The 136,970-nt window shown below is 55.3% G+C and overlaps 36 protein-coding genes across 36 annotated transcripts; all 36 read left to right on the forward strand.

The window, feature by feature from the left end:
* Positions 1-1,122: 1,122 nt before the first annotated feature.
* JKF63_00461 (uncharacterized protein) lies at positions 1,123-1,794 on the forward strand (the record flags this gene model as incomplete). Its single annotated transcript, XM_067896512.1, has 1 exon — positions 1,123-1,794. The coding sequence occupies one exon, from the start codon at positions 1,123-1,125 to the stop codon at positions 1,792-1,794; it is 672 nt and encodes a 223-aa protein (XP_067752669.1).
* Positions 1,795-4,612: 2,818 nt separating this feature from the next.
* Positions 4,613-5,506, forward strand: JKF63_00462 (uncharacterized protein; the record flags this gene model as incomplete). The annotated part of the gene is made up of 1 exon (XM_067896513.1): positions 4,613-5,506. One exon carries the CDS (start codon positions 4,613-4,615, stop codon positions 5,504-5,506), a length of 894 nt encoding a protein of 297 aa, XP_067752670.1.
* A 2,844-nt stretch (positions 5,507-8,350) lies between these two features.
* JKF63_00463 (uncharacterized protein) lies at positions 8,351-13,717 on the forward strand (the record flags this gene model as incomplete). The annotated part of the gene is made up of 1 exon (XM_067896514.1): positions 8,351-13,717. One exon carries the CDS (start codon positions 8,351-8,353, stop codon positions 13,715-13,717), a length of 5,367 nt encoding a protein of 1,788 aa, XP_067752671.1.
* A 2,035-nt stretch (positions 13,718-15,752) lies between these two features.
* JKF63_00464 (uncharacterized protein) lies at positions 15,753-17,681 on the forward strand (the record flags this gene model as incomplete). Its single annotated transcript, XM_067896515.1, has 1 exon — positions 15,753-17,681. One exon carries the CDS (start codon positions 15,753-15,755, stop codon positions 17,679-17,681), a length of 1,929 nt encoding a protein of 642 aa, XP_067752672.1.
* Positions 17,682-20,161: 2,480 nt separating this feature from the next.
* Positions 20,162-24,943, forward strand: JKF63_00465 (uncharacterized protein; the record flags this gene model as incomplete). Its single annotated transcript, XM_067896516.1, has 1 exon — positions 20,162-24,943. One exon carries the CDS (start codon positions 20,162-20,164, stop codon positions 24,941-24,943), a length of 4,782 nt encoding a protein of 1,593 aa, XP_067752673.1.
* A 1,157-nt stretch (positions 24,944-26,100) lies between these two features.
* JKF63_00466 (uncharacterized protein) lies at positions 26,101-27,465 on the forward strand (the record flags this gene model as incomplete). Its single annotated transcript, XM_067896517.1, has 1 exon — positions 26,101-27,465. One exon carries the CDS (start codon positions 26,101-26,103, stop codon positions 27,463-27,465), a length of 1,365 nt encoding a protein of 454 aa, XP_067752674.1.
* Positions 27,466-28,467: 1,002 nt separating this feature from the next.
* Positions 28,468-29,691, forward strand: JKF63_00467 (uncharacterized protein; the record flags this gene model as incomplete). Its single annotated transcript, XM_067896518.1, has 1 exon — positions 28,468-29,691. The coding sequence occupies one exon, from the start codon at positions 28,468-28,470 to the stop codon at positions 29,689-29,691; it is 1,224 nt and encodes a 407-aa protein (XP_067752675.1).
* A 1,037-nt stretch (positions 29,692-30,728) lies between these two features.
* JKF63_00468 (uncharacterized protein) lies at positions 30,729-34,019 on the forward strand (the record flags this gene model as incomplete). Its single annotated transcript, XM_067896519.1, has 1 exon — positions 30,729-34,019. The coding sequence occupies one exon, from the start codon at positions 30,729-30,731 to the stop codon at positions 34,017-34,019; it is 3,291 nt and encodes a 1,096-aa protein (XP_067752676.1).
* Positions 34,020-37,162: 3,143 nt separating this feature from the next.
* JKF63_00469 (uncharacterized protein) lies at positions 37,163-38,833 on the forward strand (the record flags this gene model as incomplete). Its single annotated transcript, XM_067896520.1, has 1 exon — positions 37,163-38,833. One exon carries the CDS (start codon positions 37,163-37,165, stop codon positions 38,831-38,833), a length of 1,671 nt encoding a protein of 556 aa, XP_067752677.1.
* A 2,268-nt stretch (positions 38,834-41,101) lies between these two features.
* On the forward strand, positions 41,102-45,046 carry JKF63_00470 (uncharacterized protein; the record flags this gene model as incomplete). Its single annotated transcript, XM_067896521.1, has 1 exon — positions 41,102-45,046. One exon carries the CDS (start codon positions 41,102-41,104, stop codon positions 45,044-45,046), a length of 3,945 nt encoding a protein of 1,314 aa, XP_067752678.1.
* A 1,159-nt stretch (positions 45,047-46,205) lies between these two features.
* Positions 46,206-48,869, forward strand: JKF63_00471 (uncharacterized protein; the record flags this gene model as incomplete). Its single annotated transcript, XM_067896522.1, has 1 exon — positions 46,206-48,869. The coding sequence occupies one exon, from the start codon at positions 46,206-46,208 to the stop codon at positions 48,867-48,869; it is 2,664 nt and encodes an 887-aa protein (XP_067752679.1).
* A 1,938-nt stretch (positions 48,870-50,807) lies between these two features.
* Positions 50,808-53,255, forward strand: JKF63_00472 (uncharacterized protein; the record flags this gene model as incomplete). Its single annotated transcript, XM_067896523.1, has 1 exon — positions 50,808-53,255. One exon carries the CDS (start codon positions 50,808-50,810, stop codon positions 53,253-53,255), a length of 2,448 nt encoding a protein of 815 aa, XP_067752680.1.
* Positions 53,256-55,549: 2,294 nt separating this feature from the next.
* Positions 55,550-57,664, forward strand: JKF63_00473 (uncharacterized protein; the record flags this gene model as incomplete). The annotated part of the gene is made up of 1 exon (XM_067896524.1): positions 55,550-57,664. The coding sequence occupies one exon, from the start codon at positions 55,550-55,552 to the stop codon at positions 57,662-57,664; it is 2,115 nt and encodes a 704-aa protein (XP_067752681.1).
* Positions 57,665-58,435: 771 nt separating this feature from the next.
* Positions 58,436-60,583, forward strand: JKF63_00474 (uncharacterized protein; the record flags this gene model as incomplete). The annotated part of the gene is made up of 1 exon (XM_067896525.1): positions 58,436-60,583. One exon carries the CDS (start codon positions 58,436-58,438, stop codon positions 60,581-60,583), a length of 2,148 nt encoding a protein of 715 aa, XP_067752682.1.
* A 385-nt stretch (positions 60,584-60,968) lies between these two features.
* JKF63_00475 (uncharacterized protein) lies at positions 60,969-62,096 on the forward strand (the record flags this gene model as incomplete). Its single annotated transcript, XM_067896526.1, has 1 exon — positions 60,969-62,096. One exon carries the CDS (start codon positions 60,969-60,971, stop codon positions 62,094-62,096), a length of 1,128 nt encoding a protein of 375 aa, XP_067752683.1.
* A 598-nt stretch (positions 62,097-62,694) lies between these two features.
* Positions 62,695-64,320, forward strand: JKF63_00476 (uncharacterized protein; the record flags this gene model as incomplete). Its single annotated transcript, XM_067896527.1, has 1 exon — positions 62,695-64,320. One exon carries the CDS (start codon positions 62,695-62,697, stop codon positions 64,318-64,320), a length of 1,626 nt encoding a protein of 541 aa, XP_067752684.1.
* Positions 64,321-65,847: 1,527 nt separating this feature from the next.
* JKF63_00477 (uncharacterized protein) lies at positions 65,848-71,493 on the forward strand (the record flags this gene model as incomplete). The annotated part of the gene is made up of 1 exon (XM_067896528.1): positions 65,848-71,493. One exon carries the CDS (start codon positions 65,848-65,850, stop codon positions 71,491-71,493), a length of 5,646 nt encoding a protein of 1,881 aa, XP_067752685.1.
* A 960-nt stretch (positions 71,494-72,453) lies between these two features.
* JKF63_00478 (uncharacterized protein) lies at positions 72,454-74,160 on the forward strand (the record flags this gene model as incomplete). Its single annotated transcript, XM_067896529.1, has 1 exon — positions 72,454-74,160. The coding sequence occupies one exon, from the start codon at positions 72,454-72,456 to the stop codon at positions 74,158-74,160; it is 1,707 nt and encodes a 568-aa protein (XP_067752686.1).
* A 2,249-nt stretch (positions 74,161-76,409) lies between these two features.
* On the forward strand, positions 76,410-78,638 carry JKF63_00479 (uncharacterized protein; the record flags this gene model as incomplete). The annotated part of the gene is made up of 1 exon (XM_067896530.1): positions 76,410-78,638. One exon carries the CDS (start codon positions 76,410-76,412, stop codon positions 78,636-78,638), a length of 2,229 nt encoding a protein of 742 aa, XP_067752687.1.
* A 9,837-nt stretch (positions 78,639-88,475) lies between these two features.
* On the forward strand, positions 88,476-89,099 carry JKF63_00480 (uncharacterized protein; the record flags this gene model as incomplete). The annotated part of the gene is made up of 1 exon (XM_067896531.1): positions 88,476-89,099. One exon carries the CDS (start codon positions 88,476-88,478, stop codon positions 89,097-89,099), a length of 624 nt encoding a protein of 207 aa, XP_067752688.1.
* A 773-nt stretch (positions 89,100-89,872) lies between these two features.
* On the forward strand, positions 89,873-91,741 carry JKF63_00481 (uncharacterized protein; the record flags this gene model as incomplete). The annotated part of the gene is made up of 1 exon (XM_067896532.1): positions 89,873-91,741. One exon carries the CDS (start codon positions 89,873-89,875, stop codon positions 91,739-91,741), a length of 1,869 nt encoding a protein of 622 aa, XP_067752689.1.
* Positions 91,742-92,379: 638 nt separating this feature from the next.
* On the forward strand, positions 92,380-93,213 carry JKF63_00482 (uncharacterized protein; the record flags this gene model as incomplete). Its single annotated transcript, XM_067896533.1, has 1 exon — positions 92,380-93,213. One exon carries the CDS (start codon positions 92,380-92,382, stop codon positions 93,211-93,213), a length of 834 nt encoding a protein of 277 aa, XP_067752690.1.
* A 919-nt stretch (positions 93,214-94,132) lies between these two features.
* JKF63_00483 (uncharacterized protein) lies at positions 94,133-95,551 on the forward strand (the record flags this gene model as incomplete). Its single annotated transcript, XM_067896534.1, has 1 exon — positions 94,133-95,551. One exon carries the CDS (start codon positions 94,133-94,135, stop codon positions 95,549-95,551), a length of 1,419 nt encoding a protein of 472 aa, XP_067752691.1.
* Positions 95,552-97,065: 1,514 nt separating this feature from the next.
* Positions 97,066-98,418, forward strand: JKF63_00484 (uncharacterized protein; the record flags this gene model as incomplete). The annotated part of the gene is made up of 1 exon (XM_067896535.1): positions 97,066-98,418. One exon carries the CDS (start codon positions 97,066-97,068, stop codon positions 98,416-98,418), a length of 1,353 nt encoding a protein of 450 aa, XP_067752692.1.
* Positions 98,419-99,140: 722 nt separating this feature from the next.
* On the forward strand, positions 99,141-100,289 carry JKF63_00485 (uncharacterized protein; the record flags this gene model as incomplete). The annotated part of the gene is made up of 1 exon (XM_067896536.1): positions 99,141-100,289. The coding sequence occupies one exon, from the start codon at positions 99,141-99,143 to the stop codon at positions 100,287-100,289; it is 1,149 nt and encodes a 382-aa protein (XP_067752693.1).
* A 1,799-nt stretch (positions 100,290-102,088) lies between these two features.
* JKF63_00486 (uncharacterized protein) lies at positions 102,089-105,271 on the forward strand (the record flags this gene model as incomplete). Its single annotated transcript, XM_067896537.1, has 1 exon — positions 102,089-105,271. The coding sequence occupies one exon, from the start codon at positions 102,089-102,091 to the stop codon at positions 105,269-105,271; it is 3,183 nt and encodes a 1,060-aa protein (XP_067752694.1).
* A 1,195-nt stretch (positions 105,272-106,466) lies between these two features.
* JKF63_00487 (uncharacterized protein) lies at positions 106,467-106,793 on the forward strand (the record flags this gene model as incomplete). The annotated part of the gene is made up of 1 exon (XM_067896538.1): positions 106,467-106,793. One exon carries the CDS (start codon positions 106,467-106,469, stop codon positions 106,791-106,793), a length of 327 nt encoding a protein of 108 aa, XP_067752695.1.
* Positions 106,794-109,181: 2,388 nt separating this feature from the next.
* Positions 109,182-110,879, forward strand: JKF63_00488 (uncharacterized protein; the record flags this gene model as incomplete). The annotated part of the gene is made up of 1 exon (XM_067896539.1): positions 109,182-110,879. One exon carries the CDS (start codon positions 109,182-109,184, stop codon positions 110,877-110,879), a length of 1,698 nt encoding a protein of 565 aa, XP_067752696.1.
* A 430-nt stretch (positions 110,880-111,309) lies between these two features.
* On the forward strand, positions 111,310-112,140 carry JKF63_00489 (uncharacterized protein; the record flags this gene model as incomplete). The annotated part of the gene is made up of 1 exon (XM_067896540.1): positions 111,310-112,140. One exon carries the CDS (start codon positions 111,310-111,312, stop codon positions 112,138-112,140), a length of 831 nt encoding a protein of 276 aa, XP_067752697.1.
* Positions 112,141-113,035: 895 nt separating this feature from the next.
* JKF63_00490 (uncharacterized protein) lies at positions 113,036-114,031 on the forward strand (the record flags this gene model as incomplete). The annotated part of the gene is made up of 1 exon (XM_067896541.1): positions 113,036-114,031. The coding sequence occupies one exon, from the start codon at positions 113,036-113,038 to the stop codon at positions 114,029-114,031; it is 996 nt and encodes a 331-aa protein (XP_067752698.1).
* A 2,109-nt stretch (positions 114,032-116,140) lies between these two features.
* Positions 116,141-117,667, forward strand: JKF63_00491 (uncharacterized protein; the record flags this gene model as incomplete). The annotated part of the gene is made up of 1 exon (XM_067896542.1): positions 116,141-117,667. One exon carries the CDS (start codon positions 116,141-116,143, stop codon positions 117,665-117,667), a length of 1,527 nt encoding a protein of 508 aa, XP_067752699.1.
* A 553-nt stretch (positions 117,668-118,220) lies between these two features.
* Positions 118,221-119,642, forward strand: JKF63_00492 (uncharacterized protein; the record flags this gene model as incomplete). The annotated part of the gene is made up of 1 exon (XM_067896543.1): positions 118,221-119,642. The coding sequence occupies one exon, from the start codon at positions 118,221-118,223 to the stop codon at positions 119,640-119,642; it is 1,422 nt and encodes a 473-aa protein (XP_067752700.1).
* A 700-nt stretch (positions 119,643-120,342) lies between these two features.
* On the forward strand, positions 120,343-122,214 carry JKF63_00493 (uncharacterized protein; the record flags this gene model as incomplete). Its single annotated transcript, XM_067896544.1, has 1 exon — positions 120,343-122,214. One exon carries the CDS (start codon positions 120,343-120,345, stop codon positions 122,212-122,214), a length of 1,872 nt encoding a protein of 623 aa, XP_067752701.1.
* Positions 122,215-124,945: 2,731 nt separating this feature from the next.
* On the forward strand, positions 124,946-125,338 carry JKF63_00494 (uncharacterized protein; the record flags this gene model as incomplete). The annotated part of the gene is made up of 1 exon (XM_067896545.1): positions 124,946-125,338. One exon carries the CDS (start codon positions 124,946-124,948, stop codon positions 125,336-125,338), a length of 393 nt encoding a protein of 130 aa, XP_067752702.1.
* Positions 125,339-126,864: 1,526 nt separating this feature from the next.
* Positions 126,865-130,398, forward strand: JKF63_00495 (uncharacterized protein; the record flags this gene model as incomplete). The annotated part of the gene is made up of 1 exon (XM_067896546.1): positions 126,865-130,398. The coding sequence occupies one exon, from the start codon at positions 126,865-126,867 to the stop codon at positions 130,396-130,398; it is 3,534 nt and encodes a 1,177-aa protein (XP_067752703.1).
* An 848-nt stretch (positions 130,399-131,246) lies between these two features.
* JKF63_00496 (uncharacterized protein) lies at positions 131,247-132,365 on the forward strand (the record flags this gene model as incomplete). Its single annotated transcript, XM_067896547.1, has 1 exon — positions 131,247-132,365. One exon carries the CDS (start codon positions 131,247-131,249, stop codon positions 132,363-132,365), a length of 1,119 nt encoding a protein of 372 aa, XP_067752704.1.
* Positions 132,366-136,970: the final 4,605 nt, after the last annotated feature.

Below are 136,970 nucleotides of genomic sequence, written 5' to 3' on the forward strand. Positions count from 1 at the left end.
ACAACAGCTGTCCATTCTTATTATCCATGTGCAGTTTTTTTTTCCTGTTCGGCAGCCATGTCTTTGCGCCCAATAATATACCCTCACCACCCCACCCTCACCACCCCACCCCTCTTTGTGCTTTTTTTTTTCATTCTGGAATCGAAATTTCTCTCGTTTTTTTTATTATTTTGATTTCCTTTTATGAATTCATGTCTCTTTTTTTTTGGGGGGGGGGTGTTGGCGGTAAGTATGTGTGTATTTAATGTATGTATGTATGTGTATGTGTGTGTTGGCATTGACTACGGCAAGTATTGCTAAGCGATAATAAAATTGTTTTTTTTGGGGGGGGATCGAAGAGAGGCAGACGGCAATCAAAGCGTTGCTGCTCTTGCCGTCTCCACCTCACGTGTAGGAGATCCGTTCCTCTCTAGGGGGGGGGGTGCATGCATACACACTTGTACACCACCACTGCCTTCTTTTGATACGTGCAAGTAGAAGAGGCAAATCGATACAGCGGCACCGCCATTCTTTTGTGGACTTCACATAGGCTATCGGTTCGCTTTTCGACCAGAGAGACAAAAATTTACCTTTCTACGCGTGCGTGTTGTGTGTATCATATTCTCGTGCGTGTGGTGCCCAAGCAGCCGTATAGATGAACGTCGTCGGAAAACAAAAACGTTTTGGTTGTGCGATCAGGTCAGCACTTCACCAGCCTTATCCCTCCTCCCTCCCCCCCCCCCCCCGTTCTCCTCTCTGTCTGTCTCCTCGGTGACTTTGACACGAAGGACTCATTTGTACTGCGGGCCTCTTCAAGTCTCCCTCCGCTTGTGCCATTCATCATCATATATATATATATACAGATACCTGTGTTGCAGTGTGTGTGTGTCTGTGTGTGTGTGTGTTCTCAGTATTTTCGTGCGCTTGCGTCTTTGTGATCCACACGCTGCGTTTGAAGGTGTGGTCAGTCCAAAGGTCACTCTCACCCCCTCCCATCCCCTCCCATCCCCTACTCCCCCACGTGGAAGCTTGGCATCGCTGTCGCACTCAATTTCACACCGCTTGCGCACAACAGAAAAAGTCACGGACGAGTGCTCATTGCATTAAAACCAAGTATACACACATACACACACACACACAGAGATGTTGTTGTTCAGCCGCACTAGCAATCTTTTGGTTGCTGTCACAGTCGTTGTCGTCGCCTTTTTCGTGCTCGTGGATCAGCCATCGAATTGGGTGTACGACCCTGCGCGTCTGCAGCGGATTGCGCAGCAGAGCATTGCCAACGCCAACTCGGCGAACGGAGGCAACGCGACGGCGCAGCAAATCACGAGTGAAACGATTCGTCTCGTGCTAAAAAATTACCCCCAAACGACGCGCTACACGGGCAAGTGGCTGTGGAACAATGCCGGTGGGGCGATGGGTGCGATGACAGTCCTGCATTGCTCCTTCTCCGAGTACCTCATCATTTTTGGAACCTCCGTTGGAACCGAGGGGCACACGGGTCGCTATTACTGGGCTGAAGACTTTTTCACTATCCTTGTCGGTGAGCAATGGGCGGCGCTTCCTGGCGCTGCAGAGAAAGAGGTGTATCGCCCGGGAGAGCAGCACTTTTTACAACGCGGTACGGCGAAGCAGTACCGCATGCCGGGGGAGTGCTGGGCTCTTGAGTATGCCCGAGGCAATATCGTATCGATGTTGTTCTTCGGCTTCGCTGACATGGTCACCTCCACGCTGGATGTACACACACTGTACTACACCGTGTTGGAGAGCGCAGGTAACATGATCCATAATTTACTCATGGGGAAGATCTGAGAAACACTGCGATACGTCAACGAAGCGAGAACACCGTATGTAGACGGAAGTGCACAGTAGCAGCGGCAGTTAATCGATGTACATATATAAGTATACATCCATTGACAGAGAGAGGGAGAGGGAGAGGGAGAGGGGGGGGGAGCAGGAGGCCGTGAATGCGCACCCACCGACGCCTGAGCTCGTCACCCGCAGTGCAAGGCGAGGCAAAGGGCGATTTTCCTTTGTAATCGGTGATTTCTGCCACGTGAGGCGATACTCGAACTCGTCACTGTACGCAGTCTCGGCACAGGCCCGTCGCGTGGTGCAAAGATGCGGCACAAACACTCCAGAGCAATACGGTCCTCCATTATTGCAGGACGGACTCCGCCGCGCGCTCTGCACACACACCCGCCGTGCAAGTTGCCTCACAGTCACCCTCATTATCCCTCTGACCGCGCGGCGCATTTCTTGAGGTGTCGCACGTTCCCCTCACCACCCCCCTCTCCACTAGACTGCATGGAGGGCCGGGCGGGCTGCATTCCGGTCGTGCCGGCACAACACTTACCGTTGAGATCATTTGAAGCCCGCTGTCGCAGACCACTGCAGCATGTCGCTGTCAAGGAGTGGGCTGCCGATGACAGCAGAGGTGAGTCACACTGACGTTGTCATGCCACACGTTCTGTGTCGCCACCCGAAGCGGTTCGGCATTGACAGCGGCGTCAATGGCGATGCGCAACACCTTCTACAGAGTGTACGTTTTAGTTTTGATACCACACGGGGCTGCTTCTCTTTTGTGCCGTAAGAGAGGGCCGCCAAGTGGAGCTGCAAGGGGACGCCCCTCCAAAACACACACACAAGCACACAGACGAGCGCAAACACATATATGCACATAATACAAAATTAATATTTGCGTCTGCACCTACGCGCGGTATTGCGGCCACCCTCTGTCCCTGTGGTTGTTTTAATATAAGTTGTCCCCTCTCTGCCGCTATTTTTCCGATGATCCCAACCCGCCTCGCTGCGCGGCAATGGGGCTTAGCGCCCGCGCTGTGGGGAATCAAGGACTCCGCATCCCCTGCCCTCGCGCGCTGTTACGGGATCTCGGTGCCGGTGGGGGCAGTCCATGTCTGTCCTTGTGGCAAACGGGGGGGGCTTGTGTACAGGATGGCGCTTGAACCAGCCCACGCCAGAGGGTGTTGACGATTCAGCAAATGCCGGCGTCCCAGCTCGTGGCGTGTCGTGCTGGGGTGGGTGGGGTGCAGGGTCAGGAGAGGGCTCAATAATACCCCTGCTGCCAAGGACTTGTCGCGGCGCAAGTGGGCAAGTTATCCACACGCGGCCCCTTTCGCGCATGGCATAGGCGGAGATGGTGGGTGAAGACTGTGAACCCCCCCCCCCCCCAGGCAGCAGTGGCGTGCCAAAGAGGGGCCGCGGGGCGCTGAATAGCGAACTGCCCGCTCTTGCCCCCTCTGTCGGGCTCAACTGACGTCCTACATCACCTCCAAAGCAGAGACCCGGCGGTCAGGGGAGCAAGAGGGTGATGGGCAAACCACGCGGGGGCGGGGGCGGTGATGCACAGATGCCGGAGGCATGACGGGTGCATCCCGAGGCTCTCCAGCGGCCCTCTTGAGCCCTCCCGGCATGCACATCGACCACTCCCTGTGGCCTGGACGTCCGCCACCACTGCGACTGTGCCAGTGCGGGATCCGAGGTGCGACCCGCTCCGTGTCCTGGCGTGCAGCGCGCTCAATATCGGTCTGGCGCGTACCTGTGGATGGGACGGACACGTGCAAGGGAGGGGGGGGGGGGAGGGCCCGTCGGGTGCATATCCCGACTGGACGGCATAGATGGCTGGTGCTACACGGACAGGGTGCGTAGCACTGGTGGCGCAGTTGCTGGTCTGCGCTGTAGGTTTATATATATATATATATATGTGCGCGTGCGTGTGAATATTCGGAAAGTTGTTCGTGGGCAAGTTGCACGTTGAACAGGAAAGGGAATGTCTTCCACTTCATGGCTATCTAGGCCTCTTACTGTACTACCAGATCGCCGCCGTTGCTGGTGGGTGCACTTAGTAGTGCGGGCGAAAACGTGCTTTTTTCTGTTCGAGGCGATGCCTCCAAACTCGAGTGCGCGGGAACGACGTGGCACGGAGTTCCAAAGGTTATTGGATCGCACGACGGCTCACGTTTTGTGGCGGGCTCCGTGGTGTTTTCGGGTCCTGTGCGCCTCTTTTCTCTCCACTCTCTGTTAGAAGCGTATCTCAAAAAGATTTTCACCAGCCTTATCCCTCCTCCCCCTCCCCCCCCGTTCTCCTCTCTGTCTGTCTCCTCGGTGACTTTGACACGAAGGACTCATTTGTACTGCGGGCCTCTTCAAGTCTCCCTCCGCTTGTGCCATTCATCATCATATATATATATATATACAGATACCTGTGTTGCAGTGTGTCTGTGTGTGTGTGTGTGTGTGTCATGCTCGTGTGCGTGACACCTCTCACGTTCTCATTTGTTTCTATTACCCCCTGATAACCTCCTCTCTTTGTTGTTGTTGTTTTGCCCCTGGCACACGCACACTCTTTTCCCGTGTTTTCCTCGTCCGACGCCAGCCGACACTCAGGAGAAGGAAAGAGAGCGATCACGTTTTCTCCAAGTTGTTCCACGTCACCGATGCTTTTTATTTAGTTGACGCGATAGCAATTGATTTCTTTTCATCTGAGGCTTGTCACATTAGACTGTCCGCGCTTCCCATTTCCCTACACCATACATACACACACACACGCACACATATTCTTCTCTTTACTCGACGTGACTCTTCGCTCTCCCACTGTTGCCGCGTAGTCATGGTAGACTCTTTCAGTGACCGACAAAACGAGGCGCGGCGAGCCTTCGGAGACCCAGAGAAATCAATCGAGATTCATGGCGCCAAGATGGAGACGTTTAATGTGGATATCCGCAAGAACGGTGCCATGCGCAATCGAGCCATGGTGCTCTCCGGCTTGGCAGGCCTGTGTACCGCGGCAGGGGCTGTCGCTGTTGCTGTCGGTGCGCCGCACCTGTTCTGCGGTGTGCGTTGCGTACCTAACATGCCGCGTATAGTTTTGTTGATGGTGGCTGGCGGTGTGTGCGTGGCATACGTTTCCACCAGCGCCTTCTCTTTTGAGCGCACCATCTACGATCTCGAGTTGCGTCGTGAGATGTGGGAGATTGAGAATCACCTCTCTGGAGAGGTGCAAGAGATGCTCTCCATCTACAAAAGTCAAGGATTGACCGAGGAGGAGGCTCTCATTGTCACGCGCATCTTTGCGCGGCAGAAGACTGTTTTTGCCAACTTGATGATGGTTGAGGAGCTCGGCTACTCGCGACTAGAGCCGCCGACGACAAGCGAGGCTGTCATGAACGTTGGTGTCCCTGCCATAATGGGCTTCGTTATTGGCGTCGCCGCACCGATTCTTTCCTTGGCGGGCGTGATGCACGCAATTTCCGGTGGTCATGGCAGTGGAGAGGGAAATGTGGCCGGCGGAGCAGCCACCGATGTCTCCACACTAGCAACGCGGACCAGGGTATTGGGCGCAGCCATTTTCTGTGTGTGCAACGCGGCGCTGAGCTACATGCAGACGGAGGTCTTTTTTGGGGCCTACGCACACGCGCCGGCTCTAATGCATACCGCAGTCTCAAATGCAGCGGGGATCGGCTCTGTTTTTGCCCTCACTTACTTAGCAGCGCGTTTGGCGTAAGCGTGTGGAGTGGCATGTGGGATCTCTGCCGTCACCTTTTAGTTGCGTGATAGGCGGCTTGGGTGATGACATGGTGAAGTGACGGAGCACAAGAGAGAAGGACGAGGGGCGGGTCGGGTAGGCGATAGCAGAAAACCACTCGGTGCAACCGGCACTACAAGGCAAGTTATGGGGACGGCGCAAAGAAGGGGGGGTTCACTTGTACCGAGGCACTGGCTGGTATGTGCAGGCTGCTGTAGTGTACTGCCAGCGGGTCCCCCTCTCCCCCCTCCAAAAGGAAATGGAAGTAGCAAGGACGGGTGTAGCAGGCTGTGAAAAGTAAGCATGCACGGAAGAACGACATGAGAGGGTAAGGACTGGTACCGTCTGTCATTGCTTTCAAGGGTGGGTGGGGGGTGACGCACGTTTTTCTCTCTTTTTTTTTCACGCTCAACGGGTTGTACTTGGGACGAAGCGAGTTTGGCGGCGGTCTCACTCTCTCTCTGTGGACAGGAGGCTGTAAGGCAATCACAGCTTGCGTGTTGAATACACTATTTCTACGGCATTGGCTCGCCTCGTTCTTCGTATGTGGCTGTACTCATGGTGTCACTGCGAAATGCTTTAACAATCGTGCTTTGTCTTGTAGAGCCGGCGCACCCTTTGGTGATTATGTCGTTGTTGTTGTTGGGCGGTGTTTATGCGGATTCTTTGTGTGTGTCTGTCCGTCCAGGGGAGGGGGGGGAGGGGGGGGGGACTCGGGCTATGTGGGACATGTTGCATGGGTGTTGGGTGGGTGAGTGAAGAGGCCACTTCTCGTACCAAGTGAGATGGTGCGGAGAGAGGAGGAGGAGCATGGTGCTAACTCGCCTGTTCGCGTAAGCTGAGTTGCCACCGTCTGGCGCCCAACGCGTGACACACCGCATATCAACGGAAAACACAAATGAGATGCAGTGTGTCATGTTGTGCCTTACCCCCCTCAAAAAAATATATAAATATTTATATAAATCGAGCTGATCTGGTCTTGTTTTGATCTTTGCTGGTATACCGGTGTGGCGCCAATATGCCCCCCCCCCTTTTTTCCCCCTCCTCTTGTTTTCTCTTCTCCTGAGCTGTTGTAGACGGCGAAGATCGAAGCGCAAGAACGTACAACAATGCAAAGCGGAGAGGAAAAGGGGGAAGGGAGGGGGAGGATAAGGGGGGGGGGTCATTGCGGCGGCAAGTACCGGTGGGCGGGTCAACGGCGACGTAAGGGAATCTGATGAGAATAGGGAAACTGGAGTTTATTTGAAATGTGCTTTGAATACGACCTCACTTTGATATCCTCCACCCCCCCCCCTCCATGCGATTCTATCGGCTCTCTGCTACTCTACATATGCACCTCACTGATGCCTCCGCTCTAATGAAAGTCGAGAGGATTACCCTAACACCACACTTTTTTATTTGTTGGCTTCCCGTGTTTTCATGGCTGTCTGTTCACGTACGCTCTCTTCTTCTTTCGGGATAACCTGTTTACTTCTTGTATCCACATGCACACGCACAACACATACTCAGGACAAAGCGTCTGCTGGGTCTTTGCGCGCTAGTCTATGCTGGTGATTAAGATGTTGCAGAGTGGTGGGGTTGTATTTTTGGCTTCCGTGTGTGGTTTCTTGAGACAAGAGAGGAGGGGTTGGGTGAACATAGGAAACATAAGGGAGCGTATTCTGTGGTGACGACAGAGGAAGTGGTGCTGATGGTACCCGCATTTCTTTTTTCTTTCGTGGGTCGGGGAAAAAACTGCGTGCGCGTGGTACGGCTCTCCTCTTTTGCTTTTTTTTTTGTTGTGGTTGCAGCGGATGTGGAGGGGTGCTGTGGATCTCTTCAGTGATGAGGCAACGCGAAGACTTCTCCGTGCTGAGCGGCGCCACCCCTCCCTTCCATTCCCGAAAAGTGCATATATATATATATATATATGTATGTATACCGACATCTCCAAGATGAATACATACTCTCATGCCCGACAGGAAAGACAGGAGGCGGGGAAACGAGTACTGGCACTCACACCTCTTTTTTTTCGTGACATCATCATCCTCTCCTTGGGGAACACATGTATATACACACGCACACATACTGCCAACGTCCACCCCTTTCTCCCCCTCTCCTGTTTTCTTTCAACTTTCCTATGCTCTTCCTCATGTACTTTCCCAACATCGATCACGCGTTACTGTTGCTGTTTTGGGTGCCGTCATGGGCGGTCGAGCCATCACCCCCTTGACACACACACACACACACACATTCTGCCACGAAACGGACGTCCGTTGACCCACCTCCCCGACCCCCGACCCCCTCTTCCCCTTTCACTTGAGGTTACCCTCAAGAGCAAAGTCGCGACGTAAACATATACTTTCTCTGTCATCTCAATTTCAAAAAAAAAGGAAAGGAAAGGGAACAGGGGTTCTGGTGCAGTCATTCTTCCGAAGCTGATCTGCACCTCATCTTCACCCTCCCTAACCCGACGACATCATTTTCTTTTGTTTTAATTTTACGCATCTCGGACCGTTCTCTTGCCTCTCCAACCTCATTCGTCCACCAGCGGTCTCTGTACGAATTACTGTCATTGGTCCTTCGCAGCAGAGCCAAAGCGGAGAAACTCAGAACAGAGAACGAAACACACACACACAAAGGGCAAGGAAGTAGGGAGGGGGAGAGATACATAAATAATTAGGGGCTCGGCGTCAGGGAATTCGACTCTCAGCGTACATCTCGAGTCATTACGAGAGGAAGCACTGGGGCGAGAGAGGAGGTCGTTCTCACCACGAGGTGCGCATTACCACGGGACGGCATAAAGGCTCGTTTCAGCAACGGGGGATAATGCCGTCCTTGAGGATGTCAGGCAGCAGGAGGGACCGGGGCGCAATGTCGGCATGTTTTCTCTCATTCCTTCCCCTAATATCGCTGCTGATGTTGATCGTCTTTGTCACTGCGACACCCAAGGTCCAAGGAAAGGGCTTTCATGTTATCGTAGAGGCTTCATGGAATGAGACGTCGTTTTACCAAGAGGGCTGCGAGTGGGCGGCGCGCTCATTTGGCAATGAGGCGTTCTACCGTTGTCTGGATGCTCTCTGGCCGTCGCCACCCCCACAGAATCCTCATGACAGCAGGGTGGACTCTGAGAGGACGCACGAGGCGACCAGTGCTCGCTTCCGCACCCAGCAGTTACAATACACAACACTCCTCGAGGTTCTCTTCGGCTTGCCTGAGACACAAGGTGCCGACCGCGTTCTCTTTGAGGCAGAGATGGCGGCGCGCGTCTACTCGCCAGCGGTGGAGGCGCACTACGATCTCGCCGAAAAGGCGCTGCGCGAGACAACAGCAGCGCCATCTTTGCCGGGCAAGGACGACCACAACCAAGGCGAGCACGTTGCCGCTGTTGCGCTCGCCTGTGGAGAGCCCTTCGCGGTGGTGTACACTCGCAGTGAACCCGGCGCCCCACTACAGGCGCTCCACATCAAAACACCCTCCGCCTTAAAGAGCGCAGTGCGTGTTCCGAGTGAACCGCAGAGCGGCGCCTTCATTTCCACAGACGAGGTGACTATCGCGAACTTTGATCACCGCTACACGACGCCATCGATGTCGTTCGCTCCTGAGGTGCCGGCGGTCGTGATTTTGTATGGTCTGCCCGGCTCTGCTGTCTCTCACGCGCTGCACCGCGCTGCTGTGGAGGTTTCAACTCCGTCTGACATCGCCAACGCCGCCGCCGAAGCGCCGGCTTATTTCTGGCGTCATCTGCCGGTGTCGGTGTCGCGTCTTTGCACTGCTGCCGGCGTGCCCGAGCAACCCGTCGGGGAAGCGACGAGTACGTGGGACAGCCCTTTAGTTGTACAGGGCTATGGAGTTACCGTAGACATCAAGAACATGGAGTACAAGGTGTTGGACGAAAAGACAGCCGCGCAGCAGCTAGCCACCGAACAGAGCTCGTCAGCAACGGCGGCGAGCTCACCGCATGACGGCACGGACGCCGCTGCAAAAGTTGGGGCAAGCCGTGTACCCGAGATGCAGATAGACCGCGTCGTTGGCGGATTTCACATATCTCGGCTGAAGGAGCGCTACCCTGATTTGACGATCTCTTTGGACGAGTTTGCCACCCTCCTCGATGAGGAAGACGGCAGCGGCGATATGAAGGTGAACTTTGATGTGTGGGAGCTGCAAAGCATCGGCCTTGCCGCGACGCAGTACATTGGCGAAGTGAAGAACAGCAAGCGTCGTTTGCACGTCTTGAAGGAGGTGGTGACCCGGTTCCCAACGTATGCTACCGCGTTTTCAAGCATCGCTGCACAGCCAGCTCGACTTGAGCCGCTACAGAAAGCCTTGTCCATTCTACATCAGCGCATCGCGCCGGGTCAGTCGGCATTCTTCGTGGAGGGCTGGCACGTGGAGGATATGTCCCTCTTCGGTGTCCTTCACGCCTTCCATGAAGAGGAGCGGGTCGATCGCCGCATCAAGGCCGTTTTGACCACACTTACGGTCTCCGCAGATGGCGCTGGTGCAGCCACAGACAACGCAGAGTGCGAGGTGCGCTCGGTATCGCTGGAGCCCGCAGTGCTCCAGAAGGTTGTTGGAGACGTTAAGCGAGCCACCCGTCGCACTATCAGAAGCTTGGAGGATAGCGCCAGCACGGGCACCGCCTACGCGATCCCTGAAGAGTACATCACCTGGATCAACAACGTCGAGACGGCGCCGCAGCTGCAGTGGCTTCCAGCTAAGCTCTCCGCGCTCTTTGCACGTGGCCCCGACGTCACACCCTTCCCGCGACGCAACGTGTTAAACTACGTCTTCTTGCTGAATCCCGTTTCCAAGTCGAGTCTGGAGATGCTCTCTCTCATGCTCCACTTGTATCAGCAAACCCCTGTTGCTCGCTACGGAGTGGCACTCGCGGACCCGAATTGGTCGCCCGTTTATGAGGCAAGAGTGCAGAGCGCTGCGGGCGGCTTCCAGGGGGAGTCTGCCGTGTCGAAGGCCGCGCTCCACGTGTTCGCTCTCGTGCATCACCTTTCCGCCCGGGACAGGAGTGAGGGCGTGCTGATGTTTCTCATGGAATTGCTCCAAGCCGCAGCGCAGGTCAGCAGCGACACCGTCCCTGACGCTGTGATCTTCGGCGTCTGTGAAAAGAATGCGCGGGCGCTGCTAGGCTCCAGCGTAGCCGAGCTGACAAGCACTCCGGAGATACTGAACCATTACCACGAGACACAAGCGGCGCTGCACCGCTTCCGTGCTTTCCAGTACCCCTCCGCCTTTCTCAACGGTGTTTTGTTAGACAGAGACATGACCCTCATGTCAGAAGTGCTGCAGGGGGAAATGAAGCTCCTGCGCCAGTGGGTATCTAGCGGTGCCCTACGAGATGAAATGCCGAGCATGTACGACGCCATTCTCAAACTTCGAGGTGCTGCAGATCACCTGCAGCCCGCTTTATTGCGGCCCCCCCTAACGATGCGGTGGTCAGACCACCCGGTCACTGTGGCTTATGTTGAGAGTCTGCCGTACGTCTTCAGTGCTGCGTACGCTGAGGACGTCCCGGCGCTCACCCAACTGGTGACGTTGCCGTGTGAGCTTACAGCTAAGATACTTCAGCAGCTGCTAACGGTGATGGCCGCACTGGAGGAATGCGGTGCTGCCGTGGAGGGGCACGCCCCGTTCGATGAGGTATGCAGAAGTCTGCGACTCTCGCTAGTCTCATGTCCATCTTTCACCTCCCCCATTCATCGTCACATCAAGACCCTTCAACAGAAGCTGGATCGCAGCAGTGTACCGAAGGCAACGCGGTACACTGCTCTTCAGCGGTACGTGTCACACCTTGTCCGAGCTCTGGCGGGGCAGAATTCAGACCGAACCGCTATTTTGGACACGGAGACGGTGACCGCAGCACTGGCGGCAGCCCCACTTCCTGCCGACCTGCAGGCGTTGGTTGACATCCCCAGAACTACAGATTCAAAAGCATCGCCGCACTTTAGTGAGGGGCAGATGCAGTTTTGGGTGGATTTTGTAGACGTGTACAGCGGAAGCGCCGATACCGTCGCTCTCATCACCAATGGTCGCATTGTTGCCATGGATGACAGCTTCAGTACTGCGGACGTTCTTGCGGCAGCCCAACTTGTGGCGCCAATCACCAAGGTGGTGCAAGAGGTCATTATGAACCTGGATTTTGCTGCGATGAGCTCCGCCGAAGGAGGCGGCTACCCCGCAGAGGAGCTCGATAGCAACTTCTATGCAGGCAAAACGGCCTGCTTGAGCAGCGTCTTCGGTGACGAGCTCTCGCGGCGTGCGGTGAAGCAGAACCCCCTCGAGTCCACGGAGATGCTTGAGGATAGTGCTCTTGTGTCGGAGGAGGATCGCGAGCAGCTCGGTTCAGTGTTGTTCACGGTGAGCAACACCCGCGCCGAGAAGGGAGCGACGGAGGGGGACGCGAAGGGGACGGATCAGGAGGGCGCAGGGAGCGCCTTGGTGGAACAGTTGCCGCGCCACGTCACTGTTCTCGTGGACCCCTCATCGCGTGATGCACAGGTAATCGTTTCGCTCGCCCACTATCTTGTCCAGTCCCCACTGCCCGTTCGCCTCACTGTGGTGCTGAACCCCTCGCTGGACGTCAAGTTTCCGATTCGGGACTTTTACGAGTACGTCGCGAGACCCGCGCTCTCTTTTGAGGAGGCCTCAGGCCGCGTCGTCGCGCCAGCAGCCGTACTCACTCAGATGCCATCGTCGGCGTTACTCACGCTGGGCGTCGACGAGCCAGCGTCGTGGACCGTCTTCTCGCAGGATGCCGAGGTGGACCTCGACAATGTCATGCTCTCAACTCTGCCTAACGGTATTCTCTTTGTGACGGCGGTATACCGCATGCACTCAATACTGGTAACAGGTGACGCCACATCTAAGCACACGGGTGCTGCGCTGAACGGGCTGCCGCTCTCCTTAGTCTCCCCATCTCACACAGGCGGTACCGCAAAGGCGGCATCGGCGGCACGGAGAACTGATACCCAGGTGATGGCCAACCAAGGTGGATACTATCAGCTACAAGCAAATCCCGGGCTGTGGTACCTTTCTGTCAAGGAGGGCGCAGTGGCGGCAGCGTATTGCATCGAGGCTATTGGCAGCCGCACCGTGCACGAGTGCGCTGAGGCCACACAGGGTCAGTCACCGACGAACTGGACAGATGGCCAGCGCATTCCACTCGTTATCGACTCCTTCCGCGGCCGCTATTTGTCGTTGCGCGTGGGCAACACGCCAACCTCTGCCGTAGCAACTGATCTCCACACTATTCTTCAGAAGATGGCATCCAATGAGCAACCTGCTCGGACTCCGTCGTGGCCTGCGCGTGGTGCACCGCCTGCACCGCCAGAGAAACCGACGCTGAACATCTTCTCCGTCGCATCTGGTCACCTGTACGAGCGCTTTCTGCGGATGATGATGTACAGTGTGCACCAAACATCGAGCGACAAACACGGCGCCAACACGACGCGCATTAAATTCTGGGTGATTGAAAACTTCCTTTCTCCGCAGTTCAAGCGCTATATTCCCCTTCTCGCCGAGCAGATTGGGTTTGAGGTCGGCTTTGTGACCTACCGATGGCCATGGTGGCTTCCGCGGCAGACAGAAAAGCAGCGAAAGATATGGGCGTACAAGATTCTCTTCCTAGACGTCTTGTTCCCGCTCGACGTTGACCGGGTTATCTTCGTCGACGCCGACCAGACCGCGCAATCGGACCTGCACGAGTTGTATAACATGGACATTGGTCAAAAGCCCATTGCCATGACCCCGTTCTGCCAAAAATTCAAGAACAACGCGACCGTACCGTTCCGCTTCTGGGAAAAGGGTTTCTGGGTACAACATTTGCGTGGCAAGCCTTACCACATTAGCGCCATCTTCCTTGTCGACCTTCGTCGGTTCCGTGCTATGCTTGCTGGTGATCAGTACCGCCTCGTCTACACGAACCTCGTACAGGATCCGAACAGTCTGGCCAACCTCGACCAGGATCTGCCCAACTACCTCCAGGACACTATCCCCATTTTCTCCTTGAAAGAAGAATGGCTTTGGTGTGAGACATGGTGCAGTGAGGAGAGCAAGTCCAGGGCAAAGACGATTGATCTCTGCAACAACCCACTAACGAAGATGCCAAAGCTGGATAACGCAAAGAAGGTGATTCCCGGGTGGGAGGAACGAGACAACCAACTTCAGAACATGTCGGATAGCTTTCTTGCCTAGCTGTGAGTTCGGAGGCGGTGGTGCAGACCACCTCTTTGCTCGCACATGCGTGATCGCGCCTTTTGACTGTGTGTAAACGATGTGGTGAGCGCCTCGTGCGTTTGTGTTTGTGGAGATGAAGGGCTTGAGGTTTAGGCTCATCTCCTCCTCTATTCCCCTCCCCCCCCCCTCTTTACTCGAACGCCTGTTTTACTTTTTTTTTCCATATTCACCCACGCAATGTAGTTGATGTGCGTGTGTGTGTGTGTGTGCGTGTGTGCTACATCATTTAAAGAAAAAGGGACACCACACACACACACACACACACGCACACACAATTCCCACTCCTTGGGCTTCGCATAAAAAGAGTGTGGATGTGTCTGGGAGACAGTGAATGCACACCGGCAGGAATAAGGAGTTCCCCGGTTTGACGTGCGAGCTTAAGGTCTGTTGTGCTGAGTCAAGCCGTTTCCGTGGCGCCTCGTCCTGTCCTGGTGTTGAGAAGGGGGTATCTGGCGACTTAAAGGTACCCACTAGCTGAATAGTGTGTCACCCCTCTTTTTTTTTTTGGTTGCTTGTTTGTTTTCTTCGCCCTCTCGTCGGATGTCTTCGCCAATCCTGCACCGCTAGCAGCCGCCTCCAGGTCACGTGCACGCAGCGTGGCAAGGCCAGACGGATTCGCTTCTGCTGAGAGGTACGCGGTGCGGTGCTGGGCGGTATGCCATCGGGGCGGCCCGCGAGAGCGGACAAACCTGTGCCATCCACAGAAAAGACCACCCGTCAAGGCGACTCTAGTGAGTGCGCTCACCTCCTCCCTCCTCACCACCACCACCACCACCACCACCACCTCCATCCGACTCTCAGTACACTCTGGTGTCTGTTGGGGAGGGGGCGGCTGTGAGGCGACCCGCGAGGGCAAGGAGGAGGTGTAGGCAGATGCCGTGCCGAGGTGAGGGAGTGAGTGAACCCCCTTTTGCCCTACATTGTGTTCGCCGCCGCTTGGAGACACGCGACGGGCAGTGCGTACAGGGTTCTGTAGAGTTCCAAGCTGAACGCACACGTTGCATGGCTGCATGAATTTGTTGCGTTGCGGAGCCTCTTCTCTTCGATTTCCATTAAGGGTTCTCGTTAAGTGTGTCTGTATCCCCTCTTTCTCTCTCCCCCCTTTTTTATTTTCGTACTCTTTCTTTATTTTGTGTGCTTTTTTTTTTCTTTCCCATGCGTCGGCTCGTATTTGTTTCACACACGCACCCCCTCCCTCCCCCCCCCCCCCCCCCCACACACACACACACACACATTCACCGCCATTTGTCCTAAGCTCCCAATAGTTGCTCTACAACACTTAGCTAGAGATCCCCATTCATCACATTTCCAAACCCCACTTATATCAAGACGTGTGAGCGGGCTCACACGTACCCGTCATTTTCCACAGCCCTCTTCCGCATTCACTTGATCCCCTCTCCCACTCCCCTCAATCACCAAACACCGGCACAGATACAGAGTTCTTACATACCTTCAAGTTGTCTTTATCGAAGCACTTATATATAAATAAATATATATATTAGCTTGTACTGCCGTCCGTCGGCTGCGTCGTTTTCTTTCGTGCTCTCGTTTGTGGTCCCGTTCACTGAGCATCCACCAAAAGCCATCAAACCCTTCAACTCCTGCTTTGATTTGTTTACATCCTTCCCTTCACCACGCACACACACACACACACACACACTTTTATATATACAGTGAATTGCGCGTTTTTTTTTTAAATGCGCCTAAGGCACGAGATTGACTTTTTTTGTCTCCCTCCACCCCTTTCTCTTCCCGTGTCAACAGACGAGCAGACATCTACTGGGGTTGTGCTCAACACTTTTGCCTTTTCGTGTCCTTCTTCTGGCTAGGACTACATATATGTTGCTCCCCCCCCCCTCGTGCACCTTCTCTGTTTTTGTTTTGCCTAATACGCGGGTAGCGTGTGATTCTTCCTCCTCCCACTCGCCCCCCCCCTCCCCTCCTTCCCGGCCACACCTGCAACACTTTAGTGTGCGTCACATACATAAAAGCCATGCAGGCCACCACCTCTGAACCCACTCCAGGCACCAGCGCGGTTGACTTCCCGCTGACGCTGCACGTGGCACCGCGCGTGGATCAGGCGACCATCTATCAAAACAAGTCACTACAGCGACGCTGCGCGCCACTGTCATTCATCACACCAGTGAACGAGGTGCGTGTGATGGTGCCGATGCCAAAAAGGCATTGCGGTCAGTGGGGGTTCGACCAGGACTCCGTGCAGGTCGGGTTTGGTGCCGCGTTTGACAGAAAAGTGATTCTCACCGGTGTACTGATTGATGAGGTAAAGCAGGCCTGCCTGCGCAGCGACGGGACGGTGCAAATCGAGGCAACCCATATTTCGGATGTGGCGAGTGCAAGCGACTCAGACGCGCACAGCGAAGAGAGAGGCGATACCGCGTCCGCGGAGGTGCGCCGTGAAATGGAGTGTCAACTCCAAGAGGTACAATACAGGCTTCTACGCAACGATATTGCCCTGGCCGAGGCCGCAGCTGTACGCGATTACACGGTAAATCTCGCGGCTAGTGCGGTCTATCCGTCAAAGGCTTCGCCGCTGATGAGCACTGCTGCCCTGCATGACCCACAGATGTGGGGCGCACACCTCGACGCTCTGGAGAGCGCGAAAAGAGAACATTCGAAGACCAAGCGAGATCTGGTCCGCGCCAAGAAGGCGTTAGAGGCCGAAAAAATGGCACTGGAGGCCAAGCTGGGCTTAGTCCACGATGGTAGGCAAAGCCCCTGCAGCGGCCTCGGCACCGAAACTGGAACGCTAGTGGACGTGGTGGTACTGACGCTCAGGGTGCTGCAGCCCGTCCCAGCTGGCCCGGATGCGGTGGTGTACGTGTCGTATATGGTGCCGAGCGGCCGATGGAACGCAGCGTACGAGGCACACTTGAACACAGAGACGAACGAGGTGGTCCTGTACTACAACGCAGAGGTTGTTCTGGACTGTGGCGAGGACTTGAAGGATGTTGTACTAACATTGTCTTCCGCGGTCCCACGACGCAACGCCGCGCTGCCGCCGACCATGTCAATTTGGCGCTGCGGCGTGGTGGAGCCTTCACCTCCGATGGAGGAGCTCGGGGTGGGTGCAGGCGACGTCGCTGCCTACTCCGCTCACAGTCCGGTATGCCTTTCCACGGCGCAAGAGCACGCTCTCCCTTCTGCGGCGCCCATGATGATGCGTGCCGCGGCGCAGGTGGAGCAGGTTGGCACAGGGGCCATCATGAATTTTCTCATCTCAAACTCGCAAACGGTTATGGCAAATGGGAAGACGACGCGCTTGCCTTTGACGGTGCTTTCGCTCCCTGCGTCGATCCGCTACATGAGTGTGCCGGAAAAGTCGCCAGCCGCCTTCACACAGGCCAAAGTCAACAACACGAGTGACTTCTTGCTACTCGTCGGCGACGTGGCCGTGTTCCTGAATGGGAACTACGTTTTACAGTCTCGGGTCGACAGGCAGTGCGCACCTGGGGGTACAATGAACATGTACTTTGGCGCTGACCCAAACGTAGAGATAAAGCGAGTGCTGTTGCGTCAAACAAACAAGACGGTGCAGAACTCGTACTTCAAAGGGGCGAAGAGACGTGTGAAAACATTCGCGTACAAAACTATAATTTGCAACAAAAAGCGCACCACCACCGCTGCAGACGGCACCGTCCGCATCAAGCTGATCGAACACATCCCAATCAGCGATGAGGAGCAGCTTCAAGTGCGTCTTGTCTTGCCACCAAAGCCACAAGAGGATGTCTATATATACGATGAGGAGGAGGACAAGGAGCGACAACGTCTGCGCAAGTCGCAGTTGCTCGACAATGAGGGCATTGTGGAAATTGAGCGCGTGGTGCTTGCGGGGGAAACTACTGAAGTGCTTTTCACGTTCGAGGTTGAGGCACCGATCGACGTCGATATCTATGGGCTCTGAGCCAAGACATGTTGAATAGCCACAAATTGTGCGGCGGGGAAGGGATTAACGTGCGCGTTACACACAGGAAAAGGAAAAAAAAAGGACGGGGGCGGGATGTGTAAATGCAGGCGACTCGATTGCATCGATCGCATATCCCTCCCGCGTATTCCATTGCTCTTGGCGAGAGTGACGATATTTAATTTCTTCATTTTCTATTTTTTTTTTTGGCGCGGTGATATTCGCTGCAGTGCTCCTCGTCAGCTGGAGTAAGAAAAGCGTGCGCTACACTCGTGCATGGACAGAGGATAACGTTGTACAGTGGACTTCTTGGCTCTCATTTTTCTGTGCTCTATTGTCATGGTCAAGGAGTGAGGCGCACCCCTTTTTTTTTTTTCACCCTTAGTCAGGGAGGGGTGGTGGGCGTATGTCGTCTTTTGTGTGCTGCGTTCGCTCAACCGTTTTGTTGCGCGCACACAAGCACACTCACACACACACGCACTTTCGCTAGGCTTTCTCTCTCTCTGTCCCCCAAGCCCAACCACCATCTGCGTCCTTTCCGTTGTGCGGCAATCATTTTAATATGATTATTATATCGGGCTCACCTCATTTGTTTTTCGTGTTCAGTTTGGTGTCAGATATTGCGTGATATGTGTTTTACTTTTTCTCGTTGTTTGTGTTTTTTTTTCGTTTGCTTGTGGTGCCGATATTCCGTTCACCGCCGCCGCCCCCCCCTCCTCCTCCTCCTCTCAATCATTCATCACCACCATGATATTTGCACTGCTTTTCTCGTTTCTTTTTTTTTTTTGCTTTTCAGTCTTTGCGCTCTCTTTCTTTTTTTTTTACCGTGCCTCCGCGTGTTCCAGAAAGTCGAAAGGACGCCAAACGGCCGTCCCCTCCCCTCTCGTCGGATGTCTTCGCTAATCCTGCACCGCTAGCAGCCGCCTCCAGGTCACGTGCACGCAGCGTGGCAAGGCCAGACGGATTCGCTTCTGCTGAGAGGTACGCGGTGCGGTGCTGGGCGGTATGCCATCGGGGCGGCCTGCGAGAGCGGACAAACCTGTGCCATCCACAGAAAAGACCACCCGTCAAGGCGACTCTAGTGAGTGCGCTCACCTCCTCCCTCCTCCTCACCACCACCACCACCACCACCACCACCTCCATCCGACTCTCAGTACACTCTGGTGTCTGTTGGGGAGGGGGCGGCTGTGAGGCGACCCGCGAGGGCAAGGAGGAGGTGTAGGCAGATGCCGTGCCGAGGTGAGGGAGTGAGTGAACCCCCTTTTGCCCTACATCGTGTGCGCCGCCGCTTGGAGACACGCGACGGGCAATGCGTACAGGGTTCTGTAGAGTTTCAAGCTGAACGCATTCGTGGAATATCGGGAGAGCCATTTCTGTTTCTCGTAACCCCCCCCTCTCCGGGTAGAAGGAAAGATGAAAAATTCATTTTTTTTTCAGCTCAACGAGGCGAACTCTGAAGTGGCCAGAAAAGCAGAGGGGGGTGGGGCAGCGATACAGGACATCAGCAACAAAGGTGTGGAGAGCGGAATGCTTGTAAGGAGGCCCTCTTCTGCTTACATTGCAGTCGTTCTCGTCTTCCTGCAGCATCTCAGAGCGTCCAATCAGGCGCCGATCAACAGTGCATTTTTAAAACCAAGGTTTCGCTCATCACTCCGCACTGGTTCCGAGAAGAGAGCCTCTGCTTACTCTTCTCGTGACTGTTTTCTTTTTGTGCCGCTTGCATCCGGCGGGCGAGGTGATGGTATTCGAAGCTGATCACCCCCGAAGCACAGCTGCTCCTTGTTTCCCTCCATCCCTCCCCTCTCCGGGCTTCCTTTCAGTTTTGCAGCATCCATTGTGTACTACTCATGTCTTTCATGGTTTCTCTACCCATTCTCACGCTGGCGCTCGCTCAAGCACGCACAACGATCCCTTCCCCTTGCCCCTTTCCTTTCACATTACGCGCAACCACTTGGGTGGTTGGCAATTGAGCAGCGCACTACGCGGTTTCTCTCCCTCGCTTATTGCCCCCCACCCCCACCCTCCTCTTTTTTTGAGGGCGTGGACGCGTGTTGTGGTTGTTCGGTGTCAACCTTTGTTCATTGAGGGAAGACACACGCTGCGGAAGCACAGCCGCCACCACCACCACCAATATACGTATTGGCAGGTTTCTCAGCATATTTCTTTGCTGTCTTCTCTCTTTTTTTTTATAGGTATACTCACACATCACCGCACTTACATAGGACAGTCAGAGGAGAGAGTGACGGCAATAGAAAGAGAGAGACGGAGCTCAGTGAATCGGGGGGGGGGCAAGCAGCAGAGTGACTGACCCTGTAGGGGGTTCTGTGTGTGTGTGTGTGTGCTCACAGCCGAGCTGGTCGACTGATCAAAAGCAAAGCACTACTAGACACACCCACACACCCACACCACGGCAGTTCTCTTCGTTTTTTGCATCTTGGTAGGTGTAGCCTCCACTCATTCACGCCATTGCCAGCGTGCAAATGCCACTTTTGTCAGAGTGGACCGAGGAGAAGAACGCATGCGTGGATTGGGCCAATGCGGACGAGGTCCTGTGCAACGGCTTCACATTCCTTCAGGCATTGGCCGCTCACCCACGGCTGCGCACGCACTACGAGGCGGCAGACAAGCAGTCCGAGCGCAATGCCGTGAAGGAAATTTTCCTTTCAGGGTCTGCCGAGGAGAAGAAGGTGTGGCTGACGCGGTGGCATCATCAGCGCCTGCTTTCCCTCCGATCGGAGCGCTGGTGTCGCTTCTGTGGCGAAAGCGGCCACACTCGTCTCGGGTGCGCACACCGTCTGCGCTCTGCGTCCGCCTTTGATGTCAGCGACCCAGTGACCCATAGTGCGGCCGACCCCACCGGCTCGGTGGCCCTGTTCTCTGCGCCGGCATCGGATGCACGACGGCCGTCGGTACTGGAAAAACATCGTGAACACCTGCAGCGTGTGGAGCTGCGACGCATTCTTGAGGAGAAGCAGAAGCCGCGGGCAGACGCTCCGGCGCTCCAGCGAGGCAGTGGGGCGGCCGCTCATGCTTACCGCACTGCCACAGCTGCTGCGACAACCCTCTTCACAGCGGACGAACGCCGCCGTGGGGTGGTTTGCCGTCTCGACGAGGTGAACAACATCGGCTTCATCACTGTGGCCGGCATGGGCGAGATTAAGTTTTTTGTGGACCGCGTTGACGTGGGCGTCAAGGCTGTCGCTGTTGGGGACAGCGTTACCTTCAAGCTCGACTCAAATCACGACTATCCCATCGCCGTCGACGTGCGCCACGAGCGACCACTGATTACACTGGAGGATGTCCGAAAGTTTCTTCACCGCTGCCGGGCAGCCCGTCACCCTGTGAAGGTGATGGCCACCCTCCTCATGCACACCCATGAGTGGTTCGTACTGCTCCGCTGGCTGCACGTGCTACGCGAACAGGACGCATCGCTGTACGTGGAAGCCGTGCTCGTGTTGGTCGAGCTGACAACCTTCGTTGGAAACCGTGAGCCGATTCACGTACCAGTCCTTCACGCCTTCCTGGCGCTCTTATGCACGACTCCACCAGTCACGCCAGGATCCACCGCAACGACTGCCCCAGCGGGGGGCACAACTCCCATCGCCTCTCCCACATCGACGACAGCGGCAACGCCGCCGCCACGGGTGCCTCCTTTCTACCCTGATATGCTGCGAAATGCGCTTGAGTTGCACAACGCCACGCATAACTCATGTACATCCGAGGCCGCTGCGATGACCGCCACTTCTCGGTTAGCGGAAGACAGGTGGATGGAGGTGGCGCAGCTCGTTGTTCTGTTGCGCTACTACAACCCACTCTCTGGCAAAGGCAGCGTTGCCAAAAACGACACCGACGGCGCTGTCGAGACTAACCGCGACATCGGTGCTGGCGGTGAAGCAGTGGTGGTTCAACAGCTTCAGGTCTTCTTTTCCAGACGGCTGACACACGCCACAGGGGCAGCCGCACGCCGCCTGCAACTTGCTCAGGCGCGGCTTGCACAGCAGGTTCGGCAATCGGTAGCTTCTAAAACACCAGAGACCACCGCGAGCGTCGCCGCGCTCGGCTGCGGTCCATCGGGGGTTGCCCTTATTCCGACAGCGGCAGAGTTCTCCGTCCCTCCGCCGAGTCCGGCCTCCGTCTTTAACCCTGCGAACTTGCCTGTGAACGGGGCCTCTACGTACGCGGACACGGATAGATTTATTGCTGATCAGTGCAAGCTTCTGAGGGCTGATACGTTTGAGGCTGTCTCTCGGGTGTTGCCAGCTGTGTGCTACTCCCTGCCATCGTACCAGCCCACCCAAGAGACGATTTCCGATGTCCAGCATGCCCGCGTCTACTCTCACGTCCGGTGCCTTGGCAAGGTGATGGCCAGCGACCGTGACTATAGTCACCCCGAGAGCTACCTGCTGGAGGTGCACCCACATAGCTCCACGGCAAGCTTGCGCACACAACTGCACGAAGGCACGACTTTGTGCATCTCCACGGCTCTTGATCCTACTGATATGCAGAACAACGAGCTTTTCTGGGGTGTCGTGTCGTCTTGTGATTCAGTGCTCATCGATGCTGGGATTATTGTCGTCTCGCCGTGTAGCGGTAGCCCGTCCTTCGAGCTAATGCGCACCGCACTTGACCGAAACGCCGCCGCTGGTCAGCTTGATCGTTCCTTCGTCCTTGAAACTCCCATCTTCATGGCAGGGTACGAGAGCATCATGCGTGCGTTGGAGGCCTTCTGCGGTCCACTGGCGATGCCGTTCCCACTGGTGCGTCAGCTGGTCGGCCCAGAGGCCGCCGCTTCCGCGGCTGCTGCCGCTGCGTTGGATTTCATGGGAAACTGCGCCCCAGTATCGGAGGTCTCGAGCGACGACGGGGATCAGCTAGTGGGGTACGTTCCGCCCCACTGTGCGGTGACCTTCCAGGAGCTCACGGATGAAATACGCAGCCAGTTTGTGCTCGACGAGGGGCAGAAAGAAGTCATGCGCCAGCTTCCCGTCTCGAAGATGATTCTCGTCCAGGGTCCCCCTGGTACCGGAAAGTCTTTTATCGGATGCCGTGTGGTGGAGGCGTATGTGCGGTACAAGCAGCTCGTCGCCTCAGGCGACATTCTGCAGAAGGTCAACATCGATATGCTCCGCTCTACCCGGTTGGAGGACCTGCTGCCACAAGTGGGTCCTATGGTCGTCATCACGTACAAGAACCACGCCCTCGACGAGTTCCTTCTGGACTTGCTCGACTGCGGACTATGGGAGACGAACCGCCCTCGTGTGGGACAACAGCTTTCCGCTGGAATCGCAACTGCCACCACGGGGATTTCGTTTTCGTCCGGCACCAGCACGTTCCCCGGTGGCAAGCGGGTAGTGCGGATCGGTGGCCGCTCGCGCGAGGGCCGCCTCGACGCTTACAACCTCGGTGCCCTTCTCCACGGCAGCATGGATCGCGCCACCGTCAACAGCCTAAAGGAACGTCTCGTCGTGCTGAAACAGCGGCTTGACCGGCTAACGAAGGAGATCCACTACCTGGAGAGTGGCCGCGTGCCGCGGGCTTACTTCGAGCGCTGGCTAACAGCAGAGCAGCGTCGGCACATCACCTTCGACGATCGAGAAGCATGGCTTGCGGGGGAGCGATACCTTGGCACCCTCAAGGCCGAGGATGCGGTGCCATCGACGCATTACCAGTCTCTGCTGCAGACGCGCGTAGCAAAGCTGCTCAGCTCCCAGAAGCCTCAGTCAGCGTCGTCGCAAGCGAAGCCGTCCCCGGGTACGCGCTCGGCGACGGGCATCTCAGAGAAAGAAAAGGAAGGGGGAGAGGAGGAGGAGGAGGACGTGTCGTTAAGTGTGTTTCAGGAAATGAGGCGCGAGGAGGAGCGTCGCGAGTATAATAACCAGCTTCACCAGACATACCTCTCCGCCGAGTCGCTGGTTCTCGCCGGCCGACCGCCGTTGCGACCGGCTGGCGTGCCGGAGGAGCTGCTTTCCCTTTGGAGCTTGAGCCCACGACTGCGACACGAGTACTTTGCATTTCTAATCGCGAACACCATCGCCGCCAAGGCGCGCGATTGCCTGACCATCATGGAAACGATGAAAAGCGTCGTTCGAGTGCGTCGGCATGCAATGGATGAGCTGAAGTTGTCCCTCCTTCAGGGTGCAGACGTGGTGGGGTTGACGACGACGGGGTGCGCCATGAATCAGAACTTGCTGCGCTCACTGCGTCCGAGCGTGCTGGTGGTGGAAGAGGCGGCCGAGGTGCTGGAGTCTCAGTTATTGGCCTGTATGACGGACTCTCTGAAGCAGATCATTCTCATTGGTGATCACTACCAGCTCCAACCCAAAGTGGACACCTTTCAGTACGAGAAGATAAACCACCTGAACCTGTCCTTGTTCGAGCGACTGGCGCAGAAGATACAACCGATTCGGCTGACGGAGCAGCGCCGTATGCACCCGGACATTTCTCGGCTTATTCGTCCCTTCTACTCGCCGCAGCCCCTCATTGATCACGTGTCCCTGCTGACGCGACCGTTCCCCTCCACGTCAGGAGCGGGGGCTGTGGATCAGGTGCCGGGCCTCGTCAAACGCGTGTTCTTCTGGCGTCACGGTCACCCCGAGGAGGAAGCACCTGGCAGCCGCAGTAAGGTAAACACGCGTGAGATTCGTATGGTACAGCAGGTTGTCGCCCACCTCGTCTCCCAGGGCGTTCTGCAGAAGTCCATCACAGTTGTGACACCATACCTGGGTCAGTGCCGCATGCTACGAGGTGTGCTGCGACTGCGCTCATTGGCAGATGTCCGCGTGAGCACCGTTGACCTTTACCAGGGTGATGAGAATGACGTCATTGTGCTTTCTCTGGTTCGAACAGAGAAGTTGACGGACTTTATTCGGACGCGCAACCGCTTGATCGTCTCTTGCTCGCGTGCCCGCTTCGCAATGGTAATGGTGGGCAACGACCAACTGCTGCGCCAGTGCCGCCACTGGGAACAGGTGCTAGATCAGCTTCAGACCGAGCAGTGCATCGGTGAGAGCCTTCCCATCACCTACCGCGACCAGCCGTCGCAGGTGCAGTACATGACCGTGACGGAGTCCGTGTCAGCGGCGGTGTTGGAGGCGGAGTTGACCGCACAGATGCAGCAGAAGCGCAAACCGCATCAGCGTCCTCAGCCCCCTACAGTGGACACCACTGACGGCGATGCGGCTGTTCAGGACGAAGAGGCACACGGCACCGAGAACGACGACGACGACGACGACAACGGCGGCGACGCTGAGGAGGATGCTTAGGGCCCCGGGACAGCGGTTAAGACTCGAGAGACTTTAAAAACATACAGGGCCGTGTTTTAGCCATGCCACACTTGTGAGGACGCGTGTACGACAAAACAAAACGGGAAAAACGGGCATTTTACCCCTCGTTGGCCTGTACATGAGAATCTCAATCCCCTAATGATAAAAGGACCCGCAACGCACGCAAAAAAAAGAGAGGAGGGCCTCTGCTTGCACGCGCAGCAGAGATCACGCTGTTGCCTCACAGAGTTGTCTGAACATAACGTGACCGGACACACATTCGAATAAGGAAAACACATACACACTAGAAACAACCAAAAAAGCGCGATCAGATCGAGCGGATGGGGCGAAAGACACACCATACGTCAAAAGAAAAAAAGATGCAAGGGCTTTCGATGCACTTGCATTACAGTTAAATTATGTTCGCCGCGTTACCTGGTCTCCCGGCCAGTCTGACGCTAAATAGTGCGCCCAAATGTCGTCACGAACTCTTCTTCACATCCCCCCCCCCCTGTGTCCTTTATATTCACGCTTTGTTCCAGGGACTGGAAAAGGGGGAAGGAAATACATATGAATACGGCGCGTATTGCCGCGATGCACTTTGTCTACACGCCGCTTCCCTCCTCCCTCCCTTCCCTCCCACTACTACTATCGATTTCTGGGTATCTGTTTGTTTTGATACACACACACACAACCCTTGTTCTTCATTCTTTGCCCTCCCCCCCTCCCCCCCCCCCCTCGGTGTCCCACATCTTCTTTACACAGCTCCGTGTCTACAAACATCACCACTACTGCTCCGCTATAATACTGTGGGCACCATTGCCGCACTCCACTGCTCCGACTAGAGGCACACAGGTGGGATACACCTTCGTTTTTTTTTTTCCTAGTGCCCCCCTCCCTCCTTCCCTCCCCAGCTTCCTCTTGGGTCTGCATCTGCAAGCGTTTTTCTGCATTCCGACACTGCGTACCTCCTCCCCCCCCCCCCCCCCTTTGCGCTCCCTGTTACCTCTCATCGTGTATATGGTGTCTATTCTCTGTCCATTTCTTTGTTCTCCCCTGTATGCGTAATACTCACGAAGTCTACTTGCGCTTCGATTGTCCTCACCTGCTATCACCATTCTACAGACGCACCTCCTTTGCACCCCCGGTTGAGAGCGATGTGGCGGGTGCTGGACATGTTACAAAGTGTGTCGTGGGCATGGGGCTTTTCCGTTTTTCTGCTGCGGTGCACCCTCATCTTGATAGCGGATTACTACATAATGTACGTCCGCATCGGACGGGTGTGGCTCGGGAAGCGGAATCAGGCGCCGTCGCGCGTACAGGGCGATTTGGTGATGCAACTGACCGCTTCTTCACCGCACCACAGCACAGCAGACGAGAAGACGATCTTTCTCCAACTGAATTACTCTTTTATTGATCGCCGGCTGTGGGCCGGCCTCAACAGGGCCGATGCCTGTCCCTCGGCGATTGTCACTAGCGTGTTGCACGGCGGCATTGGCTTTTACACCGCACTCAACTTACTTCTGAGCGGCGTGAATGTTCACGGCGTGGTGCGCAACGGGCGACAGGCCGAGCGAACCCGCTACTTGCTCTCGAGTGCGGTCGAACGTCAATTGATGTTGCACAAGGAGTGGAATGGGCGAGTGGGTCGTGTGCTGGTGCACACATGCGACATGAGTGACACCGCGGCTGTTTGCGACTTCAGCGACGCCGTCGCAGCCGATCCAGCACTGCGTATCATTGTTTGCAACTCTGACTCAATGTGCAGCTCGCCGAGGCTAGTGCCGCAGCAGGAGGAGCTCAAGAAGCAGATGGCCATGCATCACGTTGGGCATCATTTGCTGTTGCTTCGACTTTTACAGAACCGCTTGCAGAGATCAGGGTCGATTGCGGTGGCTCTGCCGCCGCCGTGGCGCATTGTCGTAGTGGCATCCGCGGCAGCGGCGACAGCAAACCTGACGAGGGTGCCGCCCCTCCCCCCTGAGTGGGGTGATCAAGAAAAAATGGATGGTCCCTTCAACCCCTTCGAAGCATACTACAGCGTAAAGATGTCAGAGCTGCTTTTTGCTTTCTCGCTCGCTCGCTTTGTCGAACGACAGGAGATCTTGGCGGTGACGTGCACTGTGAACGTGCTGCACCCCGGGCCAACTCGTAGCTCTGACATGTTGAATTGCCAACCCCCGCTGCAGTGGTGGCTGGGTGGCGAGGCGCCGGCGCTGTTGTTCCCCATGACGCCGGTAATCGCCTCCTTGTACGTCGTCGACCTTGCCCTCTCACGGCGCCACGAGCGCACCAGCGGTCATTTTTTTCGAATGGGACAGGATCAAACCCTGTATTACAGCGATATGGTGAGACACGCGCGCCAACGCGCTGGATTCTTCAAGAATTCTGCACTGTTCCCCGGCATGCCGGGCCCGATTGTATCGCTGTCGCCCACGAAGCAGCATTGGGTGTGGACCGCTACCATAAACTACCTCGCAGCGGTGGAGTCCATTGACGCTCGAATTTTCGCCACCGCGTAAGTGTGTACCTGGGGACTCTTGAAGCGCAGGCCCTCTCCTCTCCCCCCCCCCTGCCGGCCGCTCACTTTTAGCGTGCGAGTGTGGACTGTGTGTGGGCGGCGTGTCGTGGTGTCCCTTTGTCTCTTTCATCTACATTTCGCCCCTCCAGAACGGATAGTAGAAGCTCACCCCTTCCTCTTGCCCACGACAGCGCTGGTGCGCTTGGACGGGGATTGCTGGCAGGAAAGGAGCGACGGATGGAGGGGGAGGGGGTAGAGGAGGAGGAAAGCGCTGCGGTAAACGGTGTGGGAGTGTCTGAGCCGCGTCGCTCCACGCACTTCCCAAGACGCACAGTCTGTGTGTGTGTGTGTGTGTGTGTTTTGCATTACACTATCGACCTCTGTTTCCTCACAGACATTATTATTTTCTCACAAACAGAAGCACAAGATCCCAGCTCGGCAGTGTCGACACTGGACACACAACCACTTTGTTTTTTCGACCCCCTACCCTTCCCCTGGACTAAAGCAGTGGTGGTCTCTTGCTACAGCATGTATGCACTCTATTGGGGAAAGGGAGGGAGGGGCTTGCGCTCGCAGACGGAGAGGCATGACGATACTGCAATTCATAACGGGTGAGATGGCGTGTTCATGAGTACGTGAAAAAAAAGTGTCCCCCCCCCGACACACACGCACACCCACCTTGAAGCATTTCGGACTGCTCTCTCTTGATTTGCACTTTGTATCCGCCATCATCCATGGATTATTCCTCTCTTGTGTCGTTCACCAACTCTCAAAGCGCACACCTGCGCGCACCAACGCACAGAGGCACCCGGCAGCAGATCCGAGGCCGCCGGGGTACCCCCTTTGGCTCACTCCACTCCGCACTCCCTTTTCCTATTTTTTTTTGTCGCCTGCGCACCTATCACCCCATTCCCAGTATTGATCATCAAACAGCCAGCCATGAGAAGTAAGCCTGGCGCGGCACTTGTGCTACTGTCGAACTATGGCGCATACCAATATCCCAATGCAACGCCCTTCGCTGCTTCCTCAGTTCGCGGTCATGACTGCTTCTTCATTGCGGCCGGCGCGAGTAAAATCTACCACGGCCACTGCCGCCGCCGCCGAATCCACCACTGTGTCAGCGGAGTCATCACTGCTCCCGGGCACAGACGCTACTACACCACACCCTCTTCTCAGTGAACTGTTCAGCAAACCTCTGCCTGCTTCTTATTCAGCGCTAGAGCAACCATCACGGGCCGTGACCGTGGCTGACGCAGTAGGGATGCTAGGAGGATGGGACGCTGTAGAGAGGCTCCTTGCTCAGCTCAACGACGCTGCTTGCTCGGCGGATGCCAGCGATGGTGACGCATTCACAAATGCTCTAGAGACGTGTGTGCAAAGCGCACTTGGCGTCTCGATACGGTCGATGCGCGTCGTTGACAGGGTTGCTACCACAGTCCCGGAATACGAGGGAGCAGGGAGTGACACCACTGATACCCTGACTGCTAAGGTGACGATTCCGCTTGTTCTTCCCGACTTCAAAGCCGCAGCCACTGCACCATCATCTGAACGCCAGCGAGGAGGTGAGGTGGTTACCTCAACCGCTACATCTGCCGAAATTCACGGCTACTCTCCCTGTCTGGTGCTTCTTGTCCAACGCTTTAGGGGTGTTCTCGCGCTGCACATTATCAATATACGCTTCGACGACACCCGCGCCAACTCCTACGGCATCTTTCCCAAATCACCTACGCTGTGCAAGGAGGACCAGCAGGGAGAGGGCAACGGTGGGGAACAGCAGTCGCCGAAGAGGCACACTGAGCGGCCCCAAGGCCTTCAACTCCCCTGCCAAAACATGCAGGTATCAAAAGCCGTGGCCGAGGCCGTCTCGGGCTCTCGACCTTCCCCACAGGGCACCAGAGGCATCACATCAAGCACTGGTGTCGGCAAAGCTGCATCGACCTCGGTCGCTTCAGCTGAAGCAACGTCGTCGTCCCCAGATGCTAGTGTTGACGCAACAAGCCGCCAAGCAACGTTTGCATCCGCCAAGGATGGCCAGAAGCACTCGAAACAAAAGCCGCGAGGGAACGAAAGAAGCAAGACGATAGCGGCGGCTCATCGCCGAGCCACAACGAGAAACCCCGGTGCCATCCCATTCGACCCGCTTCGTCCAGAGGAAACGACACCGTTCAACTCACAGTTCCGCCCCATTACGTACAACATCGCCATCCCCTTTCAAGCGTCGATATGATACATTACGCAAAGGATCGATGCAGTCTGCATGGGCGAGAGATTGGCGAGAAGACCGCCCCGCCATTTCTTCTTCGTTCCATGGCGCCGCACTTTTTTCAGAGAATTCACCGCAAAGGAACAACAGTTTTATTTGCTTTATATCATGGCGCGTTGAGTTTTATTCGCCGTGAAGTCAATATACAAACAAAAAGTCTACGATGTTTACAACCTTTTTTTAATTCTCTTTTTTTTTTCGGGGGGGGGGGGAGTGGGAGTGGGAGGCCATCTTCCGCTCATCTCTCCCCGGCCTCTTTTTTTTTTTTGTAATGTTTGATGCCTGATTTGTCACCTCTTGTGTCTCTTTTACACTCTCCCATTCTATTTTTACGTTCCCCCCCCCCTCTCCTCCCCCCCCCTCTCCCCCTCCTCCCCCCAGGACCCCGTATCCTGTATAGCGCTCTACGTGCGCCCGCGGTGGGTGGAGCTTATGCACAGACCCTCGCAACTATCAATGCCACAAGCGCAGGTTTGCAAGGAATCAAAAAGTGTCAAAAATGGAGTACACATGCTGAAAAACAAGCGCGGCGCCCAAGAAGAGGGTATGGAGGAAAGCAAGCGACGGAGAGGAGGGGGCACATCGCCATCGCCACTTATCTGTTGAACACCCCTCAGTCGCTCTCGTGTTCGACTCCTCTCGGCAACAAACAGAAACTCACGTACAAGCCACTGTATCTCCCTCCCTTTGGAGGCGTGGATGGATGCATGGGATGGGGTCGTTGGTAGTCTCTCCCCCCCCCCCCCCCCCCCCCTCCACACGTCTGGGCCTCTCGACACTTTTACTGCGGCTATTCAGACCCCTCCTACTCTCCATGGACTTCTGGCTTCTTATAGAGTTGCACGTCGATTTCTTATTTTCGACATCCCAACTCAACCCTTTCTCCCTCCCCCCGCTCCTTTTGCAGCATTTGAACAGGCGCACTCAGAGCCGCCAACACCTATTCCCCGGTACCACCACCACCGAAAAAAAAAAGAAAAAAACAGAAAAAGAAGACGAGCATGGCTTCTGTCGATGTGCTTCAACTGCTGCAGCTTGCTTACCACGGTAGCAAAGATGAGCGGACGCGAGCGACTGCCGAGTTGGAAGCGGCAATGCAGTCTCCAGCAGCAGGCCCCACTTGCCTCCTCGAGGTTCTGCGCGCCGGTGTTGATCCCTCGCTGTCATTAGAGCAAAGCCTTTCAGCGCTGCTGTTTGCCAAAAACGCCTTGATTCACCTCATGAATGATGACGTCGTGACGAACACGCCCGGTTTTCTGGCAGAGATGGAGTCGCTGCTCTTTGCTGGCATGTTCCGTGCACCAGAGGGCCATCGCCGCATTCTGCGTGCGTGCATCATGAACGTGACGAGCGGATTCGAGTGGAACTACCTCGGGGAGCTCATGCCGCTTATTGACCGCGATTTGAGCACTGTCGGGGTGGATGAGGCCCTCGGTGCCTTGGAACTTCTCTACACATACGTGAAGCGCTTCAAGACGCCAGGACTGGAGCCCTCGTCATTGAAGATGGAGGTGTGTGCCGTCCTGGTGCGCAAGCTGCCTGAGTACATTGGCTACAATGATATCCGTGTTTACCATTTTATTTTCAAAGTAAGCGAGTGCATAGTGGAGAGTGGGTTGCAGCTCACGAGCTCAAAGGAGATGAGCGGGGACGCGCTGGATGGCCTATTCCAACTCATGCTGGCTTTTCCGCAGCAGCACTACGACGCGGCGTCGGCGGCAGGTGGAAAGGTCTACACAGAGTACATCAAGTGCCTCAAGCGTATTGCTATTGTCTCGCACTCAATTATCAACGACGCGACGCGACGAAAAAAACCAGCGCCGGTGTCGAAGCACTTCTTGCGCACTCACAGTGTTGCTTTTCTTTCCATGTGGCGGCAGTGGCTGCAACTTTGTCTCTCGTCGACGGACCGGCACACCCACCAAAAGTCTGAGATGTTTGCGCTCCGCTACGTGAAGCTTTGCACCCTGGACGAAACCCTTTACACGCAGCATCTGCGCCCGAACGCAATGCAGCTGATTGAGCAGCTGCTCTTCCCGTACATGTCTTTCAGCGCGGAAGACGAGGAGGTATTCGCCGATGAAGGCGATTTGGCAGACTACGTCCAGTACATGATGGAGGAGGGCTTCGGCAACGCCGAGCTGTCGACACGCCAGGCCGCCTCAAACACAATCTTGGCACTGCTGGGTAACAAAAAGAAATTTCACGATCCGGCGCCATTGCTGCAGGCGCTGCTCGGCGTTCTCACGGCCGGCTTCGAGTCCGCTGATTTGACGACGGCGGACAGCAACGCGCGTCTCTTTGGGTATCTACACCTCTTATCCATCTTGCGCAAGTTCATAAAGGAAGTGCCGGCGATTTGGCAAGGGCAAATGCATCAAGTCCTCCGGTGCTACGTCTCCCCTTGCCTGCAGTCTTCCATGGCCTCCGTTGCCGTACGCTGCAAGGCTATTGTGGTGTGTCAGCGCTACAGCAAGGTGCCCATGCCGTCAGAAGCCGACTTTGCCTCCTTCATCCAGATGATGTGCGGCCTCGTCCAGGACGCCGACATGCGAGTGCGGCTGGCGGGCATCGATGCGATGTGCACGTTGTTAGAAATGAAGCGCGCCCGGCCATACCTGACACCCATTCTCGTCCCCCTCGTGGAGGAATGCCTCACATTTCTCAGCAAGGTACAAACTACCTTTGTGCCGCTGGTTATCCTGCACTTGGCCACACATTTTGCACCAGAGCTGACACCGGTGATGGGGAAGCTGGGCCACACCCTTGTCCAGCATTTTTTGGCAACCGTGCATGACATGGAGCATCAGGAGACAAACGGTGAGGGCGTCCTCGGCTACGAAGAAGTAAATATGAGTATGTACGAGCAGTCGGCCTTCAGTGCGGATGCGTTACTAGACGCCCTCCTCACCGTTGTAACGAGCTGTGGAGAGAACGAAGCCGCGTTCGCATCCGTGCGCGTTGATGCGCTGCGTCTTGTGAAGTATGTGCTGCAGCAACCAGACAACTTTGACATGATGGAGAAGACACTTTCTATCTTTCTGCACGTTCTCTACTTCTCCAAGGAGATTCCACCGGCGTGCTGGGAGCTGCTGCCTGTAGTCTTTTCACTGGTGGACTCCGGTCTTGGCGTTGATTTCTTCAACTCGATCGAGGAGGTGCTCGATAACTTCATCTCACGCGCGCCTGTCGAGTTCCTTGGCGACGCTGCTCTGATGAGCAGCACCTACAAGATGTGCGAAAAGATGCTGATTGGGGGTGTAGTGTGCGTCGCAGAGTGTCAAATGGCGCCAGCGCAGCTCATCGAAGCTATGCTCCACACAGCCAAGGCCAACACAGAGCGCCCTGGGCTGTTCGATCCGTATCTTTCGCAGTTTGTGGGGCTGCTCCTACAGTCCTTGCTTCACCCCGACATCCAGAGTGGGGACGTCCGCATTCGCATCTGGATCCTCTCGGCACTGCTGGACTGCTTCTACTACGATGCAGCAGCCACCTTCAAGATTCTTGTTGAGGTGAACGCCTACCCGACCTTTTTCGATGGGCTCCTGTTTTTTTTCCGCGGCTGCATTAACGACGGCGCCAGCGGCACTGCAGCCCCGGCCTCCTCTTCCTCTGCAGTTGGTGCTGGCAGTCGCAAAAAGGTGAAGAGGGACGATGCACAGGAGGTTCTTGAGAACCTGTCGTTGCTGACACGCAAGGTGGTCATCCTTGGACTGTCTTCGCTCCTCGTATATGCCACTGACCCGCAACTCGCTACGCCGACGCAGCGCCAGCGGGAAGCCTTTGTTTCGCACTATACGGATCCGCTGATGCGCATCGTCCAGTACTGTATTTTCACCAACGAAGCAATCTACTTACCCCGTTGCGCGTTGTCGAAGGCCAATCTAGAAAAGATCAGGCTTGGCGTAGAGGACGAAATCGAGGACTACGAGATGAATGACGAGGCAGTGCTGGGTGTAGACGGCGGCGATGATACGGTGGAGGCGTACGAGGACGCGTTGGATGACATGGAGGACGATCTAGAAGCGGCGGAGGCCGGCCTCGAGCTGGACGAGGGTGACGACTATGAGAGCCCTATTGACGACATCAACGAGGTGAACTTTTTTCTAAACTGGGTGCGCATGCTGCCGCAGTTAAGCCCAGCCGTTCAAGCCGCCGCACAGGCCGTGCTTCAACCAGAGACCGACTATGCACGTGCCGCTGACACAGCCGGACGTTATCGCACTCTGTGCAAGGAGCTGGAGACGGCCATGAAGGAAGACTTTCAGAGGCGTGCGGAGCCGACCGTCTAGTCGCGTTTGTGGGGAAGGGGGCAACGGCGGGTGACGCCGAAGGGCAGAGTTGATCATTAACAGCGAATAATAATAATGGGGGAATAAGAGGTAAGAAGACGTCAAAGTCTCTGGATGCCGCCAACTACTATCCTACCCCGCCCCTCCCCCTCCATTCTGGGACACCGACTTCATGAGCCCGAATGTGTGTGCATAGGCGCTTGCGCAGATGGGGTGTGCAAAAAAAAAAATGATACCAGGTTGTCTTCAACCGATCGTGTCTGCATACACGCAAGCGCCAACAAACGTTTTTTTATTTCGATATATATAGAGAGAGATTTCTATCTGTGTATGTGTGCCCCTCTAATGCATAATACACCAACACAATTCTGCTGTGCGGATGCGAAAGAGAAGCACGGGCGGTGTGGCCTCGTCATGTCCTTTAAACACCACCTGTCTCACCTGATACAACTAAATGAGGCTGCGCACTCTTGTTGCCGACACTTCAAAAGTGTCTGTCACGGCCACACCCTCCCTTTCTCTCTTCCCCATCCCCTGCCGTGCTCGTGGATTCGCCGCAAAGTAAAACAGGTATCGGCAGCTTTTAAAGAATCTGCATGCGAATACAGTAAAGGTGGCGGTGGTGGTGCTTGGTGGGGGGAGGAGGGGGAGGGGGGGTTCCAAGGCGGCAGTGAAGGGTGCATGCGTGTCACCGACTACTTACTCTTTTTTGCACCCCTTTTCTCCTCTCTAATATGTCTGCCTACTATTCTTTTTCAACGGTGTACGTTGGCGTGCTCACCATCATGGTCCCCGCTTCACTCATGCCCGCACCGACTGTACTACCTTCTTGCACTTATACGATGCATGCTTTCTCGGTATCGCACACAGAGTGCCTTTCTTACTTGACGGTGTGCGCCCCTCCCCTCCCCTCCCTTTTTTTTCTCCTTCTACCTTTTCCGCTAACTTAATTTTACTTTTTGGGTTACGCTGCTTAGGTTGGGTTTTTTTTTTTTTCGAGGGTGTGTGTGCACTATACTCGCACTCAAAATCTCGAGTCTCCCGCCTACACACGCGTACACAAACAGCGGTCATCTATATTCCTCTCTACTACTCTTTCACTCAGTACCCGAACCGGCAGGAAGGGGGGGAATAAGGTTCGACGTCGATACGCACACGCACATATTTTGCATCTCTGCTAGACGCAGAAAGTATTACGGCGCCATACGGGTGTCTGCGGCTGCCTCCCCCCCTTCTCGCTCCTTCCTTTTGCTGTAGCTCCTCTTGTCCCAGTGTAACATCAAGCATTCACAGCTTTTTCATATGCACACACACACACACACACACAGAAACAAACAGACACAGACGCAGACACAGATAGACAGCGCTGCGGCTGCTGCTGAGCATAAGGGACAAAGTGAGAAACCGCAATAATAACAAACTATTTATATATATATATGGAAGAAGTGAAAAAAAGATCAGAACGACAGATTTATCACCACCACCGCCACATCTTTTTTTTTCCCGTTTGAACCAACGCACATTGCGTCAAGCGTTCTTTCGTCCTTTCGGTAGCAGTGTGTGCATCTGCGTTTCGAAGTGTGAGAGTGCGCGTGTGTCGCTCTCTGATCTCTTTACCACACGCCTCCTTCGTACCCTCCCCCCCCCCTCTCCCCATACCCTCCCCCCTCTTCCGCCCCGTTGAGCGCGTGTGGCACTCTCTCTGTTATCATTCCCATTTTTAGCCTTTTCTATATTGTTGCTTTTTGTGTGTGTTGCCTTCTTTTTTTTCACTCCTTTGTTCGTCAGCCCCTCCCCTCCTTTCTTCCCTCCCAAGCATTCATACGGTCTGTTGCCTTTTTCTATATTGTTGCGATTACTACCCGCTACGACCCCCTCTCGTCGCTTCACAGTTTTGTTCGCGCTGTTCTTTAGTCTCTTTTTAGTGTTGAGACTGGTTGCTCCTGTGTGTTTAACTCTTAGCGTGTCTTTGATCTCGTTTTTTTACCTGTATATATATATATATATTTTTCTTCGTTACGATTCGCCTTTCTTGTTCGACCACGCTCATCTTGCGCCTCTCATATTTTGTTTTGGTTGTTTCGCTTACTTGATCCTCCCCCCCCCCCAATTCTTCCTCTCCACGCGTTTGGAGAGCGTATGGTAACACGATTGTGGTGCATGGGCGCTCTTTTTTTTTTCGTTTGCCTTTTTCTTGAGTGAAGTGGTGTGCCATCCGTCGCCCCCCCCCCCCCCTCCCCCCCCCATCCTTGTGTGTTGGTACCCCTCCTGTCTTCTATCCATTCCCCACTGTAGTGTGTGTGTTTCACTTCCACACACTGCACCCCACTCCACCATCTGCCACTTATTTCTTTGGCATGTGCAGGTAGTCGCTTTACCCCCCCCCCCCACCACCAACCTTGTCTTCGTTTCCTTGCCTAGCAGTGTTTGTGTGATCGCATCGCGTTTGTGTAGAAGCCTTGGAGGTTGGAGGCACTTCGACTCGGCGCCTCCTAAGCCTCTCTACCACATCTGCCCTCGAGCCTACTCGCTTTCTTCGGAGCGATCGTGCCGCTCTCTTAGTTTGGCACCTGCACACACTAGAGCAAGCAGCATTTGTAGAGGCATTCATTATAAAGACTATTCGTCTGTGGTGTGAGCGAATGGGAGGCGCAGTATGCAAAAGTAAGCCCGATGCGAGCAACAGCCGGGCTCGGCCCCTAGCCTGTCGGAAAGACATTGAGAAAACAGAGGACGCCTCCACCAGGGAAATCCCGCCGCTCCTCTCCGATGCGCCCTCTCACCGTCCTGCCGCCTCAAGCCTATCAGCTTTGAAGTCTCTGGGGGACGCAATCGCGGCCTTTAACGTGAGGTCGCATGCCGACTCCCCCACTGGGATCCGACGACCGATCTCCTCTCCATCCTCATCCATCCCGCGCCCACAGCCAATGCGATCCCTGTCCGACGATGTGCCAATGGTGATGAGGGAAGCCACAGCAGCGAGGGGTCCGAATGCCACGTCGTTGATGCCCGTAATGGGGGGTTCGGTCAGTAGCACGTGTAGCGCCTTCTCCCTCTATTCCATCAGTAGCCCTCTTCAGGAGCTTCCGCGGCGATCATCACTGCCCCTCTGTCCTGAAACATCCTTGAGAGCTCTATCAAGCATGAAAGCGGCATCCGCAGTGCAGGGGGCAACCCCCACCACCGCCGCAGCGCCCCTTGCATTGCCGGACGCTCCGACGCTGGCGACAAAGTTTCTGGTGCCACGGAACCGCCGCGGCAGCGATGACAGCAGCACACACAGGCGCGAAGACAAAACACTGGAAAACAATGTCGTGCAGGCAGCGCGAGGAACCTTTCTGTCCTCGCCTTCGATTAAAACAGCGGCAACTCCGTTGCACACCGTCTCGAGCGCATTGCTTGACATCAGCTTTGACTCACGTGTTTTCGCCGTCAACAATGCAACTACCTCTACAGAAATAAATCGTCTGGGCAATCGACTCCGGGATTTGCAGCATGAGCAGTACGACCTCAGCGTTGCTCGAGCATATTCGGTTCACGTATCCTCCGCGAGCAGTGACATCGATAGCGTCTCAAGAGCGCACCACTATGTTCTAGAAAACTCGAGGGGTATCAGTGAGACGCTACCCGATGCGTCGACCGCGTCTTTGGAGTTGTCCACGGGATCAGCCAAGCCTTCGCTGTCTGACCAGGGGCTGAGGGGCGAGCAGCTTCACGCCGAAACGGTCAAATTTGTGAGCCTTATTCAGGAAATTCAGCGGATGCGTACATCTGGGCGTCCAGACTACGCATGGTTTCGGCGGGAAACTGTGTTGCCGACAACGAACAGCGGCAGCAGCGGTGATGGTGGTGGTGGTGGGGAAAGTGACGGCCACGGCGAGGTAGGAGCGGCAAGTAGCGTCGTGAGTCCTACACTACTGCCATCGATCTCGGAAAGGGCACCGCCCTCTGGTGAGGGGAGGGGGGAGAGTGTGTCGGGCCTGAATGTTTCCAGCGACCTGTACCGCCAGAGCTTGTTACGCCAACGGAACCGCTCGTCAAGGAGTGTGCACTGGCTGCCGTTCGAGATGCACGAGTCGGATCCCCAGGCGAACTCTTCGAGAACACCCATGTGCTTCTGCGGGTTCCAGGCCGAAAACCTGCTTGCTGACAGTGTTAGCGCTGCATGCAGCCATGGGTGCTATCCGGTGACAGAAGCGGACCTTGACAAGTCAAACTCGCAGCACTTGTTAGAATTGGGAGTATTGTATGCTACAGTTATCGCTGATGCTGCCTCACACCCATTGCCATTAGGCGCCCCTCCCATTGATCGCTCCTCCCTGCATCGCGTGGATGCTGAGACCGACAAAAACAATTTTCTCAGCGACTCGAATAGGCCCTTGAGCATCACAGCGGACACCACCCCATGCACGTCTGCGCCTTCCTTCTCCAACGGAAGCTTATCTTTCTGTCCGGTGCACATTTTCTACAGCCCGGTCAGTATTCTCGCGCCCAGACGACGAACAAAACCTCCAAGCCCTATCCGCCCTTCCGAAGCACGTCTCCCTCTGTCGGAAACGCTGCAGGTCAACGTGCCGGCAACAAACAGGACGGCATTGTCCCCTGCTAAGCGGCCTTCCGCACACCCAACAGCCTTTGCCACGCAGGGTTCAACTGATGATAAGCCTAGAAGTGAGACGGGTGACCGGCGGCCTATCATACACGTTGGTGTGCCGCATCGAAAACAGCTGGCCAAGAGAGCTCTGGAAGACAACCGGCTCTTTTTTTCGATGCCCTTTCAGACACGAAAAAAACTGCTGTACAGTGAAAACTAATGGAAAGGGTTTTGGTTTCAGCAGTCTCGAGTGTACCGATCAGAGTAGTCGATCCAGCAATGAGGACACTTCAACGACGTAGTGTGGTGGCGGTGGTGGTGGTGGTACAGCGCTCGCTGGGTGGTCCGAAGGATGTTAGAGACTTGAGGCAACAGGCCTCAGTTGTGTCACATTCTTCATTTTATCTGCTTGGTTTTCTCATTATTATTATTTCTATTTTCATGTGCTGTGCTAATGCTAAAACTCCCACAGTCGTCGTTGATGGGAGCGATTCCGTGAGTTTACCCCATTCACTTGCGAACGCGAATGATGCATGCGTGCTCATGTCCCCTGATCGATGTATCGTTTCACCTTCCCTTTCCCCTCTCTCTTGTATATATATATATATATTATATAGATAGATATATGTCTACTTTTCCCTACGAGTCTGCGGGGGGGGGGGGGGAGGGGGGGTTGCCGTAGGCTCTGTCTTTTGAACGCGTCCCACTCATCTACTCATCGTCTGCGTTGGACGAACGTTTTCTTTCCTCCTTTTTTTTTCGTGGCCACATGTGTGCGTGTATATTTTCCTGCTCTTGATGTGTCTTTCTTCCCCCTCCCCCTTTTTTTCTCTTTTCTGCTTCGTCGGCTCAGGCCTCTGCTCTTCTTTGAACCATCAGCACACACACACACACACACACACACGTAGACAAAAAGCGACACGAAAGCTGAGCTTTGGTCTCCATGTCGTTTGCGTCTCTGTTTCTCCCTTTTTTTTCTCTGTTGGGATGTATTTCGTGTATGAGTCCGGGTATGCGTTCATGTGTATTATCGATCCACCCGGTCTGAATCGCCCCCGCTCCCGCCCTCGCGAACATGCACGCTCTCCCCCCTTTCTCTCTCTCCCTCTCTCTGTGCTTGTTTGTGTGCCGGTCGGCCGACTTGTCGGCTTCTCCTTCTCGTGTTGCTCACGGGAGGGGAATGGGGAGGGTAGAGAAGAGTTTTTTTTTGTGTGGGGGGGGGCGCGAATATCAACAGTTCGCTGTTTTTTTTTTCCAATCCATTCTTGTTAACTGTATTTACGTGTGTGCGTGTGTGTCTTTATTTCTTCCACCTTTCCTCTTTCCTGGGCGCGAAGTCGTACTGGCACATAAACCTCAGCCTAGGCTTCTCGGGAGATGCACAGCGCACTATCGATAGGAGGAGCAGGGGAAAGCCGAACGGCCGTCCCTTCCCCTCTCGTCGGATGTCTTCGCCAATCCTGCACCGCTAGCAGCCGCCTCCAGGTCACGTGCACGCAGCGTGGCAAGGCCAGACGGATTCGCTTCTGCTGAAAGGTACGCGGTGCGGTGCTGGGCGGTATGCCATCGAGGCGGCCTGCGAGAGCGGACAAACCTGTGCCATCCACAGAAAAGACCACCCGTCAAGGCGACTTTAGTGAGTGCGCTCACCTCCTCCCCCCTCACCACCACCACCACCACCACCACCTCCATCCGACTCTCAGTACACTCTGGTGTCTGTTGGGGAGGGGGCGGCTGTGAGGCGACCCGCGAGGGCAAGGAGGAGGTGTAGGCAGATGCCGTGCCGAGGTGAGGGAGTGAGTGAACCCCCTTTTGCCCTACATCGTGTGCGCCGCCGCTTGGAGACACGCGACGGGCAATGCGTACAGGCTGAGATTTTTAAAAAAAGGACGAAGTGTATATCTTGATGAAAGGCGGAATGAACAGTCCAAAAAAAATGTTTGTAGAGCGAACCCGCACTCGTTCTTAGCGTTACAAAGGTGGAGAATAGGGAGGTAATGTAATTCGTGTGACACCTAAATTTCTTCGTCATCCCCGTGGGGTTTTCTTTTCCCCCGTATTTGTAGAGCTTGAGCGTTCTCACTTTAGAGCGATTGTTTTGGAGGAGCTACGGCATTGTGCGACCACCACAGTCTCCCCGGCTGATAATGCACACAAGCACTCCATGGGTACACTTTATCGTCACTCTCCTCTTTTCCTTTTCTGGTCTGATCGTTGCCCCCCCCCCCTTTTGGACTATCTCCAAGGTATACACGTGTGTGTCTCGGTGGTGCTCTCTAAAATTTAGGAGGAGCCTCCTCAGTGTGTCGTAGCACAACCCCCTCCACTCCCCACTCCCCATACTTTCCTCCACAGGGTGGGGTGGGGGCGGGGAACCGGTACTAGTTGGGAGAGAAACATCACTCGTGAAGCGCTGCACAGCATGTACAGCAATCCCCTCGCAGGTGACAAAGAGGTGGTTGCCTCACCACTCACTACAGCTTTAGCGATGCCGCAGCAGGGTGCTAACTGTTCGCCAGGTTCTGGAGTGGCTCCTTCAACGGCTGCCCCAGCCTCCGCGGCAGCTGATGTTCCTGTCGAATGTGAGCCGACGACTGCGGTAGCCAACAAGCAGGATTCAGCGCGACATGCGGACTTTCATGGGAGCGCCACGCCTGACGTGGTCGAGAAGGATGACCGGCCCGCTGCAGCAAAAACGTCCTCCAGGGGGTTGGATGGGGCGCAGCCAGCGGTACAGGAAGGTGTAGACAAGGGCGCCGCCGCCGACGATGACGACGACGAAGACGAAGACGACGTTGACAGCAACAACATTGATGGTGAAGACAGCGCCTACACTGCCGAGTACCGCAGTTTATTGCTTCGTGTAGCAGAATTGGAAGCGCAGGAGCAGCAGCGACTTCACCAAAGCGGCTTTGCCCTGCGCATGGCACAGCGGGAGGCAAAGCTGATGTCGGAGGTAGCGGGACATCAAGCGGCGTATCTGACGTCAGATGCCACAAGGGCTTCGCGTCTGCATGCTGTTGGTGACGCTAAGGATCTCACCAACGCACATGATGAATCTCAGGCGCCAATCACGACTTGTAAGGCGGGCGCTAGGCCGAGCGCCGAAGATGTCTCGGCAGCAGTGGCGAAGGATGCTCGATTGGCTTGTTTGGTGCACCTCATGGAGCACGCTCAGGTGCAGTATCGCCACTGCACTGAAGCCGTGGCACTTCTGCGCTCTCACGCAGGAACATTGCGCGTGAATGCGGAGCGTCAGGAGAGGCTCAAGGTTGAAACGGAAAAACTTTTATGTCACTTACACAAGGACGCGGGGATCGATGACTGGGTATCGATCTCAGCCGCGGTGGAACCAAAGGAAGAACGTGACCCTGCACATCTTTCGACTCCCTCATCGACGCTGCCCCTACCCTTTGATCTGTGGCACAGGCAAACGAGCGACTTGACCACTCTCGGCGGCACCTTGGCGAAGGTCCACACACTCTTCAGCGATCCAGAGTGCCGCACCCACATGTCCATTATCGCCACAGCACTGACAGAGGTTGGACGTCGGTGCCAGTGCCGACTGCAGGAGCTGCAGACTCTCACAGCAGCGGAACTGCAGATCGAAGCGGATCTGCGGCAGCGTCGCGCACACGCCTTGGAGTGGAGCCTCTACGCTGCACACGCGCAGCAAGCGCGCGAAATGCAGGACCTATTTTCGCCCGTGACTTTAGCGGAGATGCGAACGATGGGGCTGCGGAGGGTTTTGCTGCGCCGCCGGCAGGAGTTGCAAAACGCACTGACGCTGGTCGTTCTCCATCATGCGGGGAGAGAGGGAAGGAGCAGTGATGATGCTTCTCTGGTGGCGGCATCATCGTCGTCTCCCGTAAGGCAGCAACTCCCCATCCCCTTTTCCCAGCCCCACGCCGTGACTCTGGAAAACATGAAAACTGTCTCAGAAACGTGCGCGCGTCGCGAAGGGCTGCGGGACCGCTTGTTGCGAGAGCTTCTTTACCTGAAAAAGTGTGCGCGTCGTGACCTCGGTGCAGCGTGGGTCTCGCGGGCTGAAGCCGCCGCACTCGCTTCACTGACCGCCCCGACAGACGCAAAAGGAGATACTCGGACGCTGGAGGCGGTACTGGAAGAGAATCTTCGCCGAGAAAGCTACGACAGCCTGGCGCGCCTTGTTTCTTTTGTGGCATCGACACCGAAGCTGAAGGGCGAGCAGGGCGACTGTGACAGGTGTGACATCAGTGACGTGGATGAAGACTTGGGCGACAGAGACACAGTTCCGGATGAGAGCGCTGGTCTCACGTCGTCACCGCACTCCCAGTCATTACCACCGGCGACACCGCTGTCTACCCGCGTTCAGGTATTTTCTCTGCTAGAGGCTCTGCAGACACGCGCTAACTCAATTGTCTCCCTTCTCGCAGAAAACGCAAAGCACTGGCAGCGGACTCAAGATATTTTGGTGGAGGCGGAACTGTGCGCCAGCTCCAGCGAAGATGGTTGGTGCCGTGCAGCGGAGTTGCTCCTCGGTCATTGCACGCATGCGGATACGGCGGAGGTATTGCCGAGCGACACACATGGTACGGAGGCCGGCGTGCACATCACTCGCACCTCTCCTCTCTTGCTAGAGGAGCAGAAGCTACTTGACAGCCTGCACACTACTCAGACAGCGATTGTCGAAGCAATGAACGCCGCGATTGCGCAGATTCACGACCAGTACACCTCGCCCCTCGAGTGCGAAAAGCAAGCAGTTGCTTTGCTGATTCGGATTCTTCAGCTCTCTGACGAAACAGGTGTATCCGAGCGTCAGCGGGGTGTCACCCGCAGCGCTGACCTACTCGGCGCACGTACCACCCCGGCACTGGAAAGCGCTATGCAGCTCCTGGGGTGTACGGAGGCCTCCGCGCAGGAAAGCGATGGCGCGAGCCCTTTTGTGACAACAAGCGGCATGGGCGAAGAGTTGCGTGTGTCGCAGGTGCGCCTCCCACAGCTCCCGTTGCGTGTGGATGCGGTGCAGGATACGATGAGCGCGCTCTCGGCTGAATGGAAGAACAGCCTCGCAGCCGAGACGACTGAATTTCGCACAGCGGTGACACAAGCGCAGGCAAAACTCGACCACTACGCTCAGTATTCCATGGCCGAGGTTCCGTCTCTCCTGGAGAAGGCACACGCGGAGGCCAAGGCGCTGAGAGAACGTGCGGCTGACTGCATCGCGCGCAACAGCCGTGCTGCTTCGCTTGCCGCCGAACTCGAGGACCAGAGAACGTTGCTTGCCAAGTGCACGACAACGGCGCGATACGAACTGACGGCTGCTGTGAAACAAGCGCAGCAAGAGGTAGCAGCCCTGAAGACGCAGGTGGCTCAGTTGCAGGCACTAAAGGAGCTGTCTTCAACCGAATCGCTTCACCGTCACGAGGTTCTGGAGGCGGAGGCGACTGGATGGCAATCACTCATACAGGATGATCGAGGGCAGCGCCAGAAAGTAGATAACTGTGGTACCAGCGATGGCCCGATCAAGGAGCATGTCGACAGTGTTGCCGGAAACCAATGGGCCGGTGATTCCTTTCTTGAAGGGTCGAGAGACGAGGAGGCGGATGGAGGTGAAAGAACTTGGGCAGTAGGTGAAGAAAGAGAAGCCCAGTGCGCGTTTACATCTGTGCAGCACGAGGACGAAGCTGAGGGGTCGGAGATCATGAAGGAAGAGGAGGAGGAGGCGGAGGGAGGCGCAGACGATGCCGAAGATCTTGGCGATGAGGAGCAGCACTTTGGTGACGGTCCAGCGCCAGGCGACGAGCTTGACGTCAGGGATGCAGGCGAGTGCAACGGGGCGGGGGCGGCCGTGGATGGAGACCCGGAAGGGCGTGAGGGTGATGCCATTGTGTTTCCTCAGGAACGACTCGGTGCAATTGGAGGGGTCGAAGAAAAAACACCGCTGCAGCTGCACGATGTCGTTGCCAGCATTCACATCACCACTAATAAGGACGAGGTATCGGAGGGGGTCAAGCACGTCAATGAGGTTCCTGGGGAAGGGCAGGGCGCTGCCCAACGGAGACGCGACGAGAGCCATGCCAATAGTTTTGAGGAGGAGGAGGCCAGTCGTGTTCCGGCTCCAGAGACTGACAGTTCGACCGCAGCGGCTCCACGGGCCGAGGTAAACTCTAGGCAAGAGAAGAAGAAACGCCCGCCGCATCCTGGTGCGCAGCGTCAGGTGAAGCAACAGCCGCGACAGCCGCGACAGCACAAACACCAGCAGCCCAGCATCCTAGGTGAGTCCATCCTCGGGCAAGCTGAGCCCGGGCAACTACCGCCCGTATTCGTAGGTGTCGCCGGCAACTCGTTTACACGCCAGGCTCCTCCACCAGTATTTCCCAATACATCTCTAAACGGTCCAGTCCTCGAGGACAATCCATTCTACACTGGCTTTGGTTTTGAGGAGGAGTAGTCGTTCAGCATCGCTGTCTGGAAAACGTTTTGCTTTTTTATTGTTATTTTTCGGAGTGAGGGGGTTCATCGACTCAGCGTGCACCCCTGTAACCCTCGTTTTTCGTATCCCTGACCCGCTATTCACGGCGCCTTTTACCCTTTCGGTAATCATTTCTACGAGAACAAGGAGAGAGAGAGGGGAGGAAGATGAGACAGATGCCAGAACGCAGTGATGCGGCAGTGAGTATCTGCAATGGGGAGAGAAAAGCGGTTCTTTCTTGAGGAAAAAAAAAACAGAAAAGGAACGAGGACGTGAGGAGTCAAAAATGCATGGCGCTGACTTCAATTCTTTGAGGCACATACCGGGAAAGGGGAGTGGAAGGGGGGGGGTTACGCTGGCGCCGAATCTCCACTGCCCAGTCTCACTTTTTTTTTCGCCCTTGTCTCTCTCTCGTTGCATTGTGTAGCATTCATTGCCTTTAAAATGCTATGGCACGAAACGCACTGCACACCTTTGTGTGTGTGTGTGTGTGTGTTACTCCCTCTCTTCCTATCCCTACTTCCTTTTCTGTGACCATCTCCTATGGCTTTATTTTCCCTGTGGCTCTCCAGTGCAGCTTATCGCATCGACGTGAGCACGGCCCTTCTGTGTTGGCCCTGTTGTTGTTGTTTGGCTTCTCCATTTTTTAAACCCCTGCATTATTTGTGGCTCAGTTCTGTCCACCACCCCCTCCCCCCGTTTCTCCCGCACCTCCAACACCTTCATACACACACAGACACACACACACACAGAGAGACAGGGAGTGCAGATCAACTCATCAAGTGGAGCGCCGCGGTGCACATACACACTCTCGCGCCTTTTACGGTTATATCTTCCCCTGATACATCGTTTCATAGCCCCCCTTCTCTGCCCGTTTTTTTTTCTCGAGGGGAAAGCAGGGAGAGTTGGTGAGGTTACCGGTGTTGTTGCTCCACGCTGGGGAGGGCCACCCGGGGGGGGGTGTTGGATCGTTGGCTTCTACGTAAGACATTATATTTATACCTCGAACGCATGTACGAACACACGGAGTTCAACATTTATACGTTTGGTGTGTGTGTGTGTGTGTGTATGTGCACATAGACCGGTAGGGATATACTGAGTAGACAAAAAAGGATCTATTGTATTTTTGGTTTGAAACATGCCCATCTCTAGCACGACGGAGATATGCGTGCTGGTGTGGCCATCCTCTCCTGCCATGCAAGTCCTACGCCCGAAAGACTCAATTGTGTGGGTTGTTGGCTGGAATGATCGCAGCCTGTACATCATAGTCACGTGGTTCCTGCGGAACTGCACGTTGTCGGAGGCGAAAGCGGAGCTCCAGCAAATCCAATGCGTCCTCCAAAACAGTAACGAGCACACGCCAGAAATGCCGTACAGAAACCTCACTATCCTCGGCTGTGTGAGACCCAATGGTGTCCCCTTCCGCCTTCACCAGTTCTGTGCCACGGAGAAGGAAGACATCCGTGCCGCACGCAAGGACAGCTATCTCTGGCTGGAGCTGCTGGAGGGCCCCGTTTTAGCGGAGTTGTGGTGCTGCGGCGCGCGTGTGCAGCCGTGCCAGCTGCACGTCGTGCGATGCGATCCGTCTAAGAGACTTTCTATACGCCCCACCATCTTCTCGGCAACGGCGCTTTACGGAGTCTCAGGCGTGCGCCAACTGCGGAAAGGTGTCACGCCGGTGTGCGCGCCGGGAGCGAGCTCGAATCTGGAAGGCATTCTTCTTCCGCAGGTCATGCGGAAGGAAGCCGAGCCACGGGTACTCGAGCGTCATCACCAGAGCCGACTCAATCTGAGCCAGGTGAGCGACTCCGCCGCGCCGGTTGCCGAAGATAGCTTCTTCTTTGACCGTGACACCACAGACCGCTCGATGGCGTTGCACGACAAGCAGCGGGGAATGGTCTTCAACTCCAACCTGAGTTTCGGCTTTAGGGCTAGCGGCTCTTTCTCACAGGAGACCTCCTCCACCCACGAGTGGCAGCAAAACAGCTCCCTGCGAAACCGACCGCTAACCGCACCAGAGGAAAACCTTTTGCTGTCAGAGAAAGACGGCAGCCTGACGGGTATGCTAAGTGTCATGGCAACGCTAAGTGACTCAGAAGTAGATCAACTTGATGGCAGCGATCGGAGGGGGCGGCGGCAGTCGTCGTTGTGGTACGAGAGGTTCCTTGCACGGAATTCATTGACCACACCACTGAGCGTGGCTCCGCCACCCCTGGCGGGTGTTCCGCCCCGCCTCGACTTCACCTCGACGACAGACAGGGGAGAAATGAGCATATTTTTGGCGATGATGCGTGCCAGTCGAGATATGCGCCGCGTCATGGAGAACGAGCAGCACTCTCACAAGTACATCAAAGAGGGCACTGCTGTGCCGTTGACGGGGGCGCTCAAACACGCTGTCGCTTTTGTCTCCACCTATGTCGTGGGTTATTTGAAACTTTTGCGCTTTAGCAAGACAGCAGAGGTGCTGCTCTACCGCACCTCTGAATTCGCACACTTCCTGTGCGCGGTGAGCTTTGCCAGCGAATCCTGCGGCCTCCATCCGGTTCTGCCGCACAAAGTCTCGCCCTCTATCAATCACCGATATGTCTGCATATTTGGCTATCTCTCGCGCTGCGCGATCGACTTGGTGCTGGGGGTGCTCGTGTTCCTGTGCGTCTCAGCGTGGGGGCCCTCTCTCTATGCTACCTCACAGTACCTGGCGCGCCACTACTTGTATGAGGTACACGCTGCGTACATGGACTGGTTCGACGGCTACCCGGCTGGACTAAAGGTCAACGAAGACCTAAACATGGCCCTTTGCTTCTTTGCCAAGTGCGTGTTGGAAGTGTGGGATTCCTTGCTGAGGTGGTCTCCTGCCACGCTACCGAGTCTCATATCTTTCCAAACGGCCTCAGCCGTGGTAAGAGAGGGCTTAGGTGACACAGCAGCAGCCCTCGGCACCGCAGCGCTGTCGCCAACGGACTCCATTCCAATCTCCACAGATCCGTCTCAACCCGTGTACGAGTGGATTGGCATGACCTTTAATCTGCGCATCCTCTGTCTTTTAGGATGTAGCACTGCCGCCGCCTTCGTCTCGGATATCACGGGGCTCGTCTCTCTACACCTGCGCTTCCTCTACCACGCTATCGCACTACCATACCGCTTTGCACGCGTCCTGATGATTAACCTCTTCCGCCAGTTCTACGGTGTCAAGTACAATCCCCTACGCCGGCGCTACGACAGCTATCACTTTCAAGTGGATCAGATGCTGGCTGCAACGTTTCTCTTTGTCATCATCACATTTTTGTTTCCAACGCTGGCTGTGTACTACCTGTACTTCTCGTTTGTGTTGGCGACGATTTGGTGTGTCGAGACGTGCCTTGTATCCATCGCCTACCTTTCGTTGCACGTGCCGGTCTACCCAATAGTCTACTGGATGTATGCGCGGCATCGACTAAGTGGTGGAGTGGCGCTGTCAAACCCTGTCATTACCAGTGTGCATTACTTTCTCGGACGTGACGGCCGCCAAGGTCGCGACCGGGAGGAGCTCGCCTCCCACACAGTCGAGGTAACCGTAGAGTCACTGCCGCTGCCGCTCTCCACTATGCTGACGGATTTCTTTGTTGTTGTGGACATCATCATGGCGCGTTTATGGCCTGCAAAGGTAGTCTCATTGGTGCTACGCGGCCGGATGGAGTACACACCGAATATGACCGACGTGCTGGGACCCCATCTGTTGACAAACTGCGTGTCGCCACGGTGCACTTTGTGTATGCCCCAGCCTGAGAAGGACGCGGCCAAGAAGGGCAAAGCGACGCATTGAAGAACGCGGAACACATACACCCCACACCCACACACACACACACACGTGTCTGTGTGGCGAATGCGCGACATCAGAGACGGCAGAGGGGGGAGAAATACCGAAGATAACACGACTCTCTTCCCTCTCCCCAGCACAATGATGGAAGTGTCTCACCTCTAACAGGGGGATTCTTTTTTTTTTCGCGTGTTTCGACATCTGTTTCCGTATGCGGGCGGTTTCCTGGATGTACCGCCATCCTCCACTTTTGGAATACAGGTTTCTCTCAGCACCTTCTCAGTGTAGTGCGCCCGCCACCTTAACCTAACTCAAAAAAAAAGAGAGAAAAACACAAAGGAACGACATGGCCGCGTGGGGATGCGCTCCGTTCACCCAGAGAGTAACCGCGAGTGTGCTTACGGTGTGCCGTGAATAAAATGCCTCTCCCCCATTCACCTTGACTGCACTCTTATGAGACCTCATCTTGCGATGTATTTCTCCTCTCCGTCCGTGTATCACGAGCAGGGTCGTGATCAGCCATCCTGCACGCCTGAAAGTGTCCCAGCCGCTCACCACTAAGTTGACATCAGTTTCATATGTGATGACTTCCTTTATTGGGGCTTCTCCAAGCATTTAGCCCCCCCCCCCCGAACCCTCTGTGTGCGAATTACTTTATCCCTCTGTCGGAGTCTGTATTATCATCCCCCTCACGGTGTATTTTTGGTGTATGCATGTATGTGTGTGTGTGTGTGTGCGTGTATGCGTTCAGGTAAAGGGGGGGTGGGGGAGGGGGCAACACGTTGGTTAATATCGGGCAGGGCGTTGTTGTACCGTTCTTGATCCGGTGTCGCCGAGTAGTCCGAGTATCTGTAACTGCTATGGAAGCTCGCCAAATCACACACACACACACACACACACTCGCACACACACGTGTGTTGCATCATAGATCCCCGATTCTCCGGGGCTGCCTTCCCCCCTCCTTCGCCCCCGCCTCCTTCATTTGCTTCTGCGTCGCGTTCTCTGGGAGAAGTACAGCTGCACTACAAGACACCCCGGCGTGCGAGACGGAAAGGCGTCGGTGGGCACGTCCGTGTGTGTCGGCACAGTACAGGATAGCACGGTTGATACTTCTTCCCCTTCTCTGCCCTTGTACGCCCTCCTCCCCCCCCCCTACTCTCTACTGGCCCTTTTTTTGAAAATACGCACGTGCCACACATCACACATCTGCACGTCAACGTAAACACACTATTCCTCGTGACACCTCATTTTGTTTGCCGCCAGATTTGTGCATTTCCTGCTCCACTATAACTTTTGTCGCAGTGGTTTGTTCGGCTTTTTTTTCTTGGCTGACTTAGCCCCCACAACACACACTGCATTACGTCGACCTCACTTCCCCCTCCTCCCCCCCCCCACACACACACCGCATTTTCCTCCTTGTCTTTTGTTTTGCCGCCGGCCCCCTCACCCTCTTCTCTTTTGTCCCTGCTCTCTGTTCATCATCCCCTTTCTCTCCCCTTCCCGCTCGTAGGGATATCAACGCCCCCCTCTACGTTGAGTGTGAGTACGAGGGCACTCGTCACCTTTCTCTCTGTTCATCATCCCCACATCTTTTTATTTTTTCTTATTTCCCCCCCTCCTTTCCCCTCGTCATACCTCCCTCCTCCTCCTCCCCGTCCCCCTTCCCTCCCCTCCCCTCCCCTCCTCCCCCTCCCCGAACGGCAGACAATTATCAGACCTTTTCTTTCCGCTCTTCATACACGTAAAAAAAAAATCTGCGTGTTTTGGTTGAGAGCGACCGTCTCTCTCTCAAAAAAAAAACTCTTCTACAGTCCTGCCTCCCTCTGTACGCCTCACTCTCCCTTTCAGGCTCTTGCGCAGGGAAAGGGGGGGGGGGAGGCACGATACGCTATTTGATGAGAGGCTCGCTGCACTGCAACTGCTCATAAGAGAAGGCTCCGCACAATGGCGCAATCCGCGTACTCAGCGTCACGCGAGGGAAGTCATTCCCACCCCCGTAGCGGTGGCCCCCCATCGATCCCCATGCTACCGGAACAGATGATCGGCAGCTACGTCATTCACGAGACCATCGGTCGTGGCAGCTTCGGTAAGGTGAAGAAGGGGCGGCACGTGCACACTGGCGAGTACGTGGCTATTAAGATCCTCAACCGTCAAAAACTCAAATCCGCCAACATGGACAAGAAGATCTACCGTGAGATCGAAATCCTACAACTGTTCTCTCACCCGAACATCTGCCGTCTTTACGAGGTCATCTCCACACCGACCGACATGTACCTCATCATGGAGTACGTGGAGGGCGGAGAGCTGTACGACTACATTGTACAAAAAGGTCGGGTTCGGGAAAGTGAAGCGCGCTACATCTTTCAGCAGATTGTGTGTGCCATCGAATACTGCCACCACTTCCGCGTCGTGCATCGAGACCTGAAGCCAGAAAATATTCTTCTTGGAACTGGGCTGCAGGTGAAGCTGATTGACTTTGGCCTTTCGAACATCACAAAGGACGGCGAATTCCTTGCAACCTCGTGTGGGTCGCCGAACTACGCCGCGCCGGAGGTTATTTCAGGCAAGCTTTACTTTGGACCCGAGGTGGATGTGTGGTCGTGTGGTGTCATCCTCTACGCGCTACTCTGCGGGTGCCTGCCTTTTGACGAAGACAGCATTCCACTCCTTTTCGCCAAGATCAGGAAGGGCAAGTACCCCATTCCGGCCAACATGCAAGCGGGGCCGCGGGAGCTCATTCAGCAGATCCTCATCGTCGACCCACTTGTACGGCTGACTGTCCCACAAATTCGTGACAACTCCTGGTTCAACCAGCGCTTGCCAATGCGACTGTCATACAACGAGTCGATCTTCAGTGTGAAGGAGGACCGCATTGTATCGGTGCTGGTCAGTGAGACCGCAAAGCGTCTTGGGGTGCGGGAGAGGGATGTGCGCAAAGAACTGGAGCATGGATCTGGAGCCGCATTCGTCGCCTACAACATTCTGCTAGACGCACGCCGCCGTCGCGAAATCGCAGCCGAGGTGCGGGAGCTCGGCATGTCTGGCGATGAGTCCCGCGGGGTGGGCCACGTCATCGGCGCCCAGCAAACCACGTTTCAGCCCAAGGCGATGGAGCGGGAACTCAACATGGGCCTAATGCTGACGCAAAGCCCTGCCATGGTGGTTTTGCTCGATGAGGACGACGCAACAAGAAATAAGTGCGCCTACAATCGAGGCTCGTTTGTCCCCGCCTCCGTCGCAACCTCCGGCGACACAGCGAAGGTGAGCGATACGAACCTCAGTGACGTCAGCGGAAACGGCGGCGTAGGAGGACCGCCAGCTGTCGGCTCCTTCCGCATTACCTCCAAGGTCCGCTCCGGATCTCTGATCGGATCCGCTAACATAGGCTCTCCCTCGTACACTCCCGGCAGCCTCCGCGGTACTTCAGCGATCACGGCTAATAGCAGCAGCTATCGGCGCTCTGGCATGCAGACCTGCACCGGCGGAACCGCCGCTTCGCAACTGGGGGCGAATCTCAGCGACCAGCCGCGTGTCGGATCCGTGGCTCGAAAACACGCGATGTATACCGTCGAGGAGGAGCAGTTCATTGTAGAGAACAACTACGGCTGGCGCATTGGTCTCATGACAGACTGGCGCGCAGAGCAAGCGCTTTCCGCCATCTATAGTGTCCTGCGCTCCTTCAAGATGCAATGGAAGGTCGTCTCGCCCTTCCGTCTCTTGGCTCGCTCAACGGCGGAGACGTGGAGTGTGGTTGCGGAGGCGACTCGAAGTCCCAAGGCATCTATGGAGCCATTTATGCCCAATCGCTACTCCGCTGGGTCTTCAGCCCCGATCCGCATTGCCGGCAGCGGCGGCGCCCCGGCAAGCGGTAGCAGTGATGATCACGAGGGCGACGACATCGCCGGTAGGACATATCGCAACGAGGAATCCTTTCACTCGTACAGAAACCGGCCACGCCGACCAGGCCCTGCAGGTCGCAGCTTCGGGAGTCCATCAGGTGGTGGCATCAACACAAGCCGGAGCCCGGTAACGCGCGTCAACTACTTCGGTGACCTCCAAGGCGGGGATGAAGAGGCCACGGTGTCCGCTGGAGGCACGCCGCCGGTGGCGGCACCATCAGCGCATGTGACCGCGGGCGAATTTGCGTCGACATCTTCGCCATGTGCCCCCCGAGGCGCAGTTCTGCCAGCGACGACTCGTACCACCACTGCCGCCGCTGCGGAGACGGTTCCACCGCCGGCAAACCCTGTTGTTCTTTCCCTCTACTTCTTCCGCATTCATGAGAGGCACGACAAGGGTTATCTGGTCGATTTCAAAGTGGTGCGCAATGCCATGATCAGCGTGGATTTAGTGCTTCTCCTGTCTGACGCATTGGTCAGATTGGTGGGCTGAGGGAACCAGGGAAAAATACAGACAAGCGGCTGGAAAGGGGGGGGAGGTGGAGTTGATGTCTAGGATATATGGGGGTGTGTCTGTGCGTGTATGTGCTTCTCAGCATTTACAACACTCGCTCGTAGGAATGGCATTCAAAATATAAAGAGAAGGCGGGGGAGGGAGGGAGGGGAAAGGGGGGGAGGCAGCGGGACAAGACCCAGCTAAACGCTGTCCGTGTTGTTCTACACACGGGAAACAGACACTTGGCCTCTATGGGCTTCTCCACCCACCCCACCCCTACCCCGTCTCTTTCCGCCTCTACTCCTCAGCAATACGCAACAGGCATCCTCGAAATCGACTTCATCACAGCATGGGGACGCGGTCAACAGCAACCTGTAAAGGGTAGACCTTCATTATATAACACCCATGCTTGTTCTGCACCCCGTTCCTCTGTGCGTCTGTTTTGCATTCCCCTCTTCCACCACCACTACCGACCTTGGTGCAGTAGCGTTAACCCTCAATCAGCGTCCCCACCCCCGTCTCTCTACACGTCCCCTGCAAAGGAGTTGTTGGTCGCTGTGTATTTTTTTTTTTTGAGAGTGGAATGTGCGCCTTTCTGGCCCCCCCTCCCCTCCTCCTCCTCCTCCTCCTCCTCCTCCTCGTGCACCCTCAGTGGCGCTTTCCTTGTTTATGTCTCGTGTCCCCTTCTCCCCACCCTGTGCGCTTTCTCCGCGTCTTCAACCTACCTTCATCGCTTTTCTCTTCTCAAGGGCCTGCATAGCCGACGGTTTCCAGGGCGGGGAGACTGGGAATTTTTTTAAAAAAGAAAGGCGGGAACAGAAGTCCCCTCGACCCTTTTGGGGACGGACGTGGCTTACGAAGCTCTCGTGTGTGGTGTGTGTCGTCTTCATTTTCCTCTGTTTTTTTTTATAGTTTATTCATCGGTGCTGTCCTGCAGAAAAAAAAACGGTAGAAAGACTGGATGAAGTCAAAAGGAGGTGTGTATGTGTGTGTGTGTGTGTGTGTGTGTGTGTGTGTGTACTGGTCTATGCAGGTACTTTGTGTGCGCGCCTGCTCCATCCTCCCCCGGGGCCCCCCCCTTTGTCTGATATGTTTCTTCTTCCAAACATGATGTGAGCGATAGGGCTGTGAAGACCTCATAGACGCGCCTGATGTTTGTTCTTGGGTATGTACTCCAGTGGTGTGGCGCTTTTCTCTGTGCACTAGAGCTGCGACTCGTTTCCGCCTGTTCTTCTCGCTCTCCGCCTGCATTTGCTGCGCAGCTCCGGGGCATGCGCACGTCTGTGGGTGTGTGTGTGTATTTTGGTGGACGGTATCGATGCGTATGTGTGTGTTCACGCATTTGTGTGCATCTCTGCTGCCAGCCAAGATTGAATGAGGGAAGAGAATAGCATTCACTGCGGAAGTAGGGTGAGAGTGGACACGACGACAAGTGGCTACAGTGGGGAGGGGGAAGGATGAGCATTGCAGTAGGACAGGCTGTCGATCAGACCTACCTACACGGCACAGGAAGGTAAGCGCCCTTTTGGGCTATGTGTATGCGTTGCGTTTTCTTTTTCTTCTTTCGATTCACCTGTTTGAGATGTCACTGTTGCGGCAGCATGTGTAGCGCGTGCATAGGCGTTGCCGCGACTGCAAGTAGTGAACCGGCCGAACAAGACACCTCCCTGCTCTCCGACTCGCTTGCTGTTAGTCATTCCCGAGAAGGGGGTGAAAGGGGGAGAAGAAAATAGTGCCAGCAACGCAAGCCGATGTGGAGACTGATAATTGTGACGCCACCAAATGAGCAGGCGGATAAACGTTACGCGTCGATCTTCAGTGCAGTGCAACCAAACAAACCTCAAGTTGATGCCCCCCCCTCCCCCTCCCTCCCTTACCATGTGTACGTGCGGACTTCCATGTGTATCTGCTAGCATCACGTGTTTTTTCCCTCTGGCGCTGGTCTGCAAACGCATATAGCATCCTCCCCCCACCCACCCACCCACCCTACCCTCTCATTTGTTTGTCGCTTTTTTTTTATCTCACTCTTTCACCGAACGCTCTCATTGGTGCCCTCTTCACTGTGCACTCAGAAGTTTTGCCTGCCACCGAGTCGAAAAGGGTGCACTCAGTAGTGTGGTGGATACACACACACACACACACACACACACACACACACACACACACACACACGGTCGCCAACGCTGGGCGAGCATTTGAAGACACCAGCACGGCACGACTCACTCTCCGTTGAGTTGACGGTCCCTAGTCCCCCCCCTCCCTCCTTCCATTGTGCTACTCCCCATTTCGTCATGTGGTGTGGGGGTAGCATGCGGCGCACATTAGCGCTACACAAGCAAGGTGGCTCGCGGGAGCCAAAAATGGGCCGACTTCTCTACGGCAAGCGCAAGAACCTCGTTCATCATACCAGTGAAGCCAAGCCGTCTCTCACGACCGTTCTCGCGCAGACGCCGACGGAGCGGCTGCCGGCGGCCGTGAAGCGCGCCCTGCACCTGAACGAGCTGAACCGAGAACAAATCATCGTTCTTTTCAAGCAGCACCGCGCGCTGCACCGGCTTGACCGCACCGAGGCAGTCGTCCAAGCGCTTCGCAGTGCCAAGCAGCCCCTGACATCACAGCACTATTGCGTACTCATGGCACACGCGAATGATGAGCGACAAACCCACAAAGCGCTGCAGTTTTGGAAAGATGCCGTCTCGGAGGGAAAGGCGAATGAACGCCTTCATGGCGCCCTCCTTTCTACCTACCGAAACGCCGGCAACTGGAGGGCGGCGATGCAGCACTGCGAAAGCCTGTGGCAGGATGAGCAGGTCCTGGACGCCCTCGCTCTCCACGCTGTCATGAACGCGTGCCGCCGCTACGGGCCCTGGCAGATGGGCCTGAAGGTATTTTCCGACGCCGTCCAACACGGCACGAAGCCGAACAGTGTCGTATACCTCGAGCTCCTTCGCATTATCGCACAGTCGAAGATGTCAGAGAGGTGGACGTACAGTCTGGCGATTTTGCGCGCACTCGAGACAAGTGTGGAGACGACAGCGGGCCACTATAACGCGGTCCTTGCCACCATGGGGGGCCAAAATTGGGAAAAGGGTATCGAACTCTTCCACACCATGCAGAAACGCAACGTGCAGCCCAGCACCGAAACTCTCAGTACAGTGCAGCAGCTCCATCCGCATAGCGTGGCCCACTGCATCCGCTGTGTCGCAGAGGCACACGCCCTTGGTATGCCAGTAACAGACACCATGTACCGCAATGTACTAGTCAACCTATTCCGAATGCAGCTGAACCATGAGGCCACACAGTTTTCTGAGCGCGAGTACAAGCTGGACTCTGTCGATGCTAGCAACCCCCTGACACACACGCTTGCCCTGAGCGTCGCCATGCTGGATGCACTGCTTTCCCACCCTCGTCCCCACGACGCCCTGCTCGTGTACGAGTCCTTCCAGGACAAGATCGGAGACGTTGTGGCAGCCGCGACACAGCAACTCGGGACAAGCGGGTCGCTGGACCAGCGCTGGCTAGTTCAAGGACGGGTTGCGGTGGTCGATCACAACGTGCTGCTTTCGACAACCTTCGAATCCCTTACTCATCACTACGACTCCGTCTTTATCCCGTTCGCGTCTGTGCGCTTGTTGGCCAGGCGCCTCCGCGAGGATGGCAACTCCCTGCACGGACGTCATATAAAGACAACTCTGCGACGCATTGGGCTGCTGCTGAGGCGCGAGGAGTGGCGCATGCTGCGTGTGCTCCCATACACGCACCAGCTTCTTGCACATACATACCTTTGCGAAGGTGGTCCCTCAAGTCCTGAGGCACTGAAGGCACTGCGTGCGGAGGCAGAGAACCAGAATCTTCTGGTGGAAGGCCCACCGAATCCGAAGGCAGCTGCGAACGCGGCTTCCGCCTACGGCCAGGCACTTCTGGACCGTCTATGCCCTCCTGTAAAGGCCACTGAAATGGCCGATGCTAGTGGTGTCGCTACTGAAAGGGAGCACGGGCAAGATGTCCCAGCGGCAGACCTCGTGATACGCCACGGAGGTGGAAGCACTCTCTATCCAGTCGGCTCCTCACTGGCCTCTCAGGAAGCTTCGTCTGCCGTGACCGCATCCTTTCCGTCGGTGCTACACTCCCCTCACCGCATCACCTCCGTGGAGCGCGTCACGGCAGCCGCCGCCATGCTGAAGTCTCTTAATCCCGATACGGAAGTGCACGTCCTCTCAACCAACACCTCGCAACTCGCGGCCGTGCGGCATTGGAATGCTGTGCGCGTCGGTGTTCCTCTTGTTGCGGTGTCCTACCCCAACCAACTCAGGCAGCTGGCCCCGCCTGCATCGCTGCTCGGAGTAAGCGCCGTCGTTCCTGCAAAAGTTGCGCGTGGTGTCAGCGGCCGAAACCCGAAACGGTAAGAAAAGGGGAGGGGCGTGTCCCCGCCCCCGCCTTGCATGGCTTTTGTAATACTACAGCTTTTCACAGTGGTGATAACACTGTGCACATAACTTGCGCGGTCCACACCGGCGAAGAAGGCTTGTTTGTGATTTACACACACATGCGCACACTGAAAAAAAAAGAGAGACCGCAATGGTGCGCACGAAAGCCGCCCTAACCCATCACACGTATCCATGCTTATATGCACGCGTGCATAGGCGACCTCAGGGAACAGTGAAGAGGTGTGCATGTGTATATCGTACACACTTTCGGGTGTTTGTTGTTGGGGGGGGGGGGGGCACCGTCTTGATATCCGCGAAAGCGTGCCTTTTTGACGCATAGACGACCGCCTCGCACACATCACTCCTTCATGTAGGGCTCCCAATCGCCCCCCTCCCCCCTTATCGTCAAATTGCGCGCCCGGATGCGCTTCTGTGTCGATGGAGAACGTAATCACTACAGTCTTCCCTTCCCCACCTTAAACGCTGCTTCGATGACTTCGCTCTCTTGTCAAATGATCCTCTCCTGCTCTTACTCTCCGTCTGTCTGTGTCACTCTGTTCGTTGTTGTTTTGGCTACCAGCCCTTCACGACAGGTGACCGCTTGGTGCGTGCACCCCGTTTGCCAGCGCGGTGCATAACCACGGCCCACATCAAACAGCAAGCACACTGACGCTTCATACACATCTGTATAAATAACTATATATATACTAGTGTAACGTCTGTTTGTCTGTGTGTGTGTGTATCTCCGTCATGGCTAAGAACGCTGCTGGTGCAACGCTCTGTGACTACCCACAGACATTCTCGGCTGAGCTTGTCCGTCATTGCGAGAAGGGATGCATACCGCCGGAAGTGTTTGTTGACGCGCGCTCGTTGCTCAACGCTGAGAAACGCCGCCGTTATGTCCGTATCAACCCGAGGTCTGAGAAACGAGTACTCAATGCTGGGGCAGAGGCCGGGCTGCGGCTGGAAACACACTCAGGGTCAGCGCTGATAGGCCCCAGCAATCTCCTGTCTCCTGAAGAGTGGAAGGCAGCCAACATGCTGCAATCTACGATGCGCACGGGAGCCCAAACAACACCAATGGCTAGCGCAGGTGAAGCTATCGCACCTCCAACAGGAAATTATGGTGGCTGCGACACTTCCCTTCGCGCAAATATGCTACGCATAGGCCTCGCTGCACTCACAGGCCTTCCATTGGAGTCTGTCGAGCCGGTGGGGTGGCTGCCTTATGGCGTGTTCTCCCTTCCATGGTCGTACTCCATGGGTCGCAACCCTCTCTTTCTCGACGGGACGCTCCTGGCGATGGACGCAGCGTCGATAGCGGCGGTGGTGGCTCTGCATCCGCGCCGGGGGGATCGCGTCTTGGACCTCTGCTGCGCTCCTGGTATGAAGATGGGACTTCTGGCAGACGCAGTGACAGGAAGCGACACCTGCTCACATCCGTCCACGGCGTCGCCGTCGCTGACAAGTGGTCTTGTTGTTGGCGTAGATTTAAGTCTCTCACGTCTTTATAGGACACGATCCACATTAAAGAAACAGCAGCAGCAGCAGGAACCGCAGGAGCAGCAACAAGACAGCACTGACAGTCAGCCACCGCTGCCAGTGTGCCTGTTCGCCGGTGATGGGTGCCACTTCTCCATGAGAAGCGCAGCGTTGGCGCTCGATCTCAGCGGAGCCCCAGTGAATACGGGAACGGGGCTTACGACAGTGGAAAGGCGACGTCTTCGCCCTCAGAGCGACATGGCAGCCAAAGCCGCAGGACGGAAACGAAGTCGTCTAGTTTTGGAGGCCACCACATCCTCGGGGTCCCACGAAAGGCGCTCCAGTCCGCCGCCGTCAGTGGTTTACGCCTCCGCACAAACACGAGCTGTCGTGGCGGCGTGGTTACAGGAAAAGACGCGCAGTTCTGCGGTGACTGACCCAGCCACCACACCACCTCCTCCGCTGGAGCCGCTGCTGTTTGACCGAGTTCTTGTGGATGCGGAATGCTCGCACGATGGATCTGTCGCCCACATGCAGCTTATTGAGCAGCCTGTGAATGCCACTGCTGCAAAGAGCGTTTTCTCACCTGGTGCGCGTGCGACATCCTCGGCTGCATCGGCCGCCTGGAAAAGCGGTTTCTTTGACAATACGTATCGTATGCATCGCATGAATCTCAGTGGTGCGACGAGTGTGGTAGAATCGCCCACAGACGAGGGGGCAACATTGCTATCTTCAAAGCCTGCTACACGTCGTCCCCGTGCTGGCAGCGATGACAGCGACAAGGGAGATGACTCCCCTTTATCATCTGCTTCACTCTTTGCCCTCCAGTCGCAGCTCCTGGACAATGGCTATCGTCAGCTTCGACCTGGCGGGACACTCGTGTACTCTACCTGCTCCTACTCGTACTTGCAAAACGAGTATGTCGTGCGGCAATTTCTAGAGCGTGTGAACGGTGTAGCTGATGAAGCGGGGGAGGGTGACTCGCCCAACAGTTGTGCGGGCAACGACATCCCAGGAAAAGTCACTGCTGTGTTGGTGCCAGCCTTCTCCTATGAACACGAAGCTGACGAGACGAAGATTTCTCGTATTTTCGACGAAGACGACGATGACAGTGTCGCTCCTTGCGTGCGGATCGACAGCGAGGAGAAGCGCCGTGATCTGCAGCGACTCCTCGACTCACACGCCTTCGACTACGGCACAGTGCAGAACGGGCACGACAGTTGGTCCCCCTGCCCGGAGGGCTCTCTCCGCACCACCGCCTCCACCGCCTCGGCGAGCGAGCACGCAGTCGTTGGGAGCCGCTTCTGGCCTCGCATCTTTCAGTCAAGTTTCATCTACGTGGCAAAGATATGGAAGAAACCAGAGGTCACTGTGTCGACTGGGCGTGGGTCTGTCGATGTGGCCAGTGGCGAGTAGCGTATGCGTCTTTGCAAGGTGATTGATGCGACGTAGTGATCACTGGATCACCGTAAATATATGACCTCCACAAGAGCACCATTACACATGTCAAACCAATGCGGTCGCCTGAGCGTGGGTCCGGAGGTGAGCCCATCCTGTTGAATGTGGGCGCTACTTCGAGATGCCGTTTGTTTCTTTCTTTCCTTAAAAGGAGCACTTTTTTGATCCATGCCCGCTTTCACTTCTGAAGGCAATCTCCCCCCCCCCCTCTCTTGTATATTCCCAGTCCTACCACTGTTGCCCCTTCTCACGTCAGTCTCCACGGTGCGGTTCAGCACCTCACACACACACCACACACACCACACACAGCCACACATCGCCCGTCAACTAGAACGTGCATGTGATGCCGATCCCTCGCATCACAGCCTCCTGTGCTGCCGTGCCGCGGCGTTTCCTGGGGCCATTCGCATTGTCTTCCCTGAACAGCAGCGCAACACTCGCACACTCCGCTCGACTTGTGTGCACCGCAGTGCCCAGTCGACACAAACTCTCGTCACACCTGCTGACCGGTGCGTGTGCGAAAAACGCTGTCGAGGCGTGCACAGCTCCCAGCGCCAACAACAGCAGCAGCAGCAGTGAAGATCACAGTGCCGGCAGTAGTCCAAAGCGAAGCGAAGAGGCTGTGACCGGGTTACGACTCTCGAAAAGGAGATGTAATGTGCACCTCTTCTCTAAGTCTACACACGAGCTTACTGCCACGCAGTCAACACACTTTATGCATATGAGAAAATTGCTTCAGCGTCTACCTGGCCTTCCACAACTGGCGACCGACGCCGTCGCCGTGGAAGTGGCCTCCAGGGCTGCTGAGGCATCTCGCCCGTTGTCCCGAGCAAAAGAAGGTGCCCCACAGCTTCTCCAGGCGTCGACCCCCTCGAAAAACGGGCACGCACTTCGTAGTGAGTTGGTTGTTGTGAGTCGTGTGATCGCCGTTGCCGACCCCAATGCTTCTCCTGAGGAAGAGACCTACGCCACCTCCCGCGATGAGGTCTTCACAGGAGTCAACCATGCATTTCACAAGCGGGTCAACTCCGCCGGAGCGACGCTGCGAGGTATCTTGAAGGGCTGTGCTGAGCAGAATGCACTCGGCGCGGCTGCTGCCAGTGGTTGCATCTACGCCGACGTCACCGACGTGTTTCTCTTGGGTGCTCGGATTTTGCCGGCGACATTTTATCGAGCACCTAAATTACACAACAAAAACTCTGCGCCGGCATCGGCCACATGCAGTTCTTGTGGAACAGGCTGTGTCTACTCAGCCCCAGTCGCAGCGCAGGCGGTTGCGATCTTTCCCTGCCCGGAGTGCTGGCGCCATTTGTGCCATGTTGCGAATGCGCGCTGTCGGCAAGAGAGACCGCCGCTCCGCTTGTTTGTCTACTCCACATCGCCGGTTGTCACTTTGAATCTTTTCGCCGTGGCTCAGGAGCGAATGAAGACGATGGTGGCACCGATGGATGTCTGCATTGTGTCGGGATAAGCCGCAGCTGCCCGTTTTTTTTTTTTTTGGTTCCTGGACTCCATAACGGGTGTGCCCCGTGACACAAGTTTGACCCATTCCCACGAGGTATCCACAGGTCTGCAGATTTCAAACTCGACCTTTTATGCGCGCGTGTGTGTGTATGTGTGTGTGTGGAGGACATGATCGATGCCGATGCGACAAGACACCCGGTACCGCTGTGCGAGCTCGCGGAATTAAAACACGGCTGCTTGGGAACTAAAGCCAACCGCTACAGCACAACTCCTGTCATTGCAATCGACATGCCCGGCGTGATCCTACAGAGTATTGTGGTGTCACGCATCCCGTTTAATGCGGTGAGTGTGTCCTCACATCTACGCGTCGTGGTCTCCTCTCTGTCGTGCTCATCACCGCCTGCACCACATTCCATTGAAGTTTTCACTCCCCCCCCCCTTTTTTTGGAGATGAGAGGATAAAAACATATTTTTATCAAATGAGCACCACCGCCTCCGGTCTGACACTCAAGACACACACGCACACACACACACACACACGCACAGACAGAGACGTGTGTCACATTTTTCAAAAGGCTGTGTCACCGAAAGACCTGGTGCTCTTAATGAACAGTGCGCCTTTCGGAATGTCACAACAATTTACTAGCTGGGGGCTAGTCCTGGACGGCGATGTGCGTGGAGATGCGGGCAATAGTGACGGCTACAGTGCGACACAGCGACGAAGCCTCCGATGGGCACCGCGACTACCTGCTCGAGCCATTTCTGTGGCCTCTACCGCTGCCACATCCATCATCCGTGAAGCAAATGGCAGCAGGAACGGTGACTTTGCTTCTTGCAGTGGTGCCGCTCTGGACGACTGGGAACGATCTGCTGTGGATCTGTACAGGGAAATTCGCCGCCACCGAATCGAGGGCCCACAGCCCATGCGCAGCAGCGCAAAGCTCGCAGGTAGCGCGGATGCAGAGCACAGTCGGGATGCCTCAGAGTACGCCCCACAGTCCCAGCTGGCTGCGTTGATGGGTACGGCCTTTCCTCAACTGCTCGGTGGACCGTTGGCGTCCAGAGAACTTGGGGGCCTAAAATCCCCATCTGACAATCCGGCAGGTTCGTCCCCTTCATCCTTGTTGCAGTCCTCTCCATTGTTGCTGCAGTACTTTCTCTCAGTTGGGTACCCGCTGCGCCTCACTTGTAATGCAAAGACCCCTGGCACTTCCTATTGGGCTGCTCTTCTCACCGCTGCACAGGAGACAGTCGCGTGGTTTGAGGGCAGCGGCGTGGCGGCGGAGGGGGGGGCGCCGAGTAGAATCATCGCGCCCGTACAGTGCTTTGGCGTTCACCTTCTTCCTGATGTTGTGCAGCAGATGGTCGCGGCGCACCGGATGATGCCGATGACGGCGGCGGCGTGGCTGCTGCGCGTCTACGTTGGTCTTCTGGCGCCACAGGAGGCAAAGGAGTATGTCACGCAGGGCGCAATAGCGGCAGACCACGGCTTCGAGAGCGGTCCGCCCGATCTCGAGATGCCGCCTGCGTTTTGCATGGAAGGCATCTGGCGCTGGGCCAACACTCTGTGCGATGCGGTTTATCAGTTGCAGACCAGCACTCGAGTCGCTATAGAGAAAGAATACGACGACGGGGATAGGCCTCCTTCCGATGCGATCGACAAGAACAACAGTAACGAGGGTGTGGCAGCTGCATCGCGGCAAGCACTCCAGTCGTCTGCAGGCGAGCGTTGCAGCGACGATGTTGAGTGGGGGCTTTTCGCTCGTACTGTCCTCCAGCAAACTACGGCACTGCTCTTGCGCGGCTGCTTCCGCACAGTAACAGTCGACCCACATGATGCATCGAAAAGCCTCTCGAGTGCAGGGGCACGGGAGGAAAAACTCGTTGGGGACAAACCGGAGGAGGCCCCCGTGGGCAAGCAGTCATACTCGCCACTGACATCGGCGGTCTTGATGCCACCCGCGCCCACAACTCGCGTTGCTCTCGAAGGTTTAGCGTGTTTCGCGCTCCGCCTCCGACTTCACGAGCAGTTCCCCAGACTCGGCAAGCTGCGGCACGATACCAGAGGCACACATACTGGCGCCGCTGCCGCTAACGATGAAGAAACTGCTCAAGTGATGATTGCTGAGCACTGGGACCCGCACGCACAGCTGGCGGTGAGACAACTACCGCACCTCCCTCTGCACTACCACCATCTTGTGCCCATCATAGACTTTGTGCTCACCGGTTGAGTATGTCTGAGCCACCCCACACAGCAACACAGGGGGGAGGGGGAGGGAGGGAGGGAGGGGGGGGGGGCTATCGAGTGATACTGTTTCCCCCGAAGGCGAGGGGAGATGCATTTGGCTGTCGCCTTTCCTTGTATTACCGCTCTCTTTGCATCTGGCCCTCAAAGTGACATCTCGCAGTCGCCTCTCTCTCCTGATTGGGGTGTAACACATTTCTGGGGACTCACCCACCCACCCCTGCTCTCGTAAGGTTCTCTGCTAATTCGTCTCTCTTGATTTTCCTGCTGCTCTTTATCACCACGACTCGGTGCGACCAGTCCTGAATGCGGCGTGTCTCGCCCAACACACGTGCGCCCGACCACAACGCAGATGAGGCAAACCAGTTGTTGGAAACAGAAAGAATCCATGCATCCATCGCTGAGTAGTGAAACTGCTTCTCTTTGCCGTTCGCGACACTCGTGCAGCCCATGTGCCGTGTTTCTACACAACCCCCCCCCCCCCACACACACGTGAAGTTGTGCGTCTTATTAGACCTGCCCAGACGTCTCGTGGCGCCTGTCCCTGCTTTGTTTCTCTTTTCCTTTTTCTCTCCTGCGTCTGCTGTCACGTTTCGCTGTGTGCTGCACGGGTTTGCACGCTGCATGTTCTGTCGCCACCCACATGTCCTCTCCCTATTCTTCCTCGCCTCGCCTCGCCTCCCCCCCCCTCCAAACACACACACTCTCTTGACGCGGTACGTATGTCATCGGATAAGTCTTCGTAAGTATGTAAACGACACCGCGCGCTCCTTTGCCTGGTCATCGCTGTTCTGTGTAGCAGCTGAGGGGTGAGAAGAAAGGAGATACACGCAGAGACAAACAAGGGGGCAACAGGAGGGTTTAAGCACCATATCACAGCTGTGCCGCACATCCGTTGCAAGCCACACTGTACCGGTATGCTACAGAACACGAAGACATCCACACAGGCCTGCCTATTCTAAAAGGGGGACACACCGCTCTCTTTCTTCCCCCACTCATTCAAGCGCCAATCTGTTGGCCTCTGCGCGTAGGTTTCGTGGGCCATATCGTGTGTGTGTGTGTGTGTCTTTGGCTGCTTCCGAGTTTTTCCCGTATTCTCCTCTTTTTTTCTCTGCTGCCACCCCTATCCCATCCCCCTTTTCGTGTGGAGGGGCAGGAGGGCTTGCTTTACCTCTTGAAGCTAACCAGTGCACAGTCCTTGCTCTTACTCCGAGGCCGCTGCAACAGTCATCCCACGATCGTTTTTTAATCTGCAGCCGTTTCCTTTTTTTTTTGGCTGGCGGCCTTCTATTGGCTGTGGGTCACCCTTGCAATGGAAGCATTGACGAGATGCCCTCGACATGGCAGGTCCCCCGCAGGGACAGTGGCGGCCACGGAGAGAGCGAGTCAGGCGAGTACTGCACGGCTTCTGGGCCGAAGCAATGAGCTTCTTCATGCGAGCCGGGCCTTCTCGGCGTGGGCGGCCGCCACCCAAGAGCGCAAGCTGCAGACGCACTTGAAGCGGTGCTCCACGATGTTGAAGCGCAACTCTCTTCGCCTGGAATACACTCGGTATTTCATGCGGTGGCTTGCATTCACCCAATCGAACACCTCCGAGGCTGTGCGATCTGCCATACGATTGCGTCAAGACGTGCCTCTGAGGTCGAAGGCGGACTTTCTCGCACTGGCACGCCGGTACTTTGCCAAGTGGCGTGCTAGTCTGCGTGAGCGCAAGCAGCGCACCGTCACCAACGTGGGACTGCTGGTGGTGCGAAACCAGGAGCGGCTGTGCAGTCGCACACTCCTCAAGTGGTGTCGTTTTCAGGCCATGAAGAGGACAGAGCGGCACGCCGCCGAGATGGCCGAGCGGGAGGAGGTCATTCTGGCGCTCCAGCGAAAAGGGCTGAAGGCCGTGCATGAGGCCGAGGATTTGCGTAATGAACTCGACGCCGCACTTCAACAACTGGCACGACTGCGGTGTGACTTGGAAATCAGCCGCGACGACTTGGCTGGGTCAGCGCCGCAGCGTCAAACGGAAGTCAACGAGCTGCGTGAGGCGATGCAGGCTGCAATCGAGGTGCTGGAGGGGCCGTCAAGCCTGCGTCTGCGCTTGCTGCGCAGGTGGGGCACCGTGGCAGCGGACTCTCACAGCGTCTCTGATACTTTAGTGCCACAGACACCCACGCTGCTCTCTCGCCCATCGTGCGGAAAACCGCCGGATAGCGCCCGTCAGTCGAAAGACACCGCAGAGGCTCTCCTGTCTGTCGTGAATGACACACTCGCATCCCTTGCGTTGGCAGCTCAAATCACCACGCCGCCCGCGTCGCTTAATTTGTGTGTTGCGCAACTGGGCGAACGCCTCACCGAAGAGGCAAGGGAAGTCTCTGTCATTAAGGCGCAGCGTGATGAGTTGGTCTCAGCAGCTGAAGCCACACGTGCTACTCTGGCAGCGGCAGCTCCGCAGCTGCGAGTGGGCCTTACAGTCGATTCCGACTGGGAGTCAAGCCGAGAGCTGTCACTGACACCATCGCGCACGGAGGTCGAGCCTAACACGCTCAGCCTGCGGTCTGCGCGCCGCACCACTGGCGGCACTCGGCGCACGGGTGCCCTGATCGTAACATTCGGGGACCGCTTCTCCTCAGAGGCCCCAGTTGTGAGCGGGACGACAGCGCCAACGATTAGCTGCTCAGCCTCACCACCGGAGGTGACCTTAAGCAATATTGAAGAACTGCCGCGGCTACTCGTGGAGGAAGCCAAGGCCCTAGCAGAGTCGATTAAGGCGGCGCATCAGGATAACAGGCGGTACGCGGATGAGGTGAAAGACTTGCAGGATGCTGCGCTCCGCGCCATTGATGTACTCGGTGGCTGCGGCGCCGCAAACGCGAATCTCATCGCGGAGTCGCAGGAGTCGACTGAAGCTCGCATCATTCGCTCAAGCAACATCGCCACCTCTCTGCGCAACCTCTGCGAGGACATGTTCGCTGTGCTTGTTCAGACATCGCTGTGGTCTGGCAAAGGCGCGTCGGATAGAGTGAGCGAGGCACTGGAGCGGCTGTGGCACCGAAGCCAAGATTTGGAGGCCTCCCAGGCTGACAACCTGCAGCAGCTTGAGGAATACACGACAGTTGTGCGCACCTCAGCAGCCATCCTGCGCTCCCCCTCGGCTACACCGCCGTCAACCATGAGCCGGAGGACTGCGGCTCTGTTGGCGCGAAGACAACACAGTACGCCATCGAACAAAGCTGTGGCTACGCCTGAGCAAGTAGATTTAGCACGCCACAGCGCCGAGCACCTCGCGTCCAAGGGCGACCACACGCCCACTCAACTGATAGAGCTGTGCCTCCAGGCTCAGCAGCAAGCAATAGCGGAGAACAGGAACCACCGCTGCATACCCACAGTCATGCCGTACACATCCGACCCCGCAGTGGGGGGAGCTGAGGGGTCACGCAGCGGCCCTGCGGACCCTCCTACCACAAAGGTGGTGGCCACACCCTTAACGACGGCGGCGACGGTTGTCACGGATACGCTTGGCAAATCGGATGAGGCTCCCAGCCCATCACTCCTCGACGCCCTACTGCATGCATCGACGCAGGTGCGCCGCCTTGAAAATGAGCTCGCACAGTCTACGCAGGAACTTGCAGACGCGAAAGCTAGAGAAGAAGCTCAGAGAAGCAACCACGAGGCAAAGCTGCGCCAGCTTCAAGCGGAGCTGAGCGAGGTGGGGGTGCACGGCAAGTCTAGTTGTGAGGCGTACAAAAAGCAAGCGGGTGGTCTGGAGAAGGCTCTCTCTGCATCAACAACACCAGAGAGTGATGAGGTTCAGAAGCGTTTCTGCGCCCAGCTAACGATCGCAGAGGCGCAGAGGATTTCAAACGAACCGGCCATCATCAAACAGCAGGAGGAACTCATCCAGGCTCGTGCAGCGCTGAACAAAGCCGTCGAGGCGAAGAAGCAGATGCAAGCAGAGCTAAGGAAATCGGAGGCACGAAGCGAAGCCAGTGAGCAAACCTTCAAGAAACAGCTCGATAGCCTTGACAAGAGCTGCAGCGCTGCCGAGGCCGAATGGCAGCAGCAGGTGAAGGCGCTACAGCACGAATCAGCGAGGAGCGCGGAGAACTGCAAAACACTCGAGAATACACTCCGTGAGCTGGAAGAAGACAATCAAAGAAAGAATGCAACGTTGCAAACACAGACGGAAGCACGCGAAGTGGAGAGGCGCGAGCACGCAGAGGCACTGCGAAAGTCGCACGACGAAGTGAGGGGCCTGCGCGAGCAGTTGTTAGACGTCGAAGAAGCGAACCGCAGAAACAACGCCGTTGGTGTGTTTCTGCGCGATGTATTGCGAGACTGCTTGGCGCGTCTCCATCACTTGACGCGGCGTGTAGCTGCGGTGGCGTCACAGCGACCGCCGCCAGAGTCGCTTATGGCTGGGCAGTCACAGGAAAGGTCACCACCAGCACTAACCCTTGACAGCGACCCGTTCCAGTACGTGGAGTACGTGTTGAGACTGTACGGCAGGGATTCTATTGGGAAGAGGCTGGTGCAGACGCACCTGCGTGAGGACGTGTCATTGCATGGATTGCGGACATTCGGCATGGATGGGAGGGTGGCTGGGGTATCAACTGGCGCAGAGCCGGTTGCAACACCCGCCGACCGCATCGTCAGCTTAGTCGATGCCGATCCATCGACGTGGGAAGTTGTGGCGGAGCTGCACAATCGTCTGGTTCTGCTCTATGACGTCATTGCCCACGCGGACGAGAAGGCGGAGGAGAATCGTGTGCGCATTAGCGAGCTTGTGGGGGAGAAGGAAAAAATGACGGCAGATATGTTGGCGGCACTGGCTGAACTGAAACCGTGGTCCTCCGTTGCGGCAGATGCTGTTCACGGAGAGCACCATTCGGCCCGGCGTTCAACTGCAAACGCCACCACGTCGCTCCCTGAAAACCTCGCCTTGCGCACCTCCTGTGCTGAAATGGCGCAGGCACTGGAGGAGATCGAGAAGGGCGCAGCTCTCATGCCACTGTTGGAGATGCGCTTTCCCGGGTCGATGTCCCGTCGCGCAGGCAGTAGCGATTCACCACTCCACATGGCTGGTGTGAACGCGGCTGGAACAAAGCGGTTGCTGTCACTTGTCGCAGATGTTCAGAACATGGCACACTGCCTGCAACACCTCTCAGAGTCTGTCGTCCACGGCATCTTCGCCCTGGGCGGGATGACGGATGAGATCGATGTCAGTGGGACGAGTGGTATGGTGCACTCAGACAAGGCGAGCTCGCTCACGGAAGCCGGGACGACAGAATGCAGCGCAGCCATTCCGCTCATGCGGACTGGGGTGCGATCCGGGTCTAAAGACCATAGCGGGCTCGCAGCCCGTCTGGAGGCGATATGCAAAGACACCGGCACATCCGTGCAGGAGGTACGGCGGCTTCTGTGCGCCGAGAATGGCGGCAGCGGTGCCTTTTTCGAAAACTCGGCGCAGAGAGGGGACGGCAGGCCAGTGAAACTCAGCGACATGCTACCGGCCATTGTCGCCAAGATGTACGAGCTTCAAGAAGTGAAACGAGAGTCAGAGCAAATCCCGACCGGGCTGAGCCGGGCCCTCCATGACGACGACGACGACGACTCCTGCACCTCCACCTCCTCGATGCAGCGCTCGCTGAAACCGAAGCAAAAACCGCTCCCTGTCTTCCAGCGCACCCCGGAGGCGGGCCTCCGCCTCATGCAGCAGCAAAGAAAAGGTCCTAAGAAGAAGACCTTGCGGCGCCATGGAAACCTCGCGAGTGTACTCAGGGACACCCAAAATACGCTGAGGATGCGCATTAGCGACATGCAAAACCTGCGCCTTGTGTGTAGATCGACCCTGGAAGTTCTGGAGGGCAGCTTTGTCAAAGGCGAATACGCAAAGCCGCCCCCCACGAACGGAGAGTCGCTGGAGGCCTTGCTGAAGACGCAGATCGAAGATCTGAGGCAGGCGCTGCCAGAGACGGAGGAGGCTCTAGCGGGCTGCTGCAGCAGTCTGCTCAACGTTACAATCAGCACGCGGCTGCATCTGCTGTCTGGCGCCGTTCGCTCTCTTCGACTGCAGTGCGACTCGCTGAAGGAGGAACTCGCGCGCCGCGGTCGGCAAAGCAACATTTTGCTGAACGACTTCAAAGAGGAGGTCAGGGTGCTTCGCACGGAGATCGCTCGTCGAGAGGAAGAGCAGGAATACCTCGAAAGGAAAAGGACTACTGAATCCGACGAGCTCAATGCCCTGAGGCGCAATGCAGCCGAGCTGGCACCGCTGCAGCGTGAGCGTGACGCGCTGTGCGACGCGCTCGCGCAAGCCTTGCGGGGTTTGCCTGGCACGCCGTGCCGGAGCATTTCCCTTGCCGGGATGCACCAGAACCTCCTCGCCTCCTTGAAAGTGGAGCATGGAAAGTCACTGGCGGCATACGTGGAGGCTGCCCTTCGGAGCGCCTATGCACCTCAGAAACGCCTCCACGAAATCCTTCGGGGCTTTCTCCACGAAGTGCGCGGTGCCATGAAAGCGCTGCGCGCGCAGGTGGCACACGGCTGGCAACTCTACGGCCAACATGTGGCAAGCGCCGTGGCACAGCAACTCGAGGAGATGACGGAGGTGCTGACGACCGAGAACGACATGTTGCGTCCTCGCGCTATTGAGCGAGAGCAGCTGAAGCGCGATAAGGCTCAGTTGGAAGCCGCGCTGGCAGACGCGATGGCTCGCCTGGAAAACGCTGAGGATGAGAACACGCAGTTGCGAAGGGCAGTGCGGGACGCGCAGGTGGCACAGGCGCTCGCCAACCTCGACGACGACGACTCAGACAACACTAAAAAGAACCAGGTATTTGGAAACGTCTTGGGTGCTCCCCTGGCCGATTGGGAGCGGCGCATGATCGACGGCGCGACGGAGCTTACGATGAGCGCAGTAGACTCAATGAGTGGGACTGTCATGTCTGCTGCTTCCGTCTCCGTTGTGGAGGAGACGCTCCACATCTATTCGGGTGTACGACGCAGTTTGAAGGGGATGGAGTCGGCTTACGCGGCAGCACGTGGCAAGGACGAGCGCTACATCCAAAAAGTGGCGGCGGGATGGCTGCAGGAGTTGGATAAGCTCTCGCAATCCGCTGACCATCTTTGGATGCGTCTGCCCGTACTCCGTCGTGTTACATATCAGTGACGAGAATGAAAAAAACGGAAAAACTAAAAGAGAAGAGAAACAAAAAAAAGGGGCAACGGGAAATCCCCCAGGCCTCGGCTGGGCGCATCCTGTCAGTGCGCTTGGTTATGTGTATATACATATATATATATGCGCACATGGTTTGTGTATGTGATATCATAGCGTTGCAAAGAAGAAACAGTCATGCATAAAAAAAGAAAAGAGAAAGAGATCGAATCTTTTCCAGGTGTCGTTGCGCCTCTGCTCTTCTGTTTGTTTGTTTTTTTTCCTCTGAAGAGCGCCCCGTCACAGTGTGCAAGTGTAGGATCGCTGAACAGTGTTTTTTTTTCGACTGCACGTATTTCAGTGGTGTTCTTTGAACTTTCCCAAGCGTCTTCTCCGCATACGGCAGAATAGATTGGAGGGTAGAGCATCTCCTTTGCGTTGACCTCCCCCCCCCTCCCCTTCACTATGATTGATCAACCTCTGCGCGCGAGCACAAGGGGCAACAAATAATCATAAATATGTGTAGTTTATGCGGGCCGTTGACGTAGTCGGGGAAGTGCGCCCCCGGCCCAGGGGGGGGGGGAGTGTGTACGGCACTGTGGTCTACTCTCCTCCAGCGCGTCTTATTTGCTGTGCCCATGTTTGCCGCGCACACCACCACTACACCCCCCCCCTCCTTCTTGTTCTACACTCCCACAAATGATAAAAGAAGGCCCCCCCCCCCCAACGTCGCTTTTTTCCCCTGAGTCCCGTACGCGCCGTTGCCTCGCCATGATGGCCTCACTAGATGACTCTGCACGATCTCTTAAATCCCTCCCCTTTTTTTTTAATCGCTTCGTTGCTCCAAAGGTTAGTCTTGCAAGCCCACAACAAGGGCAGTCGTCATATCACCGCAGCCAGTCTCACGGCACCTCTTCTCTTTTCCTCCTCATCTTTTCTTCTCCCACTTATACATAACCCAAGGTGCGTAGCGTCATGTCCCTGTGCGACCAGTGCGAGATCGGATGCCACCGTGCGGGCATCAAAGACATCGAAGACACGTCTGCTGTCAACAAAGACTTTCACTTTTCTGCCATCTTCCAGCCCACCGACCCACACCACCACCACACGCAGTTCACCAAGATCGAGGGCAGCGAGAAGTATGTGGAGGAGTTGGAGGTCGCTGGGCGCAAGGTGCTCAAAGTGAGTCCCGAGGCCCTCACGATCCTCGCCCACCGCGCCTACTCGGATGTGCATCACTTCTTCCGCAAAGACCACCTGGAAGGCTGGCGCCGCGCTATCGAGGACCCTGAGGCCTCGGACAACGATCGCTACGTCGCCACAACGCTCCTCAAGAATGCCTGCATCGCTGCCGGCAAGGTGCTGCCGTCGTGTCAAGATACAGGCACGGCAATCGTGCTCGGCAAGCGTGGTGAGCTCTGCTGGACCGGTGGCGAGGATGAAAAGTATCTCTCCAAGGGTGTGTGGAATGCCTACAGATACCACAATCTGCGCTACAGCCAAACAGCCGCACTCGATATGTTCAAGGAGTGCAACACCGGCGACAACCTTCCCGCCCAGCTCGACCTACTCGCGGTTCCCGGCTCCGACTACGAGTTTCTCTTCATTGCCAAGGGCGGCGGCTCCGCAAACAAAGCGTATCTCTACCAGCAAACCAAGGCACTGCTAAACCCCAAGTCGCTGCGCGCCTTTATCGAGGAGAAGCTCAAAACCCTTGGCACGGCTGCTTGTCCGCCATACCACATCGCCCTTGTTATCGGTGGCACAAGTGCTGAGATGACCATGAAGACGGTCAAGCTGGCCAGCTGCCGTTACTACGACTCGCTCCCGACTACAGGCGATAAGTTCGGCCGCGCCTTCCGCGATCTTGAGTGGGAGAACATCGTGATGGAGGTGGCGCAGAAGAGTGGGATTGGCGCTCAGTTCGGTGGCAAGTATTTCGCCCACCAGGCGCGCGTAATTCGACTGCCCCGCCACGGTGCCTCCTGCCCAGTGGGCCTTGCGGTGTCCTGCAGTGCAGATCGTCAGATTCTCGGACACATCACCAAGAATGGCATATTCATCGAGCAGCTAGAGCAAGACCCGGCGCAGTACCTTCCAGACATTCCCACAGCACACCTGAGCACCACGAGCGTGAACATTGATCTAAAACGCCCCATTGACGAGGTGCGCCAACAGCTTAGCCAGTACCCGGTCGGCACTCGTGTGATGCTAAACGGAACTCTCATTGTCGCCCGCGACATCGCCCACGCCAAAATCAAAGAGATGCTGGATAATGGCGAGTCACTGCCCGACTACATGAAAACGTCACCGATCTACTACGCCGGGCCCGCCAAGACGCCGGAGGGCTACGCCTCCGGTTCCTTCGGTCCGACGACAGCAGGTCGCATGGACTCTTACGTGGATCTCTTTCAGTCGCACGGCGGCAGCTACATCACACTAGCCAAGGGCAACCGCAGCAAGCAGGTAACAGAAGCGTGCAAAAAGCATGGTGGCTTCTACCTCGGCAGCATCGGCGGTCCGGCGGCCATCCTCGCGAAGGACTCGATTAAGGAGGTCAAGTGCCTCGCCTTCCCCGAACTAGGGATGGAGGCGGTGTGGAAGATCGAGGTAGAAGACTTCCCCGCGTTCATCATTGTCGACGACAAAGGCAACGACATGTTCTCCAAGTTACTTGCTTAACCCCCGAAGTGCCTCCTTGCACGGGTACTGCCACCAGTGTCTTGGAATCCATTACCACCACCACCACTGAACCACCGCTTCCTCTCTCTCTTTTTTTTATCAAAATCTACTCTGATGCTTTTGTTTTGCTCGTTCACCCGTACCGAAAGAAAAAAACAAAGCACGAAGAGGCGATTCACCACATCACTATGCATCAATACTCTTGTTGTTGTTGTTTGAACTATTTCCCCCTCCTTCCCCCCCCCCACCTTCCTCCCCCCCCCACACACACACCTTTAAGAGGGGTGAGTCCTATTTGAACTTCGCTGTCGTGTATTGGGTGTATTGTGAATGAGGCAAAAAAAGGGGAGGGGGGAGGGGGGGAAGGGGGGAGGGGGGGAGGAGGGGGGCTGTGAGCGCTCTAGCAGCAAAGGAACCCAATATGGGGTGAATGCGGTCTGCAGGACGAGTTGTAATCTACCATCTGTGGCGGCCGTATTCTATACAAACAGCATAAAAAATATACACGCAAAGACTGGAGGACGCAAGTGCGGCACGGCAACAGGCAGTGTCATCACCTTTCTCTAGACATGGAACAGGGACGGGGAAAGTGAAACGCACATATGTAACGAAGGGAGGGAGGGACCGTTTTTTTCTTTTCAAAAAGAAGAGATCCCTGACCCCCCCCCCCCCCTGAATGAGCGATTGTTTTGGGGATTTTTTTTTCCTGTATTAACGTGTTCATACCCCCCCCCCTCTCTCTCTCTCCCCTTACACCTCGACATCAACGTATATTATTCATGTACATGCTATAATTATGTACAGAAAATATATTGTGTTGTGCGCGGAACCACATCACCGTCGTTTGGTCTGCTGTCTTGGTGCCTCACTGTTTTGTCTCCCCCCCCTTTGCGCGGCTTTTATTCAAAGATCTGCACCAAACACGTGTTTTTTTTCCCGATGCCGCCCTCGTGAATTACTCGAAGATGCTGCGACGCATGGTAGATGTCAGCGGGGACAGAGACGAACATCAGGGGATATCGTTGAGGATGCCGCTCGCAGATCGATAATTCAACGATGCTCAACGTAGATTGCCTGACCCTTTTTTTATTTTTGTATAGGTCGATGTGCCGCCTCCCTTTCCCCCGTCTCTCTTCGCTTTTTTGACCGCAATTTTCAGAAAGAAGGATTCTCAGGGGCGCGGGGAGCATTACGGATTGCTGTGTTATGAAATGTGTCGTGTGTGTGTGTGTGTTTCTCTCGTGCTGTTTTTCGCTTCTCTCGGTAGATTTGTTTGTTTTTCTTTCGGGTGCGTGTCTCTTTTTTTTAATTTGTTCCGCTGTTTTTTTTGGTTCTTCACTTTTCCTTTTAATTAGTTTCATCCTTTCCCTATCTCTCCCCCCCCCCTCACTCTCATCGGTGCACTGCTGACTTCTCTCCCCCTCCCTCCCTCCCCCCCCGCCTGTGTGTGTGTGTGTGTGTGTGTGCTTGTTCAACTATGCGTGTAGTGGTTTCCAAGCGTGTGTCACCCTTGAAAGCGTTGTTGGCCAGCGATGGGCCTCCTCACATGCCCTCGAGTGTCACGCACGCTTGTAGCACAGAGACGATTCCCCTGTGACGCGTGTACAAGGTTGAGGTGATTCAACTATTATATGTACATGTGTGTATATACCAATGTGATACTCGTATCCAATCAAAAGTAAAACAAGAGAGAAAGGGGGAAAAAAGAAAGGAAAATGCAATCATTAACGAACAAGTGAAAGTGTATGTAATGTATATATATGTATGTGTGTATTTATATATATATATATGTATATATATATGTGCATATATACACACACACACACACACACACGGGACGGAACAAACGGGGGAAAAGGAGGCGAATGAGGGCACCTCTCTATTTTTGCACCTCATATTCTTCTTCACCCGAGGCGTGTCGACGTCTCCGTATCGGGTTCAAAGTCGGATGATGTGAGGACGAGGTACGGCATCTGGATGTGCACATTTGTTGAAGAATGCTGTCGCCCCCCTAGCAGACACTTTTGTATACACACATGGGGTGCAGCGTGCTCGCATATCGATCTCTCACAAGCGTATGTCAACCCGCCCCTCATCGCATCTGCCCCTTCGCGCGGACTCTGATTCTCTCCATGCCACCCCCCTCCTCCTCCCACACGCTCCTCCTCTACCTCCCTCCCTCCCTGCTTGCTTCAAGAGTCGTCATTGCTTCCCTGCATACACGTACTTGTGTGGACGCGGCAGGTGCAATGCAGAGCACTAACCGCACCTCGTCTTCCTCATCGTTTTCGTCTTCGGCGGCGGCTTCCTTCGCCTCCACGCACGACTTTGAGGATGGAAAGTGGCTCTATCAGCTCTCCTGTGTGGAGACTTTTATGCCGCTCGCCGCAGACGTGACACCGGTAGAGGAGGACGACTCCGGTTCGTCCGAGCACCCCGTCGCGAAGTTGGAACACTCACCGAATTTCAGCTCCATCTACGGAGTCTATCGGTCACTGCGAAATCATCTCATCTACACCCCCATGATTCCATCCCCTGGTCAGCGATGCGGATATGGGGAGCTCTCTCCTGTGATTCAAGCCATCCACACCTCCGCAGCACGCTGGTTTCTTCTGCTGGCGTTTGCTCTTCGGCAGTGCACCTCCAACTACACCGTTTGGAAAGACCGGCGCGACGTGCTCATGTCCCCCACCGTGTTGGAACAGGCAACCAGAGACGCATTACCAGATCTCCCTGTTCCTGCAGCCATCCTGTCTCGCACCACCTCGGATGCGGAGAAGCAAACGGCGCTGCGAGAGCTGGATGAAAGGCAGGAAAAGCTGCGGCTGACGTCGCAGCATTGGCTCCCTGCGCGCGCTGACATTGCGTGGGAGGGCCGAATAAGCCCGTGGCGTGCGGTGCACTGGGAGCTGACGGCGGTCGGTTGCTTCACGCGTCTATACCACAAAAATTTCCAGTTGTGGCACCATCGAAAAGAGCTGCTGATGTACGCTCTTGAGCAGAGCCCATCTCATCACGAGTGCGATGGGGTCGAGAGTCGCAAAACACCCCTGCTAGCCACTCAGGAAACATTTAGTGACTACCTGCGCCGTCATCACGGACTCGATTTTGCCGATGTCGACGAACGGCCGACGCTTCATGTGGTTTTGGGCAATGAAGATGGAAAAAACTATCACGCCTGGCTGCACCTGTCGTGGTACTTGCACGTTTTCTCCTTCCTGGTAACGCCCCCGTCACAGGAGGCGCTGAGGAGGCACGCGGAGGTGAAAACCGATGCTGTGACTAGCCAAGGGGAGGGGCTCTGCTTTACGGCGTGCTCTAACTGGATCGCCTCCTCGGAAGGCGCGGAGGCGATGGCTCTGCACCCCACTCTGCCCTCGAGTCCACTCACCGACGAGCTCCAGTTCACAGCGCAGTTGATCTATCGAGACTGCCGCAACAACTCTGCCTGGTGTCACCGTTTAGCCCTTTTGAGAGAGGCCCTGGTTCGTCGCCTCTGGCGGCAGCTCTGCTCTGGAGAATTCAGGGGCGCGGTCGGCACACCTTCCCCCGACGAGGATTGGCAGTGCACCGTGCGTGTCATTTGCTCAGAAGAGCTGGATTACTCGATTCAGTGGTTGTACGTGGATCCAACGAACGAGGCCGCCTACACGCACGCCCGCTCCGTTTCCCTCCTCTATCACACGCTCACTACGCGGCGACATGTGTGGGCTGCTGAGCGCGCCATGAAGGACGGCAGTGAGGAGCTCCAGCGCTATCTCGCGGACGCCCCACTGATCACCCCCGTTGCACTCGCGCACTCCCAACTGTGCAGCAATGCTGAGGCTGGCACCGTCTTCCCCTCCACCCACGTCCTGCATCTCCTAGGCGATCGCCAACGTCGTGTTCCGTGGGGCACCTACGTGGAGAGCTTTTCACTGCTGCACTACATGCAGCGGGCCCTGGACACTGTCATTCGGCCTCGAGCTGCGGAGCTGGAGGAGCAAGCCGCGCGCATCTTGCACTCAACAGCTGCAAATAACGCGAGAACTTTTCTGGGACAAGCACCAAAGCCACAGGCAATTGCCGCGCTCAACTCTCTTTACGAGCGCAGCTCTCAGTACATGCTGGATAACCTCCACCAGGTGGACACCGCACAATACTCAGCCTGCCAAGCAAAGCTGGAGGAGATGTGGCTGACGTACATGGACGCGGCACAGCGGCGCAGGGTACAGCAACTTCGACCACCGGAGGCATATCGCGAAGGCATCCGACCGGAATGGCTGGAACCGTATCCGTGGTGTGAACCGGAGAAGAGCGTAACGGGAGTGAGCGGGCAGGAGTATCATCCGGATGCCGCTGTTCTTGATTTTATAGCCTACGAAGCTGCCGCAGTGAGCAAAGCAAAGCAGCTGACGTTGACTGATCCGATCCGTCTCAAATATTGGAAGGGTGAAGTGCTCAATGTGATATTTCGCAGCTACGGCCCGCCTGCCTAGTCCATACAAGCGGAAAGGAAGGGAGCCACACATTGTGAGGCGCAAAGAGGAGGGCATAGAGGGGGAGTGGGGGTATGCGACGGTGTAGCTTTGTGTGTCAACCATAACAAAAAAAAAAGGGGGTGGCCCTGCGTCGCGAACGCAAGTAGTATTTCTTGTTTTTTTTGGGGGGGGCACTTCTTCTTCCCCATGAGTTTTGGGCCGATCGATTACAAAATGCAGAGAGAGCGATGTTGTGGTGTGGTTCCAATCAAAAGAAACGTATGAGCGGTAACCTCTCATGTCGAGTTCGCCGTACCGTACCGACTTTTTTTTTTACAGGTCTCCCGCACACATATTCCTTTTTGGTGGCATTCTAACCAAATATACACAGATGGACATCTCTGACCATAACCCTCCCCACTCCCGGAACTCAGCTCGCATACGGCCCCTCACTTTGTCGCTTTCCTATGCCATCCGCATCACAGGCCCTGCGGAGCCTACCTAGCACCACGACCTGCCCATGCGCAATATCGCACTCCATCTTCCAGTCGAACTCAACGCCAAATACAGCGTCCCAGGTTGCTTTTTTTCTCTCTCTCGCAATCATCCTCCAACAGCGGACCGACACCTAAATGCGGGAAGCCAGAGATCGAGCGCCTACAAAATCGAGGTAGGTCAGAGAAACCCATAGTTACTCATGTGAACAGGTAACACTGTGGGGATGGCATCATGGCGTGGACGCCTGCTAGAGTGGGAGGCGTGTATGCGATTGATATCGCAGGAAAAGTGCCATGCGGGGCCGAACATATTACACCCCCCCTCCCTCCCTCCCCCAACTGGTGAGAAGGCCTGGGCCACCACTGGGAGATGAACGATATGGCGACTGGGATCGTTGAAGCAGCTGTGAGATGACGTTTGGAGAAAATAGGTAGAGTTTGAGGTGGAAGTTGACCCCCCAATGTCCGTGTTGGCATCGCTCCTGATGCCTGCCTGCCTGCCTCCCCCCCCCGCTTCATCCCTCGAGACGGGCCTGTAAGAAGGCCCGATGTTGTGTCTGGGATCGATGGCATATTTCCTTGGCAAATTCAACAAGTTGAACAGGGGAAAGTGTAACAACGTTCCAGGTCTGCTCAATCCCTCTCTCGTCCAACCTCTCCCCCCCCCACCCACCCCACCCCACCCTAAGCACGTACACGGTCGACTGCCTTTTCTCGGTGCATTGTAGAGAAGTCCTCTCTGCGGGTTATTGTCTTGCGGACTTTGCGTAGCCTTTCCTGCATACATATATATATATATATATATTAGTATTACTATTACTATTTGGAGATTCATCGGATGCGTGTGGATCAAATCGATGCGTTTCTTCCACCGCTGAGTGAGGGGCCACTCTCCCTTTTTGCAGTGTTTGAGATTTGCGTGTAGTCAGCCCCCTCTTTTATCATAACTTGAGTTTCAGGGCTTCCCGCCTCGTCCAGGAGTAGGGAGGGAGGGAGGGGAGGGGAGGGGGTCACCACAGGAGCACTACTGCCTACTCGGAGGAATGCATCGGCCTCCCTCGAGACAGTTTCGTCTTGAAGACACAACAGATCGGACTACCGCACGCAACATCGCAGATTTTGGGGAATGTGTGACAACACATAAAGACGCGTTATTGCGTGCCATCGCCTCCACCCCTTTCTCTGCTTAATCCATCGAACGTTGTGGGGCTCATCGGGGGTTTTGTGGCCGTCGGGCTACACGCGAGAAAAAAAATTGTCATGAGCGAAGTGAACACGGAGAGAGGTGCGAGTGCGCCAAAAAGCGCGTCTCAAAACGACGCGCGAACATCCGGGGTGACACACCCTTTGACTTTGCCCACTCACTCACTCACTCACCACCCCCCTCCCCTCCCCTCCCACTTCCCCACCGGAGCCTTTCGCACTCAAGCAGAAGGGAAAGAGAGAGAAAAGGAGCCCCTTCACGTCAGCTGTAACCGCCACCGCGACTGACCCCGCTCCCACGTTGCTCCTCACACACACACACACACACTTGCACTCGCTTTTTTTCCAGGTTGATGCTCTGACAGTCCAAAACGTGTTTTTCACAGCAACGTGTTGTCTACGTTCATCACCAAGTAGACCAGCAACTACACACACCCACACACGAAAGAACAAAGAACACCGCTGCATACTTGAAAGCATCCCACCCACAGGCTGACGCACCTACGTCTGTGTAGCTGCATCTGCCAGACTTTTTTTTTTTGCTTCTGCGGGGGCGTCGCACCGTCTTCATCACTGAAGAAAAGCCTCTCGGGTGAGTGTGTGTCCCCCAATCACACCTTTTTGACAATCTGTCGCCGACGACTCCCCTTCCCCCCCCCCTCCCAAAAAAAAAAATCATCACCCTCCCTCCTGATTATCGAAAGGGAAAAAACTAGGCGCCTGCCTTTGTTTGGTTGTAGTGGTGGTCAACTCTTAACGATCGAGTCGATAACCCCCTCATGGCGCGCTGCTGGACACACAATGAATCCTCTCGTCAAGAATCCAAGTCAGCCGTGCGCCCTTGTGAACAAAACCAGTGGGGAGCGGAGATCGGCATCGTTTGTGTGCGAGCAGCTGAAGAAGCACTTTGGCGCCGACAACGTATTTGATTTGTTTCCACAAGCTGGGGGACCACCTGCCATTGAGGCCGCGAAGGAGTTCATCGCTGAACGCCATCCAGACCTCGTCCTCGTTGCTGGAGGAGATGGCACCGTGTCACTCGCCATGGACATTGTTGACGCTGTGCGCGCCGAGAAGAAAATCCCTGGATCATCCGCCCGCCTTGCAGTTCTCCCACTGGGCACCGGTAATGACCTCAGTCGCTGTCTCGGTTTCGGTGGGGGCTACACAAAACCGATGATGAATGCGACGCATCATTTTGAAAAGCTTTTGAAACGAATTAGCTCAGCCCATCCCAAAAAGGTGGACCGCTTCTTGGTAACTATTGAGCTCATCAGGGGCGGCGCAAGCAACACGTTTGCCCCCGACGTTCTTGCCGACCGACACACCGTACAGAGCGCAGATCACCCCACGCAGTCTTCAAAGCATTCCCATGATTCTAGTCTCCTCGAGTCACAGCAGAACACCTACACTGACGGCAACGGCACGAATGCTGACGTGAACGTGGATGCGTCGACCCCAACGTCGGCCGATGGGGCGAAGGCGACAGCGATGCCTAGCAAGATCATGAAGGTCTTCACGAACTACTTCTCCATTGGCTTCGATGCAAAGGTGGTGAAACAGTTTGACCAGTTCCGCGACAAACGCCCCGAGTTGTGCAAGTCTCGGCTCCTAAACAAAATGTTTTACGGCATTTTTGGATGCCGTGCCATGCTCGACGCTGGTGTGATACCAAAGAAGTGTCTCTTTCTGGAGCTGGATGGCAAAGAAGTGAAAGTGCCCTCAGATGCAAAGGCCATCGTCGTCTCCAACATGACTAGCTACGCTGGTGGATGTGTGCTGTGGTCGGACTCGCAGCAGCGGTACAGTAAGCCGGCGATAGACGATAAGAAGCTCGAGGTGACGGCACTGAAAGGGGTGCTCCACATGGTGGGCGTTGCTACCCGAACCCGCTCGGCGGAGAAAATTGGGCAAAGCAGCGCGCTGGTGCTCTATGCCCCCGCCAATTTCACAATGCAGCACGATGGGGAACCGATTGCGGCGATGGGGACCAAGGACCAACTTGTCAAGGTGGTGATAAAGCACAATGGCCAGTCTTTGGGGATGCAGCTGCAGCGCCGCAAGAGCAAAACAGCGACGACATAGTCTCCACACACGCAGCGAATCAATGTGCCGATCACAGGAGGGGGAGGAGGAGGGGGAGGGGGGGGAACATCTGTGTTCATGTTTTTCTCGATATCCCTCTTTTTTTTCAACTTGAAGCTTTTGTTTCATTGAGCTTTTATTACTCGTCTTTGCTGGTTTGTTTGGTTGAGTAGTGCGTTGTGTCCCTAAAAACTCACACATGATCCGGTGTCGCCGTCCGTCTTCCTCCTCTTTCATTCCCTCCTCCTCCCTCAAACACACACACACACACACACTACAAGGGGGGGGAGCACATCCACCCATGGGCCACGTTTGCTCTAGCCTTTTGAAGGCGCCAAAAAAAAAAGCTCGACACTCACTATGTACGCTGGGCGTACCTTCTCTTGGGCACTTCCGCCTCCTTGAGCAACTTCGCCCTGCACTCTGCCCACGTGTGCCTCACTCACACCTTGTGGAGAAGCTGCATGTGACCCCGCATATGAGCACACGCCTACACGGTGAACGCCTTCATGGACAAAGCCGCGTGCTCGGCAGCCAATGACAGAAAAAAAAGAATGCCTCACTGTTGCAAGGGGGCATTACAACCACCACTACCGATACCCCCCCCCCTCTGTTATGGAGACTAAACTCCGTCTTGCTTCGCCCCCCCCCCTTACCGGATCAGCCCGTGAGTGATGATATCCAGGTTACAATCGCATCTATTTTTCTGAGCCAGACACGAATCGAAACTCACTTCTTACGTTCACATGTGATGTGGATCTCTCTGACATGGGTAGACCAGGGTGCCTGCTTCCCTCACACAAATGTGGCCGGGTGTCATTGGGTGTATTTGCGGTTGGGGCCTTTTCTAGGTTTATGCGGTAGTGTTTGTGGAGTGGCTGGTCGGCGGGTGGTGTGAAAGACACGCAGGAGAGACGGAGAGAGGAGGACCAGACAAATTTATGCGGTATGGGGGGGGGGAGGGAGGAAAGGGGGCAGTGGCAGTGGCGGCAGCGACCGCTTCCACTTTCTTTTGACACGCAGATGCTCCTGCTGTGAATGGCGAGGGGGCGAGAAAGGGGGTACAGCGGGCTATAGAAAGGCTGTGCGGGTAAAAGCTGCATGCCAGTGGGAAAACAAAAACAATGTATATATATGTGTATCAAACGATAAGAGGGTAGTAATGGACCGTGCGAGAGCACGTTGTTGCCCCTCCGTGGCCGATATGGAAGGAATCAACTATGTGCCCAAAATCGATGGGATGAGTGACTGCTTCGCCACATCCCCTCTGCAGCCTGGCTGTGATGCACAGTATACAAGTACAGTGCTTGACTGCACTCGCTCTCTCCCCTTCCTTAACTTTCTACCCTCACATAGTGCAGCGTCAACCTTGTTGAGGCACCCAGTTTAGTTGGCGTGCTTCGCTCCCCCTCCCTTCCCGGATCAGCCCGTGGGTGATGATATCCAGGTTACAATCGCATCTATTTTTCTGAGCCAGACATGAATCGAAACTCACTTCTTACGTTCACATGTGATGTGGATCTCTCTGACATGGGTAGACCAGGGTGCCTGCTTCCCTCACACAAATGTGGCCGGGTGTCATTGGGTGTATTTGCGGTTGGGGCCTTTTCTAGATTTGTGCGGTGGTGTTTGTGGTGGCTGGTCGGCGGGTGGTGTGAAGGAAACGCAGGAGAAACGGAGAGAGGAGGACCAGACAAATTTATGCGGTATGGGGGAGGAAAGGGGGCAGTGGCAGTGGCGGCAGCGACCGCTTCCACTTTCTTTTGACACGCAGATGCTCCTGCTGCGAATGGCGAGGGGGCGAGAAAGGGGGTACAGCGGGCTATAGAAAGGCTGTGCGGGTCAAAGCTGCATGCCAGTGGAAAAACAAAAACAATGTATATATATATATGTGTGTGTGTGTGTATTAAAAGGTAAGAGGGTAGTAATGGAGCGTGCGAGAGCACGTTGTTGCCCCTCCGTGGCCGATATGGAAGGAATCAACTATGTGCCCAAAATCGATGGGATGAGTGACTGCTTCGCCACATCCCCTCTGCAGCCTGGCTGTGATGCACAGTATACAAGTACAGTGCTTGACTGCACTCGCTCTCTCCCCTTCCTTAACTTTCTACCCTCACATAGTGCAGCGTCAACCTTGTTGAGGCACCCAGTTTAGTTGGCGTGCTTCGCTCCCCCTCCCTTCCCGGATCAGCCCGTGGGTGATGATATCCAGGTTACAATCGCATCTATTTTTCTGAGCCAGACATGAATCGAAACTCACTTCTCACGTTCACATGTGATGTGGATCTCTCTGACATGGGTAAACCAGGGTGCCTGCTTCCCTCACACAAATGTGGCCGGGTGTCATTGGGTGTATTTGCGGTTGGGGCCTTTTCTAGATTTGTGCGGTAGTGTTTGTGGAGTGGCTGGTCGGCGGGTGGTGTGAAAGACACGCAGGAGAGACGGAGAGAGGAGGACCAGACAAATTTATGCGGTATGGGGGAGGAAAGGGGGCAGTGGCAGTGGCGGCAGCGACCGCTTCCACTTTCTTTTGACACGCAGATGCTCCTGCTGCGAATGGCGAGGGGGCGAGAAAGGGGGTACAGCGGGCTATAGAAAGGCTGTGCGGGTCAAAGCTGCATGCCAGTGGAAAAACAAAAACAATGTATATATATATATGTGTGTGTGTGTGTATTAAAAGGTAAGAGGGTAGTAATGGAGCGTGCGAGAGCACGTTGTTGCCCCTCCGTGGCCGATATGGAAGGAATCAACTATGTGCCCAAAATCGATGGGATGAGTGACTGCTTCGCCACATCCCCTCTGCAGCCTGACTGTGATGCACAGCATACAAGTACAGTGCTTGACTGCACTCGCTCTCTCCCCCTCCTTAACTTTCTACCCTCACATAGTGCAGCGTCAACCTTGTTGAGGCACCCAGTTTAGTTGGCGTGCTTCGCTCCCCCCCCCCTTACCGGATCAGCCCGTGAGTGATGATATCCAGGTTACAATCGCATCTATTTTTCTGAGCCAGACATGAATCGAAACTCACTTCTTACGTTCACATGTGATGTGGATCTCTCTGACATGGGTAGACCAGGGTGCCTGCTTCCCTCACACAAATGTGGCCGGGTGTCATTGGGTGTATTTGCGGTTGGGGCCTTTTCTAGATTTGTGCGGTGGTGTTTGTGGTGGCTGGTCGGCGGGTGGTGTGAAGGAAACGCAGGAGAAACGGAGAGAGGAGGACCAGACAAATTTATGCGGTATGGGGGAGGAAAGGGGGCAGTGGCAGTGGCGGCAGCGACTGCTTCCACTTTCTTTTGACACGCAGATGCTCCTGCTGTGAATGGCGAGGGGGCGAGAAAGGGGGTACAGCGGGCTATAGAAAGGCTGTGCGGGTAAAAGCTGCATGCCAGTGGGAAAACAAAAACAATGTATATATATATATATGTGTGTGTGTATTAAAAGGTAAGAGAGTAGTAATGGACCGTGCGAGAGCACGTTGTTGCCCCTCCGTGGCCGATATGGAAGGAATCAACTATGTGCCCAAAATCGATGGGATGAGTGACTGCTTCGCCACATCCCCTCTGCAGCCTGGCTGTGATGCACAGTATACAAGTACAGTGCTTGACTGCACTCGCTCTCTCCCCCTCCTTAACTTTCTACCCTCACATAGTGCAGCGTCAACCTTGTTGAGGCACCCAGTTTAGTTGGCGTATTCACAACCCCCTCCCTTACCGGATCAGCCCGTGGGTGATGATATCCAGGTTACAATCGCATCTATTTTTCTGAGCCAGACATGAATCGAAACTCACTTCTTACGTTCACATGTGATGTGGATCTCTCTGACATGGGTAGACCAGGGTGCCTGCTTCCCTCACACAAATGTGGCCGGGTGTCATTGGGTGTATTTGCGGTTGGGGCCTTTTCTAGGTTTATGCGGTAGTGTTTGTGGTGGCTGGTCGGCGGGTGGTGTGAAAGAAACGCAGGAGAAACGGAGAGAGGAGGACCAGACAAATTTATGCGGTATGGGGGAGGAAAGGGGGCAGTGGCAGTGGCGGCAGCGACCGCTTCCACTTTCTTTTGACACGCAGATGCTCCTGCTGTGAATGGCGAGGGGGCGAGAAAGGGGGTACAGCGGGCTATAGAAAGGCTGTGCGAGTCAAAGCTGCATGCCAGTGGAAAAACAAAAACAATGTATATATATATATGTGTGTGTATTAAAAGGTAAGAGGGTAGTAATGGAGCGTGCGAGAGCACGTTGTTGCCCCTCCGTGGCCGATATGGAAGGAATCAACTATGTGCCCAAAATCGATGGGATGAGTGACTGCTTCGCCACATCCCCTCTGCAGCCTGACTGTGATGCACAGTGTACAAGTACAGTGCTTGACTGCACTCGCTCTCTCCCCCTCCTTAACTTTCTACCCTCACATAGTGCAGCGTCAACCTTGTTGAGGCACCCAGTTTAGTTGGCGTGCTTCGCTCCCCCTCCCTTACCGGATCAGCCCGTGAGTGATGATATCCAGGTTACAATCGCATCTATTTTTCTGAGCCAGACATGAATCGAAACTCACTTCTTACGTTCACATGTGATGTGGATCTCTCTGACATGGGTAGACCAGGGTGCCTGCTTCCCTCACACAAATGTGGCCGGGTGTCATTGGGTGTATTTGCGGTTGGGGCCTTTTCTAGATTTGTGCGGTGGTGTTTGTGGTGGCTGGTCGGCGGGTGGTGTGAAAGAAACGCAGGAGAAACGGAGAGAGGAGGACCAGACAAATTTATGCGGTATGGGGGAGGAAAGGGGGCAGTGGCAGTGGCGGCAGCGACCGCTTCCACTTTCTTTTGACACGCAGATGCTCCTGCTGTGAATGGCGAGGGGGCGAGAAAGGGGGTACAGCGGGCTATAGAAAGGCTGTGCGGGTAAAAGCTGCATGCCAGTGGAAAAACAAAAACAATGTATATATATATATATATGTGTGTGTGTATTAAAAGGTAAGAGAGTAGTAATGGAGCGTGCGAGAGCACGTTGTTGCCCCTCCGTGGCCGATATGGAAGGAATCAACTATGTGCCCAAAATCGATGGGATGAGTGACTGCTTCGCCACATCCCCTCTGCAGCCTGACTGTGATGCACAGTGTACAAGTACAGTGCTTGACTGCACTCGCTCTCTCCCCCTCCTTAACTTTCTACCCTCACATAGTGCAGCGTCAACCTTGTTGAGGCACCCAGTTTAGTTGGCGTGCTTCGCTCCCCCTCCCTTACCGGATCAGCCCGTGAGTGATGATATCCAGGTTACAATCGCATCTATTTTTCTGAGCCAGACATGAATCGAAACTCACTTCTTACGTTCACATGTGATGTGGATCTCTCTGACATGGGTAGACCAGGGTGCCTGCTTCCCTCACACAAATGTGGCCGGGTGTCATTGGGTGTATTTGCGGTTGGGGCCTTTTCTAGGTTTATGCGGTAGTGTTTGTGGAGTGGCTGGTCGGCGGGTGGTGTGAAAGACACGCAGGAGAGACGGAGAGAGGAGGACCAGACAAATTTATGCGGTATGGGGGGGGGGGAGGAAAGGGGGCAGTGGCAGTGGCGGCAGCGACCGTTTCCACTTTCTTTTGACACGCAGATGCTCCTGCTGTGAATGGCGAGGGGGCGAGAAAGGGGGTACAGCGGGCTATAGAAAGGCTGTGCGGGTAAAAGCTGCATGCCAGTGGGAAAACAAAAACAATGTATATATATATATATATGTGTGTGTGTATTAAAAGGTAAGAGAGTAGTAATGGAGCGTGCGAGAGCACGTTGTTGCCCCTCCGTGGCCGATATGGAAGGAATCAACTATGTGCCCAAAATCGATGGGATGAGTGACTGCTTCGCCACATCCCCTCTGCAGCCTGGCTGTGATGCACAGTGTACAAGTACAGTGCTTGACTGCACTCGCTCTCTCCCCCTCCTTAACTTTCTACCCTCACATAGTGCAGCGTCAACCTTGTTGAGGCACCCAGTTTAGTTGGCGTGTTCACAACCCTCTCCCTTACCCCCCCCCACACCACCACCGACACACACACACACAGGTCTGGGTGTGCGCGCGGTCGACATGCAGTCGGTGGCCATACCTTCTGTGAGGCGAGCCGTTGCCGCATCCGTCATGCTTCTCCCTTTCGTGTCGTTGCCTGCGCACCAGGGTCGCTCTTACAACTCGCCCAGGTGCGCCACTTACACTGCTGGTGCACCTAATCCGCCATCACCAGGTCCGCAGCCTGCTGCGGCAATAGCCTCACGCCACGTGGCCTCTGGGAAGACGTTGGACGAGGACAGCAGCAGTAGAGGCAGACGAGTAAAAGACAGCAGCGTACCGCGTGATTTAGACGACTCTGCAGAGGCAGACCTCAGGAATCCGCCGCAGATGCCCTCTAGAGAGAACTACGCGAACTACGAGGAGTACCTCAACGTCTACGATCAATACCTGCAGGAGACCACACAGTTCTTCACATCGGCGCGTGTGTCGCTCCAGAGGCAGCTGTGTTACCTCCACGCCGCACACGCTAGCCTTGACGAGTCTGTGCGGTGGGAGTACTTGTGGACATTTGTCCCATTCATCTTCACTCTCTGTATCCACATGGTGGACATGCAACACCATACAAACGCCCGAATCACTCGTGAGCGCCTCAAGCAGCGAACCAAAACGCATGTCAAGGACGTCAAGTGGGTTTCCGTGTAGAGTCTTTGTCTCTGTGTGCGTATATGTGTGCCGTCGCTCATCGACGTCTTCGCATCGTTCACGTGTAAGATATACTGCGAATCAGACGGGAAAAAGTGAACAAAAAAGAAAGCTTGGTGGTTGTGAAAACATGAGTTGTCTGTGGGGCTACTCTTACTTGCACAAACAGCACAAGAGAGGTGTCATCCAAATTGTGCCACGCCCCTCTGCACGCGGTGTAGGGGGAGAGAGGAGGAGGAGGAGGAGAAAGCACAACCTAATGTGATACAGCTTTCAAGAGAAGTTTTCCGTCCGCGACGGACGCACACCCACTGCTCACCATCACCACCATCTCATTTCCATCTCACAGTGCCCTCGTGCCGCCATTGTTTATTTCGTCCTCCAGTACGCTCAATATGAGCAGCGAATACACGCTCACACAGTAGATGGCTGCCTGATCACAAAGCTGCCAAAGTCTCCCATCACCGCTACCCCTCCTTTTCCCAGTCTTCCATCAAGTGACCAGGCCCGCGCATAATACGCTTGCGCTTCCGTGTGTAATTGTGATGGTGCAAACACTCGGAGGTGAAAAAAAAAAAAAACAAAAAAAATAGTGAAGGAAAAGTGCAGAAGTGATCGCCTCGGAGAAGACGCCCGGTTGAAAGAAGCACCACTGAAGAAAAGCGCTAGCACGATTTGCAGTTCTGTGATACTCTGAGTGAGGTCGCCCTTGGACCCCCCCCCTCCCCCTCATCCCCCGCTTTTCTTCCGCGCACGCACAAATTACCGGCACAATGAGTCTCACGTCGTCGTTGTCCCCCTCGCCGCTAGCGCTCGCGACTCGGCGCTTCCGCACTGTCGCCGCCCAGGAGGAGCAGGCACGCGGGATCACCACCCCAGAGGCACTGGGGAAGTGGACAACGCAGACGTTCGAGGCCGAAACCGAGCGCATCCACCGCGAGCTGGTAGAGAAGCGTGCGCAAGCGTCGGAGACGTTCATTCCTGCGCTTTACATGCGAAACCGTGACCCGGCCGCAGAGGAAACCACGCGTTTTTTACACAATACCTCCAAAGCTTTTGAATTGGACCTGCGCTTTAAGGAAATCGAGAAGCTGGACAAGATGCATGCGCATTTGTGGACACTGCTAAGCGCAGGGGATCGTACCAGCATCAGCATCGAAGCCTACGAGCATCTCCTGCACGACTTCAACGAGTGGGCGGCGGCTCACTATGGGGCACAGCTTCCACCGCTGCCGAGCTCCGTCTGGGATGTCTCCGAGGGGGACGACCACGACTCCCTGTGCAGAGGAGATGGAGGTGACGACATCCACGAGAAAAGTGGACGCGGTTCTTCGTCGCCTTTACTAGCCCCGCCGCCGCCCCTCCTCTCCTCTGATCAACTTCTCTCGGGCAACGAGCCATCTGTCTCGCCCACCACTGCTGCGAAGACAAACCACCTGCAGAATATCACCAGCCTTGAGGGAAGTGGTGGCGAGAGTAACAACGACATCCGGTGCGCGGGCTGGCAAAGGGCGTTGCAGCACATTCAGCGCTTCCGGGAGCAACAAAAAGCGCTGCAGTTGCAACGTCACAGCAAATTGCCTGCTTACGGAAACCCCTCCATGTTGAGCTGCGCCCACTTTGAGCATTCGCTTCGCCTTGCTGAAGCTCAGCAGGAGCTAGGAAACGTGCTATACCTCTGCACGGTGCCGCCGCCGCGGCCAGATGTGCAACTCTTTCTCTCCTGCCCTCGCAACGCAGAGCGCGCAGTGGAAATCACCGCCATCTACCAAGCCTTTGCAAAACAGGTCTCCCTGGTGAAGTGTGAGGCGGAGCTTATTATGTGGGACAGCAACAACGATGGGCGGCTATCAGAAGATGAGGTAGAGAACTACGTGCGGGATCTGGCGCCTCGCATAGCCGCACTTCAGTCCATGGGCAATGACATGCTTCCCTTCTACTGCTGCGCGGTGAGTCGCCGGCTTTTCTGGGACCTCGACCCGGGCAACCGTGGCGTACTGCGCATCCACTCTCTACTGCAGAGCAGCGTGATGGACGAGTGGGTAAGCCTACAGCTCATGACAGAGGATGACCCTCAAAACTGGTTCGGTGCCCTCGTGACGCAGCAGCTTTACAACAAATTCGTGCTGCTTGACAGACGCAACACTGGCACGCTCAATGTGGAGAACCTGCGAGGATACAAAAAAGGCCTGCCCACTGTACTCGACGATGGCCTTCCCCCAGACGCCAGTCCGCTCTGCTCTCTTTTCATTGACCGCTACTTTGAGACGAACACGCTAATGACGCGATCTGAGATGGACTACCGCAAGTTCGTGGACTTCGTTATTGCCGTGGAGCTTCTGCCGCAGTGCAGTCGGCCGTACTTCTTCTGGAATATCCTAGACATGGAAGGGACGGGCGTCTTAACACCGATGATCGTCAACCAATTCTTTCGTGAGACACACGCCAAGCTTGTGGTGGCAGGGCTGGACGTGCCCTCGCGCGAGACCGTCGTACAGGAGGTGTTCGACTTGATCGAAAAATCGGAGCCACTGCGCATCACCCGTGAAGAGTTTGTTCGGTCACCGCAGGCGGGCTTATTTGTGGCGCTCTTGATTGACTGCCTTTCGTTTTGGACCTACGAGAACCGCGAGCAGCGCTGATTGGGTAAAAGCGGCTGTTGACTCGCTCCACTGGATTTGAGCGAGGGGTCATCTCGGCCATGATCGCAACTTTGCGACATTCTTCGCGCCTTTGGCTTCTCTCTTCTTTTTCCCCCTTCTCTTTGAAATGTCGATGATACGGCGAGGCGCCTTCCTGTGATGTTGGTCGTGTGCATATGGGTGTGATGGTGTGGAGAGAATACAGCCGGGCAGACGGCGCCACGTGCGATTCCTTCGCCGCAGAATCGCACACGATGTGCGCTACGCTCTACGCAAATGAGGTGGATCCACAATGCATTAATATGTACACATTATATATATATATATATATGTGTGTGTATATGTGTATGTATGCATATCTCATTACCCGGCGTGCGAGAACCCCTTTACGGCCCCTCGCCCACATCCTCTACTCATTCTCACACCACCTCTCTTTTTTTTTGTACTTTACCCTTTTTTTGGCGCATCAACACCACGACCGGTTAGGTTACAACTACGAAAAGCGCAGTCACTACTCTGCCGAAAGGATTGAGACACCTTCCCTCTCCTCTTCTCTGGACCAACTAAGAGGGGAAAGAAGCCGCCTTGGCGCATCCCATTGAGCCGAGAACGCCACTGGAGTCTCATTGCCGTTCTTCATGAGTTACACCGCCCTCACGGAGGCGTGGCCAAACAGCCAGCCCGTGCAGATATCCCTCCAAGATGTCCGCGTAGAGGAAGAGATGCTTCATCGGCCGCACTTCACCGTTAAAGTGACACAGCCGTGGATCTGTGAAGAGGCACGGGTTGCGCTGACGCGCAGCGTCACACTTCATGCGCCAGAAATCCAGGCAACGCAGCAGCGAACGCCTATCGGTGCACAAAAAGCGGGAACGATCTCCATTGTTGTAGAGAGGCGCGGAGAAGACGCCCCTGGTGTGCGTGATGCAAAGGAGGACAATAACAGCAGCACTGGGTCCAGTGCTGTCAAAACGTCCTTTACCGTTCCTCTATATGCGGCGCGTGCATCGTACCAGCGCCCGAATCTCTACAAGGAGCACCGAAGCCTGTGCATTGTGGAGGGCCCACAGCACCCACACACGATTTCGCGCCCCTCGCGCTTCGCCCGTGCGCGTCGAAATAACCATCGTGTAGACCCTGAGAACAAGGCAGAGAAGTCTAGTCGGGTACTCTTCGTCGACATCGCCGCTCTCACACCCGACGCTCGCACAGCTCTGCGCTGCATCAACACTGAAGAAATCTCCTTTCCAACAACGCTCTACTTCCGGTGTGCGCCCGCGCCGTCGTCTTTGTCGGCGTCAGAGTCGGCGAAGAACCCACCCAAGCACCACGCGGACCATGCCCCCGGGTACGGCGCACGAGACGGATCGCAGCAGCAGCGCCGCCGCCGTGTTGTCCTCCTGCCGCTCACTGCGGCTGGTAAAACGTTCGAATTAGTTTGTATTGGTGTGAAGCGAGAGCGCGACGACTGATAAGCATAATTTTGTTGTTGTTGACGAAGCGTTCCAGCAAGGGCGGGGGCGGTGGGAACGAAAAACACCGTTGAGTGCGTATGTATGTACGTATACATGTATATATATATATATATCAGCTCATGCTCTGCGTAAAGACGCCGCCAATCAGATCTTTCTGCAGGTGCGTGTGCAAGGGTGAAAAGATGGGGAAGAGGGGAGGGGAGGGGGGGGGGCGTACTCGAGTATGGGCACCCGTCCCGCTGGCCTTCTCCCCTTCCCCTGTCCTCCCTCACAACCACCAGTACCATTACCACCACCGTCGCACTTGTACTGCTTCCTTTGTGTCACCCCCTCCCCCGCTGCTTTCCCGCTACTTTCTGATAAGCGAGTAACTCGGTGCATGTGCAATGGTATTGGTGCCCATGTATGTGTATCTGGGTTAGCTCTGCCCCGCCGTCTGCCCTGATGCATATACGTGGCGTTTTCCTATGCGCACATGGTGCCATTGCAATAGAGGGGGGGGGAGAGGGAGGCCACAAAAATGCAAACATGAGTGTTTGTCTAGCTCCACCATCCCCACGGTGGCGGAAAGTAGTGCTCTGTCAGCTAACGAGAATGCTGGAACAGGGGAAGGGGGGCGACTCAATACGAAGTGACACCCACATATATACATTCACGCGAGCGCGCGCGCGCAGAAAAGAGATGGGGAGAGAAGGCGAGAAAAAAACGTGTCGGTTGACCCGACAACCCCACCCCCGTAAGTTGAGCACACACCATTATCCTGTCTTATATTCTTGCAAACGGCCTCTCGCTTGATTATGTCATGCTCGCTCTCAAGACGCCTCCCCCCCCCCCTCCCCGCCTCTGCCAATATTTGTACGCCCCGTTCCCATTTTTTTTTTCAAGGTTGGCCCTCGTTCGCTTGACACCACCGGCGATGCTCCAGAGCACTGCGCAACAGTTCAAATCCAATGCGCTTTTTCGCGTTCTTGCCTTCCTCGACAACACTGGGGTCCAAACATTTACACTGAACAGCGAGGTCGATGCGGACGGTCGATTTCGTGATCCAGATACCGTGTTCGCTGCGGAGGCCCCCATCACCGGCGTTCTCTCAGCGGCACTTGATGCACTGCGTGCCAATGTGCGTCGCCTCTTCACAGACGCCGCGGAGCAGCACGCATTGCTGTCTGCGCTTGGTGCCGGCGCACCCGGACAGCCAGTGAAGGAATCCCTGTCGATTGCCAGAGCCTCTACGCCCTTGCCTGTAGAAGAGAAAGACGTTGCACCAGCGAGTCTGGGCAGTGTCAGGTCATCGCAACAGCAGCAATCTTTCTCTACCCCACTCTCTCCAACACCTGCGAGTACTCCCTGGTGTGAACTAGTGCTCCACCCTACCTCCCTCGCGCACTACGCAGACGACGTCGAAAAGGAGTTTCCGATTCACTTAATGGTGCGACTGCACGAGGTGCTCGGTATCTCTGCTGGGCCATCGTTCTGCTGCACCTCTTCTGCTTTCATTGAGCAGTTTCTTGTCGACGGAATTGACGAGTGGCTGCGCCGCTGCCCGATCGAGGAGGTGAAGAGGATGGTACTCGCATGCGGCGTTCAGCCAACGGTGTTGGCCTCCGCGTTTACCCAAGAACAGCAGCAGGCAGCCATTCCACAAGACACTGCCCTGCCCAATGCCCTGGCAGATTTCGTGGTAGACGTTGTCTTCCCTGTGCCCGGAAAAGCAGCTGAGGAGTCGCCCAACGTGTCGTGTACCGAAGCTATGGAAACACTCGAAGACTGGCTCATTCTCTCCTATGAGAAAAACCACGAGGCTCTCGACATTGAAGAAATCGAGGACGCTGTCACAGATGGACAAAGTGATGATAGCGATAACAACGGAGGCCACCTGCAAAGTGAGAGGAAACGCCCCCGCGCGGATAACACGTGTGCTGTAGCGAACAACTCTCTCGGCTCGTGGCACCCAGTAGATGGCGAAGAAGTGCTCACGGCAGAGAACATTGACCGATATCTCCGTGAGTGTCCGCAGCGTATTCCAAAAAGCATTCTACGGGAGAAGCGCAAGCGCATCTCCGACGCAAGCATCACCGAGTTCGAGCTGGAGCATCACTACACAGCCGCGGAGTTGAAGAAACTCGTGAAGGGGGGTCTGGGTGTCATGACAGCGTCCGAGGCCACGAGCTTTATGGAGTGCCCCGTGACTGAGACCCAAGTCAAGCAAGCAGCACTACTGACTCGCAAGTCTCAGTTTGTGGCGTGGATACTCTCGGTTCACCACAAATCCCTCACACAGGAGCACACGTGCGAAAAAGGTACGGATACAACTGCGCCCTCGCCCAGCCGTTAGACTTGCATCTCTTCAGCGACTCTACTCCTGCCCGAAATCTGCCCTCCCTCCCCCACCCCCCTCAATCTTCTCTGCTGGCGCTCCCCGTCTTGGGTGGCAACAGCCTCATCATTGTGTGAGGAGGGCAGGAGCCCGAAGCCTCTCTCCCCGGGTACGGTGACTGTGGACTTTAGGTGCACTGTGGACAGATCCAGACGGGCATTCTGGCGAAAAAAGTCCCCCGACAGGATGGCGTCTGTGTCCCCCCTCCTCCTTCCCCCCCCCCCCCCTTCCCACCACCACCACTCACTCACTAATTCACCCACCCACTACAGGTATTCCCTCTGTGTCAACCATTCTGAAGGACAGGCGGAAAGGGGAGGAGGGGGGGGGGCGCCTCATGAGGGGCCCTAACCGGAAGCTGGCCAACATGCTCCTGCGTCTTGTCCGGGATGCACGCCGACGACTCCCTTCCTTAGTCATCTGCATGACAGGGGCCACGACTTCCGCCTTCGGAAAAGGACTCTGGTGGGCCTCCCCGCTTGGATCAAGGAGTGTAGTCTCCCCTGGCATGCCTGGTGCATATCGCGGAACACCTATCCGAAGGTGGAATGGGCAAGAACAATAGGGATCCGGCGGCGGGGGCAGCTTTCTTCTATTCACCCTCTTAAACAGCGACATTGCCAGCTAGAGTGCATGAGCGGCAGGTGAGCTGTGGCTTATAGGTGCGAGTAGAATATGTGCAGTCGTGGTCGTGGCGGGGGGGGGGGGGATGACACGCTGGCCGGGAAAAAAAAGAAGATTCCTGCTCATCCTCAGCACAAATAGATGTACCTTGTCAACGCGCATCCCCCTCCCTCTACATGTCTGCTGAACATGAACTCACACTCCGGACGGAGAGGGGGTAAAAAGGGGGGTAGTCCCAACTTGTGTCTTACAGCACACATTGTCACCCAAACAAGCACACTCGTCCTTCTCGGCCTGCAGCGAAAGTCAGGTAAAACGCTTGCACGGGCTCTCACCATCATCTGAACGAGCTCCCCCCCCCACCCACCCACACGCACACATACACGCTCACACACATCAGGACTGCATCGTCCAGTAAGGCCCAAGTCGCTTTTCCTGCTTCCTTGCCCCTCCCCTCCTCTTCGAAACACCCATTCAGTTGAGAATGAGGTGGATGAGAAGGAAGAATGGGCATTGCTTATCAAGTGAAGCAAGATATTTACTTTTCTGCAAGGGCTGTGCCGTTGCAACGTCCCCCACCCCCCTCTCATCGTTTCAAAGGACAGCACATGATGTGTAGCTGCTCGTGCCAAGCTATTGTTTTTCTTCATTTGTGCTCTGACAATTCACCGCCCCCATCGATTCTCTCCCACATTTTTGCATGTCTTCCTCTCTCCCTGCTTCCCTGTACGCTCACCGCTACGCGCACGACTGCATCGCACGCGCATGAGTGTACGCACGCACTGCCCCCACTCTCGTCATAGACCAAGACAAACGCACATACGGTGCTCAAGAAAAACAAAGGACCCATGGATTCGGATACACAGCGCCAAGAGGAGTGGTGCATCTCACTTCAGTTCTTCCTATCTAGTCGGCTACGAACACCGTCGTACGCGGTGGCCTCACGACAGGACCCTTTCATTCGAGTACCGTCGATGATCCCTCGCACTCAGTTTCTGCTGGATGGCATCCTCTGGGCGGTGAATGACCATCCTGGTTGGGTAGAGAGTGCGTGGCTCACCATTCAGAACCACATCAAAGACACTGCGACACGCTTCGCAGAACTCAGTGAGGAGCTCGCGCGTGCCACAGCGGCAGCGGTGTCGGCCTCCTCCACCACCAGCAGCAGCAGCGCAGCCACCAATGCAATCTCTTCCATGATTGCCCCGCGAGGATCAGCGCTAGACCGCAGGTACACCTACCAAGCGCATGCCGCCGTGCAGGACATCTATGTTGCCTTCTGCGTCATGGATGCCCTCGTAAAGGGTCTCTGCGCTGACGCGGCTGGGAATTTGCGCGACGCCATTGGGAAAGAGCTGCCGCAGCTTGTGGCCTACTATATCCCAGTTTTTGCCTCTAGTACATCCTACTGGGTGGCTAACGCGGTGGAAGAGTACCGCAACCTCTTCCTTGCCCTCTTGGACTCGTGGGTCATGCAAAGCACCTTTAACAGTGATGTAAACCGTCGCCTTCAAGAGTACCTGCAGCACCGTCTGCAACGCACGCGTGACGCGGAGTCAGAGGAACAGCACCTGTTGCAAGATAGCGCCGCTGGCAGCGCCACAGCGAAGGTAAATGGAAAAAGCGGCAACGTGCGCGGCGATGGTGTCTGGGAAATGAGTGTGCAGAACATCATCGACAGTACAGCCCGCGTCAGCGCAGCGATGATCGCCACAAACTCGACGTCGAATTTACCACTAGCAAAGGCTACGGGGAAGGATGACCAACAAGCATCGGTCGCGATCATCAAGAACCCCGCGCTGTACTCTTTCGAGCGTGGCGTGCGAACCCCAGAGACAGTGGAGAGGACGCTGCGAAGCTTCTTGAACTCCATCTTTCCCCCTCGAAATACGCCGGCCGCGCGGCACCGGTGCCCGCACTGCGGCGCCCCTTTCCGCAGTGACAAGGCCAAAAGCACACACTACCGCAGTCACTTCTACTCCCGCAATTTTTTGAAGCCAGAGGAGAAGCTCGTACGGCTCATGTACCCATCCGCCGCCGACTTTGCGGAGCACACAGGAGACCTGAAGCGCGAGGGCCAGTTTACGAGGACTGTCGAGGTGCTGGAGGAGGCGTACAAGGGTGGCGGGCGTGGTACGGTGAAGATCCGCCGACTGGAGGAACCTCCTACTGAAACGAATGATTCCTCCTCTCTCGCTTAGTGAAAGATGCACTCTGTCCCAATGCGCATCCTACGTTTCGCTGATGGCGCTCGGTGTGCGTGAGTGTGTATCATGAGCTTCTTTTTTTGTTGGTTTGACGCTGTGCTGTGGTGTGACTGTTGAAGCTATACCGAAAGGATGAGATGCTAATGTCTTTGCTCAGATATATATATATATATGTGTGTGTGTGCGCGCGTATGGGGAATGAACCGGGACGGGGCCAAGCTGCACCTCTGCCTCAGCTATAGATGGCTATTGTCTGTGTGCAGAGCCGATGTGTATAACCCCTCGCGCTATATAAAGTAAACGCTTACATGCTTACCTGCACACACACACACACACGCACACACACACACGAGGGGAAGAAATCAGTTGTCTGTAAAGGACACGTACCCTTCTTCAGCGTACTCTGTTCCTGTGAGAATGTGGTGCACACCTGGCATGTGAATATCTTGGCACCTAGAACTCTGCATCACGCCCACACACAGACAGACAGACAGACGCGTGCGCGCTTTCTCATCTCTGATTTCTTCACAACTGCTGTTCTCATTTCTTTCCTTTTCTGCGCATTGCTGTGCTGCTTCACATTGACGCCATGTGAACCTCCTCCCCTTCCCCCCCCCCCACCCACCCAAACGGCGTTCCGCATAGGTACGCAGAGACGTATACATACAGAGGTAAATACACGCAGACCCACTCGGCGCTGCTGCGATAGCCTTTATATGCTCGCGCGTGGCTGCTTTCTGCGGCAAAAATCGGTCTCACCGCGGATGGTGCTTGGCCTTCAAGATGGGCAATCGTACATGCCGTCAGATATCAAAAAAGCCTTTCGCGAGAGAGCGCTCACTGCCCACCCCGACACTGGTGGCGACCCCGATAATTTTCGGCAGCTTCAGGCTGCCTACGAGGCGCTCCTGCACGAACACAGCGCAGGAAAGAACGATTGCCACGCAGCGACTGCATCTCAGGACAGCGGCTTCTATGCACACCCGCATGCTCAGTGGTCCCATGACACGTGCTCGCAGCGGGCCTACTGGCACAACATGCATGCTGAAATGAACATGAATACCAACAGCCGTGGAAGCCGCCAGCATGCATCAAACACACACTATCGGGCCCGTCCACATTATCATACCTACGGCGAAGGACTTGGCGAGGATTTTCAAGAAAGTTTCAAGTCGTCATCGTCGTTCGCCAGCCACGGGCAGCAGGGCAGTGAGGCCAACTTCTCTACGTGGTACTTCTACCGTCCGTACGAGCCCGACTACCGCAATCCCTACGGCACCGGGTTTACTCCAGAGGAAATTCGTAAAGCAGCCGAAGAGCAACGCCGTGGATTTGTGCGTGCGGTAGTGTGGCACGCCTGCCTCTGGTCTGGCCTAGGCCTTGTCGTTTACCTACACGAGCGCAACAATCGCGTTTGGCGCGCGATGGAAGCCCGTGAAAAAGGCTATCAAGATCCAGAGTACTGGGAACAGTTGCGGAAAGAAGAGGAGGAGGCACGCCGAAAAAGTCGGGCCCCATTGCGGCTAGAGCGTCACTGGTTGGAGGCCCCGCTGGTGAAGCCGTTGATGATGGACATCTCTGAAGACGATCTTCGTGGCGCGCCCAAAGCGAGCCCGGCGGAGTCACCTCAGCAGCCCAACACAGCTGAGGAACGACGGCGGCAGGTGCCAGGTTCAACGCGCAGGGTGCTACGGAGCGCAAGTGGAAACGTGGGTTATCCTCGTGTTGTGAGCTATCGAGGGCGCCCCTTCACCCCTAATGGAGTGCGAGGTGTGCGCAACACGGCGCCCAAGACACCGAAGACGTACGCTGAAGATATCACACATGAGATGGAAAATGAAGACGACGTCGACGAGTGCAGCTAGCCGTCTGCATACCTCATGTGCTTGGAAAACGATCCACTTCAAAGTACTAGGTCGTCTATCCACGACCCCAAGAAGCCCCCCTTCCTCTTCCAGCGCACAACAACAATGGCTTTGCTTTCATATGCCCTCTCCCCCCCCCCCACCACCACCACCACCCTTTCGCTTCCATTTTCGCGTGTGCGTGTGTGTGTGTGTGTGTCTTCGGCATGCAATAGCGCTTTATTTCTTTTCGCTAGTATCTAGCTTTCGTCTATTTGCTTTTAGTGTTGCTATCTCACCTGCTTTGTAGTTGTTGTTCAACCTAGCGTACGTAGTAGCAAGCGACTCGTTAGAACGAGCCACACACCAAGGTAGCCTCTCCCCTCCCCCCTCTCCCCTTTTCTTTGCTCTCGCTCACTGCTTCCTTGCTTGTGTGTTTTCTTTTGTTTTTTTTCCCATCCCCCACCTCTTTTCACAACGTCCCTCAACGTAAAGTGTATCATCGTCACCACTGCGTGTAGGTGCCTCATTGTAGTTCGACTGCTTTCCTATTTTACTCTTTTATATCAATCTTGTCGATCCACCCCCACCCCTCACCCGCTGCAACACCAAACATGTTTTTTTCACGCGTTTGCTTGTTATGTTCTGCCCCTTTAAACGAACGCAGTTCCACAAATCACCATGACAAGATGAAGCATGTGTTGTTATAGCTGTATTGCCAGCTCTCGGTGTAATGGTCTTTCTTTGTGTGCGTGTGTATGTGATGAGGTGTGGGCTGAAGTGGAGAAAAACGGTGCAAAGCGCACCGCTTGGGTCTCACCTCCGATTGCGAACACGACCACCACCTCCACCATCACCCCCCCCCCCACCACACACACACGCACACTTCCCACTCGCGAGTCATCGTTTATCTATTCAACATCCAACCACACATTGTACTTTGTTTTACTTCTTGTTCCACCCCTCTCCCCCCCCCCCTTTCTCGAATCGCTCAGGTATGTGTCCCCTGTGTGCGTGGCGCCACCACGGGTGGGTCTACCGCATGTGACGAAGACGCCGATTACAGAAAATCCCGAGGCAAGCGCGAAAAAAAAAACAGAGGGAGGAAGGGGGAAAGGGGATGGAGAGCACAAATTTACATGGTCTGAAAAAAAAAAACGTGCCCAATATTGGGGGATGGAAGACAATGCGCGTACGCACATACACGGGAACATAATTTTTTTTCGGGGTTTTTGAGTAGATAAATCTTCACTACCACCCAGCCCCTCTTTTTACTCTCTCTCTCTCTCGAGGCTCTCTTTTCAAGTCCTAATCCCTCTGACAGGAGTGGAGGCGCAGAGAAGCAGCGTCTTTTTCTCCTCCGCCACCGCTTCTCTCTGTGAGAAGTACTCGGGATTCGCCCATTTTTTTTATTCCCCTGCTCAACAGAGCCAAGGTGGCCGGTGGAAAGAGTGGTGCAACACATGGCCTCCTTTCGTGGAGCATCCTTTCTGTACTCCATATCTGTCGGCCCTTGGGCGAGGTACGGTAACGAAAAAAACTCTTGTTTTTCTCCTGTGGCCTTTTTACATGCTTGCACTCGTGCACACACACACACAACACAAAACGCGCGCGCGCTTCACCATCTGCTGGGGAAACACATTTTCTAATACCGCCATTTGTCCTCCACCCCCTCCCCATCGCCACCTTCAGCGCACCTTGACCACACACATAGCCACGTGTGTGCTGTGAAGCCGAGCTGCACACCCACGCGGAGGAGGAAAGCGTTGGCATGTTCTTCTCACAGAACAAGGCGCGCAGTAAAGTAGACACAAAAAGCCATGCACCGCGCCTCGTTTTTTTGTGCCCCGTACCTTCGCCCCATTCGTCGCCCCGGTCCTAAATGTCGTCCCGTTACGGCTACACATATGTCCTTCATGGCTGCAGCAACGGCTGCCTCGGCAGCGTCGCAGCTGACGGGGTCTCGCATGTTCTTTGACCGCGTCAAAAGCAGCGGTCACGGCGTTGAGACCCAAACTGAAGACCTCGTGGCAGCGACATCCCTGACCAGCGAAGGTGCAAGTGTCTCTGCTTCTGCGAGCGCCAATGCGTCCTCGGCTCAAAGGGCACAGATATCCATCCCGTCGTCATCGGAGATACCACAGAAGACTCCTTGGACAGCGGAACAGGTGTATTCCATTCTGCGGCGACACGAGTCCTTGTGCGATCGTATTCCTCTCCTCTCCTCCGCGTCGCTGAGTATGGGACTTGTGACGTCCCTCTTGCCGGCAGATGCGAAAACTACCCTGGAGAGCCTTCAGAGTGTACACCACAGTTCCCATGGCATGCCCCCTCGCAGCGGCCCCCGCGCGAGTGCTGAGGCGGTGCGAGAAGTTCGAGTGCTGCTAGACCGCCTTGCTCAGGATCCTGAACCGCTAAGTGCCCTCCACGAAAAGCAACGCCACCGACTCGTAACGGAGGCGTGCCGTCTTGGCTACGCCGTAGGCCTGTATAGCCGTTGTTGTGCACTCTATGTGAACATGGTACTCCTTGCGCGCGGCACCAGCGTCGGTGGTCGCGATAAACAGCCGGCCGCATCGTCTGGGACCTCTCTCCCCCATGAGTCCGTTGTTGAATATCCACGAGTACCGTTGTCTACCGTGGCCTCCGGCGATACATCCCCCACTCCAGACTTTATTATCGATGCCGCGGGTGAAACGGCTGATCTAACAACGCTGCACATGTGCCTCCTCCGCGACACACATGCGTCGCTGACAGAAGCAAACATTACTGTTACCCCGCGGTCGCTTACAGCGTTACACGTGTACGCGCAGTGCGTGCGTGCTCTTCTTCGCCACGGGTGGGGGGGGTTTCTGACATCGAAAGCGACAAATGATGGCGTCTGCACCAGCGGTTTGGACGCAGGGGACCCACGCGAGAGCAAAGATGTTGAGGATATCCAAATAGACCCTGCAATCAGAACCACGGAAGCGACGCATGATGCGTCAAATACTGCTGCAGACCCCGCTCTTCCAACGCCGAGGGCGCTCTTGGAGACTGCGGCTGTGGAAACTTCTGGACAGCAGCGGTGGCATGACTTTGCTCTGACAGTACTACATCACCTCCGCATCGACGACGACGACGTAGAAGACTTTCTACGCACGTCCCTGTGGAAAGCAAGCTACCGGAATGCAGACACGGGCGGTGATTGGGGCGCCGCCCAATCCTGTGTTTACGCCCAGGTTTTCCGCTACTGGTTAAAGGAAGAGGAAGTACTCGCAAATCATTATTCAGCACCCCAACGACCGCCCCAACACGACAGAAAAGTCGAGAGCGAGACAGGAGGAAAGCGCCGCGAATCCGCTCCTGTGCTACTCACTGTCCCTGCCCTCGTGACCCTGCTGCGCACTGCTGTGGTGGCTCGGCAGCACGATGTCGCTGAGTGGGCCACGCTATGCGTGGACGCGTGCCTGGAAGAGTGGATACGTGACTCAAAGACAACCGTCTCAAACACAGACAAGGATACGCAGCATTGCAGCCTCGGCCCCGCTGATCACCGTATTGCCGCTCCACTGTCTTCACTGAATACCCCCTCCGCACAAGTTCTGCCGCAGCTTGACACCCTTCTCTCCTTGTACCTTCGCTACCTCCAGCAGTCGAGTCAGCAGTCACGCGCTGTTCGCTGGCTGTCCCGCCTTCGCCGACGTCAACACACGGTGCCTATTCTCTCTGGTGCGCTGGGGACGCTTTCCGTTGCCCGTGAGGCGGCTCGGCTTGCCAGTGACGAGCTCGATGGTGATTTGGCGATGTGGTGCTTGCAGCTGTGTCTGAGCGACACCACATCCTCCCTCCCCCCTGGACACGCTGACATCTTCCAGTGCCTCTGCGCCTACGCCCGCTGCGGACTTCCAAACTTCGATGTAGTACTGCAGTCCTTGCTCAAGAACGAGCTTCTCTCCCCCACGCCAGAGGAGATACTCTTTCTTCGCCTTCTTCACGCCCGCCGCTCCGTCAACTGGCGCACCGAGTGGGAGCAATGTGTGGCTCCATACATAACCGAGGAGGAGGAAGTCCCGGAAGTGAATGGAGGCTGTGGAGAGGTGAAGACGGGAGGTGAGGTGCAAGGCGGCGCCGACACTATCAGGCCGCCTCCTTCACGAATCGTCAGGCTGCAGGTGCGTGAATCCAAGCCATTGTGCAAAGATGCGCCATCAGCTTTGCCTCTGTACATTGGCGAGGACCAGTCGCTGGATGACAGTGGCGGCAGCCGCATGCCATCGAGTGAGGGTCAGATGCTCTCTGTGCAGCATCCTCCGATGCTCTCCTCGGTGTTTTCCTCTCGAGTCATCTATCAGGCCCTCCTAATTCTGCAGGAGGGTGAACACCCTGCCTTTATGTCATACTATCGTACTTTCTTGCTCACTTTTAGCGATCACATCACCCCGCAGGTTCGCGCGCGGTGGGTGGTGTTGGCGATCATGTGGGCCATCCAACTTCAGGGAAGCGCGCGGAGCGAAGATGTGGTGTACATTGCACGAGAGGTAGAACAGCTGACACAGCTGCAGCAGGCGTGCACACACGCGGCCACAGCAGCCACTGCCACTACTGCTCCCCCTCACCTTCCCCCCTTCTCTACGGAGCTGTGGCACAGCCTCGGTCGCAAGTGGACGGCACTCTACCAGCAGTACCCCCTCTCTCTATGGAAACGCGCCGCAACGGTGCAAACAGACAGTACGAGTGACCCTCACCACAATCACTCGTCGCGCCAACTCTTATGCACACCGAGCGCAGCCGCCTTGGCAACCACGCCTGTACTAACCCGCTTCTCCAAACGACGGCATCTCTTACCGTCAGCCGTCATCCCCGCGACAGAACTGCTACGGACTTCGCGACACAGCAACGCTGCACTGGCTTATGCGGGAAAGCGTATCGACGGAGATGCCGCCGCAGCGCATTGGCTTCCTCCAGATTACATGGATTTGAATTTGTGGGTAAACTATGTAGAGGCTTCCCAGCAATTCTAGAAAAAAGGGCGCAGTAGCGATGAGCCCCAGAAAAGGGGGAAAAACAATAATAGTTTGCTCGCTGGGTAGAAAGTGAAAAAAAAAAGAGGAGGAGGCGGGGGAGGGGGGAGCAGATTAACCGTCTCTTGGAGACTAGGTAAAGGCTCGAACTCAACATCACTGCCCACCCCACCCCCTAACCCAACCCCCTCTTTTTCTTTCCCCGTGTTCCTTTTGCTGCGTCGGTATATCGTGATGAAAATGTCAAGCTCTTCCCTGGATACACTCCAATCAACTCGTTGCAACAGTGAAAGGACGCGAAAAAAAAAAATTAGGTCAATGCGAAACTCTACCACGGCCCCTCGACAAGCCCGTCGAGGGGTGCAAAGCGGCGGCACAGATCTGATCGGGTCGTTTCAACTCAGTGTCATCTCAGCCGGTCCTCCCTTCTCCCCCCTCTCAAATGGCGCTCATTTGCCGCTTCTCAAGTCGCCCTGCTGCATCGCCATTCAGGGCCTGACCACCAGACGGCAACAGCGGTAAACCGCCCTGACCCTCACCCTACGCCTAATATACGTGAATATGACACCTTTGCTGAGTTGCTTCCTGGTAATCACAGTGCGGCTGGGAGGAGGGAGGGAGGGAGGGAGAGAGGAGACAAGGACAGTAACAAAGGAATACGCGGAAGGTCCGGGGGAAGAGTGAACATTCGATGCTGCCCTCACCCCAATCCCCCCCTCCTCCTCCCCAGTATTGGCTGCAGGTCACGGAGAGCCCACTTGTCTTTTGATGGATGTCTCCATCTCCCAATGTCGGTCAAGGTGCCCTTGATGCATATCCCAGCCCACTGCCTTGCCTTAATTGGTCCACCCCTGGAGTGTCCTACCCACAAAAACCTCTTCTTCATCCTCCTCTGCATGCTTAACCACACGCGGTTTCCCCCCCCCCCCTCCCCCTCCTCCTGAATCGATGTATGCACCCGACACGAAACACACTCTGGTGTGTCCTCAACACACCATTCATCGGGCATCAGGATACCAAACAAGTAAACTGTATTTTGATATTCAGTAGTGGTGCCGCAAGTGTCGGTGTGTCTGCGACTCCGCCCTTTAACGGAAGCACCTGATACCTGGACCGCGTCTTTTCTTGTGGCGTTTATATATTTATATAACTACTCCACACAAACCGCGCCTTTTTGTGCGGCTGTTAATAAATCATGGGAGGCAAAGCGAAGCCAACGAAGCACACGGCCGCTGAGACGGCGCGCAAGAACCACCTGGCGACCACGAATATGGGGGGTGGCCGGGCTGGTTTGGCGGATCGCAAAGGCGGTGAGGCCGGCCACTCCAAGTTCATCTGCAAGGTCTGCATGGCACAGGCCCCTGATCTGAAGTCCATGCGCATCCACTTCGAGTCGAAGCACCCGAACCAGACGTTCGACGAATCTGAGTTTGAAGATCTTCACGAGAAGTTCGGCGGGACAACAAAGGGAGTTGGGGTTCACGGCACGCTGAAGAAGGACAAATCCAAGAAGAACGAATAAAAGCACAAGCGGCGTCCGTCGAACAACACCCACACACCAAAACAAACAAAAAAGGAGAGGTAGACGAAAAATGTATTTTTTAAATATGTCCAGCTCGGGTTAGAAGCGGGGGCGGGGGGGGGGGTACAGATCACGCGCTCGACCCATCTACTCAGTCATATCTCCTCTTCACCACCGCTACCATCCACCCGCCTCCCCTTGCTTGCACACGGGCTTTTTCTTTGTTAACCTTCACTAATGGGAAGTCATTACTTCTAACGTCTACCCAACAATCCTTTCACAGGGAGTAAAAGTAACACACAAAGAAGGCACCTAAAACACCACTCCGACATGTGCGTCCGACGCAGAACGTGTTCGAATCCACAGGACGGTATTTCGTTGTTGTCTTTCTTTTTTTTTTGCGTGTGTGTGTGTGTGGCGGGGGGGAGGGGGAGGGATGTTTCTGCGTCGATTTGAGCGCAATGGTGACGTCTGAAGATTATCTGCGCCACGACGTGCCAATTGCATAAGGGTGAGACTGTATATATGTGTATTTACACACGGCAAATATATATAGAGAGAGAGAGAAGGGGGGAGTAAAGAAAAAAAGGAGATGACCGCCAGCGGTTGAGATGTATCTCGCTATATTTGAAGCGTGAAGCAATAAGCTGAGCTAGAAACAGGTGTCGTAGTGCTTTGTCGATGGTCAACGGTTATACTCACGCGGCCACTGTCGCAGTTGCGGTGGTTTAGGTTCGGGTGTGCTTGCCCAGTGTTTGCACTTTGGTGGATGGGGCGTGGCGTTGGATGTGGTTGATCTCACTCTCGCCCCGCCGTCCCAAAAACTCGCGTGAATGTTGTTCGACTGCTTTGTTTGTTTTTATGAGCACCATCTTTTGTTGGGTGCGGGGCGGGGCGGGGGGGACGGTGTACTGTTGGTTAGCTGAGATGAACCCCCGTCTCTATCGCCTTATGCGTGAACGTGGGATGGAGAGAAGACTGTGTAGACCCTATTCTCAGCGTATGCGCTGTGACTCTTTCCTTGGAAGCTCAACACTGTATTCCCCCCCCCCCGCCTCTGGCTACTCATACACCCCTTCCCTTCTACCCCCCCCCATAGCTGTTCACCTGCGTGATCGCCGTCGTGTCGACGTCTCCATCTTGCACAACGAGCGTCTGTGTTAGATGTCGTTGTAGTGGTTCCCCTTTGTTTCTACCATCTGCCCCTTATTTTTTTTTACGTAAGTTTAATTTTTAGTACGTGTACGGATTTCCGTGTGGCTGCGCATGCGTGTGCGAATAACCTTGCCCCCCCCCCCCCTCCTGCACTGGCCTCTGTGTGTGCGGGAGGGAAGGGGGGATACAGGGCAGTGAATCAGGAACTTCTTTTGTGTCGATTGTGCACACCCTCTCCCTCCCTCCCCACCCCCCTCCTGTGACAACGCAATATGGCGCACACCTTAGCGTGGTATATCAGGTAGGTGAACTACCCACCCTCTCTGGGGAAGCCACGCAGCTCCCCTATCCCCCCCCTATGGTGATGTCAGTATCAAGAGCCTTTGATGTCAGAGAGCGAGAGCGAATACACGTGACTGACGTCAAAATCCATATATGGTGGATGGCGCTGCACTGGGAGACACACGTGTCAGTGAACGTGTCTAGATTATTTATATAATAAGTGAAGTGTCAGCACAACTAAAATGTATCGCCCCTGGCTTTCACTGACCACTGGTGGTGAGGTCTGAGTAATCCTGAGGGATCTACTAGGAGATGGGACCGGCAAAATAGGCGTTCCTCTGAGACGGCGTTCGAAGAGGATGGGCTGAGTGTGAGGCAGAGGCCGTGCTTAGATGACTGAGCCAGCATCGATCCGCACACCTGACTCCCCCCTTTCCCACCACGAAACGCGTTGGGTAGAGTGTACGGTTGACTCCATATTGCCCGAACTGGGGAAATTGAAAGAGATGATGATGCTGTCACAGGGTGAGGTACATGCACAGGTATGAACTAGAGATTGATGGGAACTTTGCGCGCTCAAATGAATGCGAAGAGAAACACCACGCCCCCGCCCCCGGTGACGGCGGCCATACATACACACATACTCTCCCGGTAACAGTTCTCCGCTGTGTTTCACTGGACAAATGAAGTTGGTGTGTATTCACCCAAAACGGGTGAAAGTCATGTCGCGCACGCGCCTTGTGACTGTGCGGCCATATGCCGCACACAGGCCCCCCTTTTTCCCTCTCATCGGTGTTTGGTCTCGTGGAACTCCTCTAAACTCTGCGCTTCTTTCTTCCCTGGGCGACGCAACAAGCACATCACTTCCTTACGTGCGGTGCAACATATCACCTGAAGAAGCGCGGACGTGCTCAGACGCGGTTTACATACCACATCGACGATCCACTTCTCATGGGCCTCCCTACTTCCAAGGAAATTAGCGCCAGCGATGGTAAGCGTCTGTCGCTCGAAGTGATTGCCAGTCGCCCGAAGCTGGATTCGAACGAGATCGGCCTCCTCCAGCTCACACCTCATGGCGTGTACGCAACGTTGGCGGCGCACGTTTACAGCGCCGGGGCACCAGAAACAGCGATTCAGGTGCCCTTACCTGAGGGATGGGAGGTTTTGGTGTCCTGTTCGAGCCTGCACCTCGACAAGGAGGGCTATTTCGCTGTTGCGTACGTGCACCGTAGCTCTTGTCACTGCATCATAGCGGAGCGTGGCACCTCTGAAGTTCTTGGCCTCCGCGCTGGTGTTTGGATGTACTTTGACCAGCCGACTATACAACTTTTCTTGGCCGCACAGTTTTCAAAGGCGGTGCGGCACAAGCTGGAGGTGATGGATGGAGGCCGCAGTGGACCTTGGTTCGTCTCCTATACCGGGCACAGCCTCGGCGCTGTCATTGCTGGTTGTCGCGCGGTGGAGGAAAACACGCTGGCCGTCACTTTCGAATCGCCCGGCGCGCGCATCTTTATTGAAAAGACACTTGACGCCCCCTCCAGCATGGATGCACACCTTATCACTTACTTGCGGGCACCCAACCCGATCAACACACTGAAACCACATTGCGGATATGTCATCATGATACCCACTCAACGGTTTGTGCTGCCCAGCGGCACCCTCTTCCTCGCACCATCGAGCCCAGCCGCCGCCGATTACAAGGACGAGAAGCAGTTACCGAGGAGTGGGAGCGATAGCAAGGCGCCACGCAAGCTTAGAATAGATGCTTCTTCGTCATCCACCCTCGGTGTGAACGAGAGCGTTAGTTCAGGGGCAGTGCCAGCTTCAACCGCTGCCCCCCCGCTTTCCTCTACCTCCGAGGCGGTCCATCCATCCACGGGCTCGACTGGGCACCGAACCCTTTCGGCTTCTTCAACTAACCCACCATCTGCACCGGCCACCAACACCAACAGTGGCGACCCCAACGCTGTCGTCTCCAAAGTACCGACTCGATGGCGAATTCCGTCTTTCCGTCCGCAAGAGTACCTGCGCGGCTACCTGTTCAGCGGCGCAGGCATGGGCATCCCAGAGCTGCAGCAATACGTCAGCAAGGTGGAACCAATGATTCGCGAGATGCTCGAACACACGCAACAAGTGCACTCCATTCATAGCCTGCGCAGCCATTTTCGAAAAAACGACAATCCAGGCGATGAGGATGTGGTGCTGCGGTGGCCCTCGAACCTGCTCCAGTTCATGGAGTTTTACAACACCACTCGTGCACTTGAAGACCCAGAGAACCAGAATGCCCTAGTGAAGGAGGCGTATCTGGAGCTGATACGGCGACTGTACTACACCGAGCCGCGCCGTCGCGACTGCATTCCAACCAAATACGTAGACTCCACAAGCCTTCTCGTAGTCCAGCTGTGGTGGAAGATGGATGCGGCGCAGCGGAAGCAGTGGCCGCTGTCGCTCATAGATCACAAGACGCTCAACGTTATTCAGATCAAGGACAGCTATCTGTGCTCAAATGTGTTGACTGCTATGCAGGCCAAGCAGTATTTGATGCACCTAGTAGCACGCCCCGAGGTGCGTACGATGATCGCTCAGTGGCAGAGAGAGCGAACTGGTGGTAGCACCGACGCGGGTTCGCTGCAGAGAAGCAAGCTGTGACACACAAACATTCCGGCCGCGCAATCGCAGGCTTGTATGAAGGAAAAGAAAGATGAAATGCCGTAATAGGGGGAGGGGAAAAAAAAAAGAGGTGCCGCAGGCCAATTCAATAAAACACAATGCGCTCAATAATGAAGGCTCACGAGACTTGCAGCCAGCTCGAACGTGTAGCTTTTTGTGGAGTGCGTGTGTGTCTCGTCCAGAAGAGAGGGGGGGGGATGAGATGTGCCTCGCTATACCCCCACACACCCTCTCTCCGCCCTGTCCACTTCCCTGTACCGTCTTCTCGCTCTACTTCTCTGGAACACTGGACCCCCTCTACTTTGTGCGAGCGTGTGCAAGTCAGAATTAAAAAGCAAACGAACAACACACCGCGACCTCGGCTTCATATGCTTCTTCTCCAGCCCAAAGCTAACAAAAGAGCATAAGGATGAATGCAAATGACTTGGAGAGCCTAGCCTCAATACTGGACAGCAACCGCGCCTTTCAACGGCCAGAAGGCCAGGCCACTGGTTTCAGCCTTGAGGAGCAGCCGTCGTCCACTACGCGCGCGGGGTATCCCTCTGGCAATGCGGTGGTGATCTCAGCCGGTGGACCTGGCGCGACTTCCTTGCAGTCACAGGGAAACCCGGCCGGCATCGCTCTTCCACCGACAGTGGTGGATCATCAATTGCGGTTGCCGCAGCCGTCACATGGCAAAGAGGCAGAGCGGAAGAAACAGCTTGCCCTGCCCGCACGCCCGAGAGGGGACGAAATCTGGACGCAGGAGGAGCTGGCCACTTGCTTCATGCGCCAAAAGAGAGACGGACCGGCACCGATGGCCGCTGCCGCACGTGTGGCAGCGCAGCAGGCGAGTCTGCAAGCAGCAGATGGACAGGCACGTGCAGCAGCGCTGTGGCGACCTGGCCCCTCTGACGCTGGCAACTTTGAGGAACCCGTTCACGCAGTGTTATATCAACAAAATGTCTCGGCTGAGGATGTGTACCTCGGCGTCGACTTCACCCGCGACGCTTCGAGTGCCGCGAGCGATGGCGTCACAGTGCGCGTGGAGATGCCGCGAGTCACATCCGTCTCTGAAATTGCGATAGAAGTTGATGCGTACGAGTTGCGGGTGTCGGTGGCTGGGGTTTACTACTTGGCTACACCCTTGCCACGCCAAGTGCAGAAGACAGTGGCGGACGCAGTATGGGATGCGCAGAAGCAGCAGCTGATTGTGCGTCTCAAGGCGGACAACAGCAGCGATGTGAAGATCATCGCCTAGTATGCCTGAGAATACGCGACGTATGGGCAGTGGGTAGAACTGCTGAGCCTTGCCATCACCCCCGCAAACCACCGTCATGCTGACATCATCAGGAAGATGTTCGTTTGTTCTTGTTGCCATTCGTCTTCGCCCCTTCCCTCCCTCCTCCGGACAATTCTATTTCACGTTGCCTTCATGTGGGAATTATGGGTGTATGTACTGGTAAGACTTGGCAGTGAAAATGCAACACACAAAGCACCGCGCTGATGTGCGCATTGGTGATCATTCGCTTTTCTTTCCTTTGAGATCGACACCTGTCTGGTTGCTGCCCCCCTCCCACACACACACACACACACACACCGTGCTGGGCACATGGCAACAACACGGAGCAAAAGTGCACTGAAACTCACACCACTCTCCTACTTTCATTCTCGCCTGGTACTGTGAGTTTGGCTCTTTCCTGACTCTTCCCTTCTACTAACACTTTTCTACCTTTTCTTTCTCTGCTCGAAGCCCCCCACCCCCCCCCCATATATATACACACACACACACACCTCCACAGCAACACTTATTGTTTAGCAGCGTGCGTACACGTGTGCCTGTGTGTTTGGTGTGTGTATCTGCCGCATTACCGCCTGATAGACACGGCATCCACATAGAAAGAAAAGGGGCCGTTTTTTTTTTCTCCCTCCTGCATCCTCATCCCCTCACCCACCCACACAACTCAAACAGCCAACCAGGAGAGAGAGAGTAGTGTGCGTTTGTATCTGTGCTCTGTTAGTCTTTTGCTAGATATCTCCTGCACCGCCTCGAAACATTGCCGTTCTTCGTCACGAGGACGGCATATTACCGTAACCCCCCCCCCCCCTTTGTGGACTTTTCTGTGAGTGTGTGTGTGTGTGTGTGTGTCATAGCTATGGACTACGCTGACACTCATGGTGGTGGTGATCGCCTTCGTCCCGGCGCACAGGGTTCAACCATGGCGACTGGCGCTAACCGGTCCTACTTGGAGCAGCGCACCTGTGGCCCGGTGACCAGTGCCCTGGGTCAAGAACTAGACCGCCTGGTTGGTGGCACGCTAGCGGCGCAGGAGTACCGCGACCGACTGGAGGCGCTCACACGCGGTATACAGGCAAGCGATGAGAAAGTGTTGAACCTCACACGGCTGGTGAAGCTGTCCCAAAGTATCCAGGAGGAAAAGGAGGCAGACTTGCGGCGCCAGAACGACGAGGTGCGGGCGCGGCTCAAGCGACAGGAGCAGCTAACCGCCCAGTTGCAACGGCAGCTGGAGGGTATGCAAACTGCGGCGGATACACAGGCGTTGCATAAGGTCATAGAGCACGTTGAGGAAAAAGTGAGTGCGTGCAAAGGAAAGCAAGAGGAACAGTGGACGGCGATACAACATCGCATTAGAGAGCTGGAGGCGCACCTGCAGCAGACTAGCACCACCACAGCAGAGCGATGCGAGCAGCGACTGACGCAACTGGACGAGCGGTTGGAGCAAGTCACGCATTCCACTGCAGAAGCAACAAATCAGTGGGCAAAGCGCAACTTCGTCCGCTTCAAGGAGCACGTCGATGCGCTGCGTGCCGATCTGGACGACGTTCGCAGCAGGCAACAGGAACTGAATTCGACTGTGGAGAACGCCAGCTGCCGTGCCGAGGTCGAGTACAAAAAGGTCCTGTTCTTGCTGCAGCAAAAAACAAAGGAGGCGGATGCGTTGACGTCGCTGGTTGAGAAGGAGCTACACCATCTGCAGAAGGTGGCGCGCCGGCACCAGATTCTGGCCTCGAAGGATATAACGCCGGTCTTGGAGTTTGATGAGAAACCGTATGATGCGCTCAAATTCTCCGCAGGTGAAGGAAGACGTCGAGCGGGGATGGAGGCCGCAGCGGAGCGCGGACGGGGGTGACGCCAACGTTTTTTTTTTTTTTGCTCCGATGTGGTAGATGCGTTTGGTTTGCTTGGAATACCTCTATACAAAGAGCCCCCATAACCAAAGAGAGAGCACCTTGGTGAACTCCCCATGGCTGGTGGCTGAATCACGTGTATGGTAGCCATTACCGCGGTGCAGTTGCTTACCCAACCCCCCCGTTCATTCCGCCCAGAAAGAGCGCCCGTGCACGCCCGCGCGCCTAATGCCACCACGCACCACTTTTTGCCAATCCGCTTTCTTGCCTCTTTCTTCAACCCCCCCCCCCCCACCCCCGCCCCGTCGCAGCGACGAGGGGAAAAAAGGTGAGCGAGCAGGGGCCGACGGCGGCGACGGTTGGAATGAGGCGGCGCACCGCGTCGAAACGCGCGCAGCCCGGCAGGCGCCATTCGGAAGGGGGGGCCGGGCGCTAGGCCGGCGCGGCGAGGGAGCCCTCCCCCGCCCACCGACCCGCCCGGACCCCCCCCAAACGCCACCGCGACCACGTGGGCCAATAGTTCTCTGAAGTAACCGTCCTCCTTAGCGGACCCTGCCCTCTCGAAAAAACATACACTGAGTTGTCTGCACCACAATTCTAAACGGATGGCTGTACACCTTGTGGGATACTCACTCAGATAGAACACTCATATTTCTCAGTATTGCTTACGCTCCGGGTACTATCGTATCCTCCGTGGTCACCATACCCAAGTGGTTACGGGGGTTGACTCGAAATCAACTGCGATCTCGCGCGCAGGTTCGAATCCTGCTGGTGACGGTTTTCGTCACTTTCACTATTTTACGCTGTCCGGAGTGAAAAAGGGAGCGAGCCAACAAGGGCAGGATGGCCGAGTGGTCTAAGGCGGGAGACTCAAGTTCTCTTCTATTCGTAGGCGCGGGTTCGAACCCCGCTCCTGTCACTTTTTTCCCGTGCCCCTAACCCCCTAGAGGAGGGGAGCCTTCCAGCGCTCAGGGTGATTAAACTCTCCGCAGGGGCGCCGGTGTCTAGTTTCGCCACCCCTGTGTTCCAAAGGACTGCCGATCCTTTCGGACGCTCCCAAGAAGCTGGCGACCCTGAAGGCCGCGCCTCAAAGCTGATTCACACACACACGTGCTGAAAATTAAAAAGCTGGCGGATTACAAAGTTGAAATCCCCACGAGGTGTCCTTTTTATCCGTCACCCCCGCCCCCCTTCCCCATTATGCCGCAAAGAACTGCGAAATGAAACCCACACGCTTTGCCCACTTTTGCCATCCCAGCGCCGGCGAAGAAAAGCGCAGCGGCTCAGAGGCGCGAAAGCCCCAGCCACCCACACAAACACACCCTTTTTCCCGGCCATCCCAAGAACACCAACCCACCCACCGCAAATACGCAGACCTACTACACCGGAAGCGCCGCCACGCGATCCGTCCCTCCTCTGGGGATGACGCAGCACCCCCCCCCCGCCCTCATACCCCTACCCCATGCCAGCACGCACCCCCTAGCGGAGCGGCCGCCAGCGCAACCCCCCCCCCCAAACAAAGGAAGGCCCGCAGCGCCACACACCCCCGCCGGGGCCTTTACACCGGCCGCCAAACAAAAAAACACTGACCCGTGGACTCCGTAGGGGCGCTTTACCATGTTTGGCGGACAGGACTGCTTCGCCACTGGCGAGGAAATTGGGGGCCCCGGCAGCCACCTCTCCCCCGGATGAATAAAAAATACATATTGAAAACAAGAGCATCCGCGCACTCCCCCCGACAGCTATCAAATCACGAGATCTCCAAGATAAGAGCACATCCTCCTGGACTCCCTGGAATGAATGTAGACAATTGCATAACAGTGATCATGCCGTCACCTTCGCTTGGGTCATTGCCTCGGCTTTTGCTGGACTTCTTTTAAAGAGGGTAACAGCTTTCATGAAAAATGGAGAACTGCTTTTAGCCAAGGGCTCTTCCTTTGTTGGTTCATGCATCATTCACCAGTGCGTACACTTTTACTGAACCCCCCCCTCCGTCCATCCATGTACTGTAACTCTTCTCGATTTTTTCTTCTTGGTTGCGCCTTTCGACATACTTCTGAGAAGCGTCCATATCATAGGGGGGAAAAAAAACTGTTTCACACTTCACCAAAATGAAGCGCACACATTCTAGGTGGGTGAGGAAATACGATGTCTGCGTGTTAGGCGGTGGTCCTGCCGGCATCGCCGCCGCCATTCGTGCCCACGAACTGGGAAAAAAAGCTTGCATAGTGGAAGAGGCCCGTATTGGTGGCGCTGATTTTTGGAACGGCGCGCTTCAGTCAAAAACTCTGTGGGAAATGGCAAAATTTGCCCAATACACGAGGAACAGTACGTCCGATCGCTTCATGAATTCTCTTGGCGAATTGCCGAAAATAAAGCACGAAAACCTCATCAAAGCCATAACAGAAGCAGCCAAAACACGGGAATCGCAGACGCTGGAGCATCTGGCCTCTGCAGGAACTGATATATATTTTGGCTTCGGCGCCTTCAAGACACCGAACTCAGTAGGAGTCATGAAAAAAGATGGCTTGGAGGAGATCGTAGAGGCAGATTACTTCGTTGTTGCAACGGGAGCTCACCCGCGGCCGCATCCAACCGCGGTTGGTGACGGGAAAGTAGTTTTTACCTCCGATGATATCATGATGCAACCACTTCCCAAGAGTACTGTCATTATCGGTGCTGGTGTGATAGGGTGCGAATTTGCATCAATTTTTGCCAATTTCGGAGAAACACGGGTAAATATAATCGAAAAAAGCAGCCGAATTTTGCCAATGGAGGACGAAGATATTGCGCTTTTTGTACAAACGCTCCTCGAGGAGAAAGGTGTCTGTTTTCATCATCACTCCGCCATGGAAAGCAATAGTATCCAGGACGGAAAGTTTCACTACACTCTTAGAGACCTCCGCAACAACTCTCTTCATGAACATGTCACCGAAAGCGCTCTGGTCTCCATTGGTAGGGTTCCCAATGTATCAAAGTTAAATTTAGACGCCATCGGTGTCAAGGTAGAAAATAGCCGCATTAATCGTGACGAATTTCTTCGCATTAAGCCACATAAACACATCTACGCCTGCGGAGATACCTGCACACGTGTCGCTCTCGTCAACGTGGGTGAACTAGAGGGGCGCGCCTGTATTGACCATATGTACACACCCTATCCCGAGGAACAACTCCAGCTCAAGCTGGACAATCTCTCCACTATTATGTTCCTTGATCAAGAAGTAGCAGCAGTTGGACTAAATGAGCAAGAATGCCAAAAAAGGTCTATCGGTTACAAGATGGCACGGTATAGCTACGAGTACGTAGGACGTGCCTTGGCGATGGGTGACACAAGAGGCTTCATCAAGCTTGTTGTAACAAACGACAAAAAAATGCAAGTACTTGGGGTGCGCGCAGTGGGTCCCCACGCTAGCAGTATTATTGAACTTGCATCCCTTGCCATCCACAACCGTGAATCCGCGTATGACCTGCGCAATCTTCATGCGGCTTACCCCGCTATCACTCAGGGTTTCCAAGAGTGTCTTAACATGCTTTTAGGCTCCTCGATTTTGAAACCCGGCGTCTTCCCGCAACTTGTTGTACGGGAATGGAATCCACCTCATTTTGAGCGCGGGCGTGCATACGCAAACAAAAAATAAACCCCTTTGTTTCTTTGCATGAAAAAAAGTAAGAAAAAAAAAACACAGACAAAAAATACTATATATCTTCATATGTTTTTTTGCTCTTGTTCCACAGCTACCCACAGATGCATGTGAAATATATTTTTTTACTTTTACCGTGCTTGTCACGACCGAATGGGATCCCGTCATTTACACATGGATTAAAAATAAAGTGATGTTCTCTGTCATCAAAAAAACAAAAAAACTCCAATAGTGTAACCTTTTGAAATTCACGAGATCATCTACACCCCGATAAACAGAGGCACGTGCACTGTATTTATCCCCAAAAGAAACCACCGGAAGATAAGTTCCCCGATGCAATTTTTGCGCTTGTAACCACCCTTGGATTTCCGCTCGGGGTATTTTTTTTCATCTTCGCTGTAAGAAGCTAGTTCGATTCCGCTTCCTTTTCAACTTAACACCACGACTCTATCGCTTTATTTGGTTTATTTTTGGTTGACGCTTTTTTCGATATCAGAAATTGTGTACCCTCGCTGGTTGAGAGGTTTTTACGTGCGCCTATACGCATAAAATGACCGGAACTACAGAGCAAACGGTAAACATCAGCGATGACGACCTCAAAGCAGCGTTGAAACTGCCCATTCGCGCACATGTACGTTTAGTGGGCATTGAAAGAACACATCCGGATGTTGTGGCGAGAGACCTGGAAACAATTAAGCGCTGTTCCACAATGCAGGAAGCTGTCGAGGCTGTTACCGCAATCCGCAGTCGGTGGATTTCCGAGGGTATTTTTCGTAACGTGCAATATAATTTTGAGCCGACTGCAGATGGGGGGAAAAGCGATGTGTGTGTTCGATTGGACGTTGTTGAAAATAAGCCGAAAAAAAGCATCGGTGTCTTCACAACCGACACGGCCCTCCCAGAAATTACAGTGGCCCTCGAGAACGTTTTGGGGAGCCGTTACTCTCTTAAAGGAAATTACGTTCCTCCTGCATCCCGAATACATTCGATATCGTTTTCCTTTCTCTCCAACGTTCCCCTTGTTGGCCAAAAGGGTGAATACTACATCGGGAGAAAGACCGAAAATAAAACGTACCACTTGGCTAGTGCCGAACGTGTGGAGGAGGTAAAAGCAACTGCCACAAACCGTAAGGGCAAGCTCGGATCCGAGTTTTCTGTTGGATTTCAACGCCGAACACTATTAACAAGGCACATGGAAAATATCCCTGCCGAGGACGCAGTTGATTTTTCCCCTACCGATAAGGGCTACGTCCGGCACCAGCTCACAACAACAGACGTCGCTCACCACGCTAACCCTTACCTTTACAACATGTATCCGCTACCCATTTATGGAAGCGAGGTTAGCATTTGCAACGAATTGGCCGGCGGCCCGATCGGCGGTGATTTCTCATTTCTGAAGAGTGAGCTGCAGGGCTCGAAATACGTTCCTCTCGGGCCGTTTTTTAGTCTGCAGCTGAGCGCAAAGCTTGCTGGAATTTACCCCTTTTTTGGAAGTCGAATCCCTCTTAATGATCGACTTTTCCTTTCCAATTGTCATGTCCGCGGGTTCAAATCAATTGGGCCTTCTACATTAGATTGGGGAAATAATGTCAACCGCTTTGCAGCCACCGGTGGCAATGCTCTCTGGGCCACATCGCTAAGTCTCAACTTTCCGTTTCTTTTTTTCCCAAACAATGGTATTGCTTCAATGCATCTTTTCGCAAACGCTGGCAATTTGCGCATGGTTGAATCCTTCGGTGCACTTAAGGATGGCTATCGCTGGGTGCGAGACTGCGCCTGCTCTGTTGGTGCCGGTATTGTAATTACGCGGATACCCATCTTTGGCGTTGCACCGAGTGGACGCTTCGAATTGAACATGTGTATACCGCTCGGCGTTGACAACGAGGGTAACATTGTTTGCCGTAATGGTCGCAAGAGTTTGTTTGATCGATGGCGGTTTGGTTTGGTCTGGTCATCAAATTTCTCGTTCTAAAAAAAACTTGGTTGTTGTGGTTAGGGGGTCTCTTACCTGTTTTCATAGCCCGTTTTTCCGCCGTTATATACACAACAGTTTTCCACAGTTCCTGATAGGGGGAAAAACGACGTTTTGCCTTTGGTACCGTCTTGAAGCGACAGCACAGGAGCTTGCCGGTTGCGTTTCCACGACATGTGCGGTTCTCTTCCACAAAAAGACATGTATACGTGTGTCGGAGAAAAAAAAAAGGCATCTGGGGGCCAAAAATTTAGTCTCTATCAACATCATTTTTCTGCATTTCCTGATGTTTACCACGGCGATTCTTATTTGAACACCGTTCACCGTATTTTTCTTTTTCTGTCCCCCTTTCATTCCTTTCGCGGTCATGTGGTAGCAAGCACAGTAAGTTCGTCTTGTTGCTACAGGTTTCTCTTTTGTCCCTGAAGGACATGCCAGCATATGCACTCGTGCGCGGTTTCACGAGTTTTGGATACAACGTCTGCTAGAACTCTGGATCACTGAGCTGCAGTGGTCTTTTCTTTTGCCCCTATGCCTGCGTGTATATGACACAACCCAATTCTTCTGCTTGCCTGCTTAGGTTAAATGGGCACTTGCCAACATCGTTGTAGCTCTTTTTATTTCGTGAAGCGAGAATGACAGCATATTGAAAAGTTTTTTTCTTGTTAATTTCTTAAGCGAAGACCAGACTCGCTGAGCAATGCTGGATACCCCGGCCGCCTTCATTGGCGAGTTTGACGCGCTCGAGGGGCCCAAAGTGACGTACGCGTTCGAGTTTTTTGATTTCAACCGGGTAGCAAAAAATCATTCGGTCGTACGCCAGCTCCTGTTCTTCATTGAAGGAAAAACTTTTGTGGGTAAGCATGTCGCTAGCGGTCTACTGCACGGTGAGTGCAAAGACTACCTTCGCTCTGTAGCAGCGCACGTACTCACATCAAATGAGAGTAGGGAAGAGCGCCTGCTGTACCAAGAAAGTGGGTGTCCGTGCGTCGGCAGTTTTCTTTTCAGTATTCCCGACATCGTGGCGCGTGGGGAAAAGCGTCGGTTTTGCCTTATTTTTTTGCATCCCTCATATCACGAACTGGTGGCGCGATGGGACTACCTAAGCTGCTTCGTCGAAGTTCTTTTAAGGCGCTGGACGCAGCGCGCCACTGCTCGCTATCAGCAGGAGTATGCTACTTTGGGCAACTTGGAACAGCTACGCGAGGAATCACGCCGTAAGCCACTCCGTTCGCTTATGGAACTTCTCTCCCCGCCCTCTACAGCTTCACATGATGCATGCGCGTCTATGACCGCGGAGGAGGCCGTGATGGAGGATACGCATTGTTGCTTTGAAGTGATTCTTCCTGAGGCACTGTCGAAACCCATTCCTTTGTCCTGTAATGACAAAGATAGAGCACAGCGTGATGCTGAGCAGGTCTTGGAAGATCGACTGCCATTTGCGCAGTCTTGTATTCATTGCGTGAACACTGACGCCGCGCGATTACAAGACGGCGACATTTTGTCCCCACAGTTTTCGAGGCAGCTGATTTTTGTTGACAAGGAAATTGTCGTAAAACCACTGCCGCTGTGGCTTCTCCAATTTCTTGCGGACACGGCTCCGACGAATGCACCAGAAGCTGCAGTTCACATTCTTCTGCGTGGCCTTTTGAGCGGCAACCAGATTCTTGTCACGGGAGAGGACGCTCGAGACTGTGCCGCTTTTGCGATGGCCTTAGCGTACACGCTTCCTCCGACTTTGGTGAAGATGCATTTAGGCTCAGAGACGTATCGCATGCCATATGAAAGCCGAATTTTGACGTTTTCACAAGAGGCACTTTCCAAGTATACATTCGCATCATCTCCCACTGCTGCCCTAGAGTGCAGCTCATCGTACCTCATGAAGCTATTTGACATGGAGGCGGACGGAGTGGTACATGTGCGCCTGGAGAGCGAGCGCGTTTGCTTCATACAGGATTGCGACCAACTGCGTCGTACTGCCCAGCCACGTGAGCAGCAACTTGTGGAAAACGAGACATCCGTGGACCTCACCACTTTAGAAAATCGAATACTTACCCTCTTTCAGCCGTACATGGCGCGTGCTCGTGAAGAAAGTAGCATTGGTATAGCCTCGCTGCAGCTGCTCACCACCCAACTGCATCAGTTGGTGAGCGAGTACGTCGTGCGCGGGCGTGTTTATGGGCACTTGTTTTCGAAGCAAGAGGTGGAAGCAAATAGCGTACAGCTCTCCCCAGGAGCTAGCGCACAGTCGCCGTTGTGCGCAACTGGATTGCGGCTGACGGGACCGCGTCGCTTCTCTTCCTCCGGTTCTGGCCCGCGCAGTTCTCTCCGTAGCAGTGTGTCGCTGTCTGCTTCATCGGAGAACAGTGCACCGCCATCCGTCTCCAGTCATGGTGCTACACGCAATGGGGTAGCCGCAGTCGAACGGCAGTCCATGGCAGGCGGCCCCTGTATCACAAAGCGCGCCCACCTTTCCCCTCGCTATGGCAAGCAGTTCCAGAATCAGCATTACGTCTTCTCCAGTTTTGCTCCGGAAGACCACGCGATACTCGTATTTTTGGGGAGTGCATAACGGTGGCCAATGGCGCCTTTACGTCTTTGGGATTAGCTACCATTGATTCTCTTTTGTTGCTTCTACTGGCACACCCTCCAAGTATTCCTTTCTCCCCACCTCCCCCACCACGCCACAGGTGCTCTATCAACATCGAATTGCGTTTTTTTTTTTCCAGCCCCCACTCTTCCTTTGCCGCGTTCCCTTCCCTCTTTGCACTTCAACAAGGCGAAGCAAGAGCAGCTGGGAGACCCACGCTCACTTGGACATGGGTGCTGTGCAGTCGCACTGTGAAACAACAGCGGGCAAATCGCTCCAAGGGCCGAGATGCGCCACTATCTGTGGCGGCGTGTCCCTTTGAAGGTTTCTTTGAGCTTTGCACGTCCTAATACGTACGCAAATCTTTCTAGCGGGCTGTGAGGCTCGCAAAGCAAAGAGCCACGAGGCCATCGCTGATTGTCTACAAGTAGACGTCGTCATCTTCTTTCTCGTGCATATTTCTTTCCTTCTGTTTCACGTAATACACACACACACACACACACCATCCCTCCTTCAATCTGGCTTCACTTCTTGAACCTTTTCCCCCCTCCGATGCCTTTTTCTATTGCTTGCGAGACGCACGCCATCACACCGCACGGACAGGGGGGCTTCTTGATGAAATCCACACCTCCGCCCCTCTTGAGGAGCTGCACGACCAACGAGAGGGGGTTGGGGCGGGTGAGTGCGTGTACTTGAAGTTATCTATACGGCCGCTGCATCAAAGCTGTGTCGGGTGTGGTCGTGGAGGACGTTGAGAACGCCATTTCTGTCCTTGGCAGGGATATGTGATGCGAGGAATTTCCTCACCGCAATTTCCAAGGAGCATCCCTCTCACTATGGAGGGGCCGCCTCATGAGTGGGTAGTAAAATTCATTTTGACCGTCCTTCTTGATTCCATTGCTGCCAGTGCCTTCCCATCCTGTTGCCCATGGTCGCTTTTCACGTGGAAACGTGGTCACGGCAGACGCACCAATCGATCCGGTAATTTCAGCACCGCCTGGCTTTTTTTTCTGCGCCGCTTGTTCCGTCGCTCTTGGTGCGATCGTCGTCTTGCAATCGCGTTGCCTCGGTAGTCTGCCTACTTTTGTCCTTCCATCAGTAACTCTGACCCGAAGGTGGAGAACATGAGGAAGCGCGACTTTGCCACGTCTGTTGGGTGCACTGGCGGGGGGGGGCGTTGAGAGAGAGCCAAAGGACGGCCACACTGGAAGCAGCGGCTCCCACACTGAGTATACACGGATGCTATTTGTATGCCCGTCCTATGTCGCACATCCGCTGGCGCGCACAGAACTTCTCAGTTCGCTGGGGCTGTTTTGTGCCTATTCCTTTTATCGCTGTGGATGCAGCGCACAAAGCGACGTCCTTCGATCTTTCAAGTCAGGATCAAACTCTGCCGTCAACAGCAACAGAGTGAAGCTCGATTTCCCATGTTTTTCTCGCTGCCGGGTACGCCAATGACGCAGTGCAGCGGCATCCCCCTGTTCTCAGAAGACTATCTCACAGCGAGCACAACAGACGGGGAGCGACCTCCAAGTTGCGATAGCAGTTTTTCCTTGACCCACAGCTGTGACGCATCACCGTCACCAACTACAGGGATGGCAACTAAAGCCTTCGCTGTTGATAATGGTAACCAAAGCACCAAGAGGTGAAGGATGGCGCTACACCCCTGAGAATGAGAGGGGTGCACACCTATCAACAGCGTTTAGCTGTCCCTGGAGAAGTATCGAGCGTTTTTGCAACGAAGACGCAGGGGACCGGCTGTAGCTCCGTGTACTACAGCGAAGGACGCCGTTGTTTCTCACCTCGAGCTGTGTGCAGCAGTCCCATCCCCAACGGACAGACCAAAGAACGATGAGGTCTTCTCGACAGCACTCTCCCCAAAAGGGTGGTGGCTGTGTTACGGTAGTTTCGACAGCACATTTCCTATGGAGAGACATTTTCCACAGTGCTCGGATATGCCGACCCCCCCCTTCCCCCCCAGCCGTGGTGCCGGGGGTAGGGGGTGTCTTCCTAGATTTTTTTTTTTGCAAGTCTCTGCACCCCTGTAGGTAAGTAAAGAGGAGGATTTCGTGTAGCTTCCCAGTGGGTTGTAGTGGAACAGCTATTAGCTGTTTTTTTTTCTGGACACAGATGCTAGCACTAACCTACGTGTGCGCAGCTCTGATACATGCCTCCCTCCCCTCCTCCCTCGCGCGCATTCGCTTGCAGCGTGGCCCCGTGCATAAATTGTGCGTATTTGCGTTACGCCTCCGCTTCTATTTCACAGCTGAAAAGACCACAAAGTTTACACGGCTAAGTTTTACTCCAGCGAGGGAATAGGTCATGTCCAGAGGAGCAGCTTCCTTTTGCGCGGATACTCGTGCGCAACTTGTCTGTGGTGCTGTTCTCCCCCTTCCATAGGCGCTCTTGACGAGATCGATACCCTCTCATGATGCGGTACTTCTCTGGAGAGTCACTAGTACCAACCATCTGACTTTATGTTGCTCCTCATGATGAACATCTCCCCCCTTTCTGATAATTTTGTCTTCACTATATTCGCCTGACCGCCCCTTCCACCTTTCATCACTTTGTTTCTCATGTATGTGATGCGTTTCCATCTGACACACACCCGCGCGTACGCGTTTTCACTGTTTCCTCTCCCGTGAAACGCCCTTCGGGCTCGTGGAACCTTTTTAAATCCACCTATTCGCTCGTGGTGTAGTCTGTAGAGAAGATGACGATGATGAGCGTTCTCGCGAACGCGCTTCGCACCATTGCGAGCGCGGAGCGCCGTGGCAAGCGCCAGGTGCTCATCCGCCCCTCCTCCAAGGTGGTGGTGAAGTTCCTGCAGGTGATGCAGAAGCACGGCTACATTGGTGAGTTCGAAATCATCGACGACCACCGCGCTGGCAAGATCGTCGTGAACCTTAACGGCCGCCTCAACAAGTGCGGCGCCATCTGCCCACGCTTCGACTGCGCCACCACCGACTACGAGAAGTGGATGAAGAACATCCTCCCCTCCCGTCAGTTCGGCTTCGTGGTGCTGACGACCTCGCTTGGCATCATGGACCACGAGGAGGCCCGCTCCCGCAACACTGGTGGCAAGGTGCTCGGCTTCTTCTACTGAGAAGTGGTGGGGAGCGGCGCTTTTTCGCGGAGCACGTGAATCTTTCTAGGACTGCAGCCAAATCGAAAGAGAATGGGGCTCAGAAAGCCGAGTGGCGAAGGTAGGTAGGGATCGGTGGAGACGAGGGAGGGGTTTGTGTGCGTGAGAGAGAACGTTTGTTCTCTCTTCTTTTCTTGCGGCATCCGTCCTTTCTACTCCCTTCCCCCTCCCCATCAACGTGTTCTCTTCTCCAGTTTTTTTTCTCTCCTGTTTGTTTTCCTCGTTTAGTTCTCTGTTTTATTTCCTCCTTTGATACACGAAAAAAGAAAAGTACCCCCATGAAAGTGTGACGGGGGGGGGGCGGGCCTGACAGTTTCCGCTACCTTTGGAGTAATACAGGCTTGCCCCTCTGCTGTCCAGCTGCCATGTTGCTTGTCCTCAACCCACGGGGATGTCTTTCCGTACCGTTGCTGAGATGTGCCTGGGTATGTTAGTGTGCGTTGATGGACGAGCAGGCTGCATTTCCTGTGCCCTTCCCCCCCCCCCTTACGGTAGACGGCACGGTTTATCGTGGAATACACAAACCCACACTCTGTCCCTTGAATGCGTTGACGACGACAAAAAAAAAGAGGCGTTCCGTTTCCCTTTTTGATTTGGCGTACTGCGCATTGGCTCACCTCAAATTTCTCTACCATTCTACTGCTGCGTTTCTTCTTTGTCATATGCCCACACGTTTTTTTTTTTCGTCGCCGCCTCGGACTTCGCTCCCCTCTTCCTTTCTCTCCCCAAAGCGTCACGCACTGCCTTTACTGCGTGTGCACAAATCCACACTGTAAAGGAAAGGGGGGGGGGGGAGTACTCGGAAAGGAAAAACCTGCTGTTTCACTTGAAGTGCCTCCCTGTATATTATTTTTTTTTGTGTGTATCGGACGAAAGCAGGAAAGCGATCGTGTATCCCTATCCCTCCTTTTTCGAGGGCGTTTCCACCTTTTTCCTCGCTTTGCGTTATTTTCTATCTGCTCTTCTCTCTTGTTTCCCTGTTCTCTTTCGCTGTCCTGCCTCGCTGTGCTGGTACCACTCCGTACTCCATTCCTGGCTACGGTAACCCCCATCCCTGTCTTTTCCTGCCCCCTTTCACTAGATCAAGCTGTTACTTTTTTTTTCCACTCGTTTTCATGGTTGAGGTGCTCTCAGACGTGTTGGCGCATTGCAGCTCTCTTGACGCGCTCTCTTCACTCACTCATACGCAGTACAGGAGTACCGAAGGGTTATCACCTTGGCATAGGTTGTGGAGCAGCTGAGTCGTTATCTTACGCCATCGTGCACTAGTTTTCCTCTCTCTTCCCCCTTGGGAGGGGCACACACATTTGTTTGCTCTAGTCTGTGTACGTCTTGGTGCACGTCACTGTGTTGCTTTACTACGTTTTGCGAGGTCATCCATTCGTCTCTCTCTCGATTGTTCGGCCGCAAGGTTTAGCCCCACTCTGGCCGATCCCTTTTCCCTTTTGACCCGACCTCTTGCACTCCCCGCTCAATCTGTGCGAAGCATGGAGGTTCCGGCGACCCGGCCTGAGGTGACGACCACCGGCATCTACGGCGAGGAGCTGAATGCCGTCCGCCAGAGCCTGCAACACAGCGATTTATGCTGGTTTGGCGACCTCACTAGTCGCACCCAAGTGCTCATAGTCGGCACGGCTGCCTGCGCAGCATCTCGCAAGCTGTCCGTGGCACGCATGCGTGCACTTCCGTGCGTCTCTATCAAGTGGGTGACAGACGGCGGCTGCGCAATGGAATCCACAGACCGCTTCGACATCGCTCACTGGGTAACGGGAAAGGAGGTTTGCACCACAGGTCTGCATCATCTTGAGCGAGAGCGTGTACAGGCCGTGTGCTGCGCACGGCACGCCACCTATAACGCTCTCCTAACCCGACACTGCGGTTTGCTGGTTGCGTCGGCAGCAGCGCTCGCCTTCACTTCACAGTCGGCGTCGTATCCAGCGACTTTAAACGACAAGGTGCGGTTCGCACGGAGGCACAGCGTTCCGATCATTACCACGGAGGAGTTTATGCTGCGCTACGCCACTGATCGGCTCCCCCATCACCACCTCCCGGTAGAAGATGCCGTGTCAGGGCAAGTAGTAAGCGACGCGTCTACGCTTAAGACCTCCAGTGGGCTTCGCAAAACCAGTAGCAGCAACATCGAGACAGGTGTCACCAGCGAGATGCAATCCAAGGTGGGGAGCAGCTCAACTGTCGCCACTGCTGGTTACCGCGCTATTTCAAATCCTAACGAGGTGCTGGTCTGCAGCTCGATACGTCCATCAGCTCTACCGGGGCGGTCCACCACTCCCACTCCCAGAGCCAGCTTAGCCAGTTGCGGGCACATTATCTCTGGCACTCAAGGCCTTCGTAGTACAGAAGAAGCGTGGTGCGGTCGTGACAGCATTATGCCCAACAGCGTTCAGCCGTCTCTTTCCTCGTCACAGCTAATGCCTACTTCATCGAATAGCGTGTACGCCTCCCTCCAAGGGCTGTCGCACCGCACACTTGCCGATGAGTTTTCCGACGTTGTGGCCTACTGTAGCCCCCCGCACCGGCTCACAAGGCAGCAGCGCGACATGCTGATTGGTATGGGAGTCACACTCTCCCCTCACCTTACACCGTCTACGACACACGTCGTCGTCCTCAGCGAAGTCGTAGAGGAGTGTCTCTATCCGCGTCCTGGACTGCAAGTGGTGTCGTGGCAGTGGGTGTCGAGCTCTCAACTGGAGCAGCGCCGATTATCGTGCCTTGGCTTCCGTGTCGAGTGCGTCTTCCGTCCTGTGGTTACCTTCACCGGTCTCCCACCAGCCGAACGACACGCGCTGGTCTCAGCACTGCAACGGTCTGGACTTCCCGCGGAGGTACAAGAAGCTCTTGTGCTTTGCGGCGGCAGTGGTGAGCGATCTGGCAGTACTTCCAGACGCTCAGCAGCCCCTGTTAGAAACCCTTACCTCCCGTGCAAGACGACGCATCTTGTGGTGCCTCGTAGTCAACTTCTCTCTTCACCCAAAGTAGCGATGCTCGCCCAGCATCACTATCAGCACGCTTCGCCCCCACAACCGCACTCTTCCGCGCCGTTGCCTTCGACACCAGCCTGCCGCCTCGTCGGTGTGGACTGGGTCTATCGATCCATCCAGCAGATGCAGTGGCTCGATGCGGATCTTTTCACGTTGCCGATACCGACTCCCGAGGCATTCGCTCTCGCCGCAACAGCTCATTCAAAATATGCACGCGCACCGCCGCCACACAACCGCCAAGCTGCCCAGGAAAGCTTATCAGTGGGGCCGTGCACCCCTCGACGTTCCTCGGCGTCAGCGATGGCGACAAGCCTTTCTGCGCAGGCTCCCTTGCCACAACCTTCCTCTTCTCTTTCTCAGTGCTCTCTCCTGCAAAACGCGACGAGATGCGACTTGAACAGGGGCTTAGAAAGGCCGGCGGTGGCTGACGGAGCTGTGGAGGAAGGGGACGAGGAGGAGGTAGAGGCAGCTTCATCTCAAACGCGGAATACCAACGTCGGGCACACCACCGAAAGTGCCTCGACATCCTCGCCACTCCACTGCACGAGGGACGACGACGACGACGAGGAGGCCGGCGGCGAGTCCCCGTTGGCGTCAGATGCGGTGCGCTCTGGACTCCCAGCGATTCACAGCACCCCTCGTCAGTCCTCCTCTGCACCGTCCCAGATGTCGATTTCGGCATCGTTGGCGACAGGCAAGCAGGATGAAGTCGTAACTTACGCAAATACTGATCTCGCTGCGGCATTGCACCACCACGCAGACCCGCCACTGTCTTCGACGTATCTCGCTACTCAGTTCTCGCCAAGCTTCGAGAACCTTCTCGGGGAGCTGGAGGCTGGTCCACCAGGGACGCTTTTCGGGGCGTTCCCAGCGAATGTTCCGCTTCGCCCACACCTTCCGGTTCGCAACACAGCGAGTGCACCTGCTCTCTCCACTCTCGCTGGCAGCGAAAAAGGGGAGCGTGATCGACGAGCTGGGTCGGACGCGGCGACTCCTCCGCTCGCCAACGCCGATGTGTGCGTCGAGCGGCGGGCGCTTCTCTGTCGCCCCTCCGCGCAGCCGCATATGGTCAGACAGCAGCCGCAACTGATGTCCCGCTCCATGTCCGATGAATCGCAGGTCATCTTTTACCAGATGGGCTTTGACGAGGCTGACGGTATTGCAGGGGCCCCGCCAGCAGCTTCGCATGACAACCCACAAGCAGAGTCTGAAGTTGGAGTTAGTCTGACGATAGCTGATGCCGCCGTGCCGTCTGTCTCTGGCGCCACTGGGGCAGCCGCCGATGCATACCCTCCCTCCACCTCGACCTCCGCGGTGTTTCTGATAACCAAGGATGTGCTGAAGGGCGGCTTTGACTGGGACTCTTTTGCGAATTGCTTTCCGCACGCTAAACGCACAACGAAGCCCGAGGAATGCACACACTTTATCACTGCAACGTTGTCCAAAACGGAGCAGTTCCTGTGCTGCCTTGCTGCAGGGCGCTGGGTTCTGACTGCTTCGTATGTCACGGCGTGTATGCAGGCGAGATATCTTGTTAGCGAGGAGCCATTCGAGTGGAATGCCGAAATGGCCGCAGCGCTGGGCTGCCGCTCCTCCGTAGCGTTGCTCGCGCGTGGCTGTCGAGTCCAGCGTGAAGCGCCTCAACTGCCGTTTTCGTCATGGCGGGTGCGTGTGTGCTGCATCAACTCTGCCCGCGCCGAGAGCTTCCTACGAGTGCTTCGCAACGGCGGATGTAAATCTCTGGAGGCTGCCACTGCCGCGGAGGTGATGGCGGCGTCAAACGAGCGGGGCAGCGCGTCGCCATTCTCAACTGAACTTGTACTCGCAGATGATACTGTCTTCACTGAAGGCGAGTTGGAGGAGCTCGCCTCGCGCCCCGCTTCCGTCGGTTGCCCTGTAATGCGGCTGGAGTACTTGGTTCAGTTTCTGTGCGCAGCAGATACGCCGCTGTCTGAGATGAACTTGTTGCACTGTGTGCGGTCACGAAAGCGCAGCCGGACGAGAACTGCAGTGACCGAGTAGAGGCTGGCCTCAGGGAGCCACACACACACACACAGACAGAAACGCGGACGAACAAAAAGGAAAAACATGAATGCGGCGAGAATCTCATCATTTTTTACCTTTTTTGACTTGCAACTGCTGCATTGCGGTTTTTTTTTTGTGCGTGTGTGTTTGTGCGTGTGCGGGATTTGAGCCGATTCTCTCTTACGCATTTTTCTCTTCGCTTAGATTCACACACAGCGTCTGGGGTGCACTTTCCGATAATGCACATACTGTAGTCGGGCCCCCTTTTTCCGAATTAAAGGTCATGATTTATGATCGCCGTTGGCCTGGTGGTAGATCAGCAGGGGTGTGGTCCGTTTTCTTTTTTTGTGGCTTCATTTCACGTAAAGGGAGCATAAGCAGTCACGTCCTTGCCTTGGTGAGCATGCGTCGAGATATTCCCCGATGCCACGCCACTCTAGGCGTGCCCATTCTCTATGCGGTTTCAAGACAGATTTCTTTATCCCCCATTCGTAACCTTTCCGTACTTTGTTCCTACTCCCCCTTTTCTGTGCATGCGTGTACTGCGTTCTCATGTATCTGTTTCTCATGGCTTCTCTCTATCCGAGGGGGCGCACGGGGAACGTGCACATTAGGCGCAAAGGGGAGGTCTCAACATCAGCTCAAACACGAAAGGCATATACCGAGAAGGTCTCGAGCACACACACACACACACACACGCGCACACAAATATTTGCAGGCTGGGAGGAGAAACACTGGTCAACTCACAGTGGAACACTTTGGGGGGCGATACGGGGAAAAAGTGGTCCTCGACAGAGTGCACCAGCAGCCAAGCCGCCGCCACCGCCGCCGCAGGAGCAGGCACTATGGAGTCTCTTGACGCGCAGCACGATCACGAGCAGCAGCGGGAGACGCAGCGTAAGCTGGGACTCCCCACCAACTACCGCTTCGAGATTGACAAGTGCATTAGGCGCATCAAGGAAAAGGATGCCCACCGTGTTGCCTTGCAGTTTCCCGAAGGGCTGCTCATGTTTGCAGCCCCCATCGCTGACATTCTCGAGGAGGCCACTGGTGCGGAGATGGTAGTCCTTGGTGACGTAACATACGGAGCGTGCTGCGTCGATGACTTCTCGGCCGCCGCACTCGGCTGCGACTTTTTCATTCACTACGGACACAGCTGTCTCATTTCCATCAAAGACTGTATTGTGTCAAACATGATGTACGTGTTTGTCGAGATCGACATCGATGTGCAGCACTTCATTGACACTGTCAAAGCTCTCGTGCCTGCGGATGCGCACGTTGCGTGCATCGGTACCGTCCAGTTTATCTCATCCATGCGCGCGGGACTGCGCGTGCTCCAAGCAGAGCACTTCATTCACCCTGTCGTCATTCCACAAAACAGGCCGCTGTCGAACGGTGAGATCCTCGGCTGCACGAGCCCCAAGGTGAACCCGGCCGAGGTGGACTTGGTGCTGTACATTGGTGATGGGCGTTTTCACGTGGAGTCGTTCCTCATTGCACACCCAGGCCTTAGTGCGCTTCAGTACGATCCGTACAAGAAAACGCTGTCACGCGAAACCTACGCCACGGCCGAGATGCGCACCCTTCGCCATGAGGCGGTGGAGAAAGCAAAGGTGGCGCAGAGCTTTGCGATTGTGATGGGGACGCTAGGTCGCCAGGGTCACCCTCGTGTCGTTGATCGCATCATTGCGCTAGCGCATAGTCAGGGAAAGCGGGTGACGCTGCTGCTTATGTCAGAGATTTTTCCGCACAAGATGGCATTGCTCGAAGACGTGGATTGCTACATCCAGGTTGCGTGTCCGCGACTCTCTATCGACTGGGGCTACGCCTTCGACCGCCCGCTGTTGTCCCCGTACGAGGCCGAAGTAGCCTTAGGCAACGCTCAGTGGGGGGAGGAATACCCGATGGACCACTACTCCCGTGCCGGCGGCAAGTGGGCTGTCTACACCGACAAGTCTCTGTAGACCAGAAAGTTCAAGGTGCTGATATGAGTCTAATTGCCCCCCCCCTCCCAACACACACAAAGCTACTGCTTCCCTACACCACATTCCCCCCTCCCCCGCCCTTCCCACGTTCACCCCCCCCCCTGTCTGCATATGCGCACGTGCTATAACAATAGGACTTCGCAACCCGGCCAAGGGGGACAACAGCAGTATTCAAGTTTTACAGCGGCCCAGCACATTTTTTTTTGGAGCAGGAATCTGTCAGCTTCTGCGACGGTCACAGCACAACAGTTCATTTCGGGTGGCAGTCGTTTCCTGTGAGCAACTGTGTGGCTTTTTTTCTCCTACTCTGTTATGGGCTTGTCTTTTGGCGTCCCTTTCGCAGTGAGGGTGTGAATGGGTCTCTCTCTATTCGCGTGCGCCACTTTGCATAAGCCCACGCTTGAAAGTGAAGGTGTGCGTGTGTGTGTTGGAGGAGGGGGGGGGTAAAGATCGGCCAGAAGTAAAAGGAGAGAACTGATGACGTGTAACAATATCTTGCAAACTTGGCAAATGGAGAACTGAAGGACATGGGGCAGAGATGACAAATACCACTCGGCGATCCTTTGCCTCGCACGTAATTTTTTTTTTTCCGCTCCTTCCAAATTTGCTGGATCGTGCCCAGCGCGCAAAGATGTTAGGTGGATGACAAACAGCAAAAGGGTCTTTTCCTGTTGTAGCAGCCCCTCTAGGGGGTGAAGATAGATTCGGACATGTATGGCATTGCGTCTATGTTACCTCTGAGGAGCAGTGGTCGGGATGGACGTCTGGGTGCCTCCTCTGTTTTCGTCTCACAGTACGTCCATGTGTCTCATGGGATAAAAGGACCTCTTTGCATCGAAACGTCCACTGGTGATGTCTTTTCCCCCGCTGCATAACTTCAAATGCGAGACTAAATCCGTGCACCGCACGCCATAATCTCGAATCCTCCACCCCTCGCTCCATCCCACTACACTCTTCTCTCCACATCCACTACCGCTCAAACCCACATAATGCTTCATTCCCACATCACTCTCCCATAACCAACGACTCCCGAGCGCGCGTTCGCTTTCTTCTCCCTGCGGCATTCCTACATACCTTTACATGCGATACGCGACATCACTCGTACGGTGATCTCGGGAACAGCACACATAAACGCCCGTGGCTACGTAACAATACATATTTCTCCCACCCCGCATCTCCCCCCCTTCCCCACCTTGTACAGTATCTTTTTGTATTCCTTAGTCACCGCTCCCCGCCGCCGCTTTTTCCCAAGCCATACCTGTTTTTTCCCTCTTCCCTACTGCTCACCTCAGAACCCGTCTTCCCCCTTTTGTACATACTCACCCCCCTTTTTTTTCGTTTACCATCTCTCTCCCACCCCGCATCTCCCCCCCTTCCTTATTCACAACGATGACGCCTGAGGAAACGACCGGGCTGGAGGCTGCACGCAAGCAGAAGATCCACAACTTGAAGCTGAAGACGGCGTGCCTGGAGAATGAGGAGCTTGTTCAGGAGCTGCACATCTCCGACTGGTCGGAGACGCAGCGGCAGAAGCTGCGCGGCGCGCACGAGAAGGCCGAGGAGCTGCTTGCGTCCGTGGAGGTTGGGACGAAGTGGAACCTGATGGAGGCGTACGACCTTGCAAAGCTGATGCGCGTCTGCGGGCTGGAGATGAGCCAGCGCGAGCTGTACCGCCCGGAGGACAAACCGCAGTTGATGGACATCATCGGCGTGAAGAGGCTGCTGCAGGACCTGCGACAGAACCGGAACAAGACTCGCATTGTAAGCTTCACGCAGCTCATCGACAACAGCATCGCGAAGATGGAGAAGGTGGAAGAGGAGCTGCGGCGGTCTCAGCTGGACGCGACGCAGCTCGCGCAGGTGCCGTCTCGGACGCTAAAGATGGTGGAGGACATCATGAACGCAACGCAGATCCAGAGCGCTCTTGCATCGACGGACGACCAAATGAAGACGCAGCTAGCGCAGCTTGAGAAGACCAACGAAATCCAGAACGTTGCAATGCACGACGGCGAGATGCAGGTTGCGGAGGAGCAGATGTGGACGAAGGCGCAGCTGCAGGAGCGACTGATCGAGCTGCTGAAGGAGAAATTCAGGCTGATCGGAGAGTGCGAGGAGGAGAACGCACAGTTCCAGGAGATCTACGATGTGCAGAAGCAGGCGAACCAGGAGACGAGCCAGATGAAGGACGCGAAGCGGCGGCTGAAGCAGCGGTGCGAGACAGACCTGAAGCACATCAAGGATGCGATCCAGAAGGCAGACCTTGAGGACGCGGAGGCGGCGAAGCGGTACTCTGCAAACAAGGAGCGAGCCGAGCGGACGATCAAGGAGAACGAGGGTGCGCAGGAGGATGCGTGGAACAAGATCCAGGACCTTGAGCGGCAGCTGCAGCGGCTTGGGACGGACCGATTCGACGAGGTGAGGCGACGGATCGAGGAGGTGGACCGCGAGGAGAAGCGGCGCGTGGAGAATGCGCAGTTCCTCGAGATCGCTGCGCAGCACAAGAAGCTGCTAGAGCTGACGGTCTACAACTGCGATGTTGCGATTCAGTGCACTGGACTTGTGGAGGAGATGATCTCGGAGGGATGCGCGGGCGTGAAGGCGCGGTACGACAAGACGAACCAGGAGCTTGCCGCGCTGCGGCTGGAGCTCCACAAGGAGCACTTGGAGTACTTCCGCATGCTGTACCTGACGCTGGGGTCTCTGATCTACAAGAAGGAGAAGCGACTGGAGGAGATCGACCGGAACATCCGCCTTGCGCACATCCAGCTGGAGTTCTGCGTGGAGACCTTCGACCCGAACGCGAAGAAGCACGCGGACATGAAGAAGGAGCTGTACAAGCTGCGCCAGGGTGTGGAGGAGGAGCTTGCGATGTTGAAGGAGAAGCAGGCTGCCGCGCTGGACGACTTCAAGGAGTCCGAGGAGGCACTGGACGCTGCGGGCATCGAGTTCAACCACCCAGTGGACGAAAACAACGAGGAGGTGTTGACGCGGCGCAGCAAGATGGTGGAGTACAAGTCGCACCTGTCGAAACAGGAGGAGGTGAAGATCGCGGCAGAGCGCGAGGAGATCAAGCGCGCACGCCTGCTGCGCTCCGGCGGCGAGGATGCTGCGGCGCAGATCACGAACGGTTCTATGCACGCCGACAACGTGCCGAACGCGCAGATAAGGTATTGAAGGGACCGTGCAGTAGTCAGGGAGCTCGCATAGTAGTCGCTGCCATGGCGACGGCTTATTCTTTCCGCTTCTCTTCTTCTTGCTTGAGTGGCGCACTGTTGCCTTTGTCTGTCGTTATCGGCACCTCCTTACTCCTTACTCCTCCCCATCTGCCGTCGCATTAGTGCTCCATTTTCTCTCTCCTTTTCCTTGTGCATTGTAGCTATGTTCACCCCTCCCTTTTCCACCACCATCGGGGAGCTGCCCCGTTACGAAAGTGCGCGCCGGCGCTATTGACACACATTCATGGCAGCTGCGCTACGGTCTCAGCGCTCCTGTGCATCTTCGTCTGTTAGCTGTGCTCCTCGCGGTCTTCTCTGTGCCGTATTATTTTATGGTGCTTTTTTTCTTTAAAAAAATCCATATTTGCTTCGAGATCCCGTGTTCAGCTATCCCCATCTCTGTCGCTTTCCCCTTCATTGTCCTGTCGTTTGTTTCCGCCCTTTTCCTCCTGCTGCGCCTTCTCTGCTGGCGTTTGTCTTCGCTTTACGCCCCATTTCCCCTTTCCGAAGACTGCTGTCTCCCTCATGCTCCCTCGAACAATTATCCGCCCCTCTTCTGTTTTTTTTCCGCTCGTGTGTGCGTGGCCCCCCTCCCATTTCATTTCCGCTCCTCGCCTACTGTCGCCAATAGGCGGGTGGGAGAGAGGAAAAAGGCGCGAGAGGAGTGCAGATAGTGGAAGCGGGAGAGGGAAGGGGCAACAGAATTGCCACCTTCCCTTCTCCGACGCATATACGAGAAATAAACACACGATCAATAGTCTTAGGTGGGGCACGCGCGGTTAAAGCGTGGGGGAAAAGGGGTGGTGCATGCAAGGCTGCACTCAGCACAGACGCACGTGCCTGGAATTCTCCTTGCTTCCAATTATTTTCGTGTGCTACTATTTTTTCCCCCTATTTTGGTTCACTTTCCGGCGTTCTTGATGTAGCCGTTCCTCGACATGTACAGTGATATTCTTCCTTACCACACATCTACACAAAGTGATAACGGTGCACCACCAACCAGGCACGAAGAAGCGAGTGTTGTGCCTTTCACGAGCTCTGTCTCGTTCCCCTGCAGGTGTCCGTTGCGAGTGCGTGCACGTGACTCCCTTCGCTTGGGTGACCAACGGACACATTGCAAGCCTACCTAATGTGACGTTGGCTGTGTGTCCTGTCTGGAAAGAAGGTAGTGGTGTGGTGGTAGTGCCGCTTAGAGTGGTGGTGGCGACTCATGTTGAGTTCTCGCTTCGAGGAGTCGCGCTGTGTGCCCGGAGGCAACTGCACGCGTGTCTTTGCGACATCCTTGAGTTGCTCAGCTTGTGCCATCCTTATAACAACACGTGCCTGAACATAAGCGCGATGGGCACTGTCTTTCATACTCTAGCCGGCT

This window comes from Porcisia hertigi, chromosome 36 (genome assembly GCF_017918235.1).
Source record: "Porcisia hertigi strain C119 chromosome 36, whole genome shotgun sequence".
Lineage (NCBI taxonomy): Eukaryota > Euglenozoa > Kinetoplastea > Trypanosomatida > Trypanosomatidae > Porcisia > Porcisia hertigi.